Genomic DNA, 144,179 nt, shown 5'->3' with positions numbered 1-144,179 from the left:
CTGAGCGGAAGTGTTCTTTGCACTTATCCTGCGTGACCGCTTTTAAAAGGAAGGGAATAGAGAAGATAATAAAGCCCGCCTGTTCCTTATTTCAAATTCATACAGTAGGTAACTCACTCTACCTGGAGTGTGTTGAGGGCCCCTCCTCACCTGGGCCCCCCACTCTGCTACCCCCGCCCCTCCTCGCCCGGGCCCCCCACCCTGCCACCTCTGCCGCTCCTCGCCCGGGCCCCCACTCTGCCATCCCCGCCCCTCCTCGCCCGGGCCCCCCACTCTGCCAGCCCCACCCCTCCTCGAATAGAAATATGCTAAAAACTAAGAAAAAAAATGACACGCAGACAGAATGTTTTTAAAACCTTGGGAGACGCTGAGACCCCCGCCCCTCCTTGAATAGAAATAAGCTAAAAACTAAGAAAAAAAACGACACGCAGAGAGAAAGTTTTTAAAACCATGGGAGACACTGAGACCCCCGCCCCTCCTTGAATAGAAATAAGCTAAAAACTAAGAAAAAAATGACACGCAGACAGAAAGTTTTTAAAACCATGGGAGACGCTGAGATCCCTGCCTTTGTCCGGTGGGTTATTGAGAGAACTGGTATGGTTGACACTGCCTGGGGACCTGAGCAACAGAAAGCCAAGTGGACAGGAGTTGGTGGACGCCATGCTTTCCCACAAGCAAGGCGTGGTTGGCTGGCTCTGTGCTGGGAAAAGTTGAGATGCCTCGCCAATTCCCCAAGTTGATCATCTCTCAACTGGAGGAGCAAGTTCGGCTCCTGGCTTAGAAGGTGTTTGCCAAAGTACTCCGAGAGGAGGACAGCAAGGATGCCTTGTACCTTTTCACCGTCCCAGAGGACTGCTCCATTGGGCAGAAGGAAGCCAAGGAGAGGGAGCTGCAGAAGGTGCTGGCTGAGCAGAAGTCTGTGGAGACGGCCAAAAGAAAGAAAAGCGTCAAGATTTGATCCCAGTCCCTGTCTCTGCAAATGCCAACCCAACAAGATTGGAAGGCCCCTCCAACAGCCAGTCCAGCCATGTCTCCTGCAACCCCTGTGGTCTCTGGAGCTGTTTCCCAGCCTGCGCCGGTGCCCTATGCAATGCCTTAGTACCAGCGGGTCACCATCAGCGGAGATTACTGTGCTGGGATCACCGGACGACTATGATCAGGCTGCCAAGAGCCTGGCCAAGGCTCTGATGGTCTGGGAGAAGTACGCACGGCTGGCCTACCATCGCTTCCCATGGACCACGGCCCAGTACCTGGGCCATGGGCGGGCTGATGTCCCCCCACCTGAAGATGGCCTCCCAGACTTTCACTCTCCCCCACTGCCTCAGGAGGACCCTTACTGCCTGGATGACGACCCCCCAACCTCCACCCCTACTCTCCACCCCACCCCTACTCTTTGGTCATTGTCTCCGCGTCTCTTGTTCCCATCTCTCCATCTTACTGGGTCTTCCTTGTGCACTGATGTCCCGAGGGACGGGACAGACCATGGTCCAATTGGCACCGTGGGTAACATTGCTAAGTATTGTGGACAAATAGCTTAGCCAAAGGAAGAGCAGAACTGATGCTCAGAACATTGGCTTTGACCCATCTCAACCACCCCGACAAGAGCTTCTGGGATGCTCAGAGGGAAGGAAACCACGCCCAGTTCAAGGGGAGTCAAGAGAGCACAGCACCAGTTCTAAGCCTTCTGGTGGGGCACCTTGAGCTGCTCCCACCCTTTCCCATTAATGTGAACCCTGAAGGGAACCGCCAGGGGCGGAACCGCGAGGAGGTGGCCAGGGTCCAGGGGCAGAGCAGCAGAGCAGCAGAGCGGCAGAACAGCAGAGCAGCAGAGCTCTTTTTTGTTTTTCCATGCTACATGCTTTTATCACAAGACTACTGAGCATAGAGTAAAATTCATCATCCAGTAACTATATCTACAGTACATATATGTGAAAGAGGATACACAGATTCATTAAATTATGATTAAATCAGCAACCAGTTATATAATTAAGCCAGAAATAAAAGTTGTAAAATACAGTTTACAATGATCATCCAAATTCTAGGCTGTACATCAATACATACAACAACGTGGCCCCCAACATGAATTCAATCCAAATAATTCATATATTACAATTTAAAAAACAGGGTGAACTAGAGGTCAGGATCCAGCAAATAATCTTATATAAGAATAAAAATACAAATACATTGCGCTATTTGCTTCCATACTTTTTAAAAACTTCTGCTTTGCCTGTACATCACAGTTACGGCTACAGATCGGGGAGTTAGGCGTCTGGCTGCCACTGGCCAGCCTGTGCCGAGGACTCACCCTGGCGGCTGCCACTGGGAATCCAGTGCTTCCTCACTGCTGGACTCCAGCAGATAGGAGGGTCCTCACGTACTTGAACCCAGCAGAGAGAAGGGGCCTCTGCTGCTTCCTCTGTTGGGGTCCAGCAGCAGAGGAGGGTCCTCTCTTTCTGGACCCCAGCAGCAGAGGATGGAACTCTGGTGCCGGACTCCAGCAGCACAGGTGGGTCCTTTGCTGCCGGACTCAAGCAGCATGGGGGGTCCTCTGGAGCCGGACCTGAGCAGCAGAGAGGAGGGTCCTCTGCTGCCGGACCCCAGTAGCAGAGGGTGGGTCCTCTGGTACCGGACCCCAGTAGAAGAAGGGGGTCCTCTGCTGCCAGAAACCAGCAGCAGAGAGGAGGGTCCTCTGCTACAGGACCCCAGCAGAGAGGAGGGTCCTCTGCTGCCGGACCCCTGCACATAGGAGGGTACTCTAGTTCCGAACCCCAGCAGAGGAGGTGGGTCCTCTGCTTCGTCGACTCTTTGGGGTCCAGAAGGAGACAGGGTCCTCTGCAACTTCCTCTCTGCCTTGGTCCAGCAGCAGATTAAAGTCCTCTGCTGCAGGGGTCAAGCAGGAGAGGAGAGTCCTCTCCTGCTGGAATCCAGCAGAAGAGGAGGGTCCTCTGCTTCAAAACCCCAGCAGAGTGGAGAGTCTTCTGCTGCTTCCTCTCTGATGGATTCCAGCAGAGAGGGTCCTCTTGTGCTAGACCCCAGCCATGGAGGATCCTCGGCTGCAGGACCCAAGCAGAGACGAGGGTCCACTGCTGCTGGACCCCAGCAGAGAGAAGGGTCCTCTCGTGCTAGACCACAGCCATGGAGGATCCTCTGCTGCTGGACCCAAGCAGAGACGAGGGTCCACTGCTGCTGGACCCCAGCAGAGAGGAGGGTCCTGTGCTGCTGGACTCCAGCAGAGAGGAAGGTCCTATGCTACTGGACCAAGCAGCAGAGAGGAGTGTCCTCTGGTGCTGGACCCCAGCAGAGAAGAGGGTCCTCTGCTGCTGGATGCAGATTCAGTGGAGGGTCCTCTGCTGCTGGACCCCAGCAGAGAGAAGGGTCCTCTCGTGCTAGAACCCAGCCATGGAGGATCCTCTGCTGCTGGATCCAAGCAGAGACGAGGGTCCACTGCTGCTGGACCCCAGCAGAGAGGAGGGTCCTGTGCTGCTGGACCCCAGCAGAGAGGAAGGTCCTATGCTACTGGACCCCAGCAGCAGAGGAGTGTCCTCTGGTGCCAGACCCCAGCAGCACAGGAGTTTCCTCTGTTGCTGGATCCCAGCAGACCAGTGGGTTCTCTGGTCCCGGACCCCAGCAGAGAGGAGGGTCCTCTGCTGCCGAACTACAACAGAGAGGCGGGTCCGAGGCTGCCAGAACCCAGCAGCAGAGTGTGGTCTTCTAGTGCCGCACCCCAGCAGCAGAGTGGGGTACTCTGGTGCCGCATCCCAGCAGCAGAGGAGGGTCTTCTGGTACCAGACCCCAGCAGAGGAGGGTCCTCTGCTTCTTCCTCTCTGCTGAACCCCAGCAGAGAGGGGGGTCCTCTGGTGCCGGACCCCAGCAGAGAGGAGGGTCCTCTCCTGCTTCCTCTCTGCTGGGCTGCAACAGAGAGAAGGGTCCTCTGGTGCCAGACCACAGCAGGGAGTGTGTCCTCTCCTATCATATCCCAGCAGGGAGGAGAGTAATCTACTGCCAGACCCCAGCAGGGAGGAGGATCCTCGGGTACTGGACCCCAGCAGCAGAGGAGGGTCCAGACCAGAGCAGCAGACAAGTGCCAGACCAGAGCAGCAGATAAGTGTCCTCTGCTGATGGAAACCAGCAGGAAGGAGGTTCCTGTGCTACTGGACCCCAGCAGAGAGGAGAGTCCTCTGCTGCAGGACCCCAGCAGAGAGGAGGGTCCTCCGTGCTGGACCCGAGCAGAGTGTATGGTTCTCTGCTGCTGTACCCAAGCAGAGACAAATGTTCTATTCTGTTGACCCCACCAGAAGAGGAGTGTCCTCTGCTGCCAGACCCCAGCAAAGAGGAGTGTCCTCTGCTGCCAGACCCCAGCAGTAGGGGTGTGTCCTCTGCTGCCGGACATCAGCAGCAGAGGAGGGTTCACTGCTTCCGGATCCCAGCAGAGTTGACTGTCTTCTGCTGCTGGACTCCAGCATGGAGGACTGTCCCCTGCTGCTGGAACCCAGCAAAGAGAAGGATTCTTTGCTACCAGAACCCAGCATCTGAGGGGGGTCCACTTGTGCCGGACCCCAGCAGCAGAGGAGTGTCCTCTGCTTCCAGACCCCAGCATGGAGGAGGGTCCTCTGTTGCTGGAACCCAGTTGAGAGGAGGGTCCTCTGCTCTCGGATCCCAGCAGGGATTAGGGTCCTCTGCTGCCTGACCCCAGCAGGAAGGAGTGTCCTCTGCTGCCGGACCCCAGCAGAGAGCAGGGTTCTCTGCTTCGTCCTCTCTTTGGGGTCCAGCAGGAGATGAGGTCCTCTGCATCTTCCTCTCTGTTGGGGTCCAGCTGCAGAAGAGGGTCCTCTGCGGCTGGACCACAGCATGGAGGAGGTATCTATGCTACTTCCTCTCTGCTCCACCCCCAGCACTGTGGAAGTTCCTCTGCTGCCAGACAACAACAGGTTGGAGGGTTTTCTGCTGCCAGACCCCAGCAGAACAGGAGGGTCCTCTGCTGCTTCCTCTCTGCTGGGGTCCATCACAAACGAAAGTCCTGTGCTGCTGAAATCCAGAAGGAGAGGAGGGTCCTCTGCTGCCAGACTCCCACAGAGGGGAGTCCTCTATTGCTTCCTCTCTGCTGGAAACTAGCAGAGACGAGTGTCCTGTAGTGCTAGACCCCAGCAGAAAAAGGGCCCTCTGCTGCTGGACCCCAGCAGCAGACAAGTTTCCTCTGCTGCCAGACCCCAGCAGCAGTGGCGTCCTCTGCTGCTGGACCCCAGCAGCTGAGGAGGCTCCACTGTTGCTGGACCCCAGCAGCAGTGGAGTCCTCTGCTGATGAACCCCACCAGCTGAGGAGGCTCCACTGTTGCCAGACTCCAACAGCAGAGGAGCATCCTTGTGTTCTGCACCAAAGCAGCATAGGATGGTCCTCTGGTGCCGGACCCCACCAGCAGAGGAGCGTCCTCTCATGCCAGAACCCAGCAGCAGAGGAGTGTCTTCTTCTACCGGACCCCAGCAGAGAGGATGGTCCTCTGGTGCTGGACCACAGCAGAGAGAAAGGACCTCTGATGCTTCCTCTCTGCTGTCGTCCAGCAGCAGGGAGGAGGGTCCTCTGTTGCCGGACCCTGCAGGGATTAGGGTCCTCTGCTTTTGGACCCAAGCAGGGTGGAGGGTCCTCTGCTGCCGGTCCCCAGCAGGAAGGATTGTCCTCTGCTGCTGAACCCCAGCAGCAGAGAAGGGTCCTCTGCTTCTGGATTCCTGAAAGGTTTCCAGGTACCTCATCTGCGAACAATCAGTGCTAGTCAGCTGGTGTGTAATTCCAGTCTCAGAGGGTCCATGGGCACGCTGACGTGGGATCCCAGATTTCACAGGGATTGGGGAATGCTGAATTAGGATCAAGGTCCAAGAGGGCCTGTGGGTACGCAGACATTGGACTCCAGGTCTCACGGGGCCCATGGGCACACTGATGTGGAATTCCAGCTCCCAAAGGGTCCGTTTGCATGCACACTCACATGGGATTCCAGCTCCCAGAGGGTTCGTAGGCTTACTGACTGGGACTCCACATCCCTCAGGGCCTCTGGGGTACATGATGTGGAACCCCAGCTTCTAGTTCTCCTTGTGCCCTAGGTTCTACCTTGCTGGTGAAGACAGACAGCCACTTCCTAGCACAGAGGCCTGGCCTGATGCAAGGCCACAAGCATCCTCCACCCCCTCTTGATCCTTCATATGCAGGCTGTTTGGCCTTGGAGCCCAATCTTCAAGGGACACATATAAAGGAATTCTGTCCAGGATTCCCACCTGACACTAGGATGGCTGGGGCTGGACCTTCTTGTGCTCAAAATGCCTCACCCAACCAGGGGTAGAAAGGGCAGCTTATGCGCCCTCACATGGACAGCAGGACTCACTGCAGGACACTCCTCCAGGCTCTCCTGCACAAACAAGGGAAACAAACCCAGCCTAAGAGAAATTCACTCTCAAGGACATGCTTTGGAGAGGTTGCACAGAAGTCCCAGGACAGAAGCCTTACTCACACCCTTGGGGTCTGCATTGGCAGACAAAACCAGTCTAGAGTCACAGCACACTCCCTACCTCCCAGCACAGCAGCTTTCTTTTGCTTCCTTCCCTCCTGCATGCCTGTCTGAATCTGTCCTGTTTTGTTTGAAGCACAAAGGAACAGAGAGGGAGAGAGAGCAATCTTTCTTGCATCTGCTGGCTCACTTCCCCGAGGACCACCACCAGAGCCAGATGTGGCTGGGCCAGGACAAGCCTGGGAACCAGGAGCTTCCTCCACATGTCCCACAGGGGCACAGGGCACAGGGGCACAAGTCCCTGCGCCATCCTCCACTGCTCTCCCAGCACCATCGGCAGGGAGCTGGACTGCAGGGGAAGCAGTCAGGACTTGAAGCAGCACCCATACAGGCCATCTGCCTGGCAGGCTGAGGCTTGAGGTCTTCAGACACCATGCAGCACCACACCAACCCGTTCCACCGATTCCACCCCTAGCAGCATTCTTCAGCAGCTCCTTCACCAGGCCCGTGAATGTACTTGTCCTCCAGCCTTGCATAACTTTTGCTGTTCCGTGCAGTGAGAGCAGAGGGCACCAACATGGCATCCAGGCGTGCTGCTACTCTACCTGTCCTGGTGAGAAGGAACTCTGTGGAGAGTACACGTCAGCTGTTGAGGTGTCTTGTGGCAGGTGGCACATCAGTGGCAGCTGATGGTCCCCAGGTGGCCTGCAAGAGAAAGAGTCTTGAATCCAGGATGCCCCTGGAGGATGGTGAAGCATTCCCTGGTGAACGAAAGGCCAATGGCATTTGGTAGGGGGTTGTGGGGCCAAATTCCTGCCTCCAATGCACACAATGGAGATGCCTGACCCCCCCCCCAAGTGTTTCCTAGGATGCCCTGAAGAAGGCAAAATGGGCCTAGTGAGCCCATGCCTGCCTATGGCATGGGAGGGCCTATTTTGTGCAGGCCTTGGTTGCTCCCAGGCCACCATCATACCAGCTGGAAAGCGGGACTGCATGTCCTAGGGTGCTCTCACAGAAGCTAAGGCCTGGGACTTCCTATTCCAGATGACTGGTGTCCTTTGGTGCTTACTCGTCCTTCCACTGCTCCATCGTTAGACTCCCACAAGCCCAGACACCACCCAGCTAGGCAGAGGAAGGCCGAGTGCTGTATCACCCTAACTGCCACCCCACACATGCAATAATACACGAAGGCCTCTCTGCAGCCCATCGGGGAGCAGTTGCACTTGCTAAAGAAATCCCAGGCCCTGCCCCCAAGGGTGCTTTGTGATGAAAGGGGGTAGTGGCAAGGTTTCTGGGGAGCTCATCTGTGAAAGATCAATGCTAGTCACCCGGTGAGTAACTCCAGGTACCAGAGGGTCTTTCTGCACACTGACATGGGGCTCCAACTCCCAGAGTGCCTATGGGCACACTGACGTTTGTATCAAGCTCCTACAAGACTCATGGGCACAGTGACATGAGACCCCAACTCCCAACAGGACACATGGGCACGCTGAACTAGGACTCAGTATCCCAGAGGGCCCATGTGCACACTGACATGGGTCTCCTGATCTCAGAGGCCCATGAGCATGCTAATGTGAGTCTCCAGCTCCCACAGGGACTGTGGGCACGCTGACATGGGACTCCATCTACCACAGGGCCTCTGGGTGCCCTAATGTGGAACTCCAGCTCCCAGCGCTCTCCCCATGTCCTATGTGGTACCTTAATGGTGAAGGCACACAGCCACATCCTAGCAGAGTTCCAGGCTGATACAAGACCACAGTCATCCTCAAATCCCTCCTGGGCCTTCATTTTGGGCTTTTCAGCCTTACCCCAATAACCAGTGACAAGTATCCAGGAACACTCTCCAGGACCCCCACCTGACTCTAGGATGGCTGGGGCTTGGCTGTCTAGTGTTCAAAAGAAATGAGCCCAACCAGCAGTAGAAAGGGCAGCTAATGTGCCCTCTCGTGGACAGCAGGGCTCACTGCAAGACGCTCCTCCAGGCTCTCCTGCACAAACAAGGGAAACAAACCTGGCTTGAGAGAAATTCACTCTCAAGGACACTCTGGAGATCTTGCACAGGAGTCTCAGGGCGGAAGCCCTATGCACACCCTTGGGGTCTGCATTGGCAGACAAAAGCACTCTTCACTCACAGCACAGCACACAGCACACTCCCTAGCAGGAGGCCAGCAGCAATCTCTCTCTTCTTGCCTTCTTGCATGCCTGCCTGAATCTGTCCTGTTTGCTTGGAGCACACAGGAACAGAGAGTGAGAGAGCAATCTTTCTTGCATTTGCTCCCTCTCTTCCACAAGGACCACCACCAGAGCTAGATGTGGCTGGGCCAAGACAAACCCGGGAACCAGGAGCTTCCTCCACATGTCCCACAGGGGCACAGGGCCACAGGGGCACAAGCTCCTGCGCCATCCTCCGCTGCTCTCCCAGCACCATCGGTAGGGAGCTGGACTGCAGAGGATGCTGTCAGGTCTTGAAGCAGCACCCATACAGCTGAACTGCACAAAACCTCACAGGCTGAGGCTTGACACCTTAGGACCCCTCCCCAACCACCATAACCCGTACCACCCGACTCCATCCCTTTCCAGGTTCTTCAGCAGCTCCTTCAACAGGCCAGTGAAAGTACCTGTCCCCCTTGCTGGCACAAATTTGGCTGTTCCGTGCTGAGAGAGCAGCGGGCACCAACAAGGCATCCAGGCATGCTGCTACTCTACCTCTCCTGGTGAGAAAGCCTCTGTGGAGAAGACACGTCAGCTGTTGGGGTTTCTTGGTTCAGGTGGCACATCAGTGGCAGCTGATGCTCCACAGGTGGTCTGCAGCAGAAAGTCTTGAATCCAGGATGCCCCTGGAGGAGGGTGAAGCATTCCCTGGTGAACAAGAGGACAGTGGCTGGTGGTAGGGGGTTGTGGGGCCAAATTCCTGCCTCCAATACACACCACCGAGATGCCTTATCCCCCAAGTGTTTGCTAGGATGCCCTGAAGAAGGGAAAATGTGCTCCATCCTGCAGAAACAGTTCGTGGACACGGCGAATGTCTGTGCATCAGTCTCCGACACAGAGAACAGAGATGGTGGAAGTCTCTGAAGTCTCCCCATTTTGCTCTTTTCCCCACACCCTCATGTGCAGAACATTGCATGCAGCTGAGCCCAATTAGACCAGGTGCTTTTAGCCCCAAGCCCATTCCCCTAGTGGTCAGCTTAACGAGTGCTAATCATCTCCTTAGCCCACAACAGGACCGCATTTTTTGTTTTAAAGCTGACTTGAATGTGCCTGTCTTAAGTTGTAGACTCTCAGGTTATCAGCTTTACCCTTTATCGGGGATCTCTGTAGCATGACGGAGCCCCTGTCTTAGGCTGGTCAGTGCCTGGTCCATCTTACCTGTCACTGGCTGCCATTCAAGCATTGCCTGCTGCAGATGCACAAACCATACTTAGGGAGGCTGGTAACCCTGTTCCATGGCTAGGAGTGTTTTTAGCTTGGTAGCAATGAGCAGACAGCAGTTCCCGGGCTTGGGAAAATATAGCACTACACAGGTGAAACATACATAAAGCATATGATGGGGAACAAGAGGCCCTGACCATAGGAGTACCTTTAGCTCGGTGGCAACGAGCAGACAGCAGTTTTTGGGCTTGGGAAGCATTTTGCACTTGCATAGGTGTTGCACACAAAAAGGCATATGATGGGGTACAAGAGGCCTAGACCCAATCTCACAGCCTCTGCTGTTCTTCTGCCAACAGATCAACCCGCAGTTACAACACAAGCGTGCCCACCTGCTCATGTGCATCAGTAAAGTCCTATTGTTCCATAACTCTGGCAGTCTGTACCACAATCTTGTTCATTGTCATCAAGGTAACTGGTGGTGGCGGCTGCTGATGTACTGGCTATGGTGGTCGCCATTATGCCAGTCTCTTTTATTCTTTATCAGGCCAACGAGGCCTCTCCATCAGTCCCAACAGGTACAGGCAGGATTCAGGGCAGGGGCTGAAGAACAGCAGAATTGCAATTGCCATTCCAGCACGCTGTCAGGGTGCACTGGAACGTGGTGTCATTTACTTCAGAGGTGTTTTCTGTATGTGAGAGAGAAACAGGGGGATAACACAGGCAGACACAAGCTTCAAATTCAAGGAGCTGAGGTTCACCCACGTGAGCGAGTCCTCAAGTTCAGAGGAATGATGGAACTAATAGATTCCACAGGAATCATTGCATTCCTAAAGAAGGGAAAACGGGGTGCTTGCCAGTGCATGTCCAAACCCCACAAAGCTGCCACGTAGAGAAGGTGGGTATTTTCCCTGGGGTAATAACAGGGGAATGATAAGCAAAAGCACGGGCAGAGATTGTGATATTTATAAAAGGAGGGCCAGACCCCCAACAGCTGGGGTCACACACCAGACAGTCTGATAGTCTGGTTAAAATAGAAACAGGCAGGAAATGTCAGAACCTGGTGCTCCTAGCAGAAAGACAAGATAAAGAGAGGGGTGCTTCACAAATACTAACATACTTACATAATATATAAAGGCCTAATATACTTGCCTGAGGGGGAACCTCTCACATAGGCACCAGCAGAGATGGAGGGGTGGTCTGAGGAAGACCCTCTCGCTGAGGCCCCAGCACAGGGGTTACCCAGGGGGACCCTCTCACTGAGGACCCAAAACAGAGGGAGGGGAGGTCAGAGGGTTACTCTCGCTGAGGCAAAAGCAGAGGGGCTCCCGAGGGGGACCTTCTCGCAGAGCCCCCAGCAGAGAGAGAGAGAGAGGGGCGGCCGATGGTCCTTCTCCCTGAGGCCCCAGCAGAGGAGGTCCCAAGGGGGGCCCTCTCACTGAGGCCCCAGCAGAGGAGGTCCCAAGGTGGACGATCTCGCTGAGGCCACTGCAGAGGGGGTCCCAAGGGAAAACCTCTCACTCTGGCCCCAGCAGAGGGGGGTCCTAGGGGGACCCTCTCGCTGAGGCACCACCAGGAGATAGGGGTGCGCTGGGGGTCCCTTTCGCTGAGGCCCCGGAAGAGAGGGTCTCGAGGGAGTCCCTCTCGCTGAGGCCCCAGCACAGTGGCTCCAGAGGGTTACCCTCTCGCTGAAGCTCCATCAGAGAATAAGGGCGTGTCCGAGAGGGAACCTCTCACTGAGGTCCCAGCAGAGATGGAGGGGTGCTCCGGGGTCTGTCTCGCTGAGGCCCCAGTAGCGAGGGAGTGGAGCTCTGGGGGTCCCACTAGCTTTGGCCCCAGCAGACGGGGTCCCGAGGTGGAACCTCTCTTAGAGGCCCCAGCAGAGATAGAGGCTCTGACTGGGAGGGCCCCTCTCGCTTAGGCCCCGGCAGAGAAAGGGTCCCTCTCGCTGAGGCCCCAGCAGAGGGGGTCCCTAGTGGGACTCTCTCACAGAGGCCCAAGCAGAGAGAAAGGGGGGTCTGAGGGGGATCCTCTCACTGAGACCACAGCAGAGACAGAGGGGGGGCCCGAGGGGGACCCTCTTGCTGACACCCCAGCAGAGAGAGAGGGAGGGATCTGAGGGGGACAATGTCGCTGAGGCCCCAGCAGAGAGGGTCTCGAGGGGGAACCTCTCACTGAGGCCCCAGCAGAGGAGGTCCCAAGATTGACGATCTCACTGAGGCCCCAGCAGAGGGTGTCCTGAGGGAAAACCTCTCGCTCCGACCCCAGCAGAGGGGGTTCCGATGGGACCCTCTCGCTGAGGCCCCAGCAGCGAGGGAGGGGGTCTCCGGGGGTCCCCTTCGATGAGGCCCCAGCAGAGATGGAGGGGGTATCAGAGGGGGACTCTCTTCCTGAAGCCCGAGGAGAGGGGGTCCCAAAGGGTACCATCTCATTGAGGCTCCAGGAGAGAGGGAGGGGGCGTTTGAAGTGGACCCTTTCACTGAGAACCCAGAAGAGATGGAGGGGTGCTCGGGTGTCCGTATTGCTGAGGCCCTAGCAGCGAGGGAGGGGGGCTCTGAGGGTCCCTCTCGCCTAGGCCCCAGCAGACGGGGTCCCGAGGTGGACCCTCTCTCATAGGCCCTAGCAGAGATTGAGGCTCTGGCTGGGAGGGTCCCTCTCGCTTAGGCCCCAGCAGAGGGGCTCACGAGGGGGACCCCATAGCTGAGGCCCCAGCAGAGAGGGAGGGTGGTTCCGGGGGTCCCTCTCGCTTAGGCTGCAGCAGAGGGGCTTCCAAGGGGGAACCTTTCACTGAAGTCCCAGCAGAGAGACAGAGAGAGGGCGGCCGAGAGTCCCTCTTGCTGAGGCCCCAGCAGAGAGACAGGGGGGTTTGAGAAGGAACCTCTCGCTGAGTCCCCTGCAGCGAGGGGGAGTCCAAGGGGTACCCTCTCTCTGAGGCCCCAACAGAGAAGAGAGGGGGGTGCCAAGGGTCCCTCTCGCTGAGGCTCCAGCAGAGAGAGTGGGGGTCCCGAGGGTGACCCTCTCGCTGAGGCCCCAGCAGCGAGGTAGGGGGGCTGTGCTGGTCCCTCTTGCTGAGTCCCCAGCAGAGGGTTTCCCCAGGGGGACCCTCTCACTGAGGCCAAGGGTCCCTCTTGCTGAGTCCCCAGCAGAGAGAGTGGGGGTCCCGAGGGTGACCCTCTCACTGAGGCCCAAACAGTGACGTAGGGGTGCTGTGCTGGTCCCTCTTGCTGATTCCCCAGCAGAGGTGTACCCCAGGGGGACCCTCTTGCTGAGGCCCCAGCAGAAACAGAGAGAGGAAGACGAGGGTCCCTCTCGCTAAGGCCCCAGCAGAATTGGTTCAGAGTGGGACCCTCTCACTGAGGCACCAGCAGCGTGAGGGTCCCTCTTGCTGATACCCCAGCTGAGCGGGTCCCAAGACGGAGCCTCTCACTGAGGTCCCATCAGACAGAAATGAGGGGTCCATGGGAGACCCTCTCGCTGAGGCCCCAGCAGAGAGAGAGGGAGGGATTCGAGGGGGCCGATCTCGCTGAGGCCCCAGCAGAGTGGGTCCTGAGGGGGAACCTCTCGCTGAGGACCCAGCAGAGAGAGTGGGGGTTCCCAGGGGGACCCTCTCCCTGAGGTCCCAGCAGAGTGGGTCCCAAGGGGACGATCTTGCTGAGGCCCCAGCAGAGGGGGTCCAGAGAGAAAACCTCTCACTCTGGCCCCAGCAGAGGGGGTTCAGAGAAGGACCAACTTTCTCAGACCCCAGCAGAGAGAGAGACAGAGAGTGGGCGGCTGATGGTCCCTCTTGCTGAATCCCCAGCAGAGAGAAAGGGGTGGGTCCAAGATGTACCCTCTCTCTGAGGCCCCAGCAGAGAAGAGAGAGATGGGGGTGCCAAGGGTTCCTTTCGCTGAAGCCCCAGCTGAGAGAGGGGGATAAAAGTGGACCCTCTTGCTGAGGCCCCAGTAGAGGTTGTCCCTAAGGGGACCCTCTTGCAGAGCCCCAGCATGGAGGGAGGGGGCTCAGGGGGTCCCTCTCCCTGAGGCCCCAGCAGAGTGGGACCAGAGTGAGACCCTCTCGCTGAGGAATCAGCAGAGAGAGAAGTGGGTCCGAGAAGGACACTATCGCTGAGGCCCCAGCAGAGGGTGTCCCAAGGAGTACCTTCTTGCTGAGGCTCCACCAGAGAGGGAGGGTGTGTCTGAGAGGGACCCTCTCACTGTGGCCCCAGCAGAGATGGAGAGGTGCTCGGGGGTCCCTCTCACTTAGGCCCCAGCAGCGAGGGAGGGGGTCCCCAGGGGACACTCTCGCTGAAACCCCAGCAGAGGGGGTCTCAAGGGATTCCCTCTCAATGAGGCCCCAGCAGATGGAATCCCGAAAGAACCCTCTCGCTGAGGCCCTATCAGAGAGGGAGAGAGAAAGAGGGGTGGGGTTGTGAGTCCCTCTCGCTGAGGCCCCAGCAGAGAGAGGTGGGGTACAAGTGGCCCCCTCTCACTGAGGTCCCACCAGAGAAGAACAGAGAGAGGTGGGGTGTAGAGGGTCCCTCTCGCTGAAGCCCCCGCAGAGGGGTTCCGGAGGGGAACCTCTTGCTGAGGCCCCAGCAGAGTGGGTCCCGAGAGACCGGCTGTTGTGGCTCATTTGGAGAGTGAATCATCAGATGGAAGATCTTCCTCTCTGTCTCTCCTCCTCTCTGTATATCTGACTTTGGAATAAAATACATCTGTTAAAAAAAAAAATAGGGCAGCATCAGGCACCCTCTCATGGCCACCAGAACTCACTACAGGATGCTCATCCAAGGCTCTCCTGCCAAATCAAGGGAAGCACCCCAGCTCAGAGAGGCATTTGCTCTCAAGGACACTCTTTTTAAAGCTTATACACGAGTCCCATGACGGAAGCCCTACACATGCCCTGGGGGTCTGCATTGACAGACAAAAGCAGTCTAGAGTCACAGCACAGCACACAGCATGATCCCTCGCAGGAGGCTGGCAGCTTTCTGTCTTTTCCTTCCTCCCTCCTGCCTCCTTCTGTCCTCTTTTCTTGCAAGCACAGAGGAACAGAGAGGGAGAGACTGCAATCTTTCTTGCATCTGCTGGCTCACTTTCCCAAAGACCACCACCAGAGCCAGCTGTGGCTGGGTCAGGACAACCCAGGAACCAGGAGCTTCCTCCAGATCTCCCACAGGGGCACAGGGGCACACGGGCACAGGGGCACAAGCCCCTGCAGCATCCTCCGCTGCTCTCCCAGGAGGATCGGCAGGGAGCTGACTGCAGGGGAAGCAGCCAGGATTTGAAGCAACACCCATACAGGCCATCCGCCTGGCAGGCTGAGGCTTGACCCACTGGGACATTACCCCGCACCACCACACCACACCACACCACACCACACCACACCACACCAACCCTTGCTGGACCCTTCAGCAGCTCCTTCACCAGGCTGCTGAAGGTGCCTGTCCCCCTGGCTTGCGCAACTTATGCCGTTCCATGCTGTGAGAGCAGCCAGTACAGACGAGGGATCCAGGCATGTTGCTACTCTAGCTGTCCTGGAGAGAAGGACCTCTGTGAAGAACAGATGTCAGCTGTTGGGATGTCTTGTGGAAGGTGGCACATCAGCAGCCGCTGACAGTCCACAGCTAACCAGCAGGAGGAAGAGTCTTGAATCCAGAAGGATCCCTGGAGGAGGGTGAAGCACTCCCTGGTGAACAAGAGGGCAGCAGCATATGGCTGGAAGCTCTGGGGCCAAATTCCTGCCTGCAAAGCACATGACAGGGATGGCTGACCCCTCAAGTGCTAGCTAGAGATAGGAAGGGCAGCTTTGTGCACCCCATCGTGTGCAGGCAGCACAGACCCTGAAAGCCCTCCCTTGTGCAGGCCTTGGTGGCTCCCTGGCCATCATCATATGTGCTGGGCAGCAGGGCTGCGTGTTGCAGGGTGCTTTCTTTAGCAGCTAGGGCCTGGGACTTCCTATTGCAGATGGCTGGTGACCTCTGGTGCCTACTTGCCCATCCACCTGGCTCCTGGCTTAGGAGCCCACATGCCCAGACACCACTCAGCTAGGCCAAGGCAGGCCGAGTAGTGTATCACCCTAACCGCAACCCCACACATGCAAAAGTACATGAAGCTGGGGCCCATCAGCGTGGCCTAGTGGCTAAAGTCCTTGCCTTGAACACGTCAGGATCCCATATGGGCACCAAAGCTTTGGGACCCTGCACCCACATGGAAGACCCGGAAGAGGTTCCAAGTTCCCGGCTTCGGATTGGTTTGCACCGGCCTTTGCGGCTCACTTGGGGAGTGAATCATCGGATGGAAGATCTTCCTCTCGGTCTCTCCTCCTCTCTGTATCTCGGACTTGGTAATAAAAAATAAAGGTCCATGAAGCCCTCTTGGCAGCCCATCAGGGAGCTGCTCCACTTGCCAAAGAATGCCCGGAGCCTGGTTCTCAGGGTGCGATGAATGGGGGTGGCGGTAAGGTTTCCCGGGACTTCATCTGGCAAAGTACAACCCCAGTGGGCTGCTGTCTATCACCAGCTCTCAGAGGGCCTCTGAGGATGCAGGCATTGGACTCCAGCTCCCAGAGGGCCTGTGGGCACGCTGACGTGGGACTCCATCTCCCAGGTTTCTTTAAATGCCCCCAGAGCCGGTCTTCCTGGGCGAGGACAATTTCTCTCTGTCAGCCACCATCGGCTCCATCCTCAGGGAGCTAGAGAACTCCATGGATGAGTCAGGGCCTGTGCAGAACGCAGGGGCACCCCCTGGGGGCCTGCAAGGTCCAGTGCTGCCTCCACCCGACCCCATCTTCCTGGAAGCGCTGAGCTCCAGGTACCTGGGCGACACCACCAACCTGGACGACCCGTTTCTGGACATTGACAAGTCAGCAGTGGAGAAGGAGCCCGCGCCTGCCCCCACGGAGCCCCCTCACAACCTTTTCTGCACAGCAGGCTCCTGGGAGTGGAATGAACTGGACTACATCATGGAGATCATCCTAGGGCCCTAAGATTTGGCCTGGGGCTCCGGCCGCCATCAGTCGGGGTGCTGCTCAGCTCCCATGCTTGTGTGTTCTCACAGGGGCTTCCAGCAGGGACTGAGGGCTCCCTGCCTCCCGTATCAGGGTTCCACAAACAGTTCAGCATGTGTGTGTGTGTCTGGTTGCCACGGCCTTCTATGAAGGTGCATCTTCCTGCGTTAATTTATCTCTTCCAAATGCCTTAACGAGACTTTTCTGGGAGTCAGACTTCCCACCAAACATATTCCTTCTGCCTTTCCCTCCACTCCTGGCTTCCCTTATGACCACTGGGGCCTTGGGGCAGATAAAGCTGGGCCAGTGAAGGGAAGGACAGAGGGGACCTGCTGCCAGGTTGCCATGGAAACCAAGGCTGTGCCTCTGGCCCCTCCAGAGAGTAGCAGGAGCTGGTCTCCTCCCCAAGCCCAGGCAGAACTCCACTTCCCTGGCAGCACCCCAGTCCCAGCAGCTTCTCATCCATTCATAACCAGGCCGGACCATGTGCAATAGGGTAGAAGGGAAACTGCTCCATGCCGTGCTATTTAAAAAGAAGCAGGGTTTGTGGTGGGTTGTTTTCATTTTTTTTTTTTTTTTGGATTGTAATTTTTTAAAAAATAAACTAAATGTATTTTGGAAAAGAAAAAAAAAAAAACGCGCCAGGATCCCATATGGGCACAGGTTCTAATCCCGGCTGCTCCACTTCCTATCCAGATCCCTGCTTGTGGCATGGCAAAGCAGTTGAGGACGGCCCAAAGCTTTGGAAACTTGCACCCACATGGGAGACCCAGAAGAGGCTCCAGGTTCCAGGCTTCAGATTGGCGTGCACCGGCCATTGTGGCTCACTTGGGGAGTGAATCATCGGACGAAAGATCTTCCTCTCTGTCTCTCTTCCTCTCTGTATATCTGACTTTGGAATAAAATACATAAATCTGTAAAAAAAAAAAAAAAAAAAAAAAAGAAGAAAAGAAAAAACAGCGGCTTTGGGCGCCCTCTTGTGGCCACAAGCACTCAGTGCGGGACGCTAATCCAAGTCTCTCCAGCATGGTTGAAGGTCCTCTACTGCAGGACTCCAGCAGGGAGGAGGGACCTCTGCTGGCAGACCCAAAAAGAGAGGAGGGTCCTCTACTGCCGGACGCCAGCATAGAGGAGGGTCCTCAGATGTCGGACCCCAACAGAAAGAATGGTCTTCTGGTGCTGGATCCTAGCAGAGAAGAAGGTCCTCCGCTTCTGGACAGCAGCAGAGAGGAGCTTCCTCTGCTGCTGGACCACAGCAGAAGACGAGACTCCTCTGGTGCTGCACTACAGCAGAGAGGAGGGTCCTCTTATGCTGGACACCATCAGAAATGAGGGTCCTCTGCTGCAGGACCCTTCAGAGGAGTGTCCTCTGCTGTCAGACCCCAGCAGAGGGGTGTCCTCTTTGCCGGTCACCTGCAGCACAAGGGCTCCTTTGTTGCCGGACCCCAGCAGCAGCTGAGGGTCCTCTGGTGCCAGACCCCAGCAGAAAGGAGCTTCCTCTGGTGCCGGACCCCAGCAACAGATGAGGGTAATCTGGTGCCGGATGCCAGCAGGGAGGTGGTTCCTGTGGTACCGGACACCAGCAGAGAGGAGGGTCCTCTGCTGCTGGACCCAAGCAGGGAGGAGGGTCCTCTGGTGCCGGACCCCAGCAGCAGTTGAGGGTCCTGTGCTGCTGGAGCCATGCAGAGATGGGGCGGTCTTCTGGTGCCGGACACAAGCAGCAGAGGAAGGTCCTCTGATGCAGGACAATAGGAGCAGAGGAGGATCCTCTGGTGCCGGGACCCAGCACAAAGGAAATTCCACTACTGTCAGACCCCAGCAGAGTGGAGGGTCCTATGCTGCCGGACCCGAGCATACAGGAGGGTGTTCTGCTGCCGGACCCCAGCAGAGAGGAGAGTCCTCTGCTGCCCCAGCAGCGATGAGGGTCCTCTGCTGCTTCCTCTCTGCTGGACCCCAGCAGCAGAGGAGGCTCTTTGCTGCTGGATACCAGCAGAGAGGGGTGTTCTCTGCTGCTTCCTCTCTGCTCGGATCCAGCAGAGAAGAGGGTCCTATGCTGCCAGACCCCAGCAGAGGGGAGGGTACTCTGATGCCGAACACCTGCAGTGGAGGGGGGTTTTCTTCTGCCATACCGCAGCAGAGACCAGGGTCCTCTGCTGCCTGTCCCCAGCAGAAAGAAGTGTCCTCTGGAACCTGATCCCAGCAGAGAGGTCCTCTCCTGCTTCCTCTCTTTGGTGTTCAGCAGGATAGGAGGTTACTTGGCTGCTGGACTCCAGCAGAGAGAAGGGTCCTCTGCAGCATTTTACTCGCTGGACCCTAGCACAGACGAGGGTCCTCACGTGCTAGACCCAGCAGAGTGGAATGTCCTATGGTGCCGAACCCAGGCAGAGAGGTGGGTCCTCTGCTGCTTCCTCTCTGCTTTGGCATAGCAGAGAGGAGTGTCCTCTGGTGCTGGATCACAGAAGAGAGGAGGGTCCTCTGCTGCTTCCTCCCTGCTGGGGTCCAGCAGAGGAGGGTCCAATGATGCCAGGACCCAGCAGTGAGAGGGTCCTCTGCTGCTGGACCCCAGCAGAGCGAAGGGTCCTCTGTTGCCAGACCCCAGCAGAAAAGGAGGGTCCTCTGCTCCCTGACCACAACAGAAGAGGAGGGTCCTCTGCTGCGGTCTCTCTTTGAAGTCCATGAGGAAACGAGGGTCCTCTAGAACTTCTTCTATGCTGAGGTCGAGCAGCACAGGAGGGTCGTCTTCTGCAGGGGTTCAGCAGGAGAGCAGAGTCCTCAGCAGCTGGGACCACGGCGAAGTGGAGTGTCCACTGCTGCCAGACCCCAGCAGAGAGGAGGGACCCCAGCAGAGAGTAGGGTCCTGTGTTGCTTCATCTCTGCTGGACACCCGCAGTGAGGAGGGTCCTCTGATGCTGGTCCCCAGCAGAGAGGAGAGTACTCTACTGCTGGACTCAAGCAGAGAGAACGGTCATCTGCTGATTCTTCTCCGCTGGGTTCCAACGGAGAGGAGGGTAATATGTTTCCGGAACCCAGCAGTAGGGTAGGATCCTCTGCTACCCAACCCCAGCAGAGGGGTATTCTCTCCCTGCAGCAGAGGGAGATCTTTTGCTGCTGGACCCCGCAGGGAGGAGGGTCATCTGCTGCCAGACCATAGAAGGAAGGAGGGTCCTCTGTTGCCGGACCCCAGCAGAACAGGAGGGTCCCCTGCTGCTTCCTTCTTTGGTGTCCAACAGAAGAGGATTGTCCTCTGCTGCTTTCTCTCTGCAGGAAAACAGCAGTGAGGGGGAACCTATGGTGCCAGGCAGCAGCTGAGAGGAGGATCTTGTGCTGCCAGACCCCAGCAGAAGAGGAGGGACCTCTGCTGCCAGACCCCAGCATAGAGGAGGGTCATGTGCTGCTGGACTCCAGCAGCGAGGAGGGTCCACTGCTGCTTCCTCTCTGATGGGGTCCAACGGAGAGGAGTGTCTTATGCTGCCGGACACCAAAAGCAAAGGAGGGGCATCTGCTGCCGGACATCAGCAGCAATGAGGGTCTTCTGCTGCCAGACCCCAGCAGCAGAGGAGGGTCGTCCACTGCTGAACCCTAGCAGGTAGGTGGGTCCTCTACTGCCAGACCCGAGCAAGGAGGAGAGTCCTCTGCTGCTTAAACCCAGAAGAAGTGATGTGTCAGCTGCTGCAGGACCCCAGCAGAGTGGAGGGTCCTGTGCTGCTTCCTATGATGCTGGACCCCAGCAGAGTGGAGGGTCCTCTGGTGCCGGACCAGAGCAGCAGATTGGGCTCCTCTGCTGCTGGACCACAGCAGGGAGAAGGGTTCATTCTTTCGAACCTCAGCAGGGATGATGGTTCTCTGCTGCTGGACCCCAGTACAGAGGAGTGTCCTCTGCTGCCAGTACCCAGCAGAGATGCGGGTCCTTTGCTGCTAACTCTCTGCTGGGGTCCAACAGAGTGGAAGGTCTTCTGCTTCCAGACCCCAGCAGCAGAGGAGGGTCCTCTGGTGCCGGAAACCAACAGGGAGTAGGGTCCTCTGCTTGTCCCAGCAGCAGAGGGGGGCCTTCTGGTGCCGGACACCAGCAGCAGAGGTGGGTCCTCTGCTGCCGGACCCAAGCAACAGAGGGGGGAACTCTGCTGCCAGACCCAAGCAGCAGTGGGGGGTCCTCTGGTGCTGTCAGACCCCAGCAGAGAGGAAGCAGCAGAGGACTCACCTCTCTGCTGGGGTCCTACATAGTGGAGGGTCCTCTGCTACTGGACCCCAGCAGCAGATGAGGGTCCTCTTCTGCCGGAAACCAGCAGGGAGAATGGTTCTCTGCTGCCGGTCCCAGCAGAGGGGGGCCTTCTGGTGCCAGACACCAGCAGCAGAGGGGGGTGGGGTCTCTGGTGAGGGGCCCCAGCAGAGAGTAGGGTACTCTGCTGCCGGACCTCAACAGAGAGCAGGGTCCTCTGCTGCCGGACCTCAACAGAGAAGGAGGGTCCTCTGCTGCCGAACCCCAGCAGGAGAGTAGGTTCCTTTGCTTCGTCCTTATTGGGGTCCAGCATTAGAAGCAGGTCCTCTGCAACCAACACTATGCTGTAGTTCAGCAGCAGAGTAGTGTCCTTGGCTGCAGGGATTCAGCAGGAGAGGAGGGTCCTAAGCTGCTGGAACCCAGCAGAAGAGGAAGGTCCTGTGCTGAGGGACTCCAGCAGAGAGGAGGGTCCTCTGCTGCTTTTTCTCTGCTGCACCTCAGCAGAGAGGAGTGTCCTCTCATGCTAGACCCCAGCCGAGAGGATGTCCTCTGCTGTGGTCCGGCATCAGAGGGGAGGAGGGTCCTCTGCTGCCGGACCACAGCATAGAGGACTATCCTCTGTGCCGGAACCCAGCATAAGAGGAGGGTGCTCTGCTGCAGGACACCATTTGAAGAGCAGGATCCTCTGCTGTGTCCTCTCTTTGGGGTCCAGTAGAGAAGGAGGTTCCTCTGCAACTTCCCCTCTGCTGTGGTTCAGCAGCAGTGGAGGGTCCTTTGCTGCTACCTCTCCGCTCGGGACCACAGCAGAGGCGGGTCCTCTGGTGCTGGACCCCAGTAGAGTGGAGGGTCCTCTGCTGCTGGACCCAGCAGGAGAGGAGAGTCCTCGGGTACCAGACCCCAGCAGCACAAGGGGTTCCTCTGGTGCTGGATCCTAGCAGCAGAGGGGGGTTCTCTGGTGCCGGAACCCAGCAGAAGCAGGGTTCTCTACTGCTAGACCCCAGGAGCATAGGGGGGTCCTCTGCTGCCGGACCACAGCAGAGAGGAGGGTCCTCTGGTGCTAGACCCCAGCAGAAAGGGGTGTCATCTGCTTTCGGACACCAGCAGCAGAGGTGGGTCCTCTGGTGCCGGACCACAGCAGCAGAGGAGGTCCGCTGGTGTGGACCCGAGCAGCAGAAGACGGTCCTCAACTGCCAGACCTCAGCAGGGAGGAGGGTTCGCTGCTGCAGGAACCCAGCAGAAAGAGGGTCCTCATCTCTCGGAACCCAGGCGATGGTTAGGGTCCTCTGCTTCGTCCTCTCTTTGGGGTAAAGCAGGAGACAAATGTCCTCTACAACTTCCTCTCTGCCGTGGTCACGCAGCAGAGGAGGCTCCTCTTCTGCAGGTGTCCAGCAGGAGAGGAGGGTCCTCTGCTGCTCGAACAGAAAAGAAGAGGAGGGTCCTCTGCTGCGGGACTCCAGCTGAGAGGAGAGTACTCCTCTGTTTCCTTTCTGCTGGACCCCAGCAGAGAGAAGGGTCCTCTAATGCTAGACACCAGCAGAGAGGATGGTTCTCTGCTGCATCCTCTCTGCTGGGGTCCAGCAGAAGAGGTGAGTCCTCTGCTGTCGGACGCAGCAGCAGAGCAGCGTCCTCTCCTGGCAGACCCAGCAGAGAGGAGGTTCCTCTGGTGCTGGACCACAGCAGAGAGGGGTGTCCTTGGTGCCAGACCCCAGCAGAGAGGATGGTTCTCTGCTGCTGGACCTCCTGAGAAGAGCCTCCTCTGCTGCTGTACCAAAGCAGAGAGTAGTGTCCTCTCATGCTGGACTCCACCAGCACAGGAGGGTCCTCTGGTGCTGGAATGCAGCAGAAAGGAGCGTCTTCAAGGTGCCGGACCACAGCAGCAAAGGATGGTTCTCTGCTACCGGACCACAGCAGAGAGGAGGGTCCTCTACTGCTGTACCCCAGCAGGGAGGAGGGTCGTCTGCTGCTGGAACCCAAAAGAAGAGGGTCCTCTGCTGCGGGACTCCAGCCGAGAGGAGGGTCCTCTTCTGCTCCCTTTCTGCTGGAACCCAGCAGAGAGAAGGGTCCTCTCATGCTAGACACCAGCAGAGAGGATGGTTCTCTGCTGCTTCCTCTGCTGGGGTCCAGCAGAAGAGGAGGGTCCTTTGCTGCCAGACCACAGCAGCAGAGGAGGGTTCTCTGGTACTGCACCCGAGCAGCAGATGAGGGTCCTCTACTGCCGTACCCTCACAGGGAGGAGGGTCTTCTGCTACTGGAAAACAGCAGGAGGCTACTCTGCTGCCAGACCCCAGCAACAGAGGGGGGTCCTCTGGTGGCAGACCCCAACAGCTGAGGAGGGTCCTCTGGTGTTGTACCCCAGAAGCAGAGGGGGGTCCTGTGTTGCCGGACCCCAGCAGCAGAGGGAGGACCTCTACTGCCGGACCCCAGCAGAAGAGGGGGTCCTCTTCTGCCAGACACAACAGAAGGAGGGTCGTCTGCTGCCAGACTCCAGCAGCATAGAAGGGTCCTTTGGTGTCAGACCCCAAGAGCAGAGGGGTGTCCTCTGCTGCCGGAACACAGCAGTAGAAGGCGGTCTTCTCGTGCTGGACACCAGCAGAGTGGAGGGTCCTCTGCTGCCGGACCCAAGCAACATAAGGGGGTCCTCTGGTGGCGGACCGCAGCAGCAGTGGTGGTCCTCTGCTGCCAGACCAAAAGCATGGTGGGTCCTCTGCTGCCAGACGCCAGCAGCAGAGTGGGGTTCTTGCTGCCGGATCACAGCAGAGAGAAACTCCTCTATGCTGCCTGACATCAGCATAAAGGAGTGTCCTCTTGTGCTGGACCACAGCAGAGAGGAGGGTCCTCTGCGGCCGGACCCCAGCAGGGAGGAGTGTCCTCTGCTGCCAGACCCCAGCATCAGAGGGGCATCCTCTGGTTCCAGACCCCAGCAGGGAGGAGGGTCCTCTGGTGCCAGATCCCAGCAGCATGGGGGGATCCTCTTGTGCCAGAACCCAGGATAAGGAGAGTCATCTGCTGCCAAACCCCAGCAGGACTAGGGGGTCCTATGGAACTGGACCCCAGCATCAGAGGAGGTACTCTGTTGCCAGAACCCAACAGCATAGGGGGGTTCTCTGCTGCCGGAAGCCAGCAGCACAGGGGGGACGTCCTCTGCTGCCGGAACCACAGCAGAGAGGGAGTCCTCTGCTGCTGGACATCAGCAGAGAGGAGGGTCCTCTGCTGCAGGGCGCCAGTAGAAGAGTAGGATCCTCTGCTGTATCCTCTCTTTGGGGTCCAGTAGGGAACGAGGGACCTCTGCAACTTCCCCTATGCTGTGGTCCAGCAGCAGAGGTGGGTCCTCTGCTGCAGGGTCCAGCAGGGGAGAGGGGTCCTTTGCTGCTACCTCACCGCTGGGCTACAGCAGCAGAGGCGGGTCCTCTGCTGCCGGACCCCAGCAGCAGAAGGTGGTCCTCTGGTGCTGGACCCCAGTAGACTGGAGGGTCCTCTGCTGCTGGACTCCAGCAGGAGAGGAGAGTCCTCGGGTACCGGACCCCAGCAGCACAATTTGTTCCTCTGGTGCTGGACCCCAGCTGCAGAGGGGGGTCCTCTGGTGCCGGACCCCAGAAGCAGAGTGGGGTCTTCTGCTGCAGGAACCCAGCAGAAGGAGGGTTCTCTGCTGCTGGACCCCAGGAGCATAGCGGGGTCCTCTGGTGCCAGCAGCAGAGGGGGGTCTTCTGTTGCTGGAAGCCAGCAGCAGAGGAGGATCATCTGCTGCCAAACGCCAGTAGAAGAGGAGGGTCACCTGCTGCGTATTCTCTTTGGGTTCCATTCAGGGACGAGGGTCCTCTTCAACTTCCTCTCTGCTGTGGTCCAGCAGCAGTGGAGGGTCTTCTGCTGCCAGACACAAGCAGCAGAGGTAGGTCCTCTGCTGTAAGATCCCAGCAGCAGGGCAGCGTCATCTCCTGCCGGACCCAGCAGAGAGGCGGGTCCTCTGCTGCTGAATGCCAGTAGAAGAGGAGGGTCACCTGCTGCATCCTCTCTTTGGGGTACATTCGGGGATTTGGGTCCTCTTCCTCTCTGCTGTGGTCCAGCAGCAGTGGAGGGCCCTCTGCTGTCACATCCCAGCAGCAGAGCAGTGTCATCTCGTACCAGACCGAGCAGAGTTGATGGTCCTCTGCTGCTGAACCTCAGCAGAGAGGAGGTTCCTCTGGTGCTGGACCACAGCAGAGAGGAGGTTCCTCTGGTGCCAGACCTGGGTAGCCGCAGGGGGTCTTCTGCTGCCGGTCCCAGCAGCAGAGGTGGGTCTTCTGATGCTGGACCCCAGCAGCAGAGGGGGGTTCTCTGGTGCAGGACCACAGCAAAGAGTAGGGTATTCTGCTGCCGGACCCCAGCAGAGAGGAGGGTCCTTTGCTGGCGGACCCCAGCAGAAGAGTAGGGTCCTCTGCTTCATCTTCTTTGGGGTCCAGCATTAGAAGAGGGTCCTCTGCAACCTCCTCTATGCAGTAGTCCAGCAGCAGAGGAGGGTCCTTGGTTGCAGGAGTCCAGCAGGAGAGGAGGGTCCTCTGCTGCATGAACCCAGCAAAAGAAGAAGGTCCTGTGCTGAGGGACTCCAGCAGAGAGGAGGGTCCTCTGCTGCTTTTTCTCTGCTGGACCTCAGCAGAGAGGAGGGTCCTCTCGTTCTAGACCCCAGCAGATAGGATTGTCCTCTGCTGATGGACCAGAGCAGAGAGGGCTGTCATCTGGTGCCGGACCCCAGCAGAGAGGAGGGTACACTGGTGCCGGACCCCACCCACAGAGGAGTGTCCTCTGCTGCCGGAACACAGCAGGGAGGAGGGTCCTCTGCTACAGGAACCGAGCAGAATTACGGTCATCTGCTGTCAGACCCCAGCAGCAGATGGGGGTCCTATGGTTCCAGACCCCAGCAGCAGAGGGGGAACTGTGCTACTGGACCCCAACATCAGAGGGAGGAACTCTTTTGCGTGACCCCAGCAGCACAGGGGAGTCCTGTGCTGCTGGAACACAGCAGAAGGAGGGTCATCTGCTGTCAGACCCCAACAACATAGGGGGGTCCTATGCTGCTGGAAGCCAGCATCAGAGGGGGGTTTTCTGCTGCCGGAACCGAGCAGAGAGGACGCCCTCTGTTGCCGGACATCAGAAGAGAGGAGGGTCCTCTGCTGCAGGACGCCAGTAGAAGAGTACAGTCCTCTGCAGTGTCCTCTCTTTGGGGTCCAGTAGGGAACGAAGGTCCTTTGCAACTTCCCCTCTGCTGTGGCCCAACAGCAGAGGAGGGTCCTCTGCTGCAAAGAACCCTCAGGAGAGGAGGGTCCTGTGCTGCTTCCTATCCGCTTTGGTCCAGCAGCAGAGGCGGGTCTTCTGCTGCCAGACCCCAGCAGCAGAAGGTGGTTCAGAGAACCCGGCAGAAGGAGGGTTCTCTGCTGCCAGACCCCAGGCATATAGGGGGGTCTTCTGTTGCCGGACGCCAGCAGAAGAGGAGGGTCCTCTGCTGCTGAACACCAGTAGGAGAGTGGGGTCACCTCCTGTGTCCTCTCTTTGGGGTCCAGTAGGGGACCAGGGTCCTCTTCAACTTCCTCTGTGCTGTGGTCCAGCAGCAGAGGAGGGTCCTTTGATGGAGGGATCCAGTAGGAGAAGAGGGTCCTCTGCAACTTCCTCTCTGCTGGGGTCCAACAGAGATGAGGGTCCTCTGATGCTGGATCCCAGCAGCAGAGGAGGGTTCTCTGGTGCCGGAAACCAGCAGGGACTAGGGTCCTCTGCTGCCGGACCCAGCAGCAGAGGGGGTCTTCTGCTTCCAGACCCCAGCAGAGAGGAGGGGTGTACTATGCTGCCGGACCCCAGCAGCAGAGAAGGGTCCTCTGGTGCTGTCGGACTCCAGCAGAGAGGAAGCAGCAGAGGACCCGCCTCTCTGCTGGGGTCCTACAGATTGGAGAGTGCTTTGCTATGTCCTCTCTTTAGGGTCCAGCCAGGGAGGAGGGTCCTCTGCTACAGGGGTGCAGGGTCCTCTGCTGCCGAACCCCAGTAGCAGAGGGGGGTCCTCTGGTGTTGGACCCCAATGAGAGGAGTGTCCTCCTCTGCTTCCTCTCTGCTGGGGTTCAACAGATGAGGACCTCTGCTACTGGAACCCAGCAGAGAGGCGGATCCTCTGCTGCTTCCTCTCTGCTGGGGTTCAACAGAGTGGAGGGTCCTCTGCTACTGGATCCGAGCTGCAGAGGAGGGTCTTCTGGTGCTGGAACCCAGCAGAAGGGGGGTGTTCTCTGCTGCCACACCCCTTAGCAGAGGAGGGTCCTATGGTGCCAGACCATAGTAGAGGAGTTTCCTCTACTGCCGGACCCCAGCAGAGAGGAGAGTCCTCTGCTGCCGGACCCCACCAGCAGAGGAGGGTCCTCTGGTGCCAGACCCAAGCAGCAGACGAATGTCCTCTGCTGCTGGACCCCAGCAGAGAGGAGGGTCCTCTGCTGCTGAACCCAGCAGAAGAGGAGGGTCCTCTGCTGCTGCGGGACCCCAGCAGAGAAGATGGTCCTTTGCTGCTTTCTCTCTGCTGGACCCAGCAGAAAGGAGGGTCCTCTCGTGCTAGAACCCACCAGAGAGGAGGGTCTTCTGTTGCTGGGCAACAGCAGGGAAGAGGGTCCTCTGCTGATTCCTGTCTGCTGGATACCAGGAGAAAAGTTCCTCTCGTGCTAGACCCCAGCAGAGAGGAGTGTCCTCTGCTGCCGAACTCCAGCAGTGAGGACGGTCCTCTGCTGCCGGACCCAAGCAGGGAGGAGGGTCTTCTGCTGCCGGACCCCAGCAGAAGAGGAGGGTCCTCTACTGCCGTCCCTGAGCAGCAGACGAGGTTCCTCTGCTGCCGGACCTCAGGAGGGAGGAGGATCCTCTGTTGCCAGAACCCAGCAGAGAGGAGAGTCCTATGATGCCAGATCCCAGCATAGAGGAAGGTCCTGTGCTGCTTCCTCTCTGCTGGGGTCCAGCAGCAGAGGAGGGTAGTCTGCTGCCAGAAACCAGCAGCAGTGTAGGGCCCTCTGCTGCCGGACCACAGCAGAGCTGATGCTTCCTCTCTTCTGGTGTCCAGCAGCAGAAGAGATTCCTCTACTGCAGGCCCCAGTAGAGAGGAGGGTCCTCTGGTGCAGGACCCCAGCAGAAGAGGGTCATATGGTGCCTTACCCCGGCAGCAGAGGGAACGGTCTTCTGGTGCCAGACACCAGCACAGAGGAGGGTCCTCATGTGCTGGACCCAGAAGAGAGGGGGGTCCTCTGCTGTTGGACTCCAGCAGCAGAGGGGTGTTCTCTGGTGCTGGACCCCAGCAGCAGAGGAAGTTTCTCTGCTTCGGACCACATCAGAGAAGAGGGTCCTCTTGTTCCGGACCCCAGCAGAGAGGAGGGTCCTCTACTGCCGGACATCAGTACAGAGGAGGGTACTGTGTTGCGGAACCCCTACAGGCAGGAGGGTCCTCTGCTGCCAGACCCCAGCATCAGAGGGGGATCTTCTGGGGCTGGACCCCAGCAGCAGAGGGGGGTCCCCTGGTGCTGGACCCCAGCATCAGAGGGGGTTCCTCTGGTGCTGGATGAAAGCAGAAGAGGGAGGTCCTCTGCTGCCAGACCACAACAGCAGAGTAGGTTCCTCTGGTACCGAACCCCAGCAGAGAAGGGGCCTATGGTGCCGGACCCCAGCAGAGAGGGTGGTTCTCTGCTGCCGCACCCCAGCCGGGAGTAGGGTCCTCTTGTGCCAGACATCAGCAGAGAGGAGAGTCATCTACTTCCAGATCCCAGCAGAAGAGGGGGGTCCTCTGCTGCCACACCGGAGCAGAGAGGAGAGTCTTCTGGTGCTGGACCCGAGCAGAGAGGAGGGTCCTCTAGTGCCAGACCACAGCAGCAGACAAGGGTCCTCTGGTTACAAACCACAGCTGAGAGGAGGGTCCTCTGCTTTTTTCTTTCCTTGGGGTTCAGCAGGAGGAGAGGGTCCTCTGCACCTTCCTGTCTGTTCTGGTCCAGCAGCAGAATAGGGTCCTCAGCTGCAGGGGTCCAGCAGGAGGGGAGGGTCCTCTGTAGCTGGAACCCAAAATAGGAGGGTCCTCTGCTGTGGGACCCCAGCAGAGAGGAGGGTCCTCTGCTGCTTCCTCTCTGCTGCAACCCTGTAGAGAGGAGGATCCTCTGCTGCAGGACCCTGCAGAGAGCCGTGTCCTCTGGTGCCGGCCCCAGCAGTAGAGGAGGGTCCTCTGGTGCCGGACCCCTGCAGAGTTGAGGGTCCTCTGATGCCGGACCCCAGCAGAGAGGAGGGTCCTCTGCTGACGACCCCAGCAGATGGGGGGTCCTCTACTTCGTCCTCTCCTTGGGGTCCAGCAGGAGACTAGGATCCTCTGCAACTTCCTCTTGGCTGTGGCCCAGCAGCAGAGGAGAGTCCTCTGCTGCTGGAACCCAGTAGAAAAGGGGGGGGTCCTCTGATGCGGGACCCCAGCAGAAACGAGGGTCCTCTGCTGTTTCCTCTCTTCTGGACCCCAGGAGGGAGAAGGGTTCTCTCGTGCTAGACCCCAGCAGAGAGGAGGGTCCTCTCGTGCCGGACCCTAATAAAGGGGCGTGTCCTCTACTGCCAGACCCCAACAGAGAGGAGGGTCCTCTGGTGCTGTACCACTTCAGAGAGGGGTGTCCTCTGCTGCCGGACCCCAGCAGCAGAGGAGGGTCCTCTATTGCTGGACCCCAGCAGAGCGGGGGGTCTTCTGGTGCCTGACGCCAGCAGTACAGGATGGTCCTCTGCTGCTGGACCCCCGCAGAAGAGGGGGGTTCTCTGCTGCCGGACCCCAGCAGAGAGGAGAGTCCTCTGCTTCTTCCTCTCTGCTTGACCCCAGCAGAGGAGGGTCCTTTGCTGCTTCCTCTCTCCAGGACCCCAGCAGAGAGAAGGGTCCTCTACTGCCGTGCCTCAGCAGAGAGGAGGGTCCTCTCCTGCCAGACTCCAGCACAGAGTAGGGTCCTCTGCTGCAAACCCCAGCAGTTAGAAATGTCCTCTGCTGTCGGACCACACAGGAAGAGGAGGGTCCTCTGCTGCGTCCTCACTTTGGGGTCCAGTATTGTATGAGGGTCTTCTGCAACTTCTTCTCTGCTGTGGGCCAGCAGCAGAGGAGGGTCCTCTGCTGCAGGGGTCCAGTAGGAGTGGAGGGTCCTCTGGTACCGGACCTGAGAGCAGAGGAGGGTCCTCTGCTGCCGGACACCAGCAGGGAGGAGTGTCCTCTCATGCTAGACCCCAACAGCAGAGGACCTCCTTTGTTGCTGGACCACAGCAGAGAGGGCCTCTGGTACAGGACGCAAGCAGCAAAGGAGGGTCCTCTGCTGCCGGAACCCAGCTGAGAAGAGCGTCCTCTGCTGCCGGAGCTCAGCAGCAGAGAAAGGCAACTTCAATGGAGCTGCACAAAGCATTACAACCGTAGCAGTACAAATACATAAAGTTTGAGAATACTCAGAAGTTCAATATTTATTTACTTTTGTTGCAAAGGCAGATCAGATCTACACAGAGCAGATACGGAAAGGAAGATCTTCCATCTGCTGACTCACTCCCCAAGTGGCCACAACACCCAGAACTGCGCCAATCCGAAGCCAGGAGCCAGGAACTTCTTCCAGGTCTCCCACGCAGGTGCAGGATCCCAAGGCTTTGGGCCATCCTCAACTGCTTTCCCAGGCCACAAGCAGGGAGCTGGATGGGAAGTGGAGCTGCTGGGATTAGAACCAGCATCTACATGAGATCCTGGCAAGTTCAAGTCAGGGACATTGGCCATCAAGCTATGTAACCGGGCTCTAATTTTTTTTAAACATTTATTTATTTTTATGGGAAAGACAGATTTACCTAGAGAAGAAGAGACAGAGAGAAAGATCTTCCATCAGCTTGTTCAGTCCCCATTTGGCCACAGGGTCAAGGCTTTGGGCCATCCACCTTTGCTTTCCCAAGCCATAAACAGGGAGCTGGATGGGAAGTGGAGCAGCCGGGACAGGAACCAGTGCTCATATGGGATCCTGGTGCATGTGGGCAGAGCATTAGCCAATTGAGCCCTTACACTGGGCCCAGTCACTCTGATTTCCAAGCAGCCACCTTCTTGGGCTGGTACCCGTCCCGTAGGCGCAGTGTTGCTATTTTGATACAGTCTGTGTATTCTTGGCTCAATGCTGTTCAGCACCCTACTGTTGGCGTGGCTGCCTTTCAGGCCCAAACCTCCCTCTTAAGTAGCATTGTATATGAAGAGGCATCGGTGACCATATTCGGCTGCTGTTTCCAAACCCCAGGAGGACACTGAACCTCCTGTAAGGTCCCTCTCTGAAGCCTTTCCATCCAAGGCCACGTGACCAAGATACAAAGCCACTACTAACTGGGCCTGTGTGCCTGAGGGCGGACCCGGAGCAGGAAAACACTAGCTTCAATAGTGGGCGCCAGCGGTGGTGCCGTGGAATGAGTCTAAAGTTCTACCTCTGGTGCCAGCATCCCACAAGGGCGCCAGTGTGTGCCCCAGCTGCTCTACTGCTCACCCAGCCCGAGAAAGCAGCAGAAGGTGGCTCAAGTCCTTGGGATCACCCTGCATCCACGTGGGAGACCCGTAAGAGTCTCCGTGTCTTGGATCAGCTCAGTTCTGGGCATTTTGGCCAAAATGGGAAGTGAGTCGGTGGATGGAAGACCTTCTCTCTTTCCTCTCTGTAGCTCTGCCTTTCAAAAACAGAACCAAACAAAAGGCAAATTTCAGCTGAGAGAACCACAGCCGCAGGTCACAGCCGCAGGTGCAGAGCTCAAGGCTCGGCGGGCACATACGCAGGGCAGATTGGCGCCATCCAGGAGGAAGTCTTGGCCGTGTTGCCTCTGTGACACAGCAACATAGTAGCAGCAGTCGGCTGGTGTGCAGGGCCCGGGCACACACGCCGGCCACAGGGCAGAGTCAGCCAGGGTTCCCAAACAGAGCATCTGGGACCTGAACCAATGCTCTCCTGTGATGCCAGCATTGTACCAGGTGACTGCACCTGCTGGCCCACAGTGCTGGCCCTAGCAACCCCGGCCTGGGTAGGGGTGCCTGGGGTGCTGAGAGCACAGATACACCCCACACCAGCATGTCTGAGACCTCTGGCAGCGGCTGGCTGATTGCATCCTCTGCCAGCAAAGACTTGCAAAAGGCCAGTGGGTTCAGTCTGCTGGGATTCAAGTGTGTTTGTACCCGTTACTGGTTAGCACAGCTCCAGGTTATCAACCACCTGTCCCAGGCATGGGGCAAGGCTCAGTGTACCTGTGTCTGCCTGTGGGGTGGCTGTTCCCTGATGCCAGCCTTCTGGGGGTGCACTCCTTCCTTGGCGGGGACCACGGTGGGCACTTCAGTGACCTGCTGGGGGGCGAGGGGAGGTGTGTGATGACCAGCTGACTGCATCCCGGGCTCTCACAGCTGCTTCAGGGCCCGCTGCTACACCGGCAACAGTGGGAGGTCTCGGGACACGGTTCGCAGGCTAGCACCTAGGCCCAGGGTTCGGGGCTCGCGGGGCGGCCAGCACCCAGAGGGGCGGGTCCCTCCGCGCCCCCTGGTGGTCTCCGGCCGCACAGCGCCGGGTGGACGCTGCACGGCAGCAGTGTCCAGGCGCTTGGGCGCCCCCTGCTGGGAGCATTCGTGCACCTGCGTGGTTCAGGCATTTGTGAGCTCAAAGGCACTGGGGCGGGACCAGGCCAGGAGGGTCGGACACCGGGCTACTGTCACCCAAACGAACAGTCTGTGCTGGGGAGAGAGGTCCTCTGCCAGTGGCGTCCTGTGATTGCAACGGGCATGGCCAGTAGCTCCACTCAAGGTAGCTCTGCCCTCACCACGAATCTTTGTTCTCGGGGGATGCATTTGGTCTCAGCTCCCTTCCAGAGCTCGGACCACATCCCAAGTGCGTCCTCTGGCAAGCAGGCCCAGCTGTTCTTACGTGGTGTCTGGGTGTCACCTGTTCGCACTGGTGTCAGGGGCAGAAGGGTGGCCAAGGAAGGGCTATGCTATCTAAACCTGCACTTTTCCCAGAGCTTGCTGTTGGGAGACACCCCACGGGGCCTTCTTTGAATCGACTGATGTAGCAGGGCCCAGGAGAACAGAGGCCGACTGATAGCCCCGGAGTCTCACAATAGCCCACACACCTGGCCCTGGACAGGGTGCAAGGAAGGCTGGCCCTTGATGCAGCGCTGGTCCAGGCACTACGCAGGTTGGACCCGACAGACCTCTGAGAGAATTCAGAGGTGGTCCTGTGGAGTTGGGGGTGCAAGGCTGGGTGGCAGGGATTCACTCTCAACAACAGTGGTGATACGGAAGTGTCTTAACTGTTAGCATAACCGCTACATTTGGCTTCTGTAATCATTGCTTAGCTTTGCTGCATTAAGAACAGGACCGACGCCATGATGGGCCTAAGGGCGGGCAGTAGGCCTAAGTTTCACTTCACTTCAAAGTCTCATCTTCCTCAGAGTGATGGAGTGGGCAGGGGGCAGCCACCTTGGAGATGGGCCAATCAGGGATATCCACACGTCCGTAAGTGGAATGAGGCCTACACCGGTACGAGCTGTACGTGACCAAGATAAGGACTGCACAGCTTGCTAGAGACGTGCTGTACGTGACTAAGAGAGGATAAAACGGTTTGCAAGAGTCAAGACTCCACTGCAACGGATGAGACATGGACCCTAGCTCGAGCTAGCAATAAAGTTTCTTTGCTTTTGCATTGTTTCATGTGGAACCTTTTGGAGCGGAGATACAGACAGGATGATTGCGTTGACCCTGTGAGCAGCAGCCGGGGAGCCCCACTCGCCTTGTCAGCGACCCTGGTCCTCCACCTTCCACCTGTCCAGCCTTTTCACCCAGGCCTGACCACCAGGGGCCACCCGTTCACCGCTGCTGACCGTGTTTGCCGGCGGGTCCCGCCCACCGGGTCAGCAGCAGAGGGGCTCATCGCCCCAGCCCAGCGTGGCGAGCGCTCATCTGGGCAGGCGGCAAAGGGCCGTCCTGGCTGCTCAGGAAATCTACTGAGCCTGCTGCCTATCAGACACTATTCTAGCTGCTTGGTGCCCAGCGGATGGCTCAACAAACCGCTTATCTTATGAAACAGACATTGCAGTGGGGAGGGAACGGAGGCGGAAAGCACTAAGTCCAATGAGGTATCAGAGGGAAGCTAGCGCCACGCAGATGAAATCAGGGGGCACTGGTACCGTGGCGGGTTAAGCTGCTCCCTGCACACCTGCATTCCATACAGGTGACAGTTCAAGTTTCAGGCTGCTGCACCTAGGGTCTGCTTCCTGCGTGCCCAGGAGATAAGCCGAGGATGACAAAAGAAACTCCAGCTGGGAGAACGCACTGACCACAGAAAGCTCTCTGAAAAGAACTTTTTTCTTTTAAATGATTTATTTCTATTGGAAATAAACACAAAGAAGAGATGCAGAAAGATCTGTCTGCTGGTTCACTCCCCAAGTGGCCACAACTACCAGAGCTGAGCCGATCTGAAGCCAGGAGCCAGGAGCCTCTTCCAGGTCTCCCATGTGGGTGCAGGGTTCAAGGCCTTGGGCTGTTCTTGACTGCTCTCCTAGGCCATAAGCAGGGAGCTGGATGAGAAATGGAGCCGCTGGGATTAGAACCTGCATCCATATGGGATCCTGGCACTTTGAGCTATCAGGCCAGGTCTCAAAGTGCCTTTTAAATGTAAAAAATGAGCTGGGGCAGTTTTTTTTTTTTTTTTTTTTTAAGATTTACTATTATTGGAAAGCCGGATATACAGAGAGGAGGAGAGACGGAGAGGAAGATCTTCCATCTGATGTTTCACTCCCCAAGTGAGCCGCAACGGGCCGGTACGTGCCAATCCGAAGTCGGGAACCAGGAACCTCTTCCGGGTCTCCCACGCAGGTGCAGGGTCCCAAAGCATTGGGCCGTCTTCGACTGCTTTCCCAGGCCACAAGCAGGGAGCTGGATGGGAAGTGGAGCTGCCGGGACTAGAACTGGCACCCATATGGGATCCCGGGGCGTTCAAGGCGAGGACTTTAGCTGCTGCTAGGCCACGCCCCAAGGTTTGCTTTCTTTCCTTCTCCTATCTCTGCCTTTCAAATGAGTTTTTCTTTCTTAAAAAAATTATTTATTTTTCATCGGAAAGTCAGATATTCAGACAAGAAGATCTTACATCTGATGACTCACTCCTAACCTGCAACTGGAGGCAGTAAACACTAAGGCCAACAGAATAAAAACAAAAAGGCCTTATCAGTTAAGAAGCTTCCTGAAAAAAGTGGCTTTTTACTCCACAAGTAGCCTTTCATGTGGAGGTTGTTCATATAACTCAAGAATTTGGTGGAGGGCCCAGTGCGGTAGCCTAGTAGCTAACGTCCTCACCTTGCATACGCTGGGATCCCATATGAACTCAAGTTTCAAGTTCCAATCCCAGAGGCCTGGCTTCCCATCCCATGGAGTATGGCCCAAAGCCTTGGGACCCTGCGCCCATTTGGGAGACCTGGCTCCTGGCTTCAGATCAGCGCAGCTCTGGCTGGTGACGCTCGGGTAGTGAATCAGCAGATGGAAGATCTTCCTCTCTGTATCTCTGACTTTCCAATAAAAAATAATCTTAACAGTTGGTGGAAATGTTTGAGATCCATTTACAGAGGAATGGCAGTGCCCACACCGTGTCTGGACCACACCTGTGCGCCACACGCAGCCACCAGCTCAGCTCCTGGGTTGCCAGGCAGCCTCCCTGGGATGTGTCCACCTTCTCTGGGTCTCCACTCCACTGCTTCCCAGCCTGTAACTTCTTGCCACTTTGCCACTCCCTGGCCCCTGGGTTTGCGGGACAAGGCTGTCTACCCATCCTTCTGTCCTTCAGCAGTTTGTGGCCCTCAGCACAGGGTTTCCACTGGCTCCTCCTCTCAAGGGGTCAAGGTCTTGGCGCCATGAACCCGTCCTGACATGCTCCGGTCTCCTTCATAACTGCTCTGCGGGATACCAAACATTCCTCGCCTGGTGTCGGGGCCTCTGCACTGGCTGTCCCTATGTGCAAAGTGCTGCCCCCACACACTCACTGCCTCGTATTCTTCCGGCAGTTCAGCTTACCCTCCACCTTAAAAAAGTAGCCTGTGTTCCCAGCAAGTCCACCTTTTCCCAAAGATGTTGAAGGAACTCCTTGGGCTGCCCACATCGCTTCAAGCTCTGCTCCCCACCCCCACACACTCTCGGGTGCAGAGGCTGATGGCTCCAGCCTGGGTCTCAGACTGGCGGATGCTGGCAACTGTGGGCATCTGGGACTGAGCCAACAGCTGGAGGATCTCTGCATCTGCCTTAGCTTACACACAGAGCTCTTCCTCAACAACGTAAGCTCAGCGAAAGCCCCGAGAGGCACCTGTTACAGCTGCCTGCGCTGGCCTCTAGGCGAGTGGTCATGAAGACAAACAGCAGGTGGCAGGGAGGGCTCGAGGTGCCAGCCCTACACAGCTTCCAGAAGGTGGCGGATGGCGTCTGGGAAGCATCGGCTACATTCCATACCGTACTGAGGGCACGCAAACACCTGGGATACGCCTAGCAAACATTTACAAGCTGTGGTTTGACCAAAGCAGAATATAACTCAACATAATGATTTGGGGTAGGACTCCAAGCACTCTTGGGAAAAAAAAATTTAATGCAAGTATTAAGCCATTAGAACATACAAATAAATAAATAAGCTCAGACTCGCTGAGAAAAAAAAAAAAAAACCACAAATAAGTATAACTGTTTTAGTCTCAGACACTCCATTTCTAAAATACTAATACACAAATTAACCAATAAAACATTCAATGTAAATGATCTAAAATAAAACCAAATACAAAACCTAATTGTTTTATTTCTGTGTATCAAGACTACAAATACCATTTAAACACTTAATTTATTATTCAAATTCAGAAATTATACATTTTGTTTTGATAATGGTCATTGTCTTAAAAGTGTCATTCCTCCCCCCTCCCCGCCCACATTTAAAAGTATATTGCTAATTCTGGTCAATTACCCACGACAGCCCGCGGAGCCTCGAGTGATGGGGGGGAGCCGAGCCAGGGTCCTGAGGCCTGCCCCCTGCGCCGGCCCAGCTGGCGCCCTGTATCCTGTCTGCCTGCAAAGGCTGCTGCCCCCGCAACAAGGCAGCTCCCGATAAAGTGCCTTACAAAGAGAGGCCTCATCTTCCTCTCTGAATGTGTGTCAAAGCAGAGGGTGCCAAGGCAGGGAGAGTCACCCTCCAAATATCCAGGAAGACTAGCTGGTGCCACCCAGCGGTGAGGAGGGCGTGGGAGTCACAGAATGCCCCAGCAGGTGTCAGGGACAAAAACGCAGCCCGCTACTTTGGTTCAAACGGCTTTAATAGATGCTACAGTGTCTCTTCTCCCTCGGGGTAACACATATGTCACGAAGCTGCAAAGACTCCACCTTCCCCAAAGCTCCCCAGGCACAAAGCAGAGGCAGAGAGCGACAAACCAAGGCCCCGCTCACGTCCACACACGGCAAGGTCCACACCGTTATGACACAGTCGGCAGCCGGCTGAAAACAAGCATGCTAGTCCCGCTTGGTGCAAATGGCTTAAACAGCACGACAAAAGATGACTATTGTTATCAACTTTTCCAAACCTGCCCACTTTCTGGGAAAAGGCAACAGAAAACAAATGCCTTGAATTTTACCAATTAGGATTGTAAACAGCCATGTGAGAAGCAGTGGCCCCTGGAAGTGAGGTCTTGGCCTCTCAGACCCTGTCTCCCGGCAGCCCCCGGGGCCCCGGCCGAGCTGGTGAGCAGCGAGCTGTGGCTGCGGAGGGCCTCCCGCTGGCTCGGCAAGGCCAGGGCTTCATCTTTGGTTAAGTCCACTGAGTTGCCACTACTCTAAAAACTGTGCTCCTCTTGGCAAAACTGCTAAATTTAGCCACATGGCACGTCATATTTATTAGTTGTATATGAAAAGCAATGTCCACCTAAATGAGAGACCACGTTGAAATAAAAATCACTGGAGAAATGGAGGCGAGCTGTGGCGTCCAGCCCGAGCGTCCCATGGTCTGGGGAGGCGCTGGTTTCTGTGCAGAGGGTCGGCCCCGCTCGGCCCCGCTCAGCTCAGCTCAGCTCGAAGCCAGCAGCACACTCAATGGCATAGAGCAGTTTACTTCGCAGAAGTGTCTCGTCATAGAATTCCGGGAGCTTCAGCAGGTTCATGCAGGTGCTGGCCGTGGGCAGCCGCTCCAGGTCGGAGCCTCCATTGTGAATGCAGAACGCAGGATACAGCTCCTGAAACACAGCGTGCACAGGGGACAGGGTGAGCGGCACGGCCTTCCGTCCACTTGAAAACACACTCAGAATCAGGCACCCTCCCCCGAGCACATGCTCAGTGAGCTCTGACTGTGCCAAGGACCACACGCCGCGCCTCGGGCACAAGGGAATCAGGAATAGGGAAACAGAACCTTCTCGGGACGAGGCTCTCGAATGGCTTTCTTCTTGCTTTTTAAAGATTTGTGTAAAAATGTGAAGGGCACAAAGCGCACAAAGCAAAAAAGCTGGCTTCTATCTGCTTGTATTTCAGAGAAGGACAGACAGCTCCAGGGAGGAAGGACAGGACAGCGGGGAGGTGTCAGTCAGTCACCTGCAGGAACCTTCAGCTGGGGTTTGACTTAGCAACCATCCATGCAAATGATCCACAGAACAATAAAGCAAACTCAATAATAATAATAAGCCATCTCTAAACACTGACAGCAAAATGAAGCAAGTAAAGCCATCTGACAAAGGCAAGTCACGATGTGTGACAGACCTGCCAAGAAACCTCAACTCCATGCAGAAATACTGTCAGTAAATTACCATCACAATGCTATGTGGCTAGTACGCAAGTAAATGTTCAAGAACTATCAAAGAGCCTGTACCTGCCGACTGCTGGGCTAAGGCAGTACATAACAGGAGCAGAGCTTACCATTGCTAGAAAGACTCACACAGCAGGGCCCGGCGGCGTGGCCTAGTGGCTAAAGTCCTCACCTTGAATGCCCCGGGATCCCATGTGGGCGCCGGTTCTAGTCCCCGCAGCTCCACTTCCCATCCAGCTCCCTGCTTGTGGCCTGGGAAAGCAGTCGAGGACAGCCCAACGCTTTGGGACCCTGCACCTGCGTGGGAGACCTGGAAGAGGTTGCTGGCTCCTGGCTTCAGATCAGCATAGCATCAGCCGTTGCGCTCACTTGGGGAGTGAATCATCGGATGAAAGATCTTCCTCTCTGTCTCTCCTCCTCTCTGTATATCTGACTTTCCAATAAAAGTAAATAAATCTTTAAAAAAAAAAAGTCAAACAGCAAAAGCAAAGATAAAAAAGAAGATGCTGGATAACGCATCGGTTTTTCTGAAAACTGGCAAATAAAAAGAATTAAGATTGATTTAATGGGCCTGGCACGATGGCCTAGTGGCTCAAGTCCTTGCCTTGAACACCAACACGATCCCATATGGGCGCTGGTTCTAATCCTGGCAGCTCCGCCTTGGGACCCTGCACCCGCGTGGAAGACCTGGAGGAAGTTCCTGGCTCCGGATCAGCGCAGCATCAGTCGTTGTGGTCACTTGGGGAGTGAATCATCGGGTGGAAGATCTCCCTCTCTGTCCCTCCTACTCTCTGTATATCTGACTTTGCAATAAAAATAAATCAATCTTAAAAAAAAATAAGATTGATTTAATCTTTGATGTACAAAGTATTCCTAAAAGTAATCAAATGGTTAATGAGAAAAAGCAAAATTTTCTTTAAAATAGAAAATTCCTGTTGACAATTGAAAAAAAAAAAGATATTATCAGAATATGGCTATTTTTGGACCATATCCACGAACACTCTCAGGCAGTAATAATAAGGATCATGGGAATTCTGAAAGCCCAGCTTACTCGCAGCCTGGCACAGAGGCCTGAGAAGCACTGGTCTCCCGTGCGGCTCTGAGGACAGGGCGGGTAGACAGTTTCTGTGCTGTGTCTGCCGTAGAAGAGCAGCCCCAATCGGGATCTGCTAGACACTGGCTCCGTTCACGCGACACACAAAGCCCCAGTTCCTATCACCTGGCAGAACAGTGGGAAGCTGAATCTAGAGCAGATTTTAGGAGCTGGACCACTCCAACTCAACGCACAGAATATGGCGTGATTCTATCAGCTGCTAAACAAATGTGAGGAGGATAGACAGATCTAGAACATCTGAGCATTGATGATAACAAAAAAATTATTGATCTTTTCAAAAAAAGTTTGCTCACTTTCAGAGACAGAGATAAAGAGATCTTCCATTTCCCAGTTCATTCCCTAGATGTCCGTAGCAGCTGGGGCGCCTGGAACTCCAACCAGGTCTCTCACATGTCCAGCAGGGGCCCAAGGACTTGGTGCTTTCTGGGATGGATCAGCAGGAAGCTGGGCTGGAAGTGGAGCAGCCAGGGCCCGAACAAGCACTATAATACGGAACCAGGGACACCAGGTGAGCCAACCAACACTTCCCCCGTTATTTTGTAGGATATATAAATATTTACTTAATTTTTATTGGAAAGGCAGACAAACAGAGAGAGGAGACAGAAAAACCTATTTGTTGGTTCACCCCCCACATGGCCACAAGGGCTGGAGCTAAGGCAATCGAAGCCAGGAGCCAGGAGTCTCTTCTGGGTCTCCCACGCGGGCACAGAGCACAGAGTTCGAAGGCTTTGGGCCATGCTTGATTGCTCTCCCAGGTCACAAGCAAGGAGCTGGACGGGAAGTGGAGCAGGCAGGACATGAACCTGTGCCCATATATGACCCTGGGCATGCAGCATGAGGACTTTGACCACTAGGCTACTGCGTCGGGCCCAAACACACTGTATTATAGACACCTACTAACCCCTCTCAGGAGCAACCAATACGACAGTATCTAAGCGCTTTAAATGCGCATGCAGACAAGAAATTAGGAGTATGTATGGATTCCAACTTTTTGCACCACACTTTTAATTTCACTTTCCATAAACTTTTTTTTTTAAAGATTTATTCATTTTATTACAGCCAGATATACAGACAGGAGGAGAGACAGAGAGGAAGATCTTCCGTCCGATGATTCACTCCCCAAGTGAGCCGCAACGGGCCGGTACGCGCCAAACCGATGCCGGGAACCAGGAACCTCTTCCGGGTCTCCCACGCAGGTGCAGTGTCCCAATGCATTGGACCGTCCTCGACTGCTTTCCCAGGCCACAATCAGGGAGCTGGATGGGAAGTGGAGCTGCCAGGATTAGAACCGGCGCCCATATGGGATCCCAGGGCTTTTAAGGCGAGGACTTTAGCCGCCAGGCCACGCCGCCGGGCCCACTTTCCATAAACTTTTTAAAGTGTCGTTATAATATTCTCCTTCAGCAACATCTTCCTCTCAGACATAAAGATCCCAGAAATTTGTGGTTCATGTGCTCCATTCCAACCCCCAGTACAGGCACGGAAGACGCAGCCCAGCCCCTGACAAGGTCCTCCCCGAGGGCACACTAGGCGATGTCTAAGGCTGCACTATGTCAACTGCCATTTTTTTTTTCTGAGTCACTATCTTGGAGAGACGGGTCTGCAAGGGCGGCCGGGGCTTTGCACATGTTTAAGTACCCTGCTCATCGCCTTCAGAGATGTACCCAAGAAACAGAGAAGTAAGTGGCCATCTACACACTGGGATGCCCATGGTGTCAGAAGCAAGGAACACCGGCCTTGAACATGAGCGCCTGCAAGGCCCCTGTGTAAGCCCCGACCAGGCCAGTCCGGAGCTCTGGAGCACTGCACACGACACCGCGACAATCACTTCTCCATTTCAGGTTCACCATTTGCACTTTAATTTCCTTACTGAATACATCTGAAGGGTTGGGGGAGAGAAGGGAGAGAGGAGAAGAGAGAGAGGAAGAGAGAGAGGAAGAGAGAGAGGAAGAGAGGGAGACTGATCTCCTATGAGCTGGATACTTTCCAGATGCCCAGAGCGGCCAGGGAGGGCCAGGCTGAGTCCAGCGGCCACGGCCACGGCCTCCCATGGTGCGTGTCAGCAGGAAGCCGAATGGACAGTGGGGCTGGGACTCAGACCCAATTACTCTGATATAAGACGTAGGAATCCTAATAACCTAACCATTGGGCCAGCTGCCCACCCTAAAAGTATATGTAACAATTATATGCATTTGTATTAGTTTATGTCTATAAATGTGGATACAAACACAAACATAAAGGAAGGTGGCGTAATGTTGCCTCTTTCTTTTCAGTTAGCTACAATTTCTAACTGTATACGATGAAAACATTCGTTTTGTTACATGAGAAGAAACTGTAACAGTATAATGGATATTAAAGTGGAAAATGGATAACAGGATTGGAAACCTTCTCAATCCAGATGGAAACACCAGGCTAGCCAGGGCACCCAACCAGGAGGAACCACATCGCAACGGGGCTCTGTTCCCTCTGGAGGCTCAACTTAGCAGCGATTCATCCCGTGGAAGGGAGCAGCCCGAAGTGGCGCAGACACTCCCACGACTCCTGCTGCCACACACAGATGAACAGGATACAGACGTCACTTAAGACACGTATGAGGTGCCTAATATGTGCTATAACCACTGTCCTGCCTTCCCCAATTATATTTTAGAAATCACTTTAAATCTCACAAAAAGGTTAGAACAGAAAACAAAGGCAAAACCGCAGTCCAGGAGCCTTGATACGCTCGCAAGGAAAGCACCGTTTCTTTGGAAGTCAAGGACCTCCCAAGGCACGGGCTGGGAGAGCTGGCGGAGCCACCGGGTAAATGGAAAGTTGCAAATACATTTTGCAGTTAAACGTCACATCTTAGTGGTTCCTTTTTGCCCCCACACAATGTTAACTGAATTCCTAGTTGGAGTCTTGAAAGTGAAAAAATGAAATGCTTCATTTAATTCTGAGTTAAGGGCACCATTTTGTTCATAATTAAGTACAGTACAGTGAGCATTTGCATTCATTCAGACAGTGAAAGATCATCAATTTATTATGTGGCCTGATGGTAACTTAACAATTTGCTACAGCACTTTAATGATTTTTCTGTCTGTAACAATTGCGTTTATTAAATATATTCAACTTTAATGAGCTTTAGCAGGTGTTATTCTTCTGCAGTAATCTGGCTCTAAGGAGTTTCATAACTTTTACATTATGCTTGCCTGCCTTTGCTATTTATAGCACAGTTTCAACCGAAAGACATTCCCTTCTTATAAGTCTGAATTAATTAGGGCAGCCCTTTCACTAGGCATAATGAACGGACTGGAAAGCCTCAACACGGAGATTTTTCTCACACATATGACACATGCAAAAGGGTCTGTTCTGGAAAATTCTTAATTAAAATTTGTATTTATGTTAAACCTTTGAAAAAAATCCACAACAGGGGGCCCGGCGGCATGGTCTAGCGGCTCAAGTCCTCGCCTTGAAAGCCCCGGGATCCCATATGGGCGCTGGTTCTAATCCCGGCAGCTCCGCTTCCCATCCAGCTCCCTGCTTGTGGCCTGGGAAAGCAGTCGAGGACGGCCCAATGCTTTGGGACCCTGCACCCGCGTGGGAGACCTGGAAGAGGTTCCAGGTCCCGGCATCGGTTTGGCGCGTACCGGCCCGTTGCAGCTCACTTGGGGAGTGAAACATCGGATGGAAGATCTTCCTCTCTGTCTCTCCTCCTCTCTGTATATCCGGCTTTTCAGTGATAATAAAATCTTAAAAAAAAAAAAAAAAAAAAAAAAATCCACAACAGGAAGATGATCACATGGCTCCAAAAGTATTTTCCATGGTATGATAATCCAACTATGATTGCTCAGGGATCACTATCCAGGGTGAGAGAACTTCCACTATGGCTGTAGTGTGGTTTTTAAAAGCTAGCGCAGGCCCCGCTCTGCCTCCCTCCAGGCAGGTGACACACAGACTGGCACAACAGCAGGTGGCACTGCCAAGGCGGAGATGGCTCTCAGTACTCTGAACCACACGGCCCACGGGGCTCCATCACCACCTGTCGGAATGTGCGGAGCCCATTTACTCAGAGTCTTCATCTCATGGCAGCGACATCACTGACACTAACTAATGAGCCTGGAGCCTGGAAACCTCTCCATCAACTACTGCTTTGATAGGAATGGCCTTTCTTGACACCACTTCTCGGGGAGAGGGGAGGGTTACTGATTTTTTATGTGAAAGTTACAGAGTATGGGATGGAGAGAAAGATCATCCATCCACTGATTCATTCCCCAAATAGCCAGAACGGTAGAGTTGGGCCAGTCCGAAGCCAGAAGCCAGGAGTTTCTTTCGGGTCTCCCACATGGGTGCAGAGTCCCAAGGCCTTGGGCCATCCTCTACTGCATTCCCAAACTATTAGCAGGGAGCTGGATTGGAAACAGAACAGCCTGTACTCGAACCAATGCCCATATGGGATGTTGGTGCCACCGGTGGAGGATCAGCCTGCTTTGCCACTGAGCTGGCCCCCTCACATATTTAAATTTTTATCTTTAGGTTTAGGAGTGGTTTTGAGACAAAGCCACTGAAAGCTGTCTCTCATAGTAAGTAGGCACTAAAATGGCAGAGGCCCTGCAGGACAGGCACAACAGCACTACCGAGAGCCAGCACCCCGACTTCCCATTCAGCAAGTCTACGTGGGACCTCAAAACGCCCATTTCCCTCAACATCATTCTTTTTTCTTGACTTCTTGGTTTTTGTCTTGATTCTCCCCCCAGCCTGATTTATTTATTTGAAAGGCAGATGACCGAGAATGAGAGGGAGAGCCCTTTCTCCTGTCAGGGCTGGACCAGGCTTTAGCAGGAGCCTGGACCCAGGTCTCCCAGGCAGTGGGCCATCATCACTGCTCTCCTACATGCATCAGCGGGGAGCTGGATTAGAAGCCTGAATGACAAAATTCACACCGGAATTCCAATAGGGGATGCTGGCACTGCATGTGGTGCTTCAACCTACATTCACTTACTTATTTTTGTCTTATCTGAAAGGCAGAGATAGGTGTGAGAGGAGGCTGATGGTGAAAGAGGTTCACTCCCCAACTGCCTGCAACATACAGGGTCTGACCAGGCTAAGTTCGGCGGTTCAGCATCCTCCACCAAGGTGGGACGGACCGGAGCACCGAGCCATCACCTGCTGCCTCCCAGGGCATGCAGCAGAAGGAATCCAGAATCCGAAGTGGAGCAGCCAGAACTCGAGCAGGCACCGTGGAAGAGGCACAGGCAATGCAAGTGCTATCTTACTCGCTGTGCCAATCTTGTGCCCAAACTCACGTGAGCACTGAAAAGAGCCTAAGATGCATGATGGAATTCCATCACAGACAGTCCATCCAAATGGGGGGTTTCTTCAAAGATAGTTATAGTCATAATTCAACTACCTGAGAATACGAATAGGACAACACCAAACAAAACCAGCACTCGGACACACACGTAATAACTGGTACTTGTACTTCTCTGAAAACAAGTAATGCTATTTGATTATCTAGTGTCCTTGCTAGTTATAATTTGTTTTTCAAAGTAAATGGTATGAAACTGTGTACCTTAAATCCCAAGAGAGGGGGTCGAGAGCAACTTGTCACAAACTTGAGCAACTTGCGCTTTTCTTCATCAGTGAAACCTTCCACAACCCTCCAGAAGAGTTTGATGACAGGATGATCGGCGGAATACCCTCCTAGGCAAAACCAAAGACACACGTCACCCAACAGAACTGCAAAACAGAGCTCTCTTTTTAAAACTTTTACTTATTAATTTTATTTGCAGAGCTCGCAAAGATGCCAGGGCATAAGCTCTACTCACACATTCCCTAACACACAGCACGGTGCTTGTGGCTGAAAGCCAATTCTAAAGAAACACCGCCCTTCCCAATTCCAAGGATCAGAGAAGAGCCACAGTAAGGAACACTCTCAAGTTACTTGTGTGCTGCTAGAACACTGGCAGGAAACACACTGCAAAGAAGTCTGACTTTTTTGATGTATACTAGCATTTAGGAATTAATAATTACTTATCAGACCCCTAATTAAACCCAGGATTCATATATGGTCACACACCTAAAAAATAGTATATTTTGGTATTTTAGCTTTAATAAATCCATCTTGCCAGTATATGATCTTAATGCGTATCTTAATCATGTCTCCTTTAGATAATAAGGAACAGATCATGGCTAGCAACCACCCCAGCATCTGATTAGACCAGTTTTTAAAATGTAGTATCAGCTACTTAGAGCTTTTAATCTAGCTAAGTGCTTCCTAAAACTAAAATAATTGCTATATATTGTTCCCTCACTGTCAATACGCTACAGAAATAACATCAATAAAATATCTTAAGTGTACTAATTGACACAAAAATGAATATGATAATATTTTAAACCTGTTTACTGGAATAGCTAAGAACATTAAAGGTACAAGCTTTCAGTGCAGACGGAGAAATGCAAACAGCTCATGACAATTTCTTGGCAGAAGGAAGGTTAGATTGATTTCATTTTCTTAAACGTATGACTCGATGGTGGGGACAACGTGACCTTAGGTATTACTTGCCATTATATATATAGTTATAGAGAATGATATAAATAAAGGCATACAGACACATATAGAAATTTAGAGAATGATATAAATAAATAAAGGCATACAGACACAAATACCTATGTGTATGTTTATAAATGCTGAGAGGAGATTTTTGGGCACATTTAGTCACCAGAACAGAGGAATGGGGTAGGACTTTCTTTGTTCCTTTAACAATTACACAGAAAGACTGCGTAGCAGTGAAGGAGAGACAGGGTGGTTGGGATGGAGGGGCCAGGGCAGAGACACCAGACAGAAACTTCATTCACCGGCTCATCCACAACACGGCCAGAAGGGCCCGGTGTGGGTCAGGCTGAAGCCGGAAGCCGGAAGCTCCTGGGGGTCGGGGGCCTTAGCCTGTGAGCTGGTATCATCCAGGACCTACATGGCACATTGGCAGGAAGCTGGACTGGAAGCAGAGGCAGGCAGCCCAACATCGGATGTGGCTGTCCCAAGTGGCAGCCTAAGCTGCCGTGCTGGGATCTCCATTCCTTTTCGATCACGGTTAAAATATAGAACATAAAAGTTGCCATTCAATCTATTTTAAAATGTACAATTCAGTGATGTTAATTGCATTTACATTGCTGCTTATTTATTATTATTTTTTAATATTTATTTTTTAATTGGAAAGTTAGATATACAGAGAGGAAGATCTTCTGTCTGTTGATTTATTCCCCAAGTGAGCACAATGGCTGGAGCTATGCCTATCTGAAGCCAGGAGCCCAGAGCTTCTTCTGGGTCTCCCACGCAGGTGCAGGGTCCCAAGGCTTTGGGCCGTCCTCAACTGCTTTCCCAGGCCACAAGCAGGGAGCTGGATGGGAAGTGGGGTCACCGGGATTAGAACCAGTGCCCATACAAGGAGCATACAAGGTGAGGACTTTAGCTGCTAGGCTATAGTGCTGGACCGTACATTGCTGTTTAATTGCTACTATAAATGCCCAAACAAAACCTTTTCATTATCCCAAAAATAACTCTTATAACCATTCAGAAGTAATTCCCCACTTCTCCTCTCTCCAGCTTCCAGTAACTTCTAATCTACTTCGTCTATGAATCTGCCAACTTGAGGTACTTCATATAAGTAGAAAAATCTAACATTTGTCCTTTTAGGTCTCCCTTCATTTAGCACATTTTCAAGATTAACCATGCTGTAACATGTATTAGAACCTCTTCTTTTTATGATTTTGTACTGTGTGTCTATAAACAACTATTTATTCATTCATAGCCGGTGGTCATAGTTCATAACGCTGCCATCAACAGTGATGCTGCTATGGGTGTATAATACAAACTTGGAGTACTCGCCTTCATTTTCCTTAGGTAATTACTTAGGATTGCTGAGTTACAGAGCAATTCTAAGTCCAGCTTTCTAAGGAAATACCAAAGTATTTCCCATAGCAGCTATCATTCCTATGCCTACGAGCAACGGACTACGTGGGGTCAATTTCTCTACATTTCTCCAACACCTGCTGCTTTCTTCTGCTTTGGTATATTGTCTAGCATGCAAGCTGCTGGCATCCCATCCTAGAGCGCCTGTGTCCCATGTCTGACTCTGGTTCTAGATTTTTTTGGGCACAAACCCTGGCAGACAGCAGTGACTGCTCAGTGAACTGTGTTCCTGCCATCCATATGGAAACCTGAATTCCCGGCTCCTGACTTTGGCCCCAGACCAGCCCCAGCCACTGTAGGTTTCTGATAACTGAATTAGAGGTTAGAAGCTCTGTCTCTCAAAGCAGTAGTGAATCTCTTAATAAACGTGCAGTAGGTTCTCACTGTGGCTTTGACCTTGGTGGCTTGTGATGCTGAGCATCTTTGGTGCTGTGTGTATTCACGTCCTTTCACCATTTTCAAATCAGGTTGTCTTTTTTTTTTTTTTTATTAAGTTCTAGGGGAATTTACGTATTCTGAGTAATAGACTTTTGAAAAATACTATTTTTTTTATTTGAAAGGTAAGAGTTACTGACAGAGGAGACAGAGGGAGAAACCTCCCGTTTGTTGGTTCACTCCCCAGATGTCTAAAATGGCCAGGGCTGTGCCGAGCTGAAAGCCAGGGCCCCAGAACTTCTTCCCAGTCTCTTTTGTAGGTACAGAGGCCCAAACACTTGGGCCACCCTCTGCTATTTTCCCAGGAGCATTAACAGAGAGCTGGATCAGTAGGGGAGCTGCTGGGACTTGAACCAGTGCCTATACTGGAGGTCGGGAACTGCGGGCAGCAACTAGATTCACATTAGAGAAGTGATTTGCAAAACTGTGCTCTTATTCTGTAGAATGCCTTCATTCTGCTGACTCTGTAAGAATCTACTTCCGGGATGTACGTTCAGCCTACCACTTGAAATGATGCCTGCAACACCTGCGTCTCCAACAGGTTATCTTGAGCTTAAATGCCAGCTCCACTCCTGAATCCTGCTTCCTGCTAACGTGTGCCCCTCCCCGCAAGGAGGCAATATGATGGCTCAAGTGGTTAGTCCTGCTATCCACAGGGTGGATCTGGAGCGAGTGCCCGGCTGCAGCTAGGACCTGGCCCAGCTCTGGCGACTGCGGTCATCTGGAGAGTGAACCAGCAGACGTGAATTTTCTGTCTCTCTTTCTCAAAACAAAAAAAATGACTAAAAACAAAACAAAAACATAGATCTTTCAGATCTATGCATTTTTTTTTCCTTCCGAGTTCTGCACCTTAAACTCTGATCCATTTCCAGTTCTTTTTGCATATTAGAGGGATATAGCTTCTATAGCTTCATTCTTGGCAAAATGTTCTACATCTATCTAGCTGCAAACTCTTCCAAGGAGGCTCTAACTGACATTGCCACCAGTCAAGAGGGTTCCAGCTCCTTCACATACTCACGAACCTTTGAAACTGAATCTGTTAATTACTGCCATTCTAGTGGGGGTGCTGTGGCACCTCACTTGGATTTAATTTGGACAAATGGTGTAATACATTTCTTCATATAGTTGCCGACAACTTATCTGTGTTTAAATTTTTTTTAAACTTATTTGAAATGCAGAGCTACAGAGGGAGAAGAGAGAACGAATCTTCAACGTGAAGGCTGAATGGCCCCAACACTGGGGCTGAGCCAGGCTGCAGCCAGGAGTCTAGACTTCTTCCAGGTCTCGCCAGTATGTGCACAGGCCCAGGTACACAGGCCACCTTCCACTGTCTCCCCAGATGCACCTGCAGGGAGTTGGAACTGGAAGTGCAGCAGCTGGGTATCGAACTGGTGCCCATATGAGGTAGCAGTGGTAGGCAGAGGTTTAATTTGCAGTGCCACAGTGCCAGCCCCTATACATTGTCTTAAGTGAAAATATCTTTTTAATTTCTTTTGACCATTAAAAATATTTATTTATCTATTTATTATAAAGTCAGATATATATATGTAGAGAAAAAGTCTTCCATCTGCTGGTTCACTTCCCAAGTAGCCACAAATGGCTGGAGCTGAGCTGATCCAAAGCCAGGAGCCAGAAGCCAGGAGCTTCTTCTGAGTCTCCCACATTGGTACAGGGTCCTAAGCCTTTGGGCCATCCTCAACTGGTTTCTCAGGCCACAAGTAGGGAGTTAGAAGGGAAGTGGAGTAGCCAGGATCTCAATGCATGCAAGGTAAGGACTTTAGTCACTAGGCTACCTCGCCAGGCCCTTCTCCACATTTTCTAACTGGACTGTGTATCTTACTATTGAATTTGAAGAGTTTTCCACATACTGTGACTGTAAGTCGATCATCAGCTAAATGGCTTATATGCGTTCTCTTCTATATGTAGCCCATCTCTTCATTTTTAAAAGTGTCCTTTGAAAATCAAAAGCCTTTAAATTTGAGAAATCAGAATTTTAAAATTTCTTTTTCTGTATCATGCTTCTCTGGTGCCTCAATTAAAAATTATGACTAATTCAAAGTCAAGAAAAGTATCTGTTGAATGCGTCATGTTTTCTAGTTTTAGTTCTGATCCATTTTGTATTAATTCTGGGGTTTAATGTGAAATAAAAATAAGCCACTTGCTCTGAAGTAGATATTGTTGCAGCACTAATGACTGTGTTTTGGAACCTTTCCTGCTGGTCACTTGGTTACACACCTACACACTTGCCTTTGAGCTCCCGATTATATTTCTTTTTTTTTTTTTAAGATTTATTTTATTTTTATTACAAAGTCAGATGTACTGAGAGGAGGAGAGATAGAGAGGAAGTGGAGCTGCCGGGATTAGAACCAGCGGCCATGTGGGATCAAGGCGAGGACCTTAGCCACTAGGCCACGCTGCCGAGCCCTCCCGATTATATTTCTATTGATCAACACGCTCATCCTGGTGCCAACGTCATGCTGCCTTGATTACCGTGGTTTTACAGTAACTTTTAAGTCAGACTGGAAGTCCTTCAACTCAGTTGTTCCACAGTACTGGTTTGGCTATCCTAGATCCTTTGTTTCTAAATCAACTTTGCTGATTGTTACAAGAGATCTTGCTAGGATTTTGATTGGGACTGCACTGAATTTATAGATCAACTTGGAGAAATTACTTCGACGATACTGAGCCTCCCAAACCATGAAAACAGACAGCTTCTTTCGTCTTTGTCAGGATGAAGAAGCTCCTTTCTAGTTGTTCTGCTTCTGAGCATGCTCACCCTGAACGGATGTGGGATACTAGCCTTGGATGCCTTTCCTGTCTATTTACTGAGACGGTCATCAACGTGGGCTTTGTATGTGGGATATACTATTAATACGGTACATCACGTTAAATGGATTTTCAGAAGTCAAACCATGCTTAGCCTACTACTTGAAATGCCCACATTTCATACTGTAGCCCTGGTCGCATCTCCGATATTCCATTTCTGGCCCCGCTGTCTGTCAGCGCACGCGGAGGCAACGGAAGACAGCAGGAATGCTCAGGTCTCCGACACCTACACGGGAGAGGTGAGGAGCTTCCAGCAAAGGCAGCTCTCCTTTCCTTCCTTGCTCTCCCTCTCTCAGAAAAATTAATTTTATTTTTAAAAGATTTATTTATTTAATGATTTATTTATTTTTATTGGAAAGGCAGATATACAGAGAAGATCTTTCGTCCATTGATTCAGTCCCCAAGCAGCCACAACGGCCACAGCTGAGCCAATCCTAAGCCTGGCGCCTCTTCCGGGTCTCCCATGTGGGTGCAGGGTCCCAAGGCTTTGGGCTGTCCTTGACTGCTTTCCCAGGCCACAAGCAGGGAGCTGAATGGGAAGTGGAGCTGCCGGGATTAGAACCAGCACCCATATGGGATCCCGGGGCGTTCAAGGCGAGGCCTTAAACCACTACGCTACTGTGTCAGGCCCATGATTGACTGATTGATTGATTTTATTGCAAAGTCAGATATACAGAGAGGAGGAGAGACAGAGAGGAAGATCTTCCGTCCAATGATTCATTCCCCAAGTGAGCAATGGCTGATGCTGCGCCCATCCAAAGCCAGGAGCCAGAAACTTCCTCCAGGTCTCCCACACGGGTGCAGGGTTGCAAGGCTTTGGGCTGTCTTTGACTGTTTTCCCAGGCCACAAGCAGGGAGCTGGATGGGAAGTGGAGCAGCTGGGATTAGAACAGGCGCCCATATGGGATCCCATTGAGTTCAAGGCGAGGACTTTAGCCGCTAGGCCACGCCGCCGGGCCCCAGAAAAATTAATTTTAAACAGCCTATTTTATATGCTGCTGGGTTCAGTTTGCTAATACTTTGTTGAGAAGTTTTATACTGATGCTCATTAGGGACAAGCAGTAGTAATTAACTACTGTTCACACTAGTTGCACTTATCTTTGATATCAGACTGCTGCTGACCTCCAAGGAGAGGCTTGTGTCTCCTCAGCTAGCCCTGTCTGCAAATGAATGGCGGGGTGCCAGTTCGGGTTCCCTGTAATCCACTTATGTTTCAGCCCCCGTGAGGCCCCCGAGGAGCAGTGGGTGACAGCCCCAGCACGTGAGCTCCCGTCACCATGCAGGAGACCTGGATGGAGCAATGGCGCTTGGTCTGAGCCAGGCCCAGCCCTAGTGTGGTCATCTGCCACAGCACCAGAGCTAAGACTAAACCTTCAGACAGCCTGAGGAGTAGCTGTGCACATAATAAAAACAGGAATTAAAGGGTCATAATTTCAAATTATTTTTGATATGCATATTTAAAAATCTGTAGATTTCTACAAAGGAGAAAAGGTTAAGAATATACCTTCAATTTTGTTCAAGACATATACTGCTATTCAAACGCTTTAAAAAGTAATTGAAGGGTAGATGTTGTGGCACAGCAAATTAGGCCGGGGCTTTCGATGCCCAAGTAACTCGCAAGAGGACCAACCAGTCTGAGTCTTGGCTACCATGTCTCTGAGGGCTGAAGTGACTGGGCTGCTGCCCCCCACCTTAGAGACCTGGAGACGTTCCCAGCTCCCGGGTGTAGCTGGGCTCAATCCTGGCTGTTACAGACATTTGGGGAATAAACCAGTGGACTGAAGAGTGCTTTCTAACTTCTCTGTGATCCTATCGGTGAAAAACAGACTTCACACACAGGGGCACATACAGAATCCTGAGTTAAACCACGACAGGGCACGTGCTGTGGCAAACCAGGTACAGCTGCTAGGTGCATTCTGGCATCCCATCGCAAGCTGGTTCAAGTACTGGCGGATCCACTTTTCACGCAGCCCCCGCCCAGCCAGGTACATTCCGCTTTTTGAACCATGTAAATTACCCAAACAAAAAAATAACATTAAAAGTAATGGCTCGGGCCTGCTGCGATGGCCTAGTGGCTAAAAGTCCTCGCCTCGAACACGCCGGGATCCCATATGGGCGCCGGTTCTAAACCTGGCAACTCCACTTCCCATCCAGCTCCCTGCTTGTGGCCTGGGAAAGCAGTCGGCCCAAGGTATTGGGATCCTGCACCCACATGGGAGACGTGGAAGAGGTTCCTGGCTCTTGGCTTTGTATCGGCGCAGCCCCAGCTGTTGCAGTCACTTGGGCAGTGAATCATCAGATGGAGGTTCTTCCTCTCTGTCTCTCCTGCTCTGTAGATATCTGACTTTCCAATAAAAATAAACAAATAAGTCTTGGGGGGAAAAAAGAAAATAATAAAAAAGTAATGGTTTAACTGGCTAATCCTTCCCTCCAGTGTCAGGTTCCCATACAGGTGCCGGTTTGCGTCCTAGGCACTTCACCTCTCAATTCAGCTTCCTGCTTGGGGCCTGGGAAAGCAGCAGGGGACTGTCCAAAATTTTGGGACCCTGTACCCGCGTGGGAGACCTGGAAGAAGCTCCTGGCTCCTGGCTTCAGTTCGGTTCAGCCTCAGCCATTGTGGCCATTTGGGGAGTGAATCAGCAGACAGAAGATCTTTCTGTCTTTCATTCTCTGTGTAAAGCTACCTTTTTAATAAAAATAAACCTTTCAAAAAAAAAAAAAGGTATCCTGCAAATATGGCCATTTATAACATTTTCAGGAAGATAACTAGCGATGATAACATACCTGAGTAATTGGTAAAAGACTTTAGGTCCTCCAGACTTATGGGAACTTGTGCACCAGAAATTAACACCTGAAAAAAAAAGTTCAAACTATAAAATCTGAGGCGGACTGTGACAGAGTGCATTCCTCTCCAGTGATCAAACACGCATAATGAAATGTCCGCACCTGAACTTCCTGCTGATCAAACATGCGCAGCCACTCTAGACTGACGACGTTGGCCAGGCCCTGGCGGAAGGCCAGGCAGTGGGGGCGGATCTGCTTGTTGAGCCTGTAGTCCGCCACCAGGTGGATGTAGGCGATGCGGTTGGCACTGGTGACAGGGATGTCCTTCCCACCAAATTTCAGCTCCACCACCTGTGAGTGTAAAACCGAGGCTCTGAAAGTTCTCCCAGACGACTCTAGGGTCAGAGCCCAGCATTCATCCACATATAAAACAGAACCGCTGAAACACGCCATCACATGCAGAGTCCTAGACCACCACCCAACCCTACGGCAATCATGAACATCATATTCGAAAAAAATTAGTAGCCACAAGGGGTAAAGAGAGGAACCCCAGCCCTGGAGATAATATAACCCATGGAATTAAGGCGATAGCTCCAAAGCTGTAGTACACCCCACTTCCTCTTCCACTGAAGAAAGACGTCCTCCCTCTGCTTTTCACATGAACAAGAGCAAGTTCCTAACCTTCTGACTGATCAGATGAGGAGTTCAGCCGTCCTTTGCCTGGCCGCCTGAGTAAGCCTCGTTTATCACTGCATCTCCTCTCTGCTGCACTGACTATTTAGAGCCTAGCAGTCTGACCCTAACTTTGAGATAGAACCCACATAATGTAAAGACATCCATTAGCCCAATTCTCTACAGTAAGGGAGTAATGCTACTAGCTCAACAAGGTTCCAATCACTCCAACCCAGAAGCCATTGCCTCTTCAAAAGACAGCCTTGTTTGCCAATACTGACCAGAGAGGTTTGTTTAGGGAAATTCCAGGACGGGGACCGAAAGTACCTCTTCCATGTAAACCTCCCAGACCAACTGGTGCCCACCTGGACAACACGAATTCCTTAAGAGTGAGGCAACACTGATCAATCACAGGAGCTGGTCACGTGTCTCAGCCCCAATTACAATCTGTAAGAACCCTCACCGTGAACACGTCCAGGGGTCAGGAATTACAATCTGTAAGAACCCTCACCGTGAACACGTCCAGGGGTCAGGAATTACAATCTGTAAGAACCCTCACCGTGAACACGTCCAGGGGTCAGGAATTAAGCAACAGTTGCCCAGCTCCTTGTTCTGCACTTTACAACAAAAAAGTTTTCTTTTACCACTCCATTATCAATGATTGGCTTTCTACATGTTGAGTGAGTACCCAATTTGGGGGTTTTATAAAAACTTCAACTAGTTTGGGGGGGTCGTTTGACACCAATTTTATCACATAACAGTTAAAAGAAATACTTTTGACTTTGCATTTCTATAATATAATTATCAAAGCGTTTTAATTAAGATTTAAATGATTATGATAACAATGAAAGAAAATTCATCAGTTAATTTCATACACACATATTAACATTCTACTGGTAACACAGCCAGAATTTACAGGCCAAAAACAGAAGTGAGGGTGCAGATCCGAAAATGTCCCTGTAAACAACAGTAGTGTGTAATGAGAAAAGACCCATGGTGTGGACTCCAGCTGCTGCTTTCTCCCTTCAACACAAAGCTATGCAACAGTCATGTTGTCCCTAGAACTTCTTTCCTCAGTAAAATTGGGGTATTTGCTTTGTCTACCTTGGAAATGCTGAATAAGTGAATTTATACACAGCAAGCTGACTGGTTAAACACCATAACTTAGAAAATACCCTAGTTTTCTATTTACTAGTACTTAAAGGGAAAGGCAAAATATACTGGAGATGTTACGGCCCAGCCAGTTGAGCTGCTGCCTGCAATACTGGCACCCCTGATCATTAGTTACTCCATTTGCAATTCCACTCTCCACTAGTGCGCCTGGAGAAGCACCACGGAAGTCCTGGCATACATGTGGGCCCAGACGCAGTTTCAGGTTCCTGGCTTCAGCCTAGACCAGACAAACACAATCATCTGGGAAGTGAACCAGAAGCTTGAAGATCTCTCTAAGTCTGCCTTTCAAGTACGTAAGTAAGACTTAGGACAAAAAATAGACTAACTGAACTAAGACACTGCAGGCCGATCATATTTATAAGGAAACCATCACAAGCAGAGAACAACAGGACAAACTGGGCTTAACACATGAGAAGTGGTGGGAAAGTTTGAGGGAAGAAAGAAATTCTTACAGGGTAGATTATGAAAAAAGCAGCCGGCACTTCTGTGACTTTGCTGTTGGCCTTTCAGTCCGTTAGTAGCTGTTACAATCAGAATAACAAGACAGTACCTTGCGTTCGGGCAATGGCATTTACAGTACAATTTCTTACCATATTACAGAAAAGCCATTTTCACATGTGCTCAAGAGCCTCACTTAAAATATCCCAAGCTGACATTACAGGGCATGGTAGTTTCCTAGTTCTCCTTTCATAAAAGTTGGGTAATTTTCAGCGTGGGTATGAAATTTATCCCATTTGCTTCCTTTAATGTTACACATTTAAATGAAGAGTCAATTATTCTTACTAATTCATTTCTTAGTTTGGGATCCATCAGGACTAGGAATGGGCTTTCAAATCCATTGTCTTCATTCTGATTAAAAGTTGTGTCCATTACCTTAATTCCTCTGCTTGTACTCAGCTGACAGTCTATCTGTTAACCAAGCCTCCTGAGGCTGGTTATTATATTCAATATATAAAACACCACCCCTTTCCTCTAAATGGATTAAGGCAGGTAATAAATGACGACGCACTGGTGTGATTTGGAAGACAAAAAGGGCTGGCGATCAGTTAAGGGAACTTCCAAGCCTCCAAATCACCCCATTTAATCAAAACAAACCGATATTTCAAACACACCTCTTTCAATTAAAAACCCTTTCTTGAGCTGAAAAATCAAAACAACTAAGTACCCTTAAAAAAAAAAAATCCATGTCAAATAATGCTAAAGCTTGAGGTTTGTGGGGGCATATTTAAAGACCCTTGAACTGCTCTGGAGCTCTGTCGCCTTGAAAGGACTGCTGTTCCAGCACCTAGGGTGCTCGGCACCTTGTACCCCACCCCTTCTGAGAGTTTAAGACAGGTGGAGGAAACTGATGTCAAAGTCACACAGCAAAACAGCAGAACCGGGGATGGGGCCAAGGCTTCAAGATTCACGTGTAATCATTTTATTCAAAAAAAAAAAAAAATTTGTAAGGCAAGACAGAGAAGAGATCTCTCGTCTGCTGGTTCACGCCCCAAATAGCCATAATGAATGGAGCTGGGCTGGTATGATGCCAGGGGCTTCATCTGGGTCTCCCATGGGGATGGCAAGGACCTAAGCACTTGGGCCATTTCCCACTGCCTTGCCAGGGTCATCAGCAGAAAGCTGCATAGGAAGTGGCGCAGCCAGTGCCCAGAGGGGACACAGGAGCTGCAGAGTTTAGCCTACAACACCACAGTGCTAACCCCAAGTGCAATCCTTTCTACATAATAAATGATTATTAAGGATTTTCAAACAATTCATGGGAAATATGAATTCTAAAACTCTACTTATAGATATAAATTTTAGCACCTAACATTGGTTTTAATTTTGCTCTTAAAAAACTTAGAGAATTTTTTAAATGATTTATTTATGCTATTTGAAAAGCAGAGTTACAGTAATAGACATCTTCCATTTTCTGATTTTCTGCCCCAATGACTACAAAGACCAGGCAGGAGCCAGGAGACAGAAGACATTTGGGTTTCCCATGTGGGAGCAGGGTTCAAACATCTGTGTCATCTTCCACTACTTGCCCAGGTGCATCAGCAAGGACCTAAATCAGAAGTGGAGCAGCTGAGACCAGAAGTAGTACTCACATGGGATGCCACCAACTCCTGTGCACAACATGAGCCAGTCCATGAACTTGTATGTCCTTCTTAAACCCTTAGAACTTTCCTTTAAAATTAGCAGGCCAAAATTCTCAGTTTCTAATGAACAGACCATAACTAACCACACTGAAGAGACAAAGCAGACAATAATTCACATTACTGCCCACAGTGAAATATTTGCACATTATACTTAATTTATTTATTTTTATTGCAAAGTTAGATATATACAGAGAGGGGGAGAAACAGAGAGGAAGATCTTCCATCTGATGTTTCACTCCCCAAGCGACTGCAATGGCCAGTGCTGTGCCGATCCAAAGCCAGGAGCTCTTTCAAGTCTCCCATGTGGGTGCAGGGTCCCAAGGCTTTGGGCCGTCCTTGACTGCCTCCCCAGGCCACAAGCAGAGAGCTGGATGGGAAGTGGAGCTGCCAGGATTAGAACCGGTGCCTATATTGGATCCTGTTGCATTCAAGGGGAGGACTTTAGCCGGTAGGCCACCACGCTGAGCCCTCTCTTTTCTTTTTTAAAAAAGATTTGTTCACTTTTATAGAGCTGAGCCAATTAGAAGCCAGGAGCCAGGAGCGAGGAATCTCTTTCCTGATGTCCCACAAGAATGCAGGGGCCCAAGCACTTAAGCCATCCTTCTCTGCTTTCCCAGATCATAGGCAGGGAGTTGGATCAGCAGAAATGGAGTCACTGGGACATAAACTGGTGTTCACATGGGATGCTGGCATCACAGGTGGAAGATTAGCTTGTCATATCACTGCACCGGCCTCAGCAGTAAATTTCTCAATTTTTCTAGTTAGACTCTTCAGTATAATGATCCCTATATATTATCATCTATCAGCAGCTAACCAAGTGGGGATCTCTATGACTAATTGGAACATCTACTCCACACTCTTGCTTTTTATAGATCCCAGTATTACCGGTGGAGCTTTAATGGAACTCGTGCACATGTGACATGTCACTATTACCATCTATTTCAGAAGGAAAAATGGAAAATTCTCCTATTAGCAAAGGCCTTGGACAGGTCATAATACTGACTTGTATCTAGTGCTGATTTTACTCCATTCTAAAATCATGCCACTAGATGGCGCAAAGGGACAGTAGCCAGCAACAGCATCATCTGTATCACATTGACAAACATCACCATCCCAAAAAACATCTGAACTCTGTCTTGTGGAAGCTTCAGTTCTACCATATAAAAGAGGTTGGGATGAAGGTAACTAAGGCAGAAGGGAAAGGAGTCCACGACCTGACTAAGGCCACACTGCAAAAAAGCCCTAACTGGGCATAAGAGAAAGACCCCAGGCTGGCGCAGCAGCCTAGTGGATAAAGTCCTCCCCTTGCATGTGCAAAGATCCCATATGGACGTTGGTTCCTATCTCAGCCGCTCCACTTCCCTTCCAGTTCCCCTTTTGTGGCCTGGGAAAGCAGAGGAGGACAGGAGATCCAGAAGAAACAGCTCAGCTCTGGCTGTTGCAGCCACCTGGGGAGTGAGTCAGCTGATGGGAGATCTCTCTCATTGTCTCTCCTCTCTATAAATCTGAGTTACCAATAAAAATATGTGTGGATTACAAAAAAAAAATTTTTTTTTGCACATTCTATTCACAGTGTCAATAAAATACAACTCCTCTAATTCGCATTCCTATTTCATGGCCCTGTTAGCATCAGTTCTCAGGAAATTGTAGAGGCTACGTAGCTGGAGAACGCACATGCACAGTGTCTGGTCCTTGTCTGTGACCAGAACGGAAGCCACACTTGATTCCGAGACAAGTGCCCTTAAAGGCTTGAGAACAAAATGAAAATTCAAGTTTCAAAGACCATCACTTGAAAACAATATACAGAAGTTTCAACTGCTAGCATATAGAAATCTTTGGGTATATTTTTCGTTTTAGTTTATGGATACATCACTGTGGCATAAAAACTAATACAGGAATTCTGCAGTCTACAGAGGAAGATAAAAAAATGTTTAATCTTTAAATTTTCCTGAGAAACTTTCCAGATCACAGCCTAGCAGTGTGAGTAACACCAATGCAGTACCTCTCCATGTCTGTCAGAATGCACAGGAGGGAGGTGGCGAGCAGTCACAGCGCAGGGGGATATGGAGAAGTCCAACTCCCGCACTCTGCTGACAGGAACTTAAGCTGCTGGAGGCTTTGCACCAGAGCTTGGCGAGTCCTCAGAAAGTTAAACACAGCCCGGGCCCGCTGCTGTGGCCTAGTGGCTAAAGTCCTCACCTTGAATGCACTGGGATTCCATATAAGTGCCGGTTTTAATCCCAGCTGCTCCACTTCCCATCCAGCTCCCTGCTTGTGGCCTGGGAAAGCAGTTGAGGCTGGCCCAAAGCTTTGGGACCCTGCACCTGCGTGGGAGACCTGGAAGAAGTTCCTGACTCCTGGCTTAGAATCAGCGCAGCGCTGGGTGTTGCGGTCACGTGGGGGAGTGAATCATTGGACGGAAGATCTTCCTCTCTGTCTCTCCTCCTCTCTGTATATCTGACTTTGCAATAAAAACAAATAAATCTTAAAAAAACAAACAACTGAGTTCTTCCTTAAAAAAAAAAAAAGCTCAAAAAATTCAACAATGAACAATGTTGACACATTCCGACATACAATGTAGCAATTCCACTTCTAGACACACACTCAGAAGCAACTGAAAGTAGCTGATAGCTGACATGTACATGCTCATGTTTGCTGCAATGGTACTGCCAACCAGTTGAAACAGGAAAGCAACTCAAGTTATCTAGCACCAGATGGACAAGCAAAATGTGCTCTGCCCATAAAACAGAAAATCAAGGAAATTCTGATACATATTATACAATATGGGTGAACCTAGAGACTACTTATGCTAAATGAAGTAAGCCAACCACAAAAAGTCAAGTATTTTATGATTACACTTACATGAAGTATTTCCCTATTTATTTTTTATGTATTTTGCAAGTTATTTAGAGAGTACAACTGTACTCCATCAGCTGACTTCCAGTGGCTGGGAAGCACAGCAGGCTGGAGCAGGGCCCGCATGCTGAGTCTTCACCTGTTGCCTCAGTTGGAGTCAGGACTTCACCCCAAGCACCCCGATACAGACTATGGGCATACCAGCCTAACCACTGCGTCAAGTTCTGACCACCATCACCAGTGCACCTGTTTTAGGACACCTTTTCCTGCAGTACTAAAATACTGAAGGTCAGTTATGGAATCACACGTTATCTCTCTTGTGAATTTACGATCAGCTTCTACATCTCAGTCCTGTAAGGTTGGATCTCTAACACCCAACTGCCTGCACTCTGACCCTCTGACCTTCAGCCAATTCTTGCTCCTAATCATCCGTTCAGATTCTGCTCTAAGGTTCCAGGCACCTTTCCCAGGGTGTTGAGTTGTATTTGTTCTTTTGGCTTACTTGTAAAATATACATACCTTAAACTACACAGTTCATATTGACAATGTATACTCCTACACTAAAAACAAACAAAAACAACTTCCAAATGTATACAGCACAATGACTTGAAATAAAGAGATAAAGAACTGCATTAATTCAACTTACTTAATGTGTGTCTACCAAAATAAAACGTTAGCGGTATCAGTCTGAGGTTTCGGCTAAGGAGTACCATGTGAGTCAAGTATTTCAAAGGTGATTTAACTGACACTATTTATTGCAGAAACGATGTGTCTTCCTGTAAATGAGGCTTGAAAATCAATGGTAAGTTAGAAAGGTCACTGAATGATCTAGTAAAATGGGAGATACTAAGTATGGCTTCAGGGGCCAGCACTGTGGTTAACAGGTTAAGCTGCTGCCTGCAGTGCTGACGTCCCACATGGAAGCTGAAAGATGAGTAACCAGCCACCCTGTAGCCCCAGGAAGAACGAGGCAGAAGCAGGGCTTCACGCTGACAAGGTCCAAGAGAGCACGGCTGTTATGCAGGACAGGCTGTCACTGCAAGGGAGCTGGGACAGAGCTCAGCTAAGAGGCTGCCGCGCTGAAGTGACTCGGGTCCCTGCAGATCCTCAGCCATGGTAACTCCGTTGAAATGATTTTACTCTCACACGAAAGGACCACCACCACTTGGAGAGGACTGTGGAGCGCCTTTCTCGTGGACACGTGAACAGGATGAGGGCCTCACCTGTGCCTCTCCCAGGTCGTTGTTGACCACGGTGAAGTTGAGCCCCAGCTCCTCCACGTCACCCTCGTAGCTCTTGAGAAACAGCAGGTTTTTATAGACCTCGGGGTCCAAGGAGGCCAGGTGGTGGATGTCGACATCCGCACTCGTTCCAAGCAGCTTCGAGAGAAAGAAGCCAGCAAAAGGCAGCTCCACCAGCATGTTTTCATAGAGAGCCTTAAACGAAGAGCAATGGACAAAGGCCGCCACTTAACACAAACAACTTCTGATGCCTTCTTAAAATAAAACAATGCATGCTCAAAATGACATTAATAGAAACTCAAGAAATTTCTCCTATATTGTGACAAAGAGGGTGGGAGCTGATAGTCTTAAATGTCATGCCAGGCCACATCTGAAGAACTTGCTGTATATATTCAGCATGTGGAAAATTCGAGAATAGACTATTTAGAGGCTGAAATGGGAATGAGGACCCAAACTGGTCACCCAATGGAGGCTGACAAACCTAGTCCTTACAACCAGAGCGTCTCCCAGTTCCAAATGCCCGACAGGAAGAGCCTCTGTGGCCTCTCGGCTCCTCGTCTCCAATGATCCCTGATGGTCCCCGATCCACAAAGCATCACTCTTTCTGCCTCTTCACAGCCTTATCTTCTAGTTGTGTGTGTATCCACGTTTATGTCTGAATCTCTGTTCTATGAGATAACAATCACTGGATTTTTGGAACCCATTCTAACCCAACATGATCTCACCCTAACACGATTACATTAGCAAAGAGTTATTTCCAAACAAATCCACATTCATAAGGACATGATACTGGGACTTGTACATAGTTTTTTGTGGTGGGGGTAGAGGGGCTCCACAGTTCAACTTTTTTTTTTTTTAAATTCATTTATTTTTATTGGAAAGGTGTATATAGAGAGAGACAGAGAGAAAGAACTTCCGTCCAATGATTAATTCCCCAAGCAGCCGCAATGGCTGGAGCTGGGCCAATCTGAAGCTAGGAACCAGGAGCTTCTTCCGGTCTCCCACGCAGGTGCAGGGTCCCAAGGCTTTGGACTGTCCTTGACTGCATTTCCAGGCCACAAGCAGGGAGCTGGATGGGAAGCAGGGCTGCCGGGATTAGAACCAACATCCATATGGGATCCTAGCACGTGTAAATCGAGGACTTTAACCACTATGCTATTGCGCCGGGCCCCATAGCTCAACTCTTACAGCAAGCAGAACATCTCTGTTCCTGTAAGTACTCCACCTTCCCTTTATAACACAAAACCAGTCACAATGTGTGAACAAGTGATGGCTCACTCCAAATTTGGACTTCATGTAATTTTACATGTCTAGAAGTCTTTAAGGGGGCTGGCATTGTGGCATAGTAGGTAAAGCCACATTGCCCACAACACCAGCATCCCATATGGGTTTCAGTATGTGACTTGGCTACTCCACATTCTATCTGGCTCCCTGTTTTTTTTTTTAAAGATTTATTCATTTTATTACAGCCAGATATACAGACAGGAGGAGAGACAGAGAGGAAGATCTTCCATCTGATGATTCACTCCCCAAGTGAGCCGCAACAGGCCGATGCGAGCTGATCCGATGCCGGGAACCTGGAACCTCTTCCGGGTCTCCCACACGGGTGCAGGGTCCCAATGCTTTGGGCCGTCCTCGACTGCTTTCCCAGGCCACAAGCAGGGAGCTGGATGGGAAGTGGAGCTGCCGGGATTAGAATCGGTGCCCATATGGGATCCCGGGGCTTTCAAGGCGAGGACTTTAGCCGCTGCTAGGCCATGCCGCCGGGCCCCTGGCTCCCTGTTAATAGCCTGGGAAAAGCAGTGGATGATGGCCCACGTATTTGGGCCTCTACCAATCAGATGAGAGACAGGGTTGAAGTTCCTGGCTTTGACCTGGTCCAGTATTCCTATGAACATCTGGGAAATAAACCAGCAAAAAGAATACCCCCTTGGTCTCGCTCTCTTTATATGTAACTGATTCAGAAAAAAAAACCAAAAATATTTAAAACTAGACTTGGGCCATCTTCCATTGCTTTCCCAGGTCATAAGCAGAGAATGGGACTGGAAGTGGAATGGCCAGGACATGAACCGGGGCTCATATGGGATCTTGGTGCCACAGAGTGGAGGATTAACCTGCTCTACCATCACACTGATCATTTGCAATGATTGCTATTGTCATTCAGGCTAATGCAACAAGGTACCCCACTGAGGCTTCAATTTTTATTACCACAGATTAAATCAAGTGTTACCATTACCTTCCAGAATTTCCCTAGCAAAAGAAGGCAAAAAGTAAAAATACGCAAGGTTTCCAACACAATACCAGGGCTTTACCTTATATGATAAACATTCTAATGGTGTAGGGATACCAATCCAAGAAAGAACAAAAGACGTGCTGTGACATTTACAAAACTATCTTCAGTATTTTATTCTAACAGTATAGAAGCACAAAACTTGTTAAAGTTTCTTAAACACTTGGTCTATTTGGATATTTCTCTAATTTAACATAAAAGAATGAATCCATAAAAATCATCAGGAAATTTATATTTCCCTTACAAATGTCATTTTTGTTAGAATGTCTAATCTGGAGACAGACAGATATTTACATCCACATGAAATCTTCCCCCACATTCCCAGGTCAGAGAAGCAGGACTACCCCCAGGAGGTGGAGGAGAACCTGAGGTCTAGTCCCAAAGCCAAAGTGCCCCCCCCACCGCCCCAGTCCCCACCAATCTTGCTCGAAGGTCCCTTGGAAAGAGGATCTTCTGCTCAGGACCGCAGGAAGGATGGACAAGGCCCGAGGACAGATAACCCCACACTGCGCATTCCTATGATGAGCTGTGCTACAGGGAGACGCCATAACGGACTCCTTCACCCCGACTGTGGACGCAGCTCACCCACTGGCACAAGAAAATGAAGACCTCACTTATCAATGGAACTACTGATGAAGAAGTCACTCTTCTAACTAAGAAGTCACTACCACACAACATCACACACACTAAATGTGAGGCCTGAGGACTTTTAAGGCAGATCTGCGTGAATTAACAAAAAACAAAACAAAACAAACAAAAAACAGTGGCAAGAGAAGCCACAGAAGTGGGCCGAGGCTCTCTGGCACCTTGCGGTGCAGTAAGATTCTCGGTGCTCTCTAGGTAAGCGGAAGCACCGCATTCTTGTGGATTTTATTTCTGATTTCCAATACTGATTATTACCCAATTAATCTGGGTACTAACATAAAAAAAGGTCTCTAATGAAGGACTGAGTAACAAAACAGCAAACAGCACTTGGCCGTCTACTGACGATACAGTTGTATTGAAAAGCCAGTTTGCCTGAAGTTAAGAATGGTTGATACTACTAACCTGCAGCACTCAGTTAAGAATGGTTGATACTACTAACCTGCAGCACTCAGTTAAGAATGGTTGATACTACTAACCTGCAGCACTCAGTTAAGAATGGTTGATACTACTAACCTGCAGCACTCAGTTAAGAATGGTTGATACTACTAACCTGCAGCACTCAGTTAAGAATGGTTGATACTACTAACCTGCAGCACTCAGTTAAGAATGGTTGATACTACTAACCTGCAGCACTCAGTTAAGAATGGTTGATACTACTAACCTGCAGCACTCAGCAATACCATTCCTTCCAAGTGAATGATGAGTTCAAAGCCAAGAATAACATCCTGCATAAAACTCCGTGATTGATTCCAGGTGTTGCAGAAAAGCCCTCATTTGTACAAAGACTTTAAAAGTAAACTGGAAGTGTAAATCATGTGATGTTCAATATATAAGGTCATTGTTTGCCATTGCTGCGTTAGTAACAATAAACCGGCAAAATTCATTTAAATGTATCAGAGCTACCTGCATTTTAAACAGAAACCCCACTGTGACTCATAAAATGCAAATGTGTAGGTATAATTTTTTACATAGGGCAGGTTTAAACCTTCAGAGCCTTGAATACACAAGCACTAATAAATGATAGCACTAAAAACTATGATCGCATCAGCTAAATGGATTATAAATTAAATTTCCATAATGTATGCAACTGAGATACCGATGTAAGCATAAATCAAGGTATTTTCTAAACACAGGTTAATTACACAACTTCAAAAACTGCCTATTTTGTATGCAAAATAATCCACTTAGCATTTTTCACACTGGCCTTCATTCTCAGTCAGCTGCTTCATGCTCGTGCTTAAACGTATCAATAACTGCTTGTCACGAAAAAAGTAGCAATAGGTATATGGAAAAAACCTATAACATATTTTTCAACTGTCTGTCTTTTATGAGTGTTTATAGCTCGAAATTGTGCCAAAATGATTTGAAATAAAAAGGATTAATTATAGTAGAAGCCTTTTAATATAAGTGAGTGCAGTTGCAGTGCAATTAATGCAAATTGTGCCTCTATCAGGAGAATAAATGTGAGCCACTTCACAGGCCACTTCTGTTTGCTGCCAAATAACTTCAGTAATTTACTACATTAAGAATCAATAAAAAAAATAATGCTTTTCAAATGCATCCCTATCAATCTTCAGGTAGTTCTGAAGTGAACATTTATAACTTCATCTAAAAATTATATAAGAGATGATGTGTCTTGCTTCAAAGTCATCCTAATGAGCAAGGAGATAATTTTAATTATTTCAAATCATGCTACCCACACAAAGCTTAAAAAAAAAAAAAGCGGTGTGGTATTTGGGTTAGCATTTAAGATGCTCAAATTCTGCATCAAATGCCTGGGTTCGAGTCCACGCTCCCGCTACTGACTCTAGCTTCATGGTATTGCGACCTTGCCAGGCAGTGGTAATGGCTCTGGGCCCTGGGTTCCCACCACGCACGAAGGAGGCTCACCATTCAGTTCAGCCGATCCAGCCCTGGCAGTCAAGGGCATCTGAGGAGTGATCAGGCTGGGAATGCTCTCTCTTGCTCTCAAATACATCAATAAATTTTAAAATGTAAATAAGGGCATTTGAGTACATTATTAGTAGCATACTGTTTAACAGTTTTGCTTTGGAATTACTAACTGGACATTGGCAATCACACTCTCTTGCCTGGGACCACCAATGATTTGATAACTGTGCTCCTGTCAAGCAGGCCGTAGAGCTCATCTCTAATGCATCAGTCCAGGAATAATACATGGCACCCATTCACTTAATACATATTTCTAAGTGCCAGTTCTAGGCTGAGCACCACTTCGCACACTGGTATTTGGCATCTACACTGAGTTGGTTTGCTAACAAAAAAAACCCATTCTTTGTTTAAACTTTCAGGAGACATAAAGCTACATGTACCATCGGGATTTATTTTAAATTCTTGATCTTCACAACCTTATTCCAGAGATCATCCCGAGCATCCACTTCTGTAGGCTTCTGTCCACCTAGCTACCCTGACACTGAATTAAACATCTGCGTTGCCATGGAGCTTCCCATCGGTGGCCATTACCAGGGAGAACGCGGAGCCTTGCACTCACTGCTTCGGCCCTGCTCGGCCACTGCAGGTAGGACAATGTTTCCTTAAACATGAGCAGGGTTGAATGGAATTATTTACTCATGCTTCAGCAAGTGCAACTGAGCAGAGTCTAACTGTTAAAGACAAAGGAATGATCCAGTAGACAGCCTTGGAAATCTTGAAATACTACACAAGACGCCAGCACTAACTCCATGACAGTCCAGAGACTGGCTCCATGTTTCCTAGACAGACTGTTCAAATACCAGCAGGCACCAACACCGACTGACCATGCTCCCAGGAAGGTGCTGGAAAGCTGAGTGGGCTCCTCCTCCTCTTAAAATTCTTTTATTTCAGAAAATCTGCAGGAATGCTGGGTAGGTGAAGGTGCAAATTCCACATCTAACAGCTTGCTTTCCTCACTGGATACACCTAGAAACCAATCCATAACACAAACATTGTTTCTACCCGCTTGGACTTGATACTTCATTCATGGCCCTGCTGCTAGGTGCACGGCTCCCAAGCTCAGTCTCCCCACTGCCACCAAAATCCAAAAACCAAAAGCAAAAACAAAAACAAACAAAAAAACCCAAAACAAAATAAAAAACCTCCCTGCTCACCAAAATCCTTTGAAAAACAAAACAAAAAAACACATCTTCATGACCCAAAGGGCTTATCAAGATAGCAAATTCATACTCCCATGACCATCCCCAAGCAGCAGACATCTGAGTGTTTTAGAACGGTGACACCTCTGCTCCCGAAAGACAGGGGACGTTAAAAACAAAATGCAACACTGCTGCCTAGACCCAGGATCCCTCACAGAACCAAGGGGTAATAAACAAGCAGGGAGCCTGGGCGATCCTGGAACAGCACACAGGCCATGAGTACTGACTTTGCTGGGACTGTCTGAGCTCTCTGGACTGGCTGCAAGCAAAAGGAAACACTTTCCAGGTTTAAGAATCCCTGTACCATACAGCAGAATAAAATACCAGAGTTGAGAAATCTACTGGGCTGCTACTGTGGCAGAGCAAGTCCAACTGCTGCCAAATGAGTGAGGGTTTGACTCCTGACTGCCCCACTTCCGATCTAGCTCCCTGATAATGACCCCATTGTTCGGGCCCCGGGCCCTTGTGGCAGCCATGGATGAAGTTTCAGGCTCCTGGTTTCAGCCTGCTGGCCCCAGCCTTTGTGGCCACCTGAAGAGTAAATCAGAGGATGGAAGACCTCTTTCTGTTTGCCTCTCCCTGTCTGTCCCAGTGTGCACACACACACAAACACCCCTCCCTATAGCTCTGTCCTTCAAACAGATCAGTCCTATTTCACACTCCAGCAACTCTCACATTTTAGTATGTATCAGAATCCCTTGGAGGGCTGGGTGGCTCAAATTCTAGAATTTGAAATTCAGTAGGCCCTCTGGTGACACTACTGATCTAGGAACCATCCCTTCTCCAACAGCACCCTCATCCGGGACACAGCATCTCACTAATTTCTCATGGCTGCTCCCTGGCGGCCACGTCCCAGGAAATGCCCTCCCTTTGTGTCTTTGATACGCTACTCACCATACCGCTGCTTCAGGACTGTTCCCACACCCTCAACCTGTAGGTGCTGGCCTGAGGGCAGCAGCAAATTCACTAAATCATTCCCAGCAGCATACACTCTTGCTGTACTTTCTTCAATATTTAAGAGGAAGCCCTATTATCTCCATTATGCTCCTGAATCTAGCTGCTTCCAATGCAATGATGGCTTAGGTGACTGAGTGGCTGTCACACTGACCGAGTTCCCAGCTCACTATGGCCCTGGCAAGCGGCTCAGGCAGGCGTTCAGGGAGTGAACGCGTACTCAGGAGCTCTCACTCGGTTTGTGTTCATCTCCCTCTCAAATCACATTAGGGAAAAAGAATAATTCAATAGTAAGCAAGGTTTACCTTATTCAAAGACAGAAAAATACTTTGGTGATTATTAGACAGTAGCTAGAACTGCAAGAATACAACTTACATGTTGGAATCAAGTAAATCCAGTAGTACCCTTGTCACATGCTACAAAAGCAGGTTCCACATTCAAAATGGGTAAATTGGACCTGGTGTAGTAGCCTCGTGGCTAAAGTTTTTGCCTGCTATGGTGCTGGGATCCCATAAGGGTGCCAGTTCTAATCCCGGTGATCCTGCTTCTCATCCAGCTCCCTGCTTGTGGCCTGGAAAAGCAGTAGAGGATGACCCAAAAAAACCCTTGGGACCCTGCACCAGTGTAGGAGACCTGGAAGAGGCTCCTGGCTCCTGGCTTCGGTTCGGCTGAGCTCTGGCCTTTGGGGCCACTTGGGGAGTGAACCAGTTGAGGGAAGATCTTGCTTTCTGTCTGTCTCCTTTCTGTATATCTGACTTTCCAATAAAAACAAATCTTTTTTTTAAAAAAAATTTATTCATTTTATTACAGCCAGATATACAGACAGGAGGACAGACAGAGAGGAAGATCTTCCGTCCGATGATTCACTCCCCAAGTGAGCCGCAATGGGCCGATGTGCGCCGATCCGATGCCGGGAACCTGGAACCTCTTCCGGGTCTCCCACGCGGGTGCAGTGTCCCAATGCATTGGGCCGTCCTCAACTGCTTTCCCAGGCCACAAGCAGGGAGCTGGATGGAAAGTGGAGCTGCTGGGACTAGAACCGGCGCCCATACGGAATCCCGGGGCTTTCAAGGCGAGGACTTTAACCGCTAGGCCATGCCGCCAGGCCCCAATAAAAACAAATCTTAAAAAAAAAAATGGGTAGAATTCAAATAAAGTAAGGATTTACAAATGAATATCTCAATTTCTTTCCTTCAAGTAGAAAGCCAGTCGGAGCAAACTCCTAATGAATGGGTCATCCGAACAACAGGCAGATTCGGGGGAAGCTTGCCTGTGACGTCTGCTGGCATCAAAGCAGACAAACATCCTTCCAACCGCGCGGAACACTGAGCATGCAGCAGAGCATTATCTACTACCTGCTGAACGCTGCGCTTACAAAGTCAAGGCAAAAGATGCCCTGGGCTGACAGACGAGAGCGCAGGGAAGGGCAGCAGCCCAACCACACAACCTCGTAACGAGCTTAGGCTTCAAAGCAACAGATACAACAGACAAGTCTTCCCATTTCAGGGATAAAGGCAGTCAGAATTACCGGTGTCTCCCTAGCACATTCAGGGAGCATTTACTACAGAAACTCTGATGATAAAAAAGGATTTACTTTTAACATATTGGTTACTCATTACTATGTCAATTAATTCCATAATGATGTAAATTTTTGCTGATGGTATGTTGGAGCTTTCAATTGACTGGGATGATACTCTGCTGGCTCTGTCTTCAGACCAGAGAGGGTATACCTAAGAAGCCGTTGAACTTGACTGGACAATAAGATGCTGGACTCTATGTTTGGTATACGCTTGCAATGGGGGAATCTCAACTGAACTTGAGTTGTGATTATGCAACAAGGTGGAGGAATCCACCATGGTGGGAAGGTTTGGGGAGGGGTGGGGAGAACCCAAGTATCTATGTAATTGTGTCACATAATACAATGTAATTACTGAAATAATAAATAAAAAAAAAAATTTAGATGAGGAAAAAAAAAAAAAGGATATATGTATTTTTTAACTTTTGAAAACATCAAGGTAAACCGTTAACTGCCAGTATTACACTTTATGATACATTAACAGCAAACTGAAATACAAAACTATAAACCATGCTGAAGCTACACAATCTGCTAATTAAAATTTTGAAATATATGGCCAAGATATTAGCAAACACTGATTTACAGACATTCTGCACCAATTAAATCAATATTGTGAAGTAAGGAAAAAAGGAAACCATTTTCAGATAGAATTCAAATATGATAAAGGATTTGCTTCAATAAATACTCTGAACTTAATTGACTTAAATGGACCTAGGTGCTTCTATCTATAAAAACAAAAAGTTCAGGTTGACATTACCACATCCTTGAGCTGTTTATTTATTCCCTGCTTGGAGCCTGATTTACAGGCAATAAAATGCAATCAAGACCCACACCAGGAGCAGGAATCATCTGCTAATGGAGCTTCTAATTGAGGAGTGACCAGTGACATGAGGTAATTCTTCCTAGGTAGGATCACTCTTGAAGACCTCTTTGCACTTTATCGCAGTAAACAATCACCAACATATGCATTAGGGAAAATTTAAATACATTATGACCCAATAAATACCATTATCAATCAATACACAATTTTCCCTTAAAGATTCAATGTTCAGGTACTACACTATTAATGCTATACTATGACATGGACTTAGGTATGGACAATTTTTAGTATGTTGGTACAAAGTTTAACCATTTATAATCAGATGTTTCACAAACTTTCAGCACCTTGGGAATTTCCATGCAAAAAGTATATCAGTTTTAATTTATGGAAATAAATTAACTAATAAAGTCTGTCTAAACTTCATAATATTAAAAGGCTTTATTAAGAGGTGATTTACATAAAATTCATTTTGGGGCAAAATATTTGCCTTCCTAGAGGACTTTTCTGGGTAGAATAATTGCAATCCGTTATCTTCTGGCCCTCCTGAATCTACCACTACACAATGAGACATGATATTTGTAAAAATTTTAATCACAAGCAGAGGGTGAGGTCAGCTTATCCTCAACTAACTTACATGTTGATACTGAGAATGGATGATTTACACATTTAGAAAAAATATGTATATTTCACACACAATATTTTAGTAAGATTCAACAAGAATAAAATTAACACAATCTTCTAATCTCGACTTAAGTGAGAACACTTGGAGTATTTCAGTTAAGTTAGCAATCAAATGGCTTACTATCACTTTTGTTATTTTTTGTTATTATCAGCTTAGAAGGTTTTTCGACCAAACAGAAAGAACCATGGGGCATCATTTAAAGATTTTAAATCAGTCAGAAGTCTGTGTGACACTCAGCAAGGAGAGAGATGTCATTTACTATGAGCACAGACACCAAAAACAGCACATAGCTCTGAGCTGGGAACGATATTCCTTACAGTGAGAAAATGTTCTGTTTAAAATAAATGTTTGAAATTTTTAAAGTGAATCTAATAATACAAACTGTTACAGTGTATATAGCCATGAGGTCAAGTTGGAACCATTACTAAACTTGTAGAATACTAAAGATCTATATTATCAAAGTAGTGATATTAAGAATCTCAACAAATGAATATTAATTTGGCCTATAAAATGCATCTCACAGACATGAATATAAGAGAATAAAAATAAATACTTTTTTTTTTTTATCCACAATAGACTAATTTCTTTCCACCATGTCTCCTTTCATTAGGTTTCAGGTTCTACTACCATTAACTGTCAATGAACACACATACACACCACCAAGCCTACCCCCCACCACAAAGCTGCAGGCACCATGCTGCCCTGGCGGAAGGCTAGAGACAGGTTAGAATTTAGAGAACACCAAGAAAGTGAAGGCCAACCAGAGGACATGAAAATGTACACAAGTCATTAGTTGCTAAGGGATTTTAATTCAGCATAAAGGAACAAATAATATGACAAAAAATGAAATTAAAAAAACAGGCAATGGACTTGTACTGTTTGCAAAGATGTAGAGTTATGGATCCCTCAGGCACTGCTGCTGGGGTTGTAAACAGTTGCAGACATTTTGACACAGAATTATCCTATGCCCCAAAACTCACTTCTGGGTGAAAATGAAAAACTTTGTCTATAGAAAAGATGTATAGAAATGTCCATAGCAGCATTATTGTTAAAACCCATAAACAGAAGCAATTCAATCATCGGAGGAATGGGTAATCAAAAGGCAATCTATCCCCACAATGGAGTACTATTCAGCCATAAAAGGAATAAAGTTCAGATACACGCTAAAACATGGATGAAACATGAAAATCAAAGAAGTCAGTTAATACACTACACGGTTTCTTTTATCTGTCAAAGAAAACTTTCTTTCCAACAATAAGTTTAAGTCCTAACCTAAGCATGTGATTATCCTGACTATAAAATAATCAAGTCAAGGTTTGCCTTAGTCACATATTATCACATGACTGGCGGTCTTCTTTCCCATGTTTAAAATTAGTGTGTAGCACAGATTTATGCACTCCATAGGTGTAACCAAGACCACCTTTCCCCGCTCTCCTTCCTACCAATACCCCCTTCTCCTTTCCCTATCTCCAGCATCATTTGCATAAATATGTTAACCTATGCTATTTTCACAGACTTTATTTACCACTGATCATAATATTCAACAAGTAAAAAGAATACCAATGGAGTATAAATACAGACTAAACATGACAATCATAACCAAAGTGAATATTTCATCCTATACATTTGGTGTGTTCTATATTTGCTGCTACATGCCCTGAGAGCATGGTATTTGTCCGAGACTGGCTTATTGTGCCAAGTATATATTTTTCAGTAAAATCCATTTTGTCACGAAGGACAGGATTTTATTCTTTCTATGACTGAGTTGTATTCCATAGTATATACATACTGTATTTCCTATAGCCAGTCACCCATTCATGGGAATCTGGGTTAATTTCACCTTAGCTACTGTAAATTGAGCTGCAATAAACATGGGTTTTCACTTGCTGATTTCCTTTTATCTGGCTAAAGTCCCAGGAGAGGGATGGCTGAGTCACACCGAAGATCTATTTCAAGAGCTCTGAGGATTTCCTTACTGTCTTGCATAATGGCTGCACTGGTTTCTATTCCTTCCAGCAGTGGATTAGGGTACCTTTCCCCTACATCCTCTGCAGGATATGTTCTTTGATGTGTTTTCAGAGCACAGTCATCTTATCAGCTGAAGTGAAGCACCACCATGGTTTCACTTAGGCTTCTCTGATGCCTTGTGATACCGAGCATGTTTTCAGATGTTCACGTTTCATGTGGATGTTTTGTGTTTCATCATTTGAAAAAAGAGCTCCTTACCTTGGTGTGATCACTCTGTCTCAACTGCCCTACTTCTGGAATCTTTTCTAAGTTTTTGCCTGTATTAGATCCGGATTTTGATCCATTTTGAGTAATTTTTCTATAACGTATAGTGTAGAGATCTTGTTTCATATTTTTGCACACACTGTTCCATTTTCCCTGAGCACTGTTGGTTTAAGACACTGCTCATTTTCCTTGGATTGATTTCAGGTCATCTGCCAAAAAGTAGTGGCTACAAATCTGTAGTTTCATTTCTGGAATTTTTGTTTTGTTTCATTGATCATTAGACTTATTTTAGTGCCAGTACCAGGCTGTTTTAATTACAACTGCCCTGCAGTAGCAAATGTAGTATTTTGTTACCTCCAGCTTTATTTTTGGTGTTTAAAATTGCTTTAGCTATTTCATTCTGGCAGTATGAGTATGAATACTGAGGGAATCCTTGTACTTATTCTCAAATGCACCACTCCATCACATAATTATCCTTAGTGCATTGAAGCAATCAAAGGAAAACCAAGAATCATTCATCTCTAATGGTCCATGGGAACAACACAGATGTTTTCCTGCCATTCTGAAAAAGCTGAGGTCAAATTTCAATTCCTGATCTTAATATAATAATCATTACCTACATTTTCTAGTATTACATCTTACTAACATCATATTTAATGAATTTTCAAAGAAGTTAATAGAGTAGAACAAGCAGCACAATCCCACAAACAACAGATAATAAAAATAACAATACTTTTTTGACTAGATCTGACCTGGAAAGGCATAACAGGCTACCTTTGATCCCCAAAACACACCCACAGGGTGGAAGACAGCTCTGAGGTGCCAGTGTTATCATCAGCACCCTTACTAATGTTCCAAATTTGAATGGCTGGGAACACTCCAAACATTTCACCATTAAATACAAAGTTTACCCTAAGTTACTAATTATCAATAAGATCAACTGTGAGTAGCTCAGTAATACGTACAGTTACAGATATCTATGCTACCAGATAACTACTGCATAACTGGTATACAGCATGTTTCCTTGGTCGGTCTATACTGGATAAATAATTCTTGGTACATGTAACACATAATGATGAAATGTAGTTATAAGGTATATGAAAAGTAATCAACCATAAAGAAACAAAATGTTAGCAGTCTAGACTGAGAGCTATGTGATGTAAAGACCCCTTTACCTTTCCGAGCATTCGGCCTAGGAAGTAGTAATGTCTGGCGAAAGAATCTCCCACGAGCATCTGTGCAGCCGGGTTGGGGTACAGCAGTCCTTCATTAGTAGTCTTAAAGAATCCCTGGTTGGGGTTAAAGCCTGATTTCAGTAGTTCATTTAAAAATTCTCTGAAAATACCACCACCATCAATTCCAGCTTCATCCAGGCCATGGGCATTGAGTAAATGCACACGAATGCGCTTTTTCAAATCAGGTTCTGTTCAAGTGAAAAGGCAAAAAAAGATGTTTAATTAAAGCAGCAAGAAAAACCAGTAATTACAAGAATTTTAGACAAGGGGAGTAAGAGGAATATTAAGGACATTTTAAAACATGACTCAAAGACGCAATATTAAAAAGAAATAACGATTGACCAAGACACTTCCCAAAGTATGGTATATATAAACATGGATGTACTAAAAATAAAGACAGGAGAAAAAGACTGGGAAAAAGTAAGGTTATTACCCATATTCTAAAGACTATGACAGACTAAAACATTAGCAGAGAAAGGGGCTGGAATTAGAATGTATTATAAAAAAAAAATCACTAGAAGCCGGTGAAGTTAGCATTATAAAGCCACTTTGAGGGGGAAGATATAAAAATTTTAGGGAAAATCAGTGCTCCAGAACCTATACGACCTTTCGAAAGCTATACTGCTGAAAAGCAGAGAAGGTGGGGGGAATTAATTAATGGTTATATGATTTGCTGCAAAGATTAAAATTACCAAGCTGCTCAGCTAACAGATATCCCTAAACAGACAGCAAGCGCCTCAACTTGTTAGCAATGAATACAACAGGTCTTCAACACAGGCTTCACGGTATAATCCCTAAATAATAGTCAGTAACAACGCGTGCTGGATCAGAACAGGTCGCTCCACAGGTGTCCTGCAGGAGGAAAGACTGCAGGGGAGGGCAGGCAAGGGAGGGCCGTGAGGAGCAGATGGCCAGTTCGGAGAAGCCTTTACCCTGCCCGCCTGCCGCAGCCCTAGGAGCTGCCGGCACCCACACGGACCTGACCTGGGGCACATGCAGGGCCCAATGACCTCTAGAAACAAAACCACATTTTTCTGATTATTCCTATGTACAAGTCACAGCTTCGAAGCTATAGTGAAAGCCATTTATAACATCTTCGCACAAATCAACCTACTGGAAGCTATCACCCGAGCTTCTGATTGCCAAAACAACCTAGTCCCTTGCTGATGAGACCAGACGGAGCCATCTCTATACTGCCAACACGAACAAAGGCGTGCCCTGCTATGCCAAGTTATCCTCATGGAATCAACGTAAACAATGCACATCACTTGCAAACTATCTACTAGGAAGGCAGAGTGACCCAGACAGAGATCAACAGAGAGGGTTTTCCCCCCATTTGCTGACTCACTCCCCAAAAGGCTGCAACAGCCTGGGCTGAAGCCTGGTCTCTCCTCAGCAGGCCAGCAGGAAGCTGGCTCAACAGCAGAGGAGGGACTCAACTGACACTGTGCCAAGAGACACAATGGCACAAGCACTGTGCCACAGCATTGGCCCTGCGAGTTATTTTAAAATCTTTTTTTTTTTTAATTGGAAGGGCAGATATACAGAGAGGAGGAGGAGAGAGAGAGGAAGATCTTCTATCCAATGGTTCACTCCCCAAGCGGCCCCAAAGGCCAGAGCTGAGCCAATCCGAAGCCAGGAGCCTGGAGCCTCTTCCAGGTCTCCCACACAGGTGCAGGGTCCCAAGGGTTTTTTTGAGTCATCCTCGACTGCTTTCCCAGACCACAGTCAGGGAGCTGGATGGGAAGCAGGGTCTCCGGGATTAGAACCAGTGCCCTTATGTGATGCCAGCACATGGCAGGCAGACTTTAGCCATTAGGCTATCACGCCAAGGCCCTATTTTAAAATTTTAACCAGTAGATTAGGAAATTCTGAATGTGTTAATTGAAAAAGGTCCTTAAAAAAAAAAAAAAATTTAAAAAATTTTAAAGTGGATTTAGAATCACATATGTAGGGCAATATTCTTATTTCCTCTTAAAGAGCTCATATTTTCTAGCAACCAAAGGAAGCTCAGTGAAGATTCACGCAAGAAACACATCTCTTCTGCCGTGCCCCCTCTGCTCCCCAGCCCAGTCAACTCCTCTTCCACCAACACACTCAGGTCCTAGAGCGCCTACAAGCCCTCCAACGTGTAACATTCCCACCCTTCTTTAAAGACTACCATCAATCTCTAAAATTCATTGTTCCATCATACGTTTATTCCCCAAAACTACAGATACAATAACAAATTCTCCAAACATCTGTAATACCAGGTATGTGCACTGAACAAAGGGAAAATAATTCTATGATTCTATTCAGGCTGCAAGGACCGCATATTCTCCTAAGACAGATACCGAGAAAATCTACTTACAAAACAATAAAACACAAGAACCTTAAGAATTGATTGAGGTACTACAGGACGTCTAAAGAGAAAACTAATTTTTTTTGTATTTAATTCTTGATGATGTTTACATAACTGAGAAGAATGTACAAATTGTTTTTTTTTTTATTTTTTCACAAGTAAGTTCACCTGTAGTCCCGATTAGATAAACAGTAAGACAGGAGTCTCCATTTTTAGTTGGTCTTATTTGACAATGGTAGAGTCCACCTGAGGGTGTTTGGTGCAGCGATTAAGATGCCACAACACAGTGCCTGCATTCACTCCCTGACCTGACTTCAGATGCCAGCTTCTGTAAGACACAGCCTGGCAGGCAGCAGAACTGGCTCAAGTGCTTGTGTTCCTGCCACCCACAAGACAGACCCAGAGAAGTTCTGAGTTCTTAACTTTGCTCCGACCCAGCTCAGATTTAATGAGCCTCTGGGGAGCAAACCAGTAAATGGATACGGCAATTAAATTATGTTAAATGTCTCAGTTCATTATATTGGCTTTAGAGGGTACAGCTAATATCAGCTTTCCTCAACTGTTTCCGCATTATGACAGAATTGGCTCTTTAGCTAAGCAATAAAAATCATTAGGAACTAGTGATTGTTTTCCAGGATGAAAACGGAATTGGTCCCCCAGAAGTAAAGCAACTGTTCTTTCTCATGTGACAGCCTACCATCAATCAAAGATGTGACAGGAGCTTTTATTTCAAATGAGGTGCTATTTAAGCATTTGATGTAGTATAATGAAAACGATACTCTGAAGTTAAAATTAACAGTAAGTTAATAATATCAAAACATCTTAATAGCGACTGTCATGCATTAACAGAACACGGCACTGATGCCCAAATGCTATGCAACTTACATGATTATTTTACTAGTATTACTACTAGTATAATAGATTTTTATAAACTTACATTGAAATAGCAATTATTTTAGCACATATAATTTAGGCTTATAATTGATATTGATATGAATATAAACTTACATAAAAATATAAACTCTGTCATTGCTGGACAATGGTTAGACCGATACTCAATATGCTGGCATCCTATCAGAAAACCAGTCCTTTTTTCCCCTTTTTTATATATATAAAGGAAAAAAAAAAAAAAAAAAAAAAATATATATATATATATATATATAATTGGAAAGGCAGATTTACAAAGAGAAGGAAAGACAGAGAAATATTATCCATGTGCTGGTTTACTCCCCATGTGCGTTCAACAGCCAGAGCTGAGGTGATCTGAAGCCGGGATCTGGAATCTTCCTCTTGGTCTCCCATGTGTGTGCAATGTCCCAAATTCTCAGGTCAATAGCAGGGACCTGGATGGGAAGCGAGCAGCCAGGACACAAACTGGCACCAGTATGGGATCCCAGTGCTTACAAGGCAAACATTTAACCAACTGAGCCATCACAACAGGCCCTAGAACACCAGTTCAAGTCCTGGCTATTCTGTTTCTGATCCAGCTCCCTGCTAATGTGTCTGCAAAGGCATTGGCAGATGACCCCAAGCATTTGGGGCACCAATCACATGGGAGACCAGGCTGGAATCCCTGGCTCCTGGCTGCTGGGGCCATTTGGGGAATGAACCAGAGAGTGGATTACACTCTGGGTGTCCCTCCCTCTCTATTACTCTAGTTTTCTTTTTTTTTGTTTAAAGATTTATTTATTTTATCACAAAGTCAGATATACAGAGAGAAGGAGAGACAGAGAGGAAGATCTTCCGTCCGATGATTCACTCCCCAAGTGAGCCGCAAAGGCCGGTGCGCGCCAATCCGAAGCCAGGAACCAGGAACCTCTTCCAGGTCTCCCACGTGGTTGCAGTGTCCCAATGCATTGGGACGTCCTCAACTGCTTTCCCAGGCCACAAGCAGGGAGCTGGATGGGAAGTGGAGCTGCCGGGATTAGAACCGGAGCCCATATGGGATCCCGGGGCTTTCAAGGCGAGGACTTTAGCCGCTAGGCCACGCCGCCGGGCCCTGAACATTTGTTTAAGTATTATTAAATCATGTTTCTAAAATGGAATTATTACAAGGAAACCTTTTTTTAAATTCTGATTTTTCTTTTAAAGGCAAGAAATTAAACTCTTCTCCATGTTGTCCCCTTTGTCTGCCTATATGACTTAGAGTTAGCTGCCTATAATTCTAAAAGTGTTGATGGTAGTTCTTTACATTCCATATTTTTTATTGTTAATTTGTCTACTTATGTGAAAACTAGAGGGCCCGGCGCCGTGGCCTAGCAGCTAAAGTCCTCGCCTTGAAAGCCCTGGGATCCCATATGGTGATTCAACCTTGTCTAGCTCTGGACCACTGGGGGTATTTGGGGAGTGAATCAGCAGAGGGAATCCATATCTCCTTAATAAATAAATTAGTAACATAGGATAGAATGAAATACCAAGTCACTAGACAACAAGATAGTGGACACCATTTTTTTAAATTGTCATCTTTTACAACAATTCCCGTACTTCCCTCCCTTCCATCATATACATACCATTTTCTGGGGAAAGTTTGTCATAAGCATCTTCATAAATGTAATTTCTTCTGATTGTGACATTAATTCCATCCAGAAATGGACCATCTCCTTGAACTTCTTGCTTATCTGCATAAATTAATCTTTGAAAGATCTAACAAACAAGGGAAGTTGTGGGCTGATCAGAAATAAGACTTTTGCTGTAAAGATAACTAAAAGGAAAAGGAGCTAAACAAATTCCCTAATTTCAGAAATAATTGCCTGAAATTATTTTCACTTATTTTTATTTCTTTGAAAAGCAAAGAGACAGAAAGATATATAGAGAGCCAGATTTCTTTATTTGCTGGCTCACAGCATAGGGTTCACATGTGCCTTCAACAGCATAGACGGGCCAGGACAGGCCAAAGCCAAGAGGTGGACACTCCATCTGGGTCTTGTCACCTATGGCCTCTATGGTTTACATGGGCAGGCAACTGGAGGGAAGCCAGGAATCATTCTAATACAGGATTTGGGTACCCTAAGAAGCATCTTAGCTACATTTGAAATATTGAGCCCATATATCAAATATCTATAAATACATGTATAATATTTAAGTATTTCTTTTACATTTCTATTTTATTTTTAATTTTATGGTACAGTTCCATAGACTAATACTTTAGTATTTCTAATGCTATTACTATTGTAAGATTTCAAAATTCCTATGCTATAATATACCTCATTTACAAATTCGTAAACAAAAAAATGAACAAAACTTAGTAGAGGTTACAAGGCAGAATACCTTTGTGAAATGTGCATACAAATGCCAGTGTGACCATCTGCAGGATGATAAAATGAACCAGCAGAGGGAGCTTAGGCATTAAGCAATACTGTGTGTATGCGGGAAGTTCCTAGTGAAGGATCAACAGCTGCAGGCAACTCTGGACACAGGCAATGGCCTAGGCACAGGTCTGCACCCTATTACAAAGCTCCATGGCCCAGTTCCTACCACAGCTACCAACTCCAGCTTCCTGGCAATGCAGACGCTGGGAGGCAGAGCTAACGACTCAACGAGTTGGGTCAACTCTACCCATGTGGTAGCCCTAGAATGAGTCCTAGGCTCTTGGCTGCAGTTCCTGACACAATGGTCTTTGAAGAGTGACAGGATGGGAATATTCTAAGTCTATCTCTGTATTTATCTTTAAAACAAAACAAACAAAAAAGACAATCCTTTAATCCTTAGTATGTGTGAAAATACCCTTTAAATATACTTTTTGAAAAAATAATTCAAGAACATAATCCAGTAATTTTCAGAAATCTGTCAAATGTATCTTAAACACAAATTAAACATCTTGAACCAAAATGGAAAGCATGAAATTATAAACAGTTTTATACATTTGCGAAAATCATCAAGCATGGAATTAAGACAGCCAGCCATTCATGCATATATTTGTAAAGTATGTATCTATGTAGTGCTTGTGATACAACTCTGATTTTACAGAAGCATCTTTACTCAAAAATTTCACTTTCCTAACAATGTAGAATTTATTAGAGAAAGAGTACATCTGTACTTTAGGAAATCTGCAACGTAAAATGCCTTTCAATCAGTTGCAGATAAGAAAAACCACATTGCTTGTTTAAAGAGGTACCTTCTAGGGTTTCTATAACTGTTGTTAACTTCCACACCTAATAAGTGAAACAGAAACTGGAACAGAGAGGACACTCACTAATTTTAGGGACTATTTTTGTTTGGCTGACTTTCCAAACCAAAATGATACCTGATGTTAACATACACTCATTTAACCAATCAAGTCACCAACGACATACCTTCACCCGTTCCTCAAACGGAACCACAAACGGCAGTTCTGTCAGGATGGCAAGCTGTCTTTCCTCAGACACAGACAGTGGTGGGGACTCCAAACCCACTAGAGTGCATTAGAAAACATAATTAGTTCATTTGTCCTTTTCTTCCCATTTCCATTGCCAGTTCCTAAGGTCAGGATTAATGAATAGGTGCTCCATCCTTCCCCAGCACAGAGCTGGGCGTGGCTATACAGTAAATACTCAGCCTTTTCAAGCTCATGTCAAGGAAGAGGAACAATTTTTAGAAATCTCATCAGTTCATTTATTAACTTTCATTATGGTTGATTTTATGCTCTGTACACCAGTGAAGACCAGAACATACAAAAACTTTGTTGAAGTGTTCTGAACTGTACCACATACTTATCACTCAGATGTACTCAGTGAGTAGTCCTGACTTCTAACCATACTACAAGTTAGAATCAAGTAGCTTCCAACATCTCTAACTGCAACTGCACCCAAGGGAGGCAGTCCTTATAGCTTTATAAGTGCATAGCACCAAGGAACCTTCTTAACCTTTCAAAAGCCCATTCAGCTTTGAATCCTTCTAATATAAACTTTGCTTATAACCTCAAAATATATTCTGGAAGGTTCAATTTTATATGGGTATCAGATCGGATCCCAGCTGCTCCACTGCTAATGCCCTAGGAAAAGCAGCAGGAGGTGGGCCCAGTCCCAGGTGGGAGACCCCGATGAAGCTCCTAGCTCTTGGTCTAAGCATGGTTCAGCCCTGGATGTTATAGCCATCTGGGGAGTAAATCAGAAATGGGTCCTCTCTGCCTCTGCTTCTCCTTCTGTTACTTTGCCTTTCAAATAAATAAAAAGATCTTTTAAAAAATTAATAGGAAGTGGGAATAATATATCATTTTAAAAAAAAGATTTATTTTTATTGGAAAGTCAGATTTATAGAGAGAAATATCTTCTGTCTGCTGATTCACTCCCTAAGTAGCCGCAACAACGAGCAGAGATAGGCCGGAGCTGCACCAATCTGAAGTCAGGAGCCAGAAGCCTCTTCCATGCGGGTGAATGGTCTCAAAGCGTTTTTGGGGCCGTCCTCGAATGCTTTCCCAGGGCACAAGCAGGGAGCTGGATGGGAAGTAGAGCTGCCGGGATTAGAACCGGCACCCATATGAGATCCTGGCACGTGCAAGGCAAGGACTTCAGATGCTAGGCTACCATGCTGGCTCCAAAATAGACATTTTAAAAAGAAGGAAAACACTAAATATCTTGATTTAGATTTAAATACCAAAGTCTGTGCTCATTCACACAAATTTTATTCTCTACCTACCTGTAAGAAAACAGCAACTTTTATTTAACAGATCAATTAAGTATGCATAAACATTAAGCAATCTGATATAAGAATCTAAAGCCAGATGTCCTAATTTTTACTAAAACCAACAGTAATCTCATAAGGACAATTTTCACAAAACATCAAGCACATTAAAAGATAACATTGTCAGTTGGGAAATAGAAATTAAAACACAAAAAGACATCACTGTGCAATTTGTAATGGCTGAAACATTTTTTAAAAATTACAATATCAAGTGCTCAGGTGGGATATAGATGAACTAAAAATCTCACGCATTGCTGGCCTGAATGAAAAATGGAACCTCCACTATGAAAAATACTTCTGCAGTTTTGCACAGTGCGTAACAGATAGTTGCTGTATCATTCAGGATTCCTACTCTCAGATATTAATCCAAGTGAAAATTTTCAAAAGTTAACATAAAAATCTTTACCGTGAGTATAGTGGCTATATTTATAATCATCAGAGACTAAAGAAAAATTGTTGTTCAAGAAAATGTTGTAAAGAAAATGTTGTTGTTGAACAACGAAAAGGATGCGACTGTGTTCCTGTAGCCTCACATACCTTAGATACACAGTGCTTACTGAAAGGACGCCAGACTCGGAAGACTATATATACCTCAGGATTCCATTCAGACACTTGGGAGAAGGCAAAGTGACAGGGACACAAGGGCAGGGGAGAGGCCAGCTCCCGAGAACTCACCCTCCAGGGTGGATTGCAGCGGGCCGATCCTGCCCATGCGCCGAAACCGCCACACGTGCCTGGAGGCCGGCACGTAGAGCTGGGTGACCTGTGGGAACAGCAGCCTGGATTCAATACTTTCTTTCCCTTTTCCAGCACCATTTATCCCTGGTTAACTTCAATCAGAATCAGTCTGATATTTATGAATAATGACCTGGCAATCTCCCATGCCCCTTTCAAGCCTTTCTCTCTTACGCCGACTGTCCTCTTTAAGGTTTAGGACAGGATTTTTCCATTTAAGGCTTTTTGTAATGCTACTAGCTCATATCCCTTATCTTTTGCTCTTAAGCAAGCTGTACCCAAGTATAATTATATTTTATTAACGTTCAGCTGCCACTTTTTTCTTCAGCAAAACTTCCACGAATAAGAAGATGCAGCGATGCATGTTCCAGCATTAGTCTTAGTCAAGGCCCAGAGCCTAACCTGTTTCTGGAGCAGTACATCTTAGTCTATGCGACAGGAGTGCCTCACGCCAGGCTGCAGGGCCTGGCCCGGGCTGGGAACCAGCTGCCGTATCCGAGCCCCTTCTACTCTTGGCCTTGGAGCCTTAGGCCTTGGAGCGGTGCACCTGCTGGATCCACCACTGTCTTTAGCCCTCGTCAATGGGCAGAACTAGAAGCAACATCTTCATTTAACGATGAACTACCTCATGAGGACACAAAATTGTTTAGGTAACTGTTCTTCCTTTTCCATAAATGCTTCCTCTAATTCTCCCCACTCCCTGCCTTCCACCCCAGCATTCTGAAATAGTGCAGCAACGGCTTTCTCTGAAAAATAAAAATAACATCTCAAATCCATTGGGAATGTTCTTCAAATTTTCCAATGTGGTATTCACAGAATCTGGTTTGGATGCAGAAATCAGTGATATCCAAACTTTCTCTGCTGCTTTAGAAAATCAAACATAAGCCATAAGAATTGAATACATACTTATTTTTTAAAACCAGTAAAGATTTCTCAGCAGTAACAAAGAATCATAAGGTTTCAATATATTTTAAAGTTTAAGATTAATAAAATTAACACACAATTTAATTCAATAACATGGCATTAATACTTGGTTCAAATGAATTAAACAACTTTAAAGGGCTTAATCACCCTATAACTTAAAAGATGGAAAAAAATTCTAAACAAAGACATTGACGAGGAATTTCAGTAACACCTTATCTGCTTTAATATCTTCCTGTTCAGACAGCCAGTGGTTTGGAGGACAAAAACTTCTTCTTGTGTCTCTGGACTTTAACATTTTCACTAGATTTGTGATCACCTGAAAAAAAGACAAGGTGTGTGTTACACAAAGAAGTTCAGAAATGACCAGGTCAAAAAGCAAGCAACAGCCCTGAGCAGCTGTCAGAGGAGCGCACGCCAACGGAACAGGGGACACCCCGTCACCTGAACACTCCAGAGAAACAAGCCTCAGGAAACCAGACCTGGCCACAGAGGCTCCCAAGAGTTGACAGAGAAAGATTTTCTTCTGCCTTCATAAGAAAGTGCTGCAAGTATAAAGCTATTATCTGTCAACAAACAGAGGAAAAACTAATATAACTGAGTATACCGGATGATTTTCTTTTAATGACGAGGGAGGGGCACTAGTTAAGATGCGGGAAGCAATAAGAGTCTGGATTTAATCTGTGGCTCCAACTCCCAAGCAGATCCTGTAAGGCAGCAGGTGACAGCTCAGCAGCTGCTCCCTGCCACGACAGGAGAGAGCTGGGATGAATCCCGCTCCTGGCTTCTTGCTGGTTTAGCCTTGCTATTCCAGGAAACGGGAAGTGAACTGGCTCTATCTCCCCATCTCTTTGCTTCTCAAAGAAATAAAGAAAATTATAAGGCAGGTGGCGGCTAAGTTTCGAAACACAAATTTAGCAACGTATCAGCTCATCTCAGTTACCACGAACGCAACGCAGAGTACTGCAATGCTCTAAAACGATTTCTAAAGCTAGCACAGCATTTCACAATTTTCTAAGAAATATCACATCAAGGGTGCTGACAGAAAAAGCGAAGCATCTTAGACATTCCTCTCACTTCCAAACAGAAAAATAATTTGATTACTTTTCTAATATTTGCCACTGGACTCATATCTACTACCAATCATAATTTTATAAATTAGTCTGCTCTCAGTAAAGTTTTCTACAACAGGAGCTGTTGTAGTGGCACAGTCCCACCACTGCACTTCCAATGCAGTTCCCTACCAATGCATCTGGGTAAACAGTGCCACAAACCTCGGCCCCTGTAACAAGGGGGCAGATCTAGAAGCGGTTCTGGCTTCCTGGTTTTTCCCTGTCCCAATAATGACTGTTGGAGCCTTTTGTGGAGTGAACCAGATCAAAGATTTTGCTCTCTCTCTTTCTGACACTAGGACTTTAAAGTAAACAAATTTTTTTAAATTATTATTAGTATTTAAAGAAAACCTCAAATGTCTGGCCTACAAATTTCAGCTACAAAGTCTGACACGACAGCCTAGTGGCTAAATCTTTGCCTTGCATCTGCCAGGATCTCATCTGAGCACCGGTTTGTACCCCGGCAGCTCCACTTCCCTTCCAGCTCCCTGCTTGTGGCCTGGAAAAGCAGTAAAAGTCAGCCCAAAGCTTTGGCACTCTGCTCCCATGTGCAAGACCCGGGAGAGGCTCCTGGCTCCTGGCTTCGGATTGGCTCAGTTCTGCTCATACGGGCATTTGGGGAGTGAACCAGGGGCACAGGATATTTCTCTCTGTATATTTTGTGGCCTGGGAAAGCAGTCAAGGACGGCCCAAAGCCTTGAGACCCTGCACCCGTGTGGGAGACCCAGAAGAGGCTCCTGGATCCCGGTTTTGGATCAGCTCAGCTCCAGCCATTGTGACCACTCGGGGAGTGAATCAGTGGACAGTTCTTCCTTTCTGTCTCTCCTCCTCTGTAATAATAATAAAATAAATCTCCAAAAACAATTCAGCTACATTATCACAGCTTGGTCTTTTATCATTTATGTGTCAATAAGCTATTGTTCTATTCTGACTGGTGGTAGGCCCTTAAAATCCTACTTAGGCACTTAATGACTGCTGCAGCATCACTAATTACTTATAAATTTTATAATATATGGCTCAGTATATGAAATAGAACCATTTTAAAAAGTCAATTTTTACATGGAAATGTATTTGGTAGTAAACGAAGATAAGCCAAATTGTAAATCCACTATTTTAAACCAGGATTTTTTTTATACACTTCAATCATGCTTAAGTAAGACTGTGATGATGTTTTTCTTTTTCTGTAAGGATTTACTTATTTATTTGAAAGGCAAAGTGACAGAAAGAGAAAAAGAGAGAGTGAGTTATCTTCCACCTGCTGGTCTACTCCCCAAATAGTGCGAACAGCCAGGCCTGGTCCAGTCTGAAAACAGAAGCCAGTACCTTCATTCTGGTCTCCCACATGAGTGGCAAGACCATGTACCAGGCCTTCTTCTGTTGCTTCTGCAGGGACTTAAGCAGGAAGCTGGATTGGCAGCAGAGCAGTCACAACTAGAGCCGGTGAAGTCACACAGGCTGCTAGTGCTGAAAAGGGAAGCTGACCTGGTTGTACCACAATGCCTGTCCCTGTGTGGAGATTTTTTTGGAAAGTGTCACCCAGGCTTGTGTGCATACTACCCTAATTAAACAAAATATAACTTGGATCACCACAGGAATAACAAAAATTTGTGTTATTTGTTGCATTTCCAAACTATGCACTAGAAAATCAAGATTACAAAATCTCAATTTTTAATAGCTCCCTTTATAAACCCGAATTAACCATCTAACATACAATAAAAACACAAATGTTTCTTTCATGAAATGCAAAATCTGGCATACAGGGCTGCCAGAAATTTTGTACATCCATGGAAAAAGAATGAGAAAGGATCTTTGGTTGATGTCTCAGGACGTTACAAACATGTATCTGCATGACTTACGTTTGGTCAGGGAGACAGTAACACTCTGAGCACTTTACAATAGCTTTACAAGACAGAGCTATATTAGTAAAAAAAACTTCTCCACGAGATCTGAAAACAGCTTTTTAAAAAACTGATTATTAGTTATTAAATCAAGTACACTATGAAAGACGACTGTATCTCAGGTTACCCACTCTAACAAGTAGTCAAAAAGGAAAATCAGACTACTAAAGATAAAATCAAACACTCCAGATTTCTAAGAACAAGATATGCATATACTCATTTCTACCTTTTGGTTTTACAGAGGCAGTTATTGATTTTATGCTAGGATAACAATTAGGGCACTACTACTGTTTTAATGATTTTCATCAAATAGAAAGCAACCCCAAGTGAATAAACTCACTTGTAGATCTCTCCACACACACATATGGAGATGACAGATCAGGAAGGCCCAGGAGCCTTCCTCCTTCTTTCGCTAACACTATCCTCTGAGGTAACTGCTGTTTAGTAGCTGCAAACACATTCCAAAATAAGATCTCCTATCTCCTCATAGAGCTAAAGCAATTCTAGCTATAAATTACACTTCAAGAGGAGTTTACAAATTTGACAAATGCACAAACTGTTTTAGTAGTGTCAATGCAGGGCTTAGAAACTGACCTCAATTCTTATGGTGACAAAGAAAGATGGCTCTATGCACTTAAAATTCTAGGTCTGTGACCAGCCAATAGAGCCTCTCACACAAATTGGCTCGGGAAGACCATCATAAGACTGAAAAAGGAAAACGGCTGGTGTTGAAGGAGTCAGGTCTCATCATTTGCAATTCTGTCAAAATTAACAGAAGGTAGAAAATAATTGGCAAACTGCTTTTACCTTCTTTGGTTGACAATACCTTAATTCTTCAAATTTGGCATAGTAATTCATAAAAAATGGAAATGAGATTCTATGTTAGTGCTAGGTACATGTCCTCATCATTACAATGTCTTCCATCCCAAATCATTCCGATTAAATGAATTCATATGCAAAGATCTCAGCACATTGTCAGAACACAATAACCAGGCAGGTATACATTCTTATTATTTCTAATAACAGCTATTCTCAAGGTTAAGTCCTGACTTTTTATTGGCCTGGGGCTCAATTCCAATAACAGGTAGTATGGTCTGGGGATGTGACAGGGTGCTTTCAAAAATGTACCTTCAAATAATTCTATTTGAAAACCAATAAAATCTCTGAAATAACATCTAAAAACCTGGAAGAATCATGTATACAAAAAAATCGGATTTTCATTTAATTCTTAAGAGTTTCATTAATTAAAGTAACAATGACTCATACTGGGATTTAAGAAAAAAATCAACTGCAAGACTTTTATTTGATGTTAAGTAAAGCAAAATGGGGCTGAAGTTAAAATTTTTTTTTTCTAAAATAGATTTTATTAGAGAGAGAAAGAGAGGGAGAGTGAGAGATGTCTGCCATCTGTTGGCTCACTCTCAAAGCTGCAGCACACAAGGCTCAGCCAGGGCAAGCAGAAGTGCAGGTCACCACCCAGGTCGCCTGCGAGTGTGGGCACCGGCCCAGCGGCCCGAGTCATCACTTGCCCCCCCACCCCAGGGTGCACATTTACAGAATAGAACAGAACCGCTGAGCTGGGCCGTGAACTAAAGTACTCCAATATGAGATGCTCTCAACCCAAGCAGCAGCTTAACTGCTGTGCTAAACACCCACCTTGGCAAATATCAGATACGGCATTATTAAATTAAGAGGTTGTTATGTCCAAAAGATAAGACTGTCATATGAAAATTATGAAACCTCCAATAGGTGCTATAAAACAATGGAATTATCTCATACTGTACACAAAACCCGCTATCTGACTTAATGGAAAACTTTATTAACAAAGATGTCAGAGTTTAATTAAATATTAAAAGGAACACACATATGCTACCATAATACCCACATCCAGGAAAGGCTTACATAAGAATTACAAATTCACATGGGCAAAATAACTTGTTTTTACCTTGGAAAAGTTGCAAAAATGTCAGTCTTAAAGAATGGATCTATTAAGGGCTCAACGTATGACCTTCTAAGTTTACTTAGGAATATAGAGATGGGTAATTAAAATAAATTGTGCAAACATATTACATCAATCTGCACAAATTATAAATTCAGTGCTACATTAGTACTGTATTCAGTGCAATCAAAACATTATCAGTTCCTCTCAGTGCTGCTAATGCTCATGCTCGTAAGTGAAATGCGTTGTAAAACCAGGCAGAATGGGCTGCAGAGAGACTCTCTGGGCTTGTAGGATGAATAAGCATTCCTTAATTAGCCCATCAGGTTAAGTGCAAGCATTAATGGGCCTTTCCTAAAGTCTAGCTTGACATCTTTCTCCAAACATGGCCAAGAAGAAAGTTCCATTAGCAATATTAATACAAGCTTAGTTGATCATTTTCATTCAATTAACTTCTTTCAATTAAATAGATAGCTTGACAAAAGCAGTGATAGAAGACCTAAGGGGCAGCTGATGGCTCGAACTGAACATGAGTGTGTGAGGGTCGCTGGTGTTAAACGGACTGTAAATCTAGCACTCAATTTGGAAAATGCATTTCTTTTGCTCTCACTGCTTTAATGAGCAGTTTTAGCTGACTGGAAGTGTTTGCTGCAGAAATTTCATGGGAAGTCAAGCATCCTTTTTTTTGCTGTTATTCTGCTCCAGTAGTTAGATTTTTTAGTGGTGGTTTTCTTTCAACATTCCACTCATGGTGATTCCTAACATTTCTTACTACATGGCTAAAAATAAAAATATTTCGAAATAATTAACACACAACTAACACTTAAAATTAAATGATTATTCAACTTTAGTTAATAAAGAGACGCTTTGTGGAAAAAAAAATTTTTTTTTAATTTTCTAATTTATTCCTCATACTGTCACAAAAAGTTTTTAAGGTAATTTACGAAAGATCTATATATATAATAATACATAACTAATGCTACAAAATGTAACAGATACAAACATAAACACTTTTCTTAACTAAAAAGATTTAAAAATAAATATCTAAAACAAATCCTGTATTTTCACTCTCCTGAAATGAGTCAAACCAAACCAAATTTGTATATAATTCAAACTCAGTAGGAATAAATTAGATAACCTTTATACCTTAAATAACTGAATCCATCGCTTTTGCTCCATCTGAATACACTGTTGCATCTCAGAACTGGTAGTAACTCCAATACTTTGAAATGCTGTAATGTATTCTTCCCGCACTTCTGGCTTTGTTTCCGGATACGCCAGCTTGATGATCCCCAAGCATGCATCCCGAAGGCAGCGAGACAGCACGATCAGCTCTTCTAAAGTAAAAGGCATCATTGACGATTGTCTGTGACCTACAACTGAATTACAAAAGCCAATTTTGTAACACATACACGCTTTTTCATTTCGCAACACACATTAAAGGCTTCACAGACATAAAAACTTTCTATGACATATAAAAACCAACAGGCCAGGCCCAGCGGCGTGGCCTAGCGGCTAAAGTCCTCGCCTTGAAAGCCCCGGGATCCCATATGGGCGCCGGTTCTAATCCCGGCTGCTCCACTTCCCATCCAGCTCCCTGCTTGTGGCCTGGGAAAGCAGTGGAGGACGGCCCAATGCATTGGGACACTGCACCCACGTGGGAGACCAGGAAGAGGTTCCAGGTTCCCAGCTTCGGATTGGAGCGCATCGGCCCGTTGCGGCTCACTTGGGGAGTGAATCATCGCACGGAAGATCTTCCTCTCTGTCTCTCCTCCTCTGTGTATATCTGACTTTGTAATAAAATGAATAAATCTTTAAAAAAAAAAACAAAAACAAAAACCAATAGGCCACAGGGCCAGCAATGAATTGATTGCTCAAAATTCTCACCTTCTATGGGATCACCGAAGAATTCATTATCATGAATAGAAATTAGTGAATGACTAAACAAAGAGCTAAAAAGGTAAAACAGTGGGATGATTCGACTAGAATCTTCAAAAGACATTGGAGAACCCCTTGATATCACTTGAAGTAATGGTACCATAGACCTTGAGTTAGGGAAAAGGAAAAAAAGAAAGTTACTTTAAGTGGTTTTAACATATGAACTAATTAAGAAATGACACTAAATATAAACAACAAAAAAGTAACATTTATATAAATCAACTACTCAGAGAAAAGACAGACTATGACAATACAGGTTAGTAAACAAATATTAAAGGCAAATGGCATATCCATCCACTGCTTTCACTAATTTGCCTTTCACTTATATTAATGCGACAAATACAGTTATGGAGAGTAAGCCAGCAGTCCCAAGGTTGGAATCCTAAAAGCAGGCTTAGGTTAAGTAATGCCACTATTCAAGAAACAGACTTTATTTTTATAAATAAAACTATCCACAGTCTCCTCTACTTCACATTTTTAACAAGGTAAGACATTCTGATCTCATGGAAAATGTACATAGCTACTGACATTCAAGTAGTCCAACACTAAAGTCAGGGAAGAACCTTCAGGAACACAACGCCCTCTCTAGCCTCAGCCTTTGGTTCTGCACCTGCTGCTCTGGCTACAGCTCCTCTTCCTGGGAGTGAAGTGACCACTCACACAGCGCTAAGATGGAGCAGTCTGCAGGGAACGTTGTTGTCTCTTTCAGCCACCAATGACTATAGTTTTCTCCCTTTCTCTCCCGTTTCATAGAACCAATGGCGCACTGAGCTAACAGAGGTCCAGATGTGTCCAAAATGCCTGATCTGTATTGTAGCTGCCACACTTCCATCCCGCACCACGCTGGAAGACTTCTTGAATTAATGAACAAAGCCATTCACCCAAAAATAAACACAGTAGAAACAGATAAAGAGACAAAATACAACTGCCCTCATTGCCAAAGCCAAGACGGCAGGTAGAAGACAGAAGTGCTACCTTAACTGCACAGCAGCGATCTATTTGCCAGCCTGTCCTGCGAGAGCAGAAGCTCTCAGCCACTCCCAGACCCAGTCACCACATGCCCACTACTGGCCATCCACTACTGGCCAACAATGGAGAAACAGCACCTAGTAGTTTTCAGCACCCTTACAACTAAACACTGAGCCAAGCACTTCCTGAAAGTGAGGAACAACAGTTCATCTACGACCCTACCAACAATACTGGTATTTAAAATTATCATCATCATCTCGCCAGTCATGCACAAAGCTCTTACTTTAGTTTCTAAGAAGATTAAGGCAATAAATCAAAATCAACTGGTTCTCTTGAAACTGGGGAACATTTGCCCTGTGGGCTTCATCAGACCGGTAAAATCACTTGAACTGGCCCTGTCAAAACAGTCACAAGTGGGAGCTGAAATTCAATAAATCTACAGCAGGCTAGCTCTTTAAGTTGGTAACTTTGTATGGCTCACAAATGCTATTATAAATATTCAAATGGATTATGGCAGAAAAAAAGGTTGCCACCCCTACAACCCTGTGACATAAACAAAAGGAATAAATTACTTTTGCTTCAATGACAGAAAAATGGGACTGACAAGAAAGGTCAGCTGTGCTGGGGGACGCCGCAGCTGCGACACAGAGAAAGGGGCAGTGATTTTCCAGCTGCTAGTTCATTCCCCAAGTAACCACAAGAGACGCCGCTGGCCCAGGCGGAAGCCGGGAGCCCACACAGGTGCAGGGGTCAAAGGATCTGGGCCACCTCCACTGCCTTCCTGGTCCATCAGTAGGGAACTAGACAGAAAGCAAAGCAGTGCTGTACATGAGATGTCACTGCTAGGCAGAGGATGAGCCTGCAACGTCACCAGCTGGCCATAGACAGGTTTATTTTGTACATAAACATTTTGAAGTTCATGTACATTTCTGAGATACTATATTCATTAACTGAAAATCTGCAGGTTAGGAATGTATTAATGTATTCTAAGTTTCATGAGGGATTTTATTATACTATCAAACAATTTAAATTCCCAAATTGCTTTTATAGAATGTTTTTACCAACCTATCAAATATTAATATTTTAGTGTAATTAACAATATCCCATTCTTGTTTCACACACCATGACTCCATTTCCGCACTAAGATAAATGCTATAAACAAATAAATAATTATCGGGCAGAACTACATCTATTATCTCCGTTGCTAAGCTCAGACACTTACAAGTAAATGATAATTTCCTGTCCTAAAGATCTCCAATCTCCTTTTGCCCTAAACAAATCAGTCACTCATGAACACCGAATCTGGAACAGTCAGAGCACTTGAAATGCACAGGCAAAACAAAACATATCTACTCATATTCTTTTGAAAATGAAAGCATAGAAAAAGAATGGTTCTAAACATTAAGTTATTCCAGTTGTCCTCAACAATCCACTTACGTTGCTAACTGCTAATACAAAATTGATTATTTCACCTTCATGCGTTTCACCATTCATGGTAGCATCATAAAAATTCCCTAATACCCACCCAACAGTCATTAAGTGAAAAAATATGGAGGTATTCAAAGCAATGCTAATCATAAATGGACATTCAGCTTTTCTAAGAACAGCACCGTATGGAAGCTCTGTATATGTGATGCCGAAGCGAGCACCGTATGGAAGCTCTGAACACGTTTCATTCATACATGGGCAGCGCACAAGGCACTAAAGCGTGATGCTGATGACCAAAAAGCTCAAAACCCAGAAATCCCAACACAAGATTTTCTAGCACCAACACGTTACTGATCCAATTAAAGACGAGCATCTATTTAAGTTCTGGACACCCAACTCCACCCACCAAGAAGTTTTTCTTCCAACCTCTTCACTCCATACATTCCCCTGTAACGGAGATGTGCATTTCCTACACAGGAAAAAGCCAGCTTATAGTAAAGGGTCAGTAATGATGCCTGCTGGTATTAGTAAAGTTAATGATACACAGCTGAATTTTAAGTTTCCAGCTCCAAATATCTGAGTTATATACTTCATCCTTTCTTTATTACAGGATAATGATTAGCATAGATTTCTAACAGAGGGAAAATTCAACATCATTGTCAATGGAATAAATCAGTGTATTATGAAGAGTTTTTAAATGTTAAATTTCTACTTATGCTCAACTGCACTATGTATATTAAATGTTCAGTTTCATAATTCTTAAATGCAAAAATGGAAATATTTGAATAAAATTTTAGAAACCAACCTCTATAATGCTTTTTTTAAAAAGAAGCAATCCAGCACTTAATTTTATAAAAAAAAGGCCATATCGTGGCTCCAAATGCACTTCATAAAGTTTATAACATCTTTAATTTGCTCCCAAATTTTCCCATATTAAATTTATAGAGGAAAAAAATTATACATCTACTTTTAAAAAAATAACTAGGATTTCAAAAATAAACTTACCTTCAGATTATTCCATACTCTGGATAACAAATACAAAGAAGTATAAAATTAAGTACTATTTTTTCAAATGAAGTCATCTAGATTTTTCTTCTAACTTGATACAAGCTGAATATTACTTAAAAATACTTGTGCTGTTTCCAATACTTACAAGTTCAATTTATTAAGTGAGCGACACATACCCTGTGATCATCCGTGTTGTCATGGAAGATATTAGATACCAAAGATGTCTCAAAAACCTGGCATTAAAGGCTAAACTGTAGAGAAGCCTAAAAAAGAATTGGGGCGGGGAACAAGACAGAGTAAGCATACACATACATATATGTCATCTTCAGAAAAATGGTTATCGAAGCTGATGGGGTCATAGCAAGCTAATCCTCTTACGGTGCAGGCATCCTGTGTAGCGCTGGTTCAAGTCCTAGCTACTGCACTTAGATCCAGCTCCCTGCAGGTGGTCTGAAGGGGCAGCAGAGGATGGCCCAAGTCCTGGGGCCCCTCTTCTTACATGAGAGATTTGGTAGAAGCTCCTGGCTCCCAGCTTCAAATTAACACAGCTCTGTCTGATGTGACCAGCTGTGGAATGAACTGGTGGGTAGACGATCTCTCTCTCCATCTCTTCCTCAAAATCCGTGGGTGCTTAACTTCCTTATACAAAATGGTATGACAGGACTCAGCACAGTAGCCTAGTAGCCAAAGTCCTCACCTCAAATGTGCCAGGATCCCATATGGGCACCGGTTCTAATCCCGGCAACTCCACTTCCCATCCTGCTCCCTGCTTGTGGCCCGGGAAAGCTGTCGAGGACGGCCTAAAACCTTGGCACGCTGCACCTGCATTGGATACCTGGAAGAAGTTCCTGGCTTCAGATTGGCTCAGTTCTGGCCATTACGGCTGCTAGGGGAATGAATCATTGGACAAAAGATCTTCCTTTCTGTCTCTCCTCCTCTCTGAGGAGAGGATTTTACAATAAAAATAAATAAATCTAAAATGGCATGATACTTGCATATAATCTAATTACATTGTCTTGTATCCTATAAATCATCCCAGATTACTTTTAATAAGGTTTTTTAATACTTTTTCCCTCTGGAATATTATCTATTCATGCTTTGTTGAATCTGTGAAGTTGGAATCTGCAAAAACGTGGGGGGTCACAATTTTCAAAATGCATACAAGGAAGTGTCCGTTAACACTTCAAAATAATTCAAATCTGGACAAATCATTGTATCAATCAGATTAAAAAGACTAACAAAAGCATGGCTGATTTTAAGTGAGCTCTGCACTGCATAAAAAGAATTTTAGGATACACGTCCTAATCACAGTAGTGTAGTCTGAAGAACACAGACACTCCAAATGTCCCCAGGTTAAATGCAATGGTTGCATATGAAAATGAAGGGGCTGAATTACCTTGAGCCTAACATCTTTCCTAGCATGAAGTATTAAGAGTTTAAGAAATGTTTACGCTTGTCACAGATGTATTATCACGACGTAGTGGTAGCAACATTACATTAATTCTATTTTCACCAAACTAGATGAGTCACAAAATCAGAATGAAATTATTTTTTAAGCTCATGAAGTAAAAAATGATAATGATATAATGAAAAGGAGTTACATTAACTCATGTTAGTATATTATCTCCCGATCATTACTATTTCCTTATTAATAATTCACTTCAGGGATCTACATGGCACAGATGGTAAAGCTTTAGCAAAGCAGGCATCCCTGTATGAGTGCTGGCTGAAGCCCCCACCAGTCCGCTTTCCACCCACCTTCCTGCTCATGTGCCGCGGGAAGGCAACAGACGGCTTACAGATCACCATTGGGGTGATCTGGACTGTGTTTCCAGCTCCTGGTTGCAACGAGGCCAAGACTTGGCTGTTCCAGACTTGGCTGTTGCAATCATTTGGGGAATAATCCAGTGAGTGGCAGATCTGCTATGTCACTACCCTGCTAATAAATACATCCTAAATATATATATATTTGTGTGTGTGTGTGTGTGGCGCCTTATTTCCTAAGGACACTCAGACATGTGAAGAAGACAGTAAAACGAACAAGCAAATTGGGTCTGAAGTATCACTGGATACTGCAAGTGACAGAGACACCCATGTCTTCCCGCACACATGTACTAATGAGACACTCTATGTTTCTCTACAGGAACATCACCTTATTAGCAAAAGCGATATTAAAAGACATATATAACAAGTCACTTCTGAAATAATAGAAAATTAAAAATAAATTCCAAATTTCCTTTAATGACAGTTTAAAAGACATACGTCAATCTGAGGGAAACTGCCACACATGGCTTTTTCATTGAAAATCTAGGAGCCTCAGAGGATAGTCTGAACATACTGGTGAGTTAAATTAACATTCCAGCACTACAACAATAACCAGTTTAAACAGTTCGCTTTTGACTGTAGCTAATTTTAATTGTAAGATTAACCGACTCACACCAGTTCTCTTTCCCTGATGTTTCAGTTTACATTTAAGACTCAGGAAAAGAGGCATTTATCATTTAGAAGCCTTCTCTAATATTTTCTTATCTTTCCTCCCTTCCGTTCTTTCTAAGACTTACTTAGTTATATGAAACTCAGTGAGAGTGAGAGTAGCAGAAAGGTGTTTTTTATCTCCTGGTTCACTTCCCAAATAGCCACACAGCCAGGCCTGGCCTGGCAGGTGCTTCTCCGGGTTCTGCCATGCTGGCGGCGAGAGGCTGAATCCGACTGGAGCAGCTGGGGCCTGAGCCAGGAGCTCAGGTGGCTGCAGGCGGGGGCTCTCGCCACGACACACTCCACACCATCTCTTTTATTCTCCCCCTCACCATTTAACCCCGTTCCTAAAAGAAAACTTTAAAAGCAGGACTAAAAAATAGACAACAGCTTTGTTGTATATATGTTATCTCAAATTCACTTATATTTTTTGTGAATCAATTATGACTCAAATTTGACAAAGCAAATCTACTTCATTAATTTGATGCTTTTAATAATCTTAGAAATTAATTAGTAATGTGCACATGATTTTACAACAGATTTAATAAAATCATCTGAAATGCTTTAAAACTCAATTTTGACTTTTATTAAACAAAATGTAAATTTTAGCACAAAACAATAATTGGTTAAATCTACTTATTATACTGAAATGTTGATAAAAGCAACAAACAAAAAATAAATTCATTGCTTTCTAGACATATGTTTAGTATTTTTTTTTCTTTTTAAAGATTTATTTATTTTTATTGCAAAGTCAGATATATACAAAGAGGAGGAGAGACAGAGAGGAAGATCTTCCGTCCAAGGATTCATTCCCCAAGTGGCTGCAACAGCTGGAGCTGAGCCAATCTGAAGCCAAGAGCTTCTTCCAGGTCTCCCATGCGGGTGCAGGGTCCTAAAGCTCTGGGCTGTCCTCGACTGCTCTCCCAGGCCACAAGCAGGGAGCTGGATGGGAAGTGGAGCTGCTGGGAACCGGTGCCCATATGGGATCCCGGGGCGTTCAAGCCGAGGACTATAACCAATACAGTATTGCGTCGGGCCTTAGTATTTTTTCTAAAATATTATAAACATTTATTTATAAACACTGGGACATTATGTATATAAATTTAATTTAGCACATACCATGAAACACACATATCTATTTTCCTAATTGAAGATAGCTAAATAATCATTTTATACCAAACTACTAAAGTATAAGATGAATTTATAAAGCAAAGCTAATAATTTCTAATTATCACAGCCTACTTAACAGTGCTGAGAAAGCACATTGGAAAATATTAACTCCAGGGCATCCACCTGTCTAAATTACAATGACTAATAGTAAATGATACAATTATGCTGATGGAACAGTAAGACTGTAGTGAGATAAAACTGAGCTGTGATATGAAAGCTCTAGGCAAATCATAATATCAACTTTTCTGGTCCCATTAAAATTGTTTCAAAGCTTGCAAATCTGTCAGTGGAGCAAGTGAACCCACTGAACAGGAGTGTAAGGAGGAGGAAGTTCTGACGAGTTTGTCAGAAAGGAAAGAGACGGAAGCGGAAGCCCAACAAGCAGCAGGAGATGCTAGTAGGGAGGTGTGGCTGCTCCCTCGGAGCCAGCTCCCTCATCAGGAGTCGGGGAAAGCCCTTGAACCCACAGGACAGACCTGAGCATTACAGCTACTTGGGAGAGTGAACCAGCAGATGAAGGAAGATCTCTCTCTCTCTCTCCAACTCTTTCAATAAATAAAGTTTTACAAAGTATTGAGATTACAATGTTCATGAGGGCAACAGGTGAAATCAATTCAAAAAAATGAAGCACAGAAAGATTCAACACCACGCAAAGGCCACCTGCTGGCAGACCTGCTGGCAGACCTGCTGGCAGACCTGCTGGCAGACCTGCTGGCAGACCTGCTGGCAGACCTGCTGGCAGACCTGCTGGCAGGCAGCATGGGAACGGTGGACGCCAGCTGACCATCTAGACACAGTAACTTGAGAAGCAGTCACGCAGACCTGGGCAAGCAGCTGTAGGCACAGGAAGCCCTAATAGCACTCAGCTAGGGACGGACAACTGCGAACCAGGACATGTTCTTTTAAAGCATTAAATAATGCTGAGTTGGTCAGGGTTAAAGCTGAACATATAGCAAGGCTATCTTGAAGTATCTACTTGGTATCTTACTTCCTGAATTAAGTTCTCTAGATAATGGAATAGTGCCTTTTTTTAGCCCCCGACCCACATACACATGCAAACATAATACCACCAGTCAATATCCATCATTATTCTACAATAACGAATGTATTTTCTTGAGAAAGAAAATCTAAATTATATTCAAATTTCCATGTCCAGTGATAAAGTATACAAACTTCCTCTCACAAAAAGGGGGGAGGGCTGTGACTCAGTAGTTTCTTTATTGATTAAAAAACACAAAACTGTTACCTAACCAAAAACTCAGAACAATATAATAGCATAAATAACCACTCTCTCCTCCACCTCATCTTGACCAACACATTCAGATATACAAGCAATCACTTTAACGAGTTTTGACCTGTGGCCAACTGTATTTTTATAATTACAAATATGCGTTTTCCCATCTTTACTATACAAAATGGAGGTTACTATGTGTTTGCTTTTGCCATGTAAACTTTTATCTTGGATATTTTTTCATAACAGTACAGAAAGAGTCTCCATACTCCTTTATACATGCTGAAAGAAATGAAAACTACAAATCTTGACCTCCAAAATAGGATTTAATATTAGCCAGAATGAGATAACAGCTGGGAATATAATCATCTTTCAAATACTTCCTATGAAAAACCAAAATGAGAAGTAGTTTAAATCTACAATTAAAGCCTATTTGCCATGAAGAACACTCTAAATACTTAAAACCTAATATGTTTAAATCATAAATAAAATTCCTAGAGTAGCTTCTTAGAGGAAACCGGTGCAGCACTCACATAATCAAGCCTACACAGAAAGCCCCTTTCCCCATCAGACACCTTCTGGAAGCAGTGCAGCAGTAAACCTCAGCCAGGGCAGTGTTGCATTAAGTCCAGTAATGACTATCCAAAGCAATGGACTTTGCACTACAATGAAAGCAAGTGTCCTGGTCAGCTGTCAGGAGCCTCAGATCTCCCATCCTGCTCTACTGCAATCACCCCATAAAGAGCTCAAGACCCCCAAGGGTCCCTTCCCTGACATCTGATTCCTCTGATGGTAATTAACACCACTGAGCCAAGAGAGCAGCACCTCATTAGTCCACTGCATTAGTGTTTACAAGGCAATTTCACCCACTGATGCATTTCTTACTTACAGTTCATTTCAAAGAATGCTTTCCTAACCAACCAAGAGCACTTTTCTCTTGTGACCAAAGTCTGCATTTTACAAAAGCAGAATTCTTCAGGATGACAGGGACTTGCAAGGGACCTTATCTGCTGACAGTGCTTTACAATCCACTGCGTAGCATCAGTCCTCAGAACCTAACAGAAATACTATGTATTTTTTGCACTACAGACAAATATGTTCCTATTACATTTCTAAGAAGCTGCAAGACTAATGTTACAATTACCCATGCACAAATTAACCAGCTTTAAATCCTTTGTTTTGACCCAATAAAAAAGCATATTTCAATGCTTTGAAAAACAAGTTTACTGACAAGACTAAATTATCAATTATTAGACTGTCTGATTTTAAAAGGCACTATTTTTAAATCCCAAAAAGATATACAGAATGTATACATTCTATAATGCATGCAGAAATCCAACTGTTAAGATGAAGAGCGAGGGCTGAACTCTCACTATAAGATAATACAGAAAGGAAAGTAATTTGATTTCATTAGTCTGAAGGGCAAAGTGACAACACACATTCATGAGAAGGTGGCTGGGAAATCAAAATAAGCTTCTATTTCTAGCATCTCAAACGCCCACAACAGCCAGTAACTCCATCAGGTCTCCCATCTGAGGGGTGAGAAATTCAGTATCTGGGTAATCACGCGCTGCTCCAAGGTGTGAGAGCAGGAGGCTGGAGCTCACGTGCAGGATAGCTGGGCCAACAAGCAGGCACTCTGCTACGGGATGCAGGCGTTCTGGCAGCAGCTGGGACCTGTGTGCTACAACGTCTGCCCAAGACTCGACTTCCTAACACATCACACACAGGGCTCTTCAGAGAGAGGATTCAAATGGTGTTGTTGGCTTTCTGGTTTGGAAAAGATAAATTTCCATCTTCTATGACATGCTATCTATCGCACTACATCAGAAAACAGATCACAGTGATCCAGGTTACGACCGAAGGACGTGACAGAGGAAGCAAGGGTACTTCACTGTCTGTGTCCTGTTGGATCACAGCAGACCCACCTGACTTTGGGCACCATCATGCGATGCTGTACCATCAGCGTGTGGCAGATGGACGCCATCCGGGTGAAGACTTCTTCACTAGCCGAGTCCCTCCACACCAAGTTTAACAGGGTGTTGGTCTGCTGTTTCGTGTCCAGCTTCTTCAGACATTCCTCTGTTATGTATGGTATTGATAGCCGACCATCCTCCTAAAACAGACAGAAAAATCACTCCAAGTTAATGCTTCATCAGAACTTGCCTCTCTCTTACAAGTAAAACTGCATTCTTCAAGTGAAAACAAAGATATTATTTTAAAGTTATTTATACCACAATTAATCCATATTAATGAATCCATTGAGCTCATCTGAAATCTTCTAAAGATTCTGACACTAAGAGGTATTGGTTTGGGCCCGGCACGGTGGCCTAGCAGCCAGGATCCCATATGAGCACTGGTTCTAATTCCGGCAGCCCTGCTTCCCATACAACTCCCTGCTTGGGGCCTGGGAAAGCAGTCGAGGACGGCCCGAAGCCTCGGGACCCTGCACCTGTGTGGGAGACCTGGAAGAAGTTCCTCACTCCTAGCTTAGGATCAGCGCAGCACCAGCCGTTGCAGTCACTTGGGGAGTGAATCATTGGATGGAAGATCTTCCTCTCTGTCCCTCCTCCTCTCTGTATATCTGACTTTGCAATAAAAATAAATAAATCTTAAAAAAGGAAAAGTATCGGTTTTACCTAGGACAACACATAACCCATCAGCCAGTTATCACCAACTTAGGCACTATTTTTGGAAATCTTTTATTTTTATACACACACAAAAAATTTTTTTTTGGTAAAGATTTGTTTTATTTTTATAAACAAATAAAGGAGCTAAACAGGTGGCCGTGTGGGAGGTTGGCACCACAGGCAGAGGCTTAACACACTAGACCATGATGCCAACCCCATTTTATACATTTGAGGTTGTACTAAAAATACACACTGAAACTATATAATCACCTGATTGAATTTCCATTTTAAATTGTTTTGAGAGTTCAGAGTGGAAATAAATTACGTGGGAATCTTAAAAATACTTTTAATTGAATATACATAATACACCCATGTTGTAACAATCCTTCTAGATGATCTCCCACACTGGATAAAACGTAAGTGTAAGGGCTGGCATTGTGGCACAGCATCTAAAGCTACCATCTGTGACACGGGCATCCATGTGGTTCAGTTCCAGTCCTGGCTGCTCTACTTAATGCAACGAGCTCTCCGCATATGGAAAAAAGGTAGCTGAAGACAGTCAAGTGTTGGGGGCCTGCACCCAACATTAAACACAGATAAAGCTTGTGGCTTTCGATTGGCCACTGGGCCATTTGTGGAGAGAGCTAGTGGATGGAAGATGTCTGTTCTCACTTTCTCTAACTCTGATGTTCAAAATAAGTGAATATTTTTGGGGAAAAAAAAAGGACTTTGAAATTTGTTCATGTGGCACAGACACATACAGTTTCTCATATCTATATGTATATATATAATACCTAAGAATGAAATTATGATATATATGCTGTGTATACGTTGACTGTGCTGTTTGGAATCCAGCATGTATGTAATTTATACTATCTTATCAAATAAAACACTTCTATAAACATTAAAGCAATAAATCACATCTGTCAAGTTTGAATCTTTAAGATGTACTTAGTAGTGTTAGAAAAAGATGTAGGGCCCGGCGGCATGGCCTAGCGGCTAAAGTCTTCGCCTTGAAAGCCCCGGAATCCCATATAGGCGCCAGGTTCTAATCCTGGCAGCTCCACTTCCCATCCAGCTCCCTGCTTGTGGCCTGGGAAAGCAGTTGAGGACGGCCCAATGCATTGGGACACTGCACCCGCGTGGGAAACCTGGAAGAGGTTCCAGGTTCCCAGCATCGGATCGGCGCGCACCGGCCCATTGCAGCTCACTTGGGGAGTGAATTATCGGACGGAAGATCTTCCTCTCTGTCTCTCCTCCTCTGTGTATATCTGGCTGTAATAAAATGAATAAATCTTTAAAAAAAAAAAAAAAACATACTCTTCCACTTCTCTGAAAAGCCCGACTTCTTCCATCAGAGTATCTGGGCTGGCTTCCTAGTGTCTGCTCAAGGGGCTGGGTTCTTGCTACCCATGTGGTGGATCTGGACCTGTAGCCTGCCACGCGTGCGCACACACACACACACACACACACACACCACCCCAAATGACGGTAGACAGTGTATAAGCGCCTTCCTGACAGAGCTCCTGCCTGCACAGAAACCTTGGGAGCTCACCGGGCTTGTGGGCTTGTCAGCTTCTTCACTCTCATCTTCAGAATCACTGGCGGAGTCGTTGCAGCTTGTGCTGGCAGGTGAGACTGGTAACTGAGAAAGGAAGGTCTGGAGGACTCTCAGATATTCCAACAGGCCTTCCTCAGAGAGTGCTCCTGTGCAAGACAGTTACAGTGCAGGCCAGTGAAAAATTGTTTTTCAAAAGGGACAACAGTTTTCTCACACAGTGGAGCATTTCTGACCAGAACGTATGTTTTAAAAACTCTGTGTTATAATCTGAAATACATGAGCACCTAAATAAAACTCTCAGAATTTCTGGGAAAAAAGCAGCGTTTCTTGTTACTCTTAACAAACTTTTCTGTTGACGTGTGACTTGGCTGATGAGACATTCAGGTGGGCCCCTGGAGAGCCTGTCGATGGAGCTGTCTCAGAAAGATCCGTAACTAGGGGTGGGCGCTGTGGCAGGTAGCTTAAGCTTCAGCCTATGGTGCCAGCATATCAATGGTTGAGTCCTGATGGCTGCACTTCGATCCAGGCCCTGGCTGGCGTGCCTGGAAAGCAGAGGAGCATGGCCCACAGGAGGGGCACCCACATGGAAGATACAGAGGAAGCTTCAGATCAGCCCAGCTTGAGCAACTGCGGCGATTCGGGGAGTGAATCAGCAGAGGGGAAGATGTCTTTCTCTGTCTCCCCTTCTCTCTGTACATCTGCCTCTGCAATAATAATGCTCAGAAGGTTGGAACTGTCAAGAGCCCCTCCAGAACTCCACGAAGGCAGGTCTGGGGATTGATTACAAAACTGGGAGGTGGGGAACAGAGGTGGCACAGGGAGCTAAGCTGCTACCTGCAATGCTGGCACTCCATGTGGACCCTAGCTGGAAGGTCTGGCTGCTCTACTTCCAATCCAGCTTCATGCTAATGCGGCTGGGAAAGTAAAAGAAGGTGACCCAAGTAGTAGAGGTCCTGACATCATGTGAGAAATTCTAATAAAGTTACTGGCTTTGGCCTGGCCCAGCCCTGCACTGCACCCATTTGGGAAGTCAACCAGCATATAGATCTCTTGCTCTGTCCCTCTAGCAACTCTGCTTCTCAAATACAATTCAAAAAACATTAAAAACTAATTTTAAAAAACCTTGAAGGTATAGAAGTGTGAGGTTAAAAAAGGGACCAGATTTTGAGTAAAAATACATTTTCTTAGAAATAGCACATTAGGGCCTAGCGCAGCAGCCAAGTGGAACCCATATGAGTGCCAGTTTTCGTTCTGGCTGTTCCGCTTCCCATCTAGCTCCCTGCCTGTGGCCTGGGAAAGCAGTCAAAGACAGCCCAAAGCCTCGGGACCCTGTACTCATGTGGGAGACCCATAGGAAGCTCTTGGCTCCTGGCTTCGGATTGGCACAGCTCTGGCCATGGTGGCTGCTTGGGAGTGAATGGTGGCAATGACCCAGGTCAGGCCAGGCTGAAGACGGAAGCCTGGAGGCCCTTCAGTTCTTCCATACGGGAGCAGGGGTCCAGGCACTGCAACACCATCAGGTACTTTTCCCAGCAGGGAGCTGGATGAAAGCAGAGGACCTGGATCTCAAGTTGGAGCTCCAATATGGGATGCCAGTTTCACAGGCAGAGCCTTAATGTCCTGTACTACCATGCTGGCCTCTTGCTTCTTTCTTTTCTTTTGAAGATTTATTTATTTATTTGAAAAGTAGAGTGATAAAGAAAAGGGTAGCAATAGGAACAAATTCTCCATCCACTGCTTTCTCCAAATGGCCACAACAGTCAGGGCTGACAAGGTAAAACCCAGGAGCCTAGATCTCCGTCTTGATCTAACTCATAGGTACAAGCCCAAACATCTGGCCACCATCCACTGCTTTCCCAGGAACACAAGCAGGGATCTAGACTAGAAGCAAAGCAGTTTGGACTCCAATCAGAAGCAGCTTAACCTGTAGCACCATGTTTAACCTGTCACAACCCAACACCAGCCCCAGGCTTAGCTTTCTTTTCAATGAAATGAGGATTGGGGCTGGCACACAGGTGCCAGACTGCATCCCAGCTGCTCCAGCTCCAATCCAGCTCCCCACTACTGCGAGTGTGGGAGACCTGGAACTTGCAGACTCCTGGCTGCTGCCTAGCCCAACCCCAGCTATGGAGACCATTTGGGAAGTGAGCCAACTGATGGCAGATCTCTCTACCTCTGTCTCTCCCGCTCTCTAACTTTGCCTTTCAAATCAATCCATAAATTAGCTAATCAAAAATAAAGAAAAGATACAAAGTGCACATCCAAGCCATATCCTAAGTTTGGGACAATGTCCAGTGGACACCTGCCTGCAATGTAGCAGCTGGAATGAATCAGGAGGTCTTTATATTAACAATTCATGTACTCATATGGTAGCTTTTTCAAGTTCTCTCACAGCGAATGAATTAAAATCGGTTAGAGAAGATGCAACATTTCTAGACCAGGCACATTAACAACATCCTACCAAAGAATAGGTCTTCCAATTAAATCAAAGAATCCTTTGAGTTTGCGTGGTCCCAAAACAGGACGCTAATATCAGGCTTGTTCACAGCACCTGCGAACCTTCCCGAGGGTCGCTGCCTACCCAGCCCTTCCTCAGCAGGTATGCCGCCACTGAGGTGTCACATGAAACACCTTGCCACCTGATTTTTGCCACTGTTATGGCCTTTTCTAGGTCTGTCTATTAATGCTACCTTCTTACAGTACAATTAAATGTATTCTGCATTACATACCCAAATAACTTTCGCCAACAGTGAGAACAAAATAGAAAAGCCACGGTGCTCCAGCACTCCTTCTGGAGAAGCTCCCCTCTTGTAACAACAGTGCACTCAGAAAGGGCTCATAGGGGAAAGCGGTCTGTGCATCTGCTAACGCCGGGATGACAAAATGAAAGATCTGATCTGTAAAAGGTGCTGCCAGAAACTCCTCTGTGAAGGCTGAAAACACTTGTTGCCTGAAAAAGATGAACAAAAGCTTCTGATAAAATCAAAACACATTACTCAGCAAGTCCCTGATTAAAACTATCTTTCAAAACATCTTCCTCACTAGAAAATTACCATTCTAAATTAAATAAGTTAGTCGTTTAATATGAACTAGATCAACCTGAACTCAGTTTAACATCTCTCCATTAAGAACTCTGCCACATTTTTATATGTCTTGACAGCTACTAGAAAACAGGAAAATAACCAGGTTACCAGAATTACAAACTTCTACTAGGTTGTAGGACAGATGGGCGAAGGACAGTATACATTTTTCTACAAACCTATATTAATAAAGTAGAAATCTAACTTCAAGTCTATGTTTAAACTAGCAACCTATGTCACAGTTACTGTTGGGTACCAGTCAAGTCATTCTTACCTCGCACCTTCTGGACAGGAGTTATAAGTAAAGTGCAATGGTTTTAAAACATTTTCCAGCAAAGTTTTTGCTATAGGAACTCGAGACAAATCAGAATATTCAATACTTGATGGAAGCTTACTGTTAATCAACAAATAGAGGGATCTATAATATCCTAAAAGAAACAAAAATATCTAAAATGTAGCTCATCAATTAAACAGTTTTTAAATATATATACAAATCTTCACGTCTGAATTTAAATTAAGTTTTAACATTTTGCTAAGGAAAACTTGAAATAAATACCTAAATGGCCTGGATGACACTAAAAAAAAAATCAAGGCACCCACATTACTGAAGTGTCAGTCATGATCAACTAGGATCATTTCATTTCACTCATGTTCTCCTTCATTGAGAAGCACGTCCATAATTATTTCAGAGTATCACCTAAAGCCAAGGGCTTAATTTTTTATGAGCAATTCATTATCACAGCAAACACAATTAGCAATTCGTTAGTAACAAATATCTAATCAGTTTTTAAACATATAACAAATAGTACAAAGGCTTATCTAATTTCACTTTCTCCCAAGTATTCAACTAGTTTTGAAGGGTTTTCTTTTATTTGAAAGGCAGGCAAAGAAAAAGAGACCTCCTGTGCACTTTATTCACTCCCCAAACCCTGTCTTTTTCTCACACGGCAGGCAGGGACGGGCTTACTCAGCTGTCACTGATGGTTCCAGTCTGCAGCAGCACAAAGCTGGAGTCGGGATACTGGGACCTTAGCCACACCTTCACTGCTACGACAAAGGCTGCCCCCATCAGGTGGTTTTTGGATTTTTTTCAAATACCATGCTGACAGAGTGTTGCACATGGGGCTTAAAGTGCAGACATTATCTCAATCTACTACAGCTGTCCCCTTCACTGAGCACTGATCTGTGGTCACTGGCAGCATGCTGCTTACAGGACAGGCTGCCCCAACTTCACCTCCCTGTGTGTCGACCCTGATCTGCAACTGGACATTTCTCTGAGGACCCTTAAGTTCCTTTAAAAGGAAGTAAGATATCTGCAGGTCACAATCTGGGTGCCAAGAAGGGTAACTGGTTAAAAATGAATTTACACAAGCAGGCTACGAAAAACCCAAGGAAAATACACGCTGTCTCTGAGTTCCACTCCCCACGAATATTTTAAAGCCCCCTTCACATACAAACACAAACAACAACCTTTACAAACTTCGCTGCATTTCCCTTTCTGAGTTCACAGTGAGAGTTCTAGTTTGGCAATGAACATAAAGTGACATCACCAATGATCCAAACCCTATTTTCGAAACATTTCCCTTCTTTTTATAAAGTCAGAAGAGTTCAAATGCGATTTGTGAATTTTTTCATCACTCTACAGGCATGTTGGAGAGCACACATCAGCAAGCAATCCAGGTTGGGAAGCCGGGTGGGGCTTCTCCCTTTATCCCCCCTCTACTCCCCCAGACACAGGGAGAAAAAAGAGAATGTGGAAACAATGGTCTTACCCACTCTCTCATAGCCCTTTACCCTTTGTGCCCTAACCAACTATGTAAAGATCATCAAAATAAAATAATAATAAAAATGGAACAAAAAAAGCGCAATCCATTTATTTAGGATTTTTAAAAAAAAAAAAAAACAGAACTGCACCCTTTGTACTCAGTGCTGGATCACTGCGGCTACTCTGTAGCAACCTGAATTCTACTAACCAGCTGATGGCCAATGCAACCCAACACAGCAGCTGCACAGTGCTTTTGCTCTAAGGCTGAAAACACGTAACTATTTAAGCAAGTTCTAAGTTCCAAACCATCAACAGCGTGTCTGTCTGACTAGACTAACAGCATGAGTGGAACACTAAAGTTGGGTTGGAGGTGTTGATCATCATCACAGCACATAACATACAATATATACAGACTACAGGGAGCCTTCCAGAGGATGACGGAAAGGTGTATTATGAAAAAAAACCACACACAGATTTAAAGAAATTTTAACACCAAAACAAAATTATATTTTAGTACTTTCATTCTCCAGAATTTTCATGAAGTTCCTTTGTAGACAAGAAATAGAATGTTAAAATGTTATAGGTGAATGTCAAAAAGAATTTATCAAAACAACTGAAAAACAGGTGTAACACAGATGACGTTAGAAGTCGTTCCAGCTAAGCATTTTTTTTAAAGGTTTATTTATTTTATTTAAAAGGCAGATTTACAGAGAGAGTGGGAGGAAGAAGAAAAACAGAGAGATTTCCCATCTGCTGGTTCACTTCCCAAATGGTGCCAACAGACAGGTACAAGTCAGGCTCAGGAGCCAGGAGCCATCCTTGTTTTGCAGGTAGCTGGCAGAGGCCTTGTTTTGCTGCCTTTTCAGGTGCCTTAGCAGGAAGTCGGACCAGAAGCAGAGCAGCCAGGGCTCAGACCAGTGTTCTAATATTAGATGCCAGCCTGCGGTACTGCAATGCCAGCCCCTAATCACACACTTTTTTTTTTTTCACACTGACCATTATCCTAAAGTGTTTGGTTCTCTACCTGTGAAGACACAGAATTGAGGGAGATTTAATTTTAGATCAATTCATAATAAAAATTTTTAAAACCATCAAACCAAAATGGTGTCACTAACGTTTACTCAGGGGAATTTCAGGCATAAGTTATTATACCTTATGCAATACAGTCACTTCAAGAATAGTTATCACTTCATCAAAATTTTAACTCAACCCAAACCAATTTGAAAGTTTAATATTATTTTCATCACAATAGCTCATTACAATTTACAATTGGGGCTGGGGCTAGGACAGAGCAGGTTAATGTGTGGTCTGCAGCACCCCACATGGGTGATGGTTTGAGTCCTGGCTCCTCCACATTCAGCTGACTTCCTGCTAACGCACCCGGAGAAGCACTGGAAGATTGCACAAGTGTCTGTGCACTGTCACCCTTGTGGGAAACCCAGACCAGCCTCCTGGCTCCTGGCTGCAGCCTGGACCATCCTCAGTCCTTATGGACATTAGGAAGCGAACCAGCAGACTGCAGATTTCCGTTTCTGCTTCTATAACTTTGACTTTTAAATAAATACACCTTTTCCCCCCTTTAAAGGGTTATTTTTAAGGGGCCAGTATTGTGCTATAGCAGATAAAACCATCCCTTGTGACATCGGCAGCCCATAACGCATGTATAAATTCCAACAGCTCCAACTCTGGTCCAGTTCTCTGTTACTGTGCTTGGGAAAGCAGAAGACTGCCTGAGTATTTGGGTACCTGTAACCACATGAGAGGCACAAACAGAGTTCCAGGCCCAAGGCTTCCGCCCAGTTCAGTCCTAGCTGAGCAAAATGACCTGGCAAATGGAAAGCATCTCTCTCTCCTTCTCTCCATTTCCCTCGTTCTACCTCCCTCTGACTCTTTCTCACTTTGCTTTAAAATCAAATATTTTTTTGAAAGAGTGACTCTTCATATGACTTAACTCATGCAGTTAGAGTATTTTCTTTCCTTTCAATTAAAAAAAAAAAAAAAAGTGAAGTTAGGGCCTGGCATGTGGTATATACACTAATCCTCCACCTGCGGCACTGCCTTCCCATACGGGTGTCAGTTCATGTTCCAGCCGCTCCACTTCCCATGCAGCTCCCTGCCAGGGGACTGGGAAGGCAGGAGAGGATGGCTTCAAGGGCTTGGGCCCCAGTACCCACGTGGAAGACCAAGAACATCCTGGTTCTGGCCTCAGGCCAGCCTAGCTCTAGCCACTGCAACCATTCTGAGAGTAAACCGAAATCTGTCTCTCCTTTCTGTGACTCTTGCCTTCAAATGGATCCTTCAAAAAATAAGACAAGACAGTGAAGCAACAGATGCTTTACTAAGGATAAACTGCAGATACAAATCTTGAATCAAAGTACACAGAACAATGTCAGCGAACATACGTGAATTTTCTTCATTTCTAAGCAAAAGAAAAAGTACAAACAGTAAACATGTCTCAAATGTTTAGACTCGGTGGAGCTGAATATTGAATCACTACTTCCAATAAGCCACCCCCTCAATCATGTACAACACATTCGTCATAAAACGTATTATCAAGCTCAGAGTAATTATAAAATTCTAAAAATCAAGAATATCTGTGCTTTATTATATGGTAATGCCAATCAACAATTCTAATGCTACCTGCTACTTACCATTTTGAATCATGTAGTGCAAAATTTGTTCAATCACGGACACTACGTAACTAGCATCTTGTAAAACAGGCAAATATGTATTTTCAGATGAAAAAACCTCAAGCATTCTCATTGGAAGTGCAACATTTAAACTGTCATCATTACAGTTTTGTAGCAGCCTGTAAAAATGAAACAAGTATTTACTAGATGGCAAATGTCACCGAGTTCCCCCAAATTTCTTTCAGTTACCATGCAACCATCTGAACCACTCTATTATCTCAGAAATAGGTGTGACTCAAAGACATTAAAATGATTAAACAAATCCTGTCATTTGGATTCTCTTGTAAAGTCCCTATTTCTTTTTTCACAAAAAGAAAAATATGAAAAAACAAAAACTGGGGGTGTTTGGCCAGCAGTTAACAGGCTACCTAGGATAGCACCTCACATCAGAATACCTCAATTGATAATCAAAATCTACTCCGGATTCCAATTCCCTGCTAATGGCCAAAACAGTCAGGTGAAGCCGAAGTCAGGATCCAGTAACTCCATTCCTATCTCCATGTGGAAGCATCATCCACTGTGTCTAAGGGGCCACCCGGAGCTGGACTGGGAGTGGACAACCAGACCTGAGACCAGCACTGCAGCACAGCAAGCCACGGTCTCACCTGCTGTACATTAACACTCACTCCTCTCCCTAGTGCTGCTAACAGCCCATAGCATATCACCGACGTGCAGAATACAGATGTTCTTATTGGAAAAGTTTAAGACAGAAAAATCCAACAACTAGAAGAGTTACAGCTGACTGGAACAGGTGAGGAGGAAATTATGCAGCCATCAGTGCAACTGCTCAGGAGTATACTGACACAGGGAGCCTTGAAAGCTCTACCTAGTCGAATCCCCTTGGAAAAGTAGATCCACTTCCCTCAAGTGTCTGGGTTAATCCAGACTGTCTGGCCTCCACTTGAACACTACACTGATCCAATTCTAATTATCCTTAAGTTATGAGGCATCAATTTATGTTTTATCTGTTATTCATTTTATAAGTTATGTGATTTTTCTAAACCAAAAAAAAAAAGAAAAAAAAAATTGGATCTGGCACAGCAGCGTCGTGGCTAAAGTCTTTGCCTTGCATGCCCTGGGATCTTATATAGGCACTAGTTCATATCTGCTGCTTCACTTCCCATCCAGCTCCCTGCTTGTGGCCTGGGAAACCAGTCAAGGACGACCCAGTGCCTTGGGACTCTGCACCCGTGTGGGAGACCTGGAAGAAGCTCCTGGCTCCTGGCTTTGGATTGACTCAGCTCTGGCTGTTGTGGCCACCTGGAAAGTGAACCAGTGGATAGTAGATTTTCCTCGACATCAATCTGCCTTTCCAATAAAAAAATAAATAAATCTTTAACAAAAAAACATATTTGTTCCTATTTGTCTAGTTCTTCAAAGATCAGAGAAACGATACTTAAAAGCAAAAGCCAGCATGCACATACTTTTCCTCATCCTAATCCCTCAAACCACAACTTCAGCAAGTCACTGAAGTGATTTATTTCAAATTCATACATATATGAGATCTTACCATAATATTTTAATTAATGTTTTTTTATTGGAAAGGCAAACATACTGAGAGGACATATAGCGAAAGATCTCAGTCTGCTGGTTCACTCCCCACGTAGCCCCAGTGGCAAGAGCTGAGTCGATCCGGAGCCAGGAGCCAGAATTATCTTTCAGGTCTCTCTGGCCAGCACAGGGTCCCAAGGCTTGAGGTCATCCTCAACTACTACCCCAGGCCACAAGCAGGGATCTAGATGGGAAGTGGGGCTACAGGAACATGAACTGGCGCGCCTGTATGGAAATCTGACTGATACAAGTACTTTAACCACCAGGCTACTGTGCTGGGGCCAAGATCTTAAAATAATACTATTAGTGGCTATCAAAATGTAATTTGGTGGAAACCCATAAAGAATAACTATCACATAAGGAACCCTGTTGATAATCCATCCACAACAATGTCTAACACTTGGGGAAGGGGAGTTGGGGCATGCAGTGGCATAGGAGACTAATCCTCTGGCTGCAGCACCACCAACCCATATATGTGCCAGTTTGTGTCCTGGGTGCTCTACTTCTGACCCAGCTCGCTGCTTATGACCTAGAAAAGCAGTAGAGGATGGCCTAAGTCTTTGGATCCTGCACCCACGTGAGAGACCCAGAAACAAGCTCTTTGCTCCTGACTTCAGATCAGCTTAGCTCTAGCTTCTGCGGTCTTTTTTTGGGGGGGGGATGGGGTGAATCAGCAGATCAAAGAGCTCTCTCTGTCTCTTCCCTCTCTGTAATATTTGTCTCTTGGCCCTGGCGTGGTAGCCTATCAGCTAAAGTCCTCGCCTTGAACGTGCTGGGATCCCATATGAGCACTGGTTCTAATCCCAGCTGCCCCGCTTCCCCTCCAGCTCCCTGCTTGTGGCTTGGGAAAGCAGTCGAGGACTGCCCAATGCGTTGGGACACTGCACCCACGTGGGAGACCCGAAAGAAGCTCCTGGATCCTGGTTTTGGATCGGCTCAGCTCCAGCCGCTGCAGCCTCTTGGGGAGTGAACCATTGGACAGAAGATCTTCCTCTCTGTCTCTCCTCCTCTCTATATCTGCCTTTCCAATAAAAATAAATCTTTAAATATATGTGTGTGTATATATATACATATATGTTTGTTTCTCAAACAAAAATAAAGAAATGATAACAAAGAGAGAAGGAAGGACAAAAGAAAGGGAGGAAAGGAGGGAGAGAGGAAGGAAGGAAGGAAGTCTAATATTTCATGAAAGAATCAACACTCCTGAAAGAAAATATCATGTGAAAGATAGTTACATCTGTGCTTTGATTTTCAGATCACCCTGATCTGAACTATTTAGAGTAAAAATTGCAATATGCAGAACATGGCCTGTCTCCCATTCTCCACAACTAGAAAACAGTCTCAGGAAACAAGAAACGCAAGGCTGTCCCCAGACATCCAAAGTAACCAACCCTGTAAGTCATCACTAGGATGAAGTTACCTGCAACAGAGGCTCATTAGCCTTTTTATTTGAAATAAGCACGTAAGTCTCTCGGACCCCTCCAGCTGCTTCACAAACAGAGAGTGGTGCTTAATTAAGTTCTGATAGAGCCATATCTGAAAGAGCAAAACAGAGAAAATGTGATTCTCAACAACAGTCTAACTATCTGCTATTTACTCCAGATATCCTCAAGCGGCAACGAGAGAAAACCTGATTAGAGGGCCTGGCGTGGCCTAGCGGCTAAAGTCCTCGCCTTGAACGCGCCAGGATCCCATATGGGCGCCGGTTCTAATCCCGGCAGCTCCACTTCCTATCCAGCTCCCTGCTTGTGGCCTGGGAAAGCGGTTGAGGACGGCCCAAAGCTTTGGGACCCTGCACCCAAGTGGGAGACCTGGAAGAGGTTCCAGGTTCCTGGCTTCGGTTCGGCACAGCACCCGCCATTGCAGTCACTTGGGGAGTGAATCATCGGACGGAAGATCTTTCTCTCTGTCTCTCCTCCTCTCTGTATATCTGACTTTGTAATAAAAATAAATAAGTCTTTAAAAAAAAAAAAAAGAAAGAAAGCCTGATTAGAAACATCACAAAGGCAGGCATCTGTCCTCCTTAACGTCCCTGAGCTCGGCAGCTTGCTCTAACTCCAACTTTCAAGCTCCTACTCATGTGACCCCCGGGAGGCAGCAGCTCATGTCCTTGGGTTCTCAAACTGCAGGCCTAAATTAGGTTCCTGACTCTGGTTTCCGGCTGATCCAGAGCTCCACTTTCGAGCCAACTTCCTGCCTAAGACAGCAGTGGAAAGGAGATCCACACTGAATCCTGAGCTCCTGGCCATCGCAATCATTTCAGGAGTGTACCATCAACAGCTTTCTTCTCTCTGTCACTCCACCATTCAAATAAATAAGTTTTTCTTTTTTTATAATAAGGCAATTATGAACTCTAGAATAAAGATAAACTTTACACAAAAGAGAATAAAATCAGTACCACTATTGTGGTGCCCCCTGTAGCTGTGGATTAAACTGCTCCCTGTAGCTGTTGCCATTTGGGGAGTGAACCAGCAGATAGCAAACCTCTCTTAAAATTTGCCTCTCTCAGGCCCATGTAGTGGCCTAGCGGCTAAAGTCCTCGGCTTGCACATGCCGGGATCCCGTAAGGTCGCCGGTTCCAATCCCGGCAGCTCCACTTCCCATCCAGCTCCCTGCTTGTGGCCTGGGAAAGCAGTCGAGGACGGCCCAATGCATTGGGACCCTGCACCAGCTCCTTCCTGGCTTTGGATCAGCACAGCTCCAGCTGGTGTGGCCACTTGGGGAGTGAATCATCGGACAGAAGATCTTCTCTGTTTCTCCTCCTCTCTGTACATCAGTCTTTCCCATAAAAATAAATAAATCTTAAAAAAATAGTCATGAAATGCATACATAAACAACATACACAAGGACAAGTGAAAACAGCTGAAACTCACCAATCGTTTTGAGTCCTCATTTTGTTTGTAGAAAAACAGAAGCTGCCTCACTAACAGGGTAAGGTTGGGACCATTAGCAATGGGAAATGTGCCACCAGACTGTGATAAGTTAGCACAGCGATCAAATGCACTTCTTTGGATGGAATACTGGAAACAAAGAAAACAACAAACATTGCTATATTTAAATCTATGATTCTTCTCATCTTTATAAAACACTAGGTAATGGCCTAGGCCCCTTGCTTCCACCACGGCAGCACCTAGGCAGCTTAGGAGAGCCTGGGGACTCCAGCTGACGGCCAGCAGAGCAGAGTAAGTCTGGCAACTGCTGTGTGAATTTGGGGCCCAGATTGGCATGCTGGCATGGTGTGCTGGTGGACTGGGTTGTAGACTCGTTAACATGCTTTAATCCCAGCTGGATGGAGGGGTTCCATCCCTGGCAGGCATGTGTGCCGGAGGACTGGTTCTGGGATTCAGGGTGGGCGTCTGGGAGGGGCTCCAAGTCAGCACACTGCCCCACCAGAAGACTGGGCAGGGGAACCAATACACAGAAGGACACAGGGCTGTGGATTGATCAGGAAAGGGGCCATGGGATGTGTGGGAGAGGGAACCGCTGAGAGTACACTGTAGGTGAGGAATGACTTCTGGGCAACTTCTGCCGAGGTCATCGTATCTGCAGGTAAGCAAGAGGGCTGAAGCCGAATGGTCTGGAAAAAGGAAGCTAGAGGACCTTTCTGGGTTAGACCGAAACACCTGCCATGTGGCAGACTTGAGCTGAGATAGTTAGCATTGACCACCACTGATCACCATCCAGTGGCATACACTAAAGATAAGGCTGGGGGTCTACATGGCAGGGTTAAATCATGGTATCTGCAGTGAGCGTCAAAAGAGGAGAAAGGTAACGTTAGACTGGGCCATGACACTAACCAGCACATGAGAACCAGGTCTAGGGGCAGATGCTGTAGGGGATATGAAGGCTCACCCCTCTGGAACTGCAATATCCACTGTTTTGTCAACAGCTGGGGTGACAGACCGAGCTATGTATGAAGATGGAACCTCTGACACTCATGGGTACTGCAGCTGGGAACAGGCAGGGCTGCTGCAGGCTGCAGCACCCACAGGAACACACACGAATAGGATGTGGGGCGGGCTGGACCTCAACATCCACCAGCACACAAAGAGGCCAAGATAGAGTGGGCAGACTATGCTGGCTAAGGACCTAGCACCCACTGGCAATCATGATATCTGGGTCTAGGAGTGGGCCTAGTAGGAGGACCTGGGCAACTCCTCTTGTGGGCTGTAGCTCCCGCTGGTGAGCACATGAGTCAGTGCTGGGGGCTGGTCAGCCTGGGCAAGAAGATTTCACTTGTCAGGAAATGTACAGGCTGGCTTTGAGGGGGCAGGTGGTTGGGCAGGGCCAGGCCACACCTAAGCCCACTGGCATGTGCAGGAGCCAGGATGGAGTGTGAGCCACACTGGGCTAGGCTATCACACACATAGGTTTGCATGAAAGCCAGCGATGGGGACAGGCTGGGCAGAGCTAGGCTGCAGCACCTGTCAGCAAGGATTGGTACTGAGGGCAAACTGGGCCAGGCCAGGCTGTAGCATCCCATGGCAAAAGCCAAGACTGGAGATGGGCCATACCAGGGCTTGTTCAGAGCAACCACCAGCACACTAGGAGCATGCCTGGTAGGGGAGCTTAAGGGATGTCCCAGCTGGTTTGTGGTGAGCACAAGAACTAGAACAAGGGCAGCAAACTGGGCTGAAAATCACCGCAGTGTCTTTCGGCACAGGTATAGACTGGGTCTGGGGCTAGACTCCAGCATCTGCTAGTGCTCCCAAGAATTAGAGTGGGTATAGCATATAGCTGACTGGGTTGGCCCAGGCTACAGCACCCACTAGCAAATGGGCAAGTAGACACTCTAGGTTGGACAGTGTCAGCCAATGGACCTCAGAAGGAAATCAACAGCATGTTAGAACTACTGAAACTACCTGAGTAGTACTCTTGGAACATGCTGCACACTGGGGACCTTGGGATGAAATAGGGCGGACACATCCCATTCCCACATACTAATGCAGTTAGGATGCTTGATGTGTCTTCTCCCCTTCCCCCAGATACAGAAAGAAAAAAAAAAATCAAAAACAATCGTCTTATTCACTCTCCCCTATTCCTCAACCCTTCCTACCCTAATCAGTAGTACAGGTCCATGCGCGCATGCATCCTTCTCAACTATGTAAACATTAAACAATAACAACTAGGTATTTTTACATTTGTGAAAGAAACTGGCAACAAGATGCTATTACAAAAGTAACCAATAAAAAATTAAATATTTTCCACTTGGATCCTCAGCTCTCTCAGGCCATGTTTATATAATATAAAAATTAACTAGAAATCAATTTACCAAGCTTTACATAGATATAGCTAATAAATTACATATTAGAAAAGATTTTATATTTTGATTAAATAGACACATAAAATATGTACAAACAAATGCTACTTCCAATACATAAAAAGCTCTTGTGTTTCTTACCCGGTTTGATAAGCAAATCAACTTACTTGCTGTTTTCTGTCTCTACAGCCTCGAATAAATGACTGGATAATTATTGCATTCTTCAATCTTCGCCTTTCTTCCTGAATTACAAAGGGAACAACTGGTTAGTATCAACAAACATAACATGGGACTAATGAAGATGTTTTAAAAGCCATGTAAGTCACATAACTTAAAATATACTTCTCAGAGCTAGCTTTGTGGCACAGCTAAGCTACCACCTACAATTCCTGCATGCTGTATGGGTATGGGTTCAAGTCTCCACTGCTCGACTTCTGATCCAAAACTGCCAATGCCCCAGGGAAGTAGGTGAAGATGGGTTAAGCTGGGACCCTGTAGCCATTTGGGGAACCTGGATGAAGCTCCTGGAGGTTGGTTTCATAATGGCCCAGCCATGCACACTGAGTCTACTTGGGAAATAAATCAATGATTGGAAGATGCGTGCATGTGTGCGCGCGCAACTTTGCCTTTCAAATAAATAAGTCTTTAATATTACAGTTATGGCACCATCATCAGCACTGAGTTTTACAACGTAATCATCACCTCAGCTTGACCTCCTCTATCTCCTATCAAGCATTACCACACTTCCTACCATTTGTTTACTTGTGACATTTCACACAACGGAAGCATCCAGTGCCTGTATTGTGGGCAGCTCTTTCCATTGAGCACGAGGTTTTCAAGATTCATCTGCATTTTAGAATGTCGGCACTTAATTCCTTTTAATGGCCAAGTGGGATTCCACTGCATGCATATCCCACATTTTGTTTACCTATTTCTTAGCTACTAGACACCTGAGCTATTTCCACTTGGATCCTCCTGGGACATAAAAGGCCTTTTTCTGAAGTGTACTAGAAAGAAACCAGTCCACACAGCTTGGAAGGTCAGCTTCAAATCAGCTCAATCCTGTACTGTATTATTCAAGGTGATTTTATTCCTTTATTTATGAGCATTCATTTGTGTCCCAGCCACTTCACTTCCTATCCAGACCCCTGCTAATGACCGGGCAGGCAGCAAAGCGTGGCCCAAGTCCTTGGGCTCCTGCATCCTTATGGGAGAACAAGAAGAAGCTCTTAGCTTCTGGCTTTGCATTGGTTCAGGTCAGGCCACTACAACCATTTGGGAAGTGAATCACTAGAAGGTAGATTTGTCTCTGGCTTTCAAATAAAAACAATAATTTAAAAAAAAAAAAAGAAGAGAATCCAATCACTAGTTTAGATGCTATTTATAAAAACTTACAATTATGTTTAAGAAACAAAGACAAAGGAACTGGAAAACATATAACAAATAAAATTCTACAATTAGAATTGAGATCAATGGATATACACAGAGAGAGAAAGAAAGAGATCTCCATCCATTGATTAACTCCCCAAATGTTCGCAATGACCAGGGCCATGCTGTTTGCAGAAGACGTCCAGTGGCAAAGGACTGAATCATTTGGGCCATCTTCAACTGCCTTTTCAGGGACATTAGCAAAGAGCTAGATGGGAACTGGAATAGCCAGGATGAAAAGCATGTTCACATGGGATGCCAGAATTGCAGGCAGCAGCTTAACATACTGTATCGCAACTCTGGTCCTTCAATGGGTAGTTTAACAACACACTACTGAAGAAATAACCTGCAAATTACAAGTCAGGTCAGTAGAAAATGGATAAACCAAAGCAGATACTCAAATTCAAAAGAACAAATATTTAGGGCCTGGCGGCGTGGCCTAGAGGTGAAAGTTCTCGCCTTGAACACCCCGGGATACCACATGGGTGCCAGTTCTAGTCCGGGCAGCACCACTTCCCATCCAGCTCCCTGCTTGTGGCCTGGGAAAGCAGTTGAGGACGGCCCAAAGGACTTGGGACCCTGCACCCGCGTGGGAGACCCAGAAGAGGTTCCTGGTCCCCGGCATCGGATTGGCACAGCACCGGTCTGTTGCGGCTCACTTGGGGAGTGAATCATCGGACGGAAGATCTCCCTCTCTGTATATCTGACTTTGTAATAAAAAAAAAAAATCTTAGTATCTCCTTTTCTCTGACTTTGTCTTTCAAATAAATAAAGTAAATCTTTATTTATGCATTTATTTATTAGCACATGGGGAGGAGAGACTGTAGCACAAGCAATTTTGAAAGATATTACGACCGAGAATTTTTTTGAAAAATTAAAAAAAGATGTAAAGCACCGATAAACAAATCTTTCTTCATTCAACAATTCTGGATTTCTACCCAGAAGATGATTGGTAATTTCTGGAGATGTTTTTGGTTACAACAACTGAGGGGAAAGAATACTGCTAAACATCCTCCAATGCAGAAGACTGTCCCCCAATCGGATCAAAAATGTCAACAGTGTGAAGGCTGAGAAATGTTTGCAATTGCTGTGCTTTTAATATGAGACTGTTCCTTGGTTATGAGAATGCTCCTTGGTTGATGTCTATGTTCTTTATCACAGAGCGAGAACCTGTCTCTCTCCTCATTATCTATACGTCCAGGAAGACAAACGCTCAATAAACAGCTGTTATAGCTGTGAACGGATTGTGAAAATATCAAACAAAATCCCTAACATACCATAAGTGCTGATTAACAAGCAGAGTAGGAACTGGCACCAAACAAACGTGGACTAAGCCTGCAGTGCGGCACTGGATTCCCACACGGGTGCCAGTCTGAGTCTCGACTGCTTCATTTTCATTCCAGCTGCCTAACTGTGGCCTGGCAAAGCAGCAGAGGACAGCTCAGGTCCTTGGGTCTGCATCGTGTAAGACCAGGAGCCAGTCCCTGGCTTCTGACTGGCCCAGTGCTGGCTACTGTGGCTATTTGTGGGGAATGAAACAGCAAACAGAACAACTCTGTCTCTCTGTAATTCTGCCCTTCAAATAAAAATGAAATAAATCTTAAAAACAAAAATCATCTCCAGAAAGATAGAAGATAAAGAATAAAGCCAATATTTTATTAGCTTCCTTTACTGTATTCATAATTAAAATATATATTGTGAGCTTAACAAAACATGAACATTACATATCAATCTTTTTTAAAAAGGTATTTATTTTTAGTGGAAAGGCAGATTTACAGAAAGAAGGAGAGACAGAAAGACCTGTCTGCTGGTTCACTCCTCAAGCGGCCACAACGGCTGGAACTGAGCCAATCCAAAGCCAGGGGTTGGGAGCTTCTTCCAGGTCTCCCATGCGGGTGCAGGGTCCCAAGGCTTTGGTTCATCCTCGACTGTTTTCCAATGTCACAACCAGGGAACAGGATGGGAAGTGGAGCAGCTGGAACCAGCACCCATATGGAGTCCCAAGGACTTTGGCCACTAGGCTTACCACGCCAAGGATACACATCAATCTTCACAGATCATCTGGAAACCTTATAAGCAAGTAGATCATTCAGGCCCATCTTTTTAGACTGGCTTCAGGACAAATGACTTAATACTCTAACAATACAGAAATTCCTCTAATACACACACGTCATGCACCACATTCACACACACACACACACACATATCAAGGTTTCTTTAAATACTATGGAAAATCCTTAGAGAATTAAAAAGTGATTTTACCTCTCTCTTTCTTCTTTCTTCCTGAGTACGATGTAGAAGAGAAGCCTTTTCTTCCTAAACACAAAGAGAGGAAAAGCAATGAAGGTTTTAATTTTAAATTTTAACATCCAAATTTGAAAACTGCAGAAAAGTTTGGCCTAAAAGTGATTCCAAACTAACACAAATGTTCAGCTTAAGTAGGATAAGACATCTAAAGACACATGAGGTTAAAAGTGTTTCAGCAGTTTTCTAGGAATAAAATCTGATTTCTTCACAGACACACGTAAAACAGGAACTTTGAATAAGACAAGTATATTAATGTCAATGGACAGTTTTGCAAAATATTACCTCCAGTGAAACTTGGCAATGTGAATAAAGGATCTCTTGGTTCTCTCCTCAGTGTTGTTTTAGAGAGATTTATTTAAACTGCAGATTTCTGGAGGCAGCAGCAGGAGGGACAAGGGAAAGTGAGCGGAAAAGAAGAGCCATCTTCCAGTCACTGTTCCCTTCCCAAAGGACCGCAATGGCTGCAGCTGGGCAAGACTGAAGCCAGGAGTCGCATCCAGGTATCCCGCATGGGTGGCAGGGACCTCAGTACTTGGGCCATCTTCCACTGCTTTCCCAGGAGCGCCAGGCAGGGAGCTGGACTGGAACAGATGTCACAGTTACACGCAGTGGCTTCATCAACTGTGCCACAATGCCAGCCCCTCTCGTATTATTTCTAACGGCTCTGTGAGTTTGCAACCATCTCAATGATTGTAATGAAAAATTGAATGTCTTTATTGCTATCACGTTTTAAAACTCTTTTCAGGGGTTGGCACTGCTGCTCACAGTGACATCATGCCATGTGCATGCCCAAATGTTTCACTTTAGGCCAGCTCCCCACTACTGAGCATGGGAAAGCATCCAGGGTAAGCCACGGACAGCCCAGGTTCTTAGGTCCCTGCCCCGAGGGAGAGCAACACAGCACCAGCTGCTGCGGTCAATGAGAGAACCAGCAGATGATGGCCTTTGACTCTCTCACTCTATTTTTAAAATAAATTAATTAATCTTAACTAAGATCTTCTTATCACAGATAAAACTAAGTTTTAACTCAGGCAGCAAAAGAAACAGAGATCATAACGGAAAGTTAAATACTTCAAATAAACAGGGAAAAAAAAGTCCAAGACCGCACCTGAACCACTAAAGAAAAAAACCCAATAAAACTAAACCTCACAACAGACGCATACCACATCATCAGAGTTTCAGAGTAATTACACTAATGTATATGTAGCGGTATTTGAACAACATGTAGAATCAAGCTTCTCACTGCTAACACTTAAAAGCCAAAGAACAGTCCTCCATTATCACAGAATGTTTCCAACAAAATGCTATACAAAGATTCAAATTAAAAGCCTTTATGGATCCGTCCAAAGGTAGAAACACTTTTCAGGTTTCAACAGCTTAAACACTGCTGTTTAAATGGATTTTAGACAACTAATTTTAGACAAAAGCTGTGAATGTGACCCAAGCCCCTTTAACCCTTAAGTGCCTTGTCCACTCACATAACCATGTACAGTCATCAGCAGAAAACCCATACTGGCACAACAATATTATCTAAGCTGCACACCTTATTAGACATCCTCCCATTTTTCCCATTAATGATCTTTATCTGTTCTAGAATCTTTCCTAGGTTCCACAATATCTTCTTTGCATTTCTTCTTCATCTACTTGGTCTTTTTCATGTTCTGAATATTGTCCCTCACTTTAGGTTTCTCCAGTAATTTCTCATGATTAGAGTAAGGCTGTAGTTAAATTTTAATCAATACACAATGACTTGGTATTTACAATAAGTAATCAAATAAACAAATCACAGTAGCCACAATGGAGCCCATCAACCAAGGTGTCCATCAAGATCTACACTTTTTTAAACAATGAAAAAGAATGAAACCCTTTCAAGTGCAGCAAAATGATGGAATTGGAGGATATTACGTTAAGTGATAAAAATCAGGAAAAATACTACATGTTCTCCCTCATATTTGGAAACTTTAAAAAGTCAATGTGAACTGAGAGTATTAGTACTAGCAGACAGGCGGAGTACTGGATACAGGTACTAAAGTTCCTCAGAATGTGACGTAGCACGATGACTCCCAGTTCATGACAGCCTACTATGTATATTCTGAGCAAACAAATGATAGGAGTTCATGACTAGTCATGAAGCAATCTTGAAGAGGAGGAAATGTTAACTGCCCTGATCTGAAATAATAAATTCACCTTAAGAAGTCCCATCTGCAATGAAGTTCCTCAAACCAATACAACTGCTCCTACTGGGGGCCAGCACAGCGGAGCACCATGGCAGGCCTCACTCCCTGCCCCAGGGCAGGTCCAGCTGCTCCGCTCCTGTTAGCACCTGCCACCCACATGAGATCTGGATGGAGTTCCCACGCTCCCAGCTTCAGCTGGCACAGGCTGTAGGTCCAACTTAGCGAATGAACCAGCAGATGGAAAACCTTCCTGGCTCTCCCTTTACTCTGATTTTCAAACAAATGCAGAAATCTTTAAAAGGAAAAAGAATTGCTTATGATAACAAAAAGCAATGTGAGGCTCAAGACAAAACCATTAGACAATTTTTTGGACACTGACATTTAACCAACATTTAGATTAGAAAAAGTATTCACCTTCACTGAAAGAACTGAATTTCAAATGAAAATATCTTTGTTTTTGAGTTCAACAATTTTTTATTTCAAGGAACTATCCAGGGGCCAATAGCACTGACAAACATTCATAAGACCCACCAAATTTTCTATAACAAGTGTGGCCAGCACTAGCCTTACAAAGTGACAGTTACCAGAAGGGCAAAGTTCCTCTCTCCACCCAGGGAAAACAGGTCACTGGGGAAAAAAGCAGGGTTAAGCAGACTTCACACACACACACACACACACACACACACACACACACACACACACACGACTAACACTACCAAGACTTTGCTAAGCCTTGGGTGTCCCGTTCTAAGCTTCACCTTTCATTGTACTGTGAAGACAATAAAATCATAGGGTCACCGTTCATTTTATTTGATTGCAGATCTTTTAGAGGAAAATAAACGAGAGCCATCAATTATACCTCTTAAGTGGGGAAACTTAAGCTGCAAACAAACAAACAAACCAGAGTCTAATCTTCTGAATGTGTTCTTTTGAGTAGTACTCACTTCCTAATAACAGGGACTAGGAAAAGCTGGTTTTTGTTTCTTTGTTTTTCTGGTTTTTTTCCCCTTCACCACTGCCAACTGGCTCAGGAAAGCCCAGAGATCTTTATTTTTTATCTTAACTTTTTTTTTATTTTTTTTGAAGATTTATTTATTTTTATTACAAAGTCAGATATACATAGAGGAGGAGAGACAGAGAGGAAAATCTTCCATCCGGTGATTCACTCCCCAAGTGAGCCACAACGGCTGGTGCTGTGCCGATCCGAAGCCGGGAACCAGGAACCTCTTCCAGGTCTCCCATGTGGGTGCAGAGTCCCAAAACTTTGGGCCGTCCTCGGCTGCTTTCCCAGGCCACAAGCAGGGAGCTGGATGGGAAGTGGGGCAGCCGGGACTAGAACCGGTGCCCATATGGGATCCCGGGGTGTTTAAGGCAAGGACTTTAGCCGCTAGGCCACTGCGCCAGGCCCTAGATTTTTATTTTTTATCTTAACTTTTTAAAAGTGATATTCAAAACACTTTTTCAAGTTTTTAGGGTATGTATCCTATGTTGGAAAAGCTTATCCATCCTCTGCGAGTTCTGGGTTTTTTCCTCCCCTTGAGAGAATTCTTCACAGATCTGCTACGCTGGAAATATCAGACTTTTTCTATATGCTCTCGGGCGGGGAGGGGGGCTGTCCATAACATCAAAGAGGTAAGGTAGCTGAAGTCATCTGCTTTTAGCAAAAGTGGTTATCTGACACTCTTCGATAATGCTCCACAATAATCATAAAACGTAAGATGAACAAGACTGGCTTTGGTTATAAATGGGAGGTTTTGTTTTGGCCAAATTTCTAATGTTGAAACACATTAGACTTGGGCCCGGCGCCGTGGCCTAGCAGCGGCTAAAGTCCTCACCTTGAACGCCCAGGATCCCATATGGGCACCGGTTCTAATCCCGGCAGCTCTACTTCCCATCCAGCTCCCTGCTTGTGGCCTGGGAAAGCAGTCGAGGATGGCCCAAAGCCTTGGGACCCTGCACCCACGTGGAAGACCTGGAGGAGGTTCCTGGTTCCCAGCTTCAGATCGGCACACACCAGCCGTTGCAGCTCACTTGGGGAGTGAATCATCAGATGGAAGATCTGCCTCTGTCTCCTCCACTCCGTATATCTGACTGTAATAAAATAAATAAATCTTTAAAAAAAAAAAGAAATACATTAGACTAAACCCTTATACATAAGCTAGACACCACTTCTACATTTCCCATGACAACATACTTTATGTTACTGTCATGAAGTTATCGCTAGAGTCTAAAGGAGACCCTCTAATTTGTGAGTGTGGGGGGGGCTGGAGGGGTGGAGGTCTTCATGCCTTGTTTATTCAGCTCATGGTTGACAAACAGTACAAGATTATTTGAATTCAGATTATCAGTGAAACACAGTGAACAGAACCAACTTTGGTTTTCTCAGGAGAATAACAGATGCTTGGCATATCTGACCTTATCTGCAACAGACAATGAACTAAATTATCAGACAAAGGAACTTTATCAATCTTTTTATCTGTCTCATAACCAATCATTGGGCTTCCCACCTGACCTACTAGCAGCTCTAGTTTTTGCAACTGAACATTACACCACAGACAAAACATTCCTAGTATTTGCATCCCCAGACACTTGGTGTGCATATACTCTCAGACTGTTTGGATGTCTTTGCTGTTTGTTTCCAAAAGTCCAGCAGAAGTTTTAGGTAGTACACATTATGATTTCAAAACATAGTCTAAGTGGATAGTCTAACATTTAAATTTGGCTTATAACAGGAGAAGCACATTTTCTCAGCCAGTTCATGAAAAACTAAACTGAAAAATGCATATTCTTATTGGTTCGATTTGTGGTTTTTTTGGCAGCCAACATGTTTACAAGCCTAAAAACTGACTCTAGGGAGTGATTCTGAAGATGATGAAGACACATGGGCACAATCATGATTATAATTAATGCCTTCATTTATATGACCAAGTTCACCTTCAGACTTTGAAACTGATACCTGTTTCTTTGACCTTTTAACCACATCAGGACCAGCAGACAGGGGAAAAAATAAGGGCACAAGCATTAATTCCAATTCATGATTATGAATACCTGTATATGACCCACACTAGTGTCAACTTCTAAGAGATTTCACCATGCTGCTAAACATAATGTAAGCCTGTTGCAATGCATAAGGATACTGAGTACAGATTAATTTTCCCTAGCAATATGATTCTATCTAACCCATACCATGCATATATCCCCAAACTGCAGCTACTGAGTACTTTTTAAAATGTAACATTTTCTTGGGGTCAATACAGTCAGGCAGGAAGGGAATCCTTGGCCCTGAAGGCACCAGCATCCCATATGGGCACGGATTCCCATCATGGCTGCTCCCTTTCTGTTCCAGCTGTCTGCTTAAGGCCTAGGAAAGCAGTGGAGGATGGCCCGAGGTCGTGAGACCCTGCATCCAGGTGGCAGCCCAGAAGAGGCTCCTGGCTCCCAGTTTCAGGTCAGCTCAGTTTTACCTGTTGCGTCAATTTCAATAGTGAATCAGCAAAACAAAGACGACTCTCTCTCCTCCAAAATTTGCCTTTCAGATTAAAAAAAAAAGTTTACAAAAAAAACCACTGTGACATTTTCCCCAAGAAAAATATGTAAAGCCTTTTTTTAGAGTGATAAAACATTCAGCATAGAAAAATAACATAACCAAGGTTAAAGACAAATGCCAAACGGGTCATTGCAGAGCACGCACATCAGCTGAAGCCTTCACTTACAACGCGAGCACCCCTGATGAGCACTTGTTGGAATCCGAGCTACTTTTGTTAACTTCTCTGCCAATGTCCCTGGGAAACTGGCCCAGCTGCATGAGCTCCTGCTCCTACACAGGAGACCCAGAGCTGCAAACTGCTGGCATCGCCTGCCTTGTCCCAGCGTTAGAGCCACCTGGGGAGTGGACAAACAGATGGAAGATATCCCTATTTCTCTCTGGAATTCTGCCTTTCAAATAAATAAATCTTTTTTTTAAAGGAAAGTGACAAAGTAAGAATATGCATAACATTACAAAAGTGACCATTTGCAAAAGCAATTACAGAAAAATTAATGAAAGGTACTAACTGTACATAGGGAAATATCTTTTAAAGCTAAGAACTTCAATTTTACTCTTCGTAGGAAAGATGAAATAAAAACAGTAAGACCTTTACAGCTATTTGAGGAACATAAAATTTAGAGAGTGTACTGTGCAAGTAAAGATACAAGAAAAGGGGAGCTTTTCCACCTATTCAAATTCAATATGCACATAACCTTTGATCTAGAAGTTTCCCTTCCAGCAATTTTACCTACAGACATTAGTGGACATACATAAGAATATTCACTGCAATGCTGTTTGAATTAGCAAAAACCCAAAAACAACCTAAGCAACTCATTAAATATATATGGCAAGTAGGGAGGAATACTCATCAAGCAGCATTGTTTTAAAAGATGTATTTATTTTTATTGGAAAGGTAGATTTACAGAGAGAAGGAGACAGAGAGAAAGATCTTCCATCTGCTACTTCCCCAAGTGGCCACAATGGGCCACAATGGGCCACAATGAGTCAATCTGAAGCCAGGAACCAGGAACTTCCTGCAGGTCTCCCATGCCGGTGCAGGGACCCAAGGACTTGGGCCATCTTCTATTGAATGGGAAGTAGAGCAGCCAGTACAGGAATCGGCACCCATATGGGATCCAGCGTTTGACGGGAGAGGACTAGCCCATCAAGCCACTGCCCAGGCCAAAGGAGGGTTTTTCAAAAGGCAGTGGGGAGGGCATTTGGCCAGTCAATTAGCATGTCAGATGGGACACCTGTCTCCCCTATCAGACTGCCTGGGTTTTCTCAGCCCCTGAGTCTAGCTTCCTGCTGCTGAGTACCTGGGAAGCAAGCAGATCATGTTTCAAACAGTAGGTCAATCAAACTCTCCAACTCGCATCAGTAGGGACCATCTGGATTGAATTCCTGGCTCCCAGTTCCCTGCCAAATTCCGTCTTGGTGGGTATTTGGGTAGTAAACCGTAGATGGAAGTCCTGCCTACTTGACTGTTTCTCTGGCTTTGTTTCTCAAATAAATAATCTACCTGTAACTGACCTGGAATTGTTTCCAAGAGGTATAAAGGAAGAACAAGGACGTTAATATGCTGTAACTCGCTTTTTAAAAAACAGAGACAATATGCATGCTTTTGCAATACTCATCCAATGCTGGCTCTCACCACACAAGTAAAAACCTGGAAGCGCAGCCTGAATATAATCAATGAACTAGGGAACAGAAAGGCAAACGCGAAAGGTAGAAAATGTTTAATATTTTATCTGAATTTTTGTTTGCCACTCTTAACTATTATCCATGTATGTGTAAACTCACATTAGTGTAATGTTTTACCTTTTTAGAACTAATGAAATGGGAACATAAAGCTTTAAAACCAGATCAATATAATCATCAATAAATTCACAATTAAAAAAGAGGAAAAGAACTAAAAAATTACCAGCAAGAGCATATTCAGATTCTGAGAAAGGACTAAACTTTCGATTAACGCATTTTTAGTTTGAATTTATTGTGCTCTACTTGAAAACATCTTCATCTTCCACACTGAATGTTTGTGGAATGACTAAACCTACTGCTCTCACAGCATACAGCTTACTTTCAATGCTAATCTCACATCCACACCTGTGACACTAACCTACCCATCAATATGTAAACAGCAAATGTCGGCAAACTTCTCTGTTTGCTCTATAATATTTAGGTACACAACATAATCTCTGAAAATTAGATAGGACAATTTCCAAAATGTCACTTAACAAAGACTTTTTTTTTTTAAAGGAAAAACATTTTCTTCATATCCACGCAAGGTGCATGAGGTAAAGACACAGAGTCACTGACACGGTGCTTGCATGAAGAAAATACGTCCTTTAGTCTTCTTAAGACTTATTTATTTTTATTGGAAAGGCAGATATACAGAGAGGAAGATCTTCCGTCCAATGGTTCACTCCCAAGTGGCCGCAACGGCTGGAACTGAGCCAATCCGAAGCCACGAGCCAGGAGCCTTTGCAGGTCTCCCATGCCGGTGCAAGGTCCCAAAGCTTTGGGCTGTCGTCGACTGCTTTCCCAGGCCAGAGCAGCGAGCTGGATGGGAAGCGGGGCCGCCGGAATTAGAACTGGCGCCCATATGGGATTCTGGCACGTGCAAGCCAAGGACTTTAGCCCCTAGGCTACTGTGTTAGGCCCTCATTAGCAAAAATTATGACTTTCACATTAAAAGATGCAATAAAGAAAAGCCCAGAAAAGATGAACACAGGCAATATTTCCAAAGTTCCCATTACAATTTCTTACAACTTCATCTTCTGGAGTAAATGGCTTCAGTTCAAAGACAGGATAGGAACTTCGACACTTTTCCATCATACTGGTGTTTACTAACACTTCTGAAAAAAATTAAAGCACATTAAAACTACATTACAAGGAAAATTAGTTCAAGAAGATGTAGGACAGCCGCTATCATCTTGCGGCAGGAAGAGTCTGAGCAGTGTTTGGCCCTGGGGCTGGGGAAAAGCAGCTCCCTGCAGTGTGGCGGCTGGGGAGGGGGGCGGGGGCGCCCCAGCCAGGCTGGACCCAATGCTGGGACTCAGGCCATGGTCACTGCTGCCTATTTGGTGCCAGGCTCTGCCTGCTGGCTGCCCGGCAGCAAGTTCTGTGGTTTTTAGGATACGTAATTGCTGCCTAGGGACATCCATGGATACGGCCTGTTTGAGTGTAGGTGAGGGATGAATTCTGGGTGATTCCCAACAAACGGGTCACAGAACTTTCGAGCAAGTGTGGGGACTGAGACCTAGTGGTTTGGAGGGTTAGTACATAAACTCTAGTCAGGCCAGACTGATTCACCAGCCCAATAAGGAATCCTGGAATGGGCTGTTAGCGTAGAGCATCACTGACTGCCACACACCAGTCCACATGAAAGCTATGGCTAGGGACCTGTTTGGCAAGGCTAGGTACCAGTACCTGACCGAGTGGTGGAACAGTAGATAGGTCACACTTGGCAGGGTCAGGACACTAACAAGAGAAGTATTTCTGTAACTAGTATCGGTTCAATACAGAATGAAACAGGAAAATAGTAATTTTTAAGTCCTAACAGGCTACTAAAACAAGAGACAGCACATACAAACGTCTCCTGGTACATTTACAACTTAGATAAACTAGCATCCTTTGATAATTTTACATTATTTCTACCAGTGGATATACAATATTATCAATAAATATCAACATACAATAAATATCTCTAATCCAAAAATGCTGAAATCTGAAATGCTTTTAAAAATTTTTAAGTGGGGCCGGGCATGGTAGCCTAGTAGCAAGTGTGGTAGCATGGTAGCAAGTCCTCGACTTGCATGCGCCAGGATCCCATATGGGTGACGGTCTGTATCCCTGTTGTGGCCTGGGAAAGCAGTGGAGGACAGCCCAAAGTCTTGTGACCCTGAACCCGCCTGGGAAATCTGGAAGAAGCTCCTGGCTTAAGATCCTTGTGGCTACTTGGGGAGTGAGCCAGCAGACAGAGGATCTCTGTCTCTCCTCCTCTCTGTAAATCTGCTTTTCAAACACACACACACACACACACACACACACAACACAAAACCTTTTTAAGTGTCAAGAATTTCAGATTTTGAAGCATTTCAAACTAGGAATGCTTAACTGCTCAAGTTCGCAAAAATGCCAAAACCTCTAAAATCTGAAAACACTTCTGGTTGCCCCCATTTCATAAGGGATACTCACATGGATAGACATGACTTAACAAGAAGCATGCATTCAGGACCCAGCACGATAGCCTAGCGGTTAAAAGTCTTGCCTCGAAGGGGCCGGGATACCATATAGGTGCCAGTTCTATCCCGGTAGCCTGCTTCCCATCCAGCTCCCTGTGGCCTAGGAAAGCAATGAGGATGGTCCAAAGCCTTGGGACCCTGCATTGGCATGGGAGACCCGGAACAAACTCCTGGCTCCTGGCTTCGGATTGGTTCAGCTCCAGCCGTTGATGCCACTTGGGGAGTGAACTAGCAGACAGAAGATCTTCCTTTCTGTCTCTCCTCCTCTCTGTATATCTGCCTTCCCAACAAAAATAAATCTTAAAAAAAAAAAAAAAAAGAAGAAGCAGCATGTATACAGACACTTACATTGTTTCATGGCCTTTAAAACTGCAAATATGCCACAATAATAAGCTTTTTTCACTCATCTTCCCAAGCATCTGTTAAATTAACTTCTTATAACATATTTCTAAAAGTAGAATTGCTGGACTAGAGGACTTCTTTAAAGTTTTACTTGTTTTAAAAGAGAAGAGCAGAGAAGCACAGATCTTCCACCTGCTGATCCATTCCCCAGTGGTCACAACAGTCAGTGCTGAGCCAATCCAAAGCCAAGAGCTTCATCTGGGTCTCCCACGTCAGTGGCCACCTTCCACCACTTTTCCAAGCCATTGGCAGGGACTTGGATTGGAAGTCCAGCAGCCAGGACTAGACCTGGTGCCCGTACGGAATGCCAGCGTTGTAGGTGGTGTCATTTTTATCCATTACTTTACCAACACCAGCCCCTCCTTAGGACTCTTGATACATACAAAGATCCTCAAAAAGCCCAAATCCACATTATCTTTTAATTCTATTTCTCCATAAACTTCATGAATTTTCCTCATACTGTCAGTAATTTTCCTTAAAGTAAATTGTACCAATTTACACTCTCACTCATAGTGAATGCACATGCTGACCAATAGGAAGCATTTACATTTAAAAAATGTTCATTTTACTTACACACTTGAAAGGCAGAATGAGAGAAACAGCAAACACTTCTTCTTAACAAATATTCTTAACAAATATTCATAACAGCCAAAGCTGGGCCAAGCTAAAGTCTGGTGCCAAGAATTACCCACATGCTAGATCCTCACTCTGTGAGCACTGGAGTCCCATGTTGGCACCAGTTCACGTCCCAGCTGTTCTACTTCCTTTCCAGCTCCCCACCTGTGGCCTGGGAGGGCAAGGAGGGTGGCCCAAGGCGCTGCGATCCTGCACACACGTTGGAGACCTGGAAGAAGCTCCTGGCTTCATAATGGCTCAGCTCCAGCCACTGCAGCCAATGGGAGTGAAGCAGCCAATGAAAGATCTTTCTGTCTCTCCTCCTCTCCATAAATCTGACCTGCCTTTGCAATAAAAACGAATAAATAGAAAACAAAGAGACAGAGACAGAGAGCGAGACGAGACAAGAAGAGAGAAAAGAAAGGAAGGAAGACAGCAGTTACGGAGAGGAGAGACAGAAAGATCTTTCATCCACTGGTTCACTCCCTAAACACCTGCCCAAGGACCTGAGCCATCCTTGAATGCTCTCCCAGGCTGTAAGTAGGTAGCTGGATGGGAAATGGGACAGCTGGGACATGAACCAGTGTCAACATGGAATGCCAGACTTGCAAGCAGAGGATTATTGAGCCACCACACCAGCCCCTAAATAAATCTTAAAAAGCAAAATTCTAAAACAAGAATTTTTTTATAATCTAAGAATAACATGTCCAAATCCAAGAGCTTGCGTTCTATAAAATTATATGAATAAAGGAAAAGTCTCAGAATCTTTAGCTCTTTCCCAGTAACTTCTTTTGGCCTCTTGCATGACTATATAGGGCTGATTTAAAGTCTAAGGACTTTAAGTACTTAGTCTCGAGTCCGTCTCAGTCTTTCTAGTTATTGTGTTTCGCAAACAGTAAGAATCAAACCCACCTGCTACAGGGAAGCAGATTTTCACAGTCTTACATGTGAAGGCTAAAGCTCAATTGTATTCAAAACAACAAATACAGTGCTGCTGGATATAACCATAAAATAACAATACCAGACTTCACAGTCAATTCCCATTTTTTTTTTTTTAAGATTTATTTTTAGGGCCTGGCGCCGTGGCCTAGCAGCTCAAGTCCTTGCCTTGAACACCAACACGATCCCATATGGGCTCCGGTTCTAATCCCGGCTGCCCAACTTCCCATCCAGCTCCCTGTTTGCGGCCTGGGAAAGCAGTTGAAGATGGCCCAAAGCCTTGGGACCCTGCACCCGTGTGGGAGACCTGGAGGAAGTTCCTGGCTCCTGGCTTCAGAACGGCGCAGCACTGACCATTGCGGTCACTTGGAGAATGAATCATCGGATGGAAGATCTTCCTCTCTGTCTCTCCTCCTCTCTGTATATCTGACTTTGTAATAAAAATAAGGGAGAGTTACGGAGAGACAGACAGATCCAAACTTGATCTTCGGGGCCTGTACTGTGGGGCATGGGCTTAGTATGTGAGCGGCACTGGGAGTCCCTGCTGTTACCTCCTTCAGTCTAACTCTGCTAACAGCCTGAATCGAGTTTTCCCAGGTGAGAAATCCAGATGGAGGTCCGTGGCTCCTGGCTTCATCCTAGCCCAGCGGACCGCTGCAGCCATCTGGGAAGTGAATTAGTGGATGGAAAACAGACTCATGGATCTCTCCCCCATCTCTTTCCCTTTCTCCCTGCTCACTCTCCTTTTCAAATAACTAAAATTTTTAAATAAATCTTTTACTTTAGAAATATTTCTACTTTGCTCAATTTTAAAATTATAAGAAAGTTTCTATGTTCCACTGCAATATATATTATCTTAATACCAAATGCCTATTTTTAAAAACAAAACAGTATAGATACTTTAAAATATTGCAAATAATGCCTTCAATTACACAGTAAAGGACAGTTCTGTGAAGCTAAACAAAGTTCTTACAATTTTAGAAGAGCCTAAGAGTTACCACAAGCAGGGATTTTTAGAAGTTGGTACTATGAGACCCAGGGTTGGCTTATCTACAAGGCCTGCAGTCCCCACTACTAAAATCAGACAAACAACAAACACATCATGAGAAACAAAACCAACAAAGTGTGGGTGAGAACTGTGGCACACTCCGGGTAAGCAACCTCTGAGAAAGCTCACAGCCCATATGCCAGTGCACTGCTTTGACATCCAGCTGCTCAGCTTCCAATCCGATTTCCTGCTAATGCACCTGAGAAGCCAACAGATGATGGTCCTGGGATGTGGGTTCCTGTCACCCACACGGGAGACGAAGATGAAGTTTCTGGCTCCTGGCTTTGGTCTGACCCAACACTGGCTGCTGAACACATGTGAACCAGTGGAGGAAAAAATCTCCCTCCCTTGGGCCAGGCGGCCTGGCCTAGCGGCTAAAGTCCTTGCCTTGAAAGCCCCTGGGATCCCATATGGGCGCCGGTTCTAATCCCGGCAGCTCCACTTCTCATTCAGCTCCCTGCTTGTGGCATGGGAAAGCAGTTGAGGACGGCCCAATGCATTGGGACCCTGCACCCGCGTGGGAGACCTGGAAGAGGTTCCTGGTTCCCGGCATCGGATCGGCGCGCACCGGCCCGTTGCGGCTCACTTGCGGACGGAAGATCTTCCTCTCTGTCTCTCCTCCTCTCTGTATATCTGACTTTGTAATAAAAAATAAATCTTTAAAAAAAAAATCTCCCTCTCTCATTCTTTCAAATGAAATTTTATCATATATATTAAAAAAAAGCTCTGGACAAAATATTACTAAACTGAACCTAAAAAGGCATAAGAAGTATACATCACAACCAACTGGTATTTATTCCAGGTATGCAACACTGTTTTCAACACTGAAAAATCACTTAATGTGACCCATGGCATCAACAGGCTAAGAAAAATAACAATTATAGAGTCATACCAATTAATAAAGGAAAAACATTTAACAAACTCCAACATCCATTCATAATAAAAAGTCAGCAATAAACAAACAAACAAACAAACAAAACCCACCAGCATAGAGAGCTCAGAAACAGACTGGGAGCAACACAGTGGTGCAATCCACAGTGGTGCAGTCCACAGTCCACAGTGGTGCAGCTGCTCCACTTCCAATCCAGCTGCCAGCTAACACACATGCGAAAGCAGAGGAGGATGGTCCAAATGTTTGGGACCCTGCAGCCATACGGGAGATGAGGAAGCAGCTCTGGACTGTTGGTTATGTGGCCCAGCCATGACCACTGTGGCCATTTTGGAAGTGAACCAGCAGATGGAATACCTTTCTTTTTCTCTCCCCCAATTTCTCTCCCCCTCGTCTCTTTGTAACTTCCAGCTTCCAGCAAATGTGCACCTGGCATGCATCCTATAATTAGGTCCTTGTCATCTATACGGGAGGCCTGAATTGATTCTCAGTTCCCACCTTTGCCATACTCGGGTCCAGGCTGTTGCAGGAATCTGGGGAGTAAACCAGCTGATGGAAGATTCTCTCTGCCTTTCTGTGATTCTGCCTCTCAAAGAAGAAGAAATAAATATGAAAAAAAAAAATCTGTGTCTATGTTTTATAATTTACTTGAGCGAGAGAACCCATCTGCTGGTTTACTCCCCAAATGGAAACTAAGCCAGTCGGAAGTCTGAGCCAGGAGCTTCAGCTGGATCCTCCACTACATTCCCAGGCTGCCAGCAGGGAGCTGGAGCAGAGGCAGAGCAGTGCCCACATGGGGTGCCCCAACTGGCTACACTGGCCACAGCTGAGCTGATCTAAGTCAGGAGCCAGGAGCTTCTCCCTGGTCTCCCACGTGGGTGCTGGGTCCCAAGGCTACGGGCCACCCTCTGCTGCTTTCCCAGGCCACAAACAGGGGGTTGGATAGGAAGTGGAGCAGCTGGGACATGAACCATATGGTATGCCAGTGTTGCAAGGTGAAAGATTAGGCAGTTGGGCTATCATGTTAGCCCCCAGAAGAGCTAAGATTTAAAACACCAACACCTATCACATCTAGTGAGGATGTGGAACAATAAGAATCCTTCCACTTCGGATCCAGGTCCCTGCTAATGACCTGAGAAAACAGTGCAAGATGGTCCTGAATCCACTCAGAAAACCAGAAGTAGCCCAACACTAGCCATTGCATCCAACCGGGGAGTGAACCAGCAAATGCAAGATTCTCTACCTCTCCCTCTTTCTCTGCAATCTCTCTACCTCTCCCTCTTTCTCTGCAATCTCTCTACCTCTCCTTCTTTCTCTAACTCTGCCTTTGAAATAAATATTAAAAAGAAAAAGGCACAGTCAAGATGCACGACCGTACTCCAGTTTCTTACAAACGAAGCTTAGCTTGAACATACAACCCAACAAGTGCTCCCTAAGCAGTGACCCAAGTGAGCTGAAATCTACATCCTGAGCTATATTTCAGAGCAGAGGTTATTGCTGTGGGATATCAGGTTAACCTACCACCGCTCACACCAGCATTGTAGACAGCCACCAATTCGAGTTCTAGCTGTTCCATTTACCACCCAGCTCTCTGATAATCCACCTAGGAAAGCAGCAAAGATGGCCCAAGTCCTTGGTGTCCTGACACCCCTGTAGCAGGCCTGGACGGAGTTCCAAGCCACTGGCTTTCATCCAGCCTTTTAGGGAGTGAGCCAGTAAATGGAAATTCTGTTTCTCTAACTCTGCTTTTCAGATAAATCAATACATCTTTCAAAAAAATATATTTATAGCAATTTTATTTGTAACTACCAAAGTAACCAAAATATCCATTAATATTTGCACCAAGAAAAAAAATTCAGCAAAGAGAGAAAGATTTATCAAGCTACAATGACATGGAGAAACTTTACAAGCATACTATTAAGACAACCTAAAAAAACTGAGGGTTAAAACCCACCTCATCTGTTAACACCAAGACTAACAGAAACTGAAGACTTTAGTTAGTAATAATGCATTACTAAACATTCTAGGATATATATCAAGTGCAACAAAGGTGCCACATGAACACAAAATGTAAATAACAAAAGACAGTGTGAGCAAGGGGTCAGGACAGATTGAGTTCTGTATTTTCTCATCAATTTCCCTGTAAACCTTAGAGCCACTCTGAAACATTGCATCTCTTCATCTGACATTGCCGGTCACTCTTCCAAGACACTCTGTCCCAGAGTAGCCCTTTGCTCCTCCCCTCTGAGAGGTGTGACCCACAGACCCCTCCCCTGAACACAGGCCTCTGCATCCTCAGTCCCAAGCGCCCAAGCCCTCTTGGTTGAGGACATTCAAGCCACGTGTGTGCCTGACAGTCCCCAGCCCAGATTCTGGCCCAAGATCCAGAGATGTGTAAACCACTGCTTTGTCATAGCTCATCTATTTCTCACAGGAACCCAGACATTCATCCAATCCCCACTTTTCTCCCACAAAGCTTTTGTACCACCTCTCACACACATCTTAATCTGCTCCATTTGTATCAAAAGTACAACTTATCCTGAGATGCAGCTCTTCAGGTAGAAACCTGACCCAGGGGGATGGCGCTACAGCTCAACAGGCTAATCCTCCACCTTCAAGCATTGGCTCCCCATATGCGCGCCAGTTCATGCCCCAGCTCTCCATTTCCAATCCACTTCCCTGCTTTTGGAGTGGGAAAGCAGTGGACTCTGCACTCACACGGGAGAGCCAACAGAAGATGCTGGCTCCTGACTTCGGATTGGCTCAGCTCCAGACACTGCAGCTATTCGGGGAGTGAACCAGCACATGGAAGTTCTTTCTCGTCTCTCCTCTCTGTAAATCTGCCCATCAAATAAAAATAAAATAAATCAAGAAAGAACAAGGAAAGAAAGGGAGGGAGGGAGGAAAGAACAGAAGGAAACAAAGAAATTTTCCATCCTGAAAATCTGGAATTGAGATGAAGCAGTCAACGCACTTGAACTAGGAATTAGGCACAAAGTCACGCGAGAAGTGTCTGCATATCCAAGAATGAAGGCGACAAGGAAAAGGAGGAGAAAGGGGACACTCTGACCTAGGTTCCCACCTCACTGCCCACGCAGTGGTACAAGTACAAGGAATTCTGCTCCTGCCACTCACAGGAAGACCTGGACTGCACTCCCTGTCACAGTCCAGCCACTGCTGTCCATCTCCGCGTCCAAAAGAAGGATACAAAAATACAATGTATAAACAGTAGTATGTCCCTGGATCAACACTGGGCAGGACAGATGGATGGAGGCAAAGGAGTCAAGCAGAAATAAAGGACCAATTGCCTGTGACTCTGTGTATGAAAGACCACAGTCTCAGAGGTCGGCTGGTGGTGAGCCCTGTGAAGGAGCAATACTACAGGATGCCTGTGGAATGCAGGAATGCTCTTCATTTAAAAGAGGGCATTTGCATATGGGTCTAAAAAGCCCTTTCCGGCAGAGCACAAAGTTGGCTCCCCACCCAGATTCCTTCAACAGGTCTGTGCACAACAACCAAGGGCTCCTTCCTGGAGAACTGCCCCGCACCGGAGTGGCCAGGCCGTGACCACACTGCTGGGCTCACCCGAGGATGATCTTGGCCACACTAGGCCAACGCTGACTCCTCCGCTCTACCTGCTGACCCCCTCCCCGCCCCCAGTCCTACTGTATTTCACTGCCAAAGTGTCTCCTCCCAGGGCTCCTCCTGGGAACAAGATAAGGACCACGTGGGAACCTGAGCCGGTATCAAGCTTACACCCCAAAGAAAGTTTATCATGGTAGTGGATGAGGATTGTTTTGAACAACTCCATTGCCAAGTGTTCCCTTCACATTCTATATTCAGCTTCCAAACTTGAGAACTAGGAGATGTGGCCCTGAGCTTAAACTGGGAGCTTTCCCCACCAACTGGAAAAAGTTCTTTGCTCTCATCCAGAGCCTAGGTAGGACCACGCTCCTTGACAAGCTCCTCATGCCAACCGCACCAAGCCTTCCAAGAACTTGGCTGGACCACCTGGGGCTGCAGCACAAGCTCCCTCCAGCCAGTCAACACCACCGACACAGAAAACCAGACACAAGGCCCGGGGGGCTGGACCAACAGTCCAAGCCTGAGGATCGTACGCTGAATTCCACTCCGAGCCGGAGTTCAGCAAGAGGGACGCCTGTGCTGAACAAGTTACTGGCCATTTCGTCCATCCAACAATTGCCTGTCACCAGGGCAGTGCAGCTGCTAACTTCTGGAATCAGAGACAACATAGGTCCACCCATACCTCAACAATCATCGTGAGTAACTCCATAAGCTGTTTAAACAGAAGCCCCTTAGTCTCTGCATACACGCTTCCAGAAAGCCAGTCAAGTCTTGGGATTCAAAACACGTGGCTAATAAGGAGCTGTGTTTCCATTTCCGAGATTACTGGCATTAGCAGATACACTCTCCTCACTCTGTAAGGCAGAAAATGCTGCCAAAAGGGTTGGGCAATATTCTAAGTGCAATGACTGCCCGATGTCTGCCGTGACTAAGCGTCGAAAGTTCATTTCTGAAAAAGCGGCCCCCGGCACAGGAAGGGATCACATCACCTTCAGTACAAAGTAACCCGAGTTTACAGACTGGCTACATTGAGAAAGCTCCCCCGTCTGCAGAAATGCAACGCCCGACGAGTCCCGGGTGATGGGGACGCGCTCGAGCCCTGCCTCCGAGGTGGCCCGCGGTCACCCGAGGCCCGCCGCCCAGCGCCGGCCACCGCGCACCGGCCACCCTCCCGCCGCGCTTACCTTCCTGCTCGCGCCGCCGAGGGACACCTTGGGCCTCGTTTTGAAATCCCCTTCAAAACTGAACATCTTGGCCGCTTATCCCATTTGGGAGGAGCCCCCCGCGACCCGAGTGACAGCAGGAGGCAGCGGGGCAGGCGGCGGGCAGCACCCGCCGTGAGGTCTCGGGTTCGGTCCCCGGGAGGAGCTCAGGCGCCCGCCAGGCCAGCCTGGGGAGCGCAGGACCCGCCCAGCCCTGCCCTGGGGCGACGCTGCGGGGACGGCCTGGCCGCGCCTCCCCCCTCATCCACGCCTCCCACCGCGGCGGCCGAGGCGTGGGCTGCCCGGCAGGGCCGCGGACCCCCGCCTTTTGCACCGGGAGCAGCCGCTTCGGGAGGAAGATGGCGGCCGGCCGCGGCTGCCGTGCGCGCCACCGGGAGCGGGCGCGCTCACGCCATGGACGGCGCGGCGCTCCTCCCGGCACGCCCCGCGACGGCGCGGCGCTCCGCGGGCAGCGTGCGCGGCCCCGAGAGTCGCGTCGCCTCCGTCCAGGGGGCGGGGCGAGGGGCGGGGCGAGGGGCGAGGGGCGGGGCGAGGGGCGGGGCCTGACATCCCCAAAGGACGCTGATCCTGGCCTTCAGGTCTTCAGGGACCAGGTCTCCTAACTTCCCAGACGCCGCCCAACTGAACTGGTTGTACGCAAAGAGGCTCTACCGGTATCAGGACCCGAGGCTTGCTTATCAGCGGCTTCTTGCTTAGTGCATACGTGTTACATATTTCGTATCACACAGTCACACAACTGTTTGTCATATACACACATCATAAGCATGCATGGATGCCATAGACCATACATATATGTAAATACACAAGGATTGCATGAGCGATGCTAACTAAGCACACACAACCTAAATATGCATATGTCATATACACACGTACATAGTAATGAATGCACCGTGCATACACATAATATACATGCATGAATATGTACCACGTACACCCATACATAGTTAAGTCCATCATATGCACATAAAGATAAATCAGACACAATATAAACTTGCATAACTCTATTATCATAGTCATATATATTAATTCATACAATATACACAGCATACTTAAGCAGAAACAGATGGTATGCTTACCTATATGTACATGAGACATATATATAAGCAAATCTCATACATAAACAAATTAATATCTCATATACAAACATGCATATACATATATGAGGACTTCAAAATGTTCATGGAAAATGGAGTTAAAGGTTATTTATTTTGGTGCATTTTTGAAATCCACACACTTAGGCATCTTCAAAAATTTTGAATGTGCATATTATAAGCAAATTACATGTTCAAAAATGTTGCGCCAAAATAAATATATGTATTTCCCACTTTTAAAGATCTATTAATTGGACAGGCAGAGTTACAGAGAGAGGAGAAGAGACGGGGAGGAAGATCTTCCACTCATTGGTTCACTCCACAAAAGTCCACCGCGGCCAGAGCAGGGCTGGTCAAAAGCCAGCTGGTCTGGAGCTTCTTCTGGGCCTTCCACATGGGTGCAGGGTGCCAAGCACTTGGGCCATTCTCCATTGTCCTCCTGGATCAGAAATACAGCAGGCAGGGCTCCAACCGGTGCCCATATGGGAAGCCAGCAATGCAGACGGTGGCTTTGCCCTTTATGCCACAGCACTGACCCAAATAAATATCTTTTCAATTCAGTTCCTAACACACTTTTTAAAAAAGATTTATTTATTTTTATTACAAAGTCAGATATACAGAGAGGAGGAGAGACAGGAAGATCCTCCGTCTGATGGCTCAACTCCCCAAGAGACCGCAACAGCCAGTGCTGCGCCGATCTGAAGCCGGGAACCAGGAACCTCTTCTGGGTCTCCCATGTAGGTGCAGGGTCCCAAAGCTTTGGGCCATCCTCAACTGCTTTCCCAGGCCACAAGCAGGGAGCTGGATGGGAAGTGGAGCTGCCGGGATTAGAACCGGCGCCCATATGGGATCCTGGGGCGTTCAAGGCGAGGACTTTAGCCACTAGGCCACGCCGTCGGGCCCTCCTAACACACTTTATATATTAGGGGGTCTTCAAATGGTTCATAAAAACTAGATTTGGGCCCCGTGTGGTAGCCTAATAGCTAAAGTCCTTGCCTTGCATGTGCCAGTATTCCATATGGGTGCCAGTTTGTATCCTGTTGCTCCACTTTCCTTCTAGCTCCCTACTTGTGGCCTGGGAAAGCAGTCAAGGATGGCCCAAAGCCTTGGGACCCTGCACCTACATGGGAGACCCCAAGGTGGTTCCTGGAGAACAGATCAGTAAAAGACCAACAGAAGACTCTAGTGCCTAGTTGGAGCGACCCACAATAATCCCCATCAGGCCCGCCCCATGCCCTGGTTCCCATGCTTGCCCGTATGTACAGCAAACTGGTCCAGTCTGTCCCACATTCCATTCAGCTCTCATGCATGTCAGTGAGCACTGAAGCCTAGTTCAACCCAACCAGCCCCACTATCTAACCCACGCACATGCTGGTGTGTGCCGTTCTGTCTAGCCATGCCTGCCCCAGTCCTAATTCTCAGGCTCATCAATCAGAGTGCCAACCCCAGATGGAGGTGCCCACTGTTTCCCAAATGAGCCCACTCCCAGAACAAGCACTCTCCAGGTGGTTCTGCAGTTTGCCTTGACAGAAATTCACCCCATGCCAGTATCTGCCAGCAGATGCTGAAGCAGCCCAACCCACCCACACCCACTCTGACTTATGCATGTACCAGTAGGAACAGTCAACCCAGCTTCACTTTCCCCTGATCCAGCCCACATGAGGCCCACAGGTGTTGTAGCCCTTTCTGGCCTGGTCTGCCTCCATCCCAACTCACGCTCTCCAGTGGGAATGG

General features: G+C 47.1%; 2 protein-coding genes across 2 annotated transcripts; one reads left to right on the top strand and one right to left on the bottom strand.

The window, feature by feature from the left end:
• The first annotated feature begins 16,455 nt into the window (after positions 1 to 16,455).
• On the top strand, positions 16,456 to 17,243 carry LOC101531490 (SERTA domain-containing protein 3-like). Its single transcript, XM_004599719.2, has one exon. It carries the CDS (start codon positions 16,456 to 16,458, stop codon positions 16,822 to 16,824), a length of 369 nt encoding a protein of 122 aa, XP_004599776.2. The 3' UTR covers positions 16,825 to 17,243.
• A 20,814-nt stretch (positions 17,244 to 38,057) lies between these two features.
• Positions 38,058 to 141,746, bottom strand: UBE3C (ubiquitin protein ligase E3C). The gene is made up of 23 exons (XM_058660652.1): positions 141,316 to 141,746; positions 122,659 to 122,712; positions 119,136 to 119,210; positions 116,582 to 116,728; positions 115,129 to 115,244; positions 112,119 to 112,276; positions 107,977 to 108,130; positions 107,352 to 107,572; positions 104,617 to 104,768; positions 102,360 to 102,547; positions 95,732 to 95,818; positions 92,100 to 92,257; positions 91,359 to 91,591; positions 85,478 to 85,582; positions 84,283 to 84,370; positions 82,242 to 82,339; positions 80,460 to 80,592; positions 75,549 to 75,796; positions 62,008 to 62,220; positions 54,105 to 54,293; positions 53,943 to 54,009; positions 45,498 to 45,628; positions 38,058 to 38,272 (listed from the first exon to the last, which is right to left on the bottom strand). The coding sequence occupies exons 1-23, from the start codon at positions 141,379 to 141,381 to the stop codon at positions 38,102 to 38,104; spliced, it is 3,252 nt and encodes a 1,083-aa protein (XP_058516635.1). The 5' UTR covers positions 141,382 to 141,746; the 3' UTR covers positions 38,058 to 38,101.
• Between the last annotated feature and the right edge of the window lie 2,433 nt (positions 141,747 to 144,179).

The sequence above is a fragment of the Ochotona princeps genome, chromosome 2 (genome assembly GCF_030435755.1).
Source record: "Ochotona princeps isolate mOchPri1 chromosome 2, mOchPri1.hap1, whole genome shotgun sequence".
Classification (NCBI taxonomy): domain Eukaryota; kingdom Metazoa; phylum Chordata; class Mammalia; order Lagomorpha; family Ochotonidae; genus Ochotona; species Ochotona princeps.
The sequence above is the reverse complement of the archived record's forward strand: the minus strand, read 5'-3'. Positions and strand labels throughout refer to the sequence as shown.

Coding starts and splice junctions, on each gene's coding strand:
- LOC101531490 (XM_004599719.2), top strand. CDS start 16,456: ATGCCCCCAGAGCCGGTCTTCCTGGGCGAGGACAATTTCTCTCTGTCA.
- UBE3C (XM_058660652.1), bottom strand. CDS start 141,381: ATGTTCAGTTTTGAAGGGGATTTCAAAACGAGGCCCAAGGTGTCCCTC. Junction 54,294..62,007: donor ACGACCTGGGAGAGGCACAG/GTGAGGCCCTCA, acceptor TTACACTCACAG/GTGGTGGAGCTGAAATTTGG. Junction 45,629..53,942: donor GTCTTTTACCAATTACTCAG/GTATGTTATCAT, acceptor GGTTTTGCCTAG/GAGGGTATTCCGCCGATCAT.